Raw genomic sequence first — 144,179 nt, 5'->3', positions numbered from 1 at the left:
CTCAAGGTCATGAGTTTGACTTTATCTCTAAAACTTCCCTGGAAGTTCAAACTAGTTTTTCCACCTCCGCAGTCGGAAATGGGCATAGCAAAGCCTACTAGTCCTACAAGTTCTACTAGTCTTGCCAGTTCTACTAGCCCTACTAGTTCTACTAGCAGTCTAGGTTATCCCTGCTCAGCCCTACAGTCTTGCTTCATCAAGTAGCCTTATAATAACCTATTTTTATTTTGATAAAAACATCAGAACAGATTTTAGAGGCCAGTCGTCTGATTCATCAGATATTGCATGAAAAACAGGCTTAAGTGCAATTTGAGTAACCGAAGGAAGATCATGTCAGACAAACTGGCAGATCTTTTGGAAAAGATAACTGACTCACTTGGACAAAAGAAATGAGATAAATCACAACTAACCAGGCTTCAACAAAGTGCCTGATAGTGTGACATGTAAGAATCATTGGTGAAGCTGGAGGGGTTGGGGCTGATGTAAGAAACACTGCTCTCCGTTGACTTCGAAGACTAAAATGGTTTAAGCTGAATTATTGTTGTAACTGAAGTTTCTCAGGATTATTTCTTAGGAACAAACTTACTTAAAACTCTCATTAAAGTTTAGAGAAAAAAATTTGTATGTGGTAATAACAGATGCTTTGGTGTCATCTTCAATACAGAGGGAGAATAAAAGATAATTTTGAAAGATTTGCATTACCCTGCAGGCTGCAGTGAGAATAATGGGATGAAATATGGTAGGAGAAGATATGAGGTCACAGAGTTAGGCACTTTCACCACATCCCAAATGAGTCCGTTCAGAGTAAAAAATATGGCCACTTGTTGAAGTTTATGTAAACTAGACAAAAATTCTTTATATGATATATTGGTTGAATTTTGACAAAATATTTCTGCGTTACAGTCAGGAAGAGATTGCATTGCATCAATAAGTGGCACCAGTTGTGCCCTGGAGTATAGCATGGCAGAGAGAGGGGCAAACCCGAGATTTGGCCTTGGCCATCCCTGTTCTTTTTGCAACTCACTGCAATCTGCAGCGCATTTTCGAAATTCAGAAACTGTCATTCCAGCAGCAACGGATAAAGGTTCTTTATACTCTTTCTCTCATCCTACTGGGTTCCCACATTAGCACAAGCTGGAATTTGGCACAGAGGGGCTGCTTTTTGCAGAGATGCTTACATCTATTTTAGGAACATCTGCTGTAATAAAAAAAGTGTGGCACATACTCCATGACTAGCCACATAATCCTCATGTGGCAAATAACTGAATATAAAATAAATCTGACAAAACTAATAAAGCACAGTGATGCCAGGAATAATAATCAATAATGTAACTCCGCTTTTAAGGGGTGAAACATGAAGGTCACATTGTGGCTAATTGCAAACATTGCAACCCAAAACATCACAGCTCATTGTGAGACTATAATTTTAACTTCATGCTCAGTCAGATCACATCAATGGTATGAGGCTCAGTGACCTTCTGCTAGTTGGCCAAGATCTCAAACAATAGGCCAATGTAGCCATCATTATACCTTCTAGCACGGTGGCTATTAAGGCCTCTTTTTTTCTAAGGAGTCATCAGACAATAATTGCTAATTGAAACTACATCACAAGGAAGTGAATTCTGATATCTGACAACAAATGCAAATATTTGACTTAAACATATTAAAGGCAATTTAATAATTAGGGATATATCTGTGGTGGCATACATTAGAGGATGCTTTAAGACCTGTATGTGAAGAGAATTCGGACAGCAAGTTTCCAAGAAGTAATACTGCAGGATAAATGAATGCATTTTCGTGTCTCAGATCCTCTTGGCCCTATCTTAAAATCTTGGGGAGGCAGTCCAGCAAACAGAAAATGTTCACAGAATCTGTATGCACTCAACATAATAAATATTAGATGAACAATGCACCTATGTTTCTGTCTTTCACCCCTGCAACCTCTCTGACCCTTTAGAAAAAATAAAGTCAAGTCATATTTTCCTTCAGTTTTTACAGAATGTGCTCTGTACAGTATGGGCATAAGGGTTAGCATATATCTAATAGATGGCTGAATGTGTCAGATAGATGAATCAGCCTTCCATGACCTGATGCTATAGTGAATTATTAGATTATATGATATAAAATGTTCAGACATCCAAGGAGTTTTTGACTATTTCATAGCAGCAGCAAAGAATGAGAGAAGTCTTTTGTCATTACCACCATCTGCAAAAATCATACAGTATACACCTATTATTTTGTTGCATTCTACCTAGAGAATAGGAAGCATTAGTTGTATGGTACATTGTAAAGTTTCCCATAAAATAACTCCACTGTGGTGCTAGAAACATAATGATTAATTTATACTTTTTAAATTTTCTGTTCTGCTATCCATTCAGAAGCCATGAAGACAACTTAGTCAGCTGTCAGCTAGTAAAAGGCTGATCAATTAATGCTACATGTTTTTTGTATACCATTGTATGTCTTAAAGGTGATGTTTGCAGCAACCTTTTTAGCAAGAACACACGTCTCCACGCTGATGGCCAGTTCCCTGTACCTGAGCACCCTATTCCGGATCTCTTTACACATCAGCTTTTATCTCATAGCAAAACCTCAGGATGCAGTGGGGGTCCACCAACCTGCTTGTAGAGCAGATAAACATCTCCCTATTCTGGCTCGATTGTAAGAAAGGATTTGTCATAGGGAATGAGTAGATACCTAGACAACTGAAACTCAAGGAAGACCAAAGGCAAAAAAATGAGCCAGGCAAGTAACCTCTTTGTGCGTGCATGCCTTGCAGTTCCCTCCGCTCTGCTGGGGCTGGATCCTGCTCGCTACTGAGCACTTTGGTCTTATTCCAGCAAAATCTTGATATCTGCCCAGCCTTAAGAAAGGAAGAAAGCCTAGTAAAGCCAATGAGGCAGTATTTACGTGTTAAAATGTAGCTGGCTATAAAATAAAGAATAATTTAAATCGGGCAACTGGATGCATGCCTTAACCTTCTCAAATGAAAAATAAGGAATAACTTTATTATTAAATCCTTGACAAAATCCCCCCCAGGGTATACAGCAAGTCCAGCGAGCTCTTACATGCCATTGTGGGGATCTATCTTTGAACTCTCAAGCAGTCAGAGTGATGGGGGGTAGGGGAAGCGTGTTTCACTTGATGATACTTAATGTGAAGTCTGTTCTTATAACTCACACAAATTCTGAATAGGGATCTTACTTGTGATGGTGTAAAAATCATCCAAAGGCTTAACAACAACAAAAAATTAGAATACAATCCTGAGAGATAGACATCTTTGGTTCTCTGTGAAAGTGTCCAAACTGGTACAAAAAAGACTGTAAAGCCTGTTTAAGATGCTGCAAAAGAATGTAGCTGGTAGGTGGGGATGAAGATGAAATGGAAATATTTAACACTAATTCCTGACAGAAGCTCTCTGTGAAGTGCAGGAAATCCTCATACTTATTTTTTCAAAAAATTAAGGAGAGAATGAGCGCACTCCTTTTTAACCTCATCCAGACTTTTCAAAATCCACATTTTTTTTTTTGTCTCTTTCTTTTCCTAATAATTTTAGAATTGATTAGTCTTATTGCTCTTTCCTGCCAGTCTTGCTCTTCATTTCTATTGTGGAAGAGATCTTTGTGTGACGCAGGTAGTGCCCCGAGTGATTGATCTTTGACCTCCACTCAGAGACTGTTTTATGTAGAAAAGCCCCGTGATTATTGCCATTACTTTCTTTAACCTACTTTTTCACCTTGAAGTGTAAAGGGTCACAGCTAGGGCCTGTCTCTTATTACAGTCTTTAGATGAAGCATATACTATGAAAAGAACTCTGTTTTTATTTCTTAGGAATTATGGCTTTCAAGCCTTTGAATTCCATGAAGATAATTACTGTTTTGGCCACCTTTTTGTCTGATATTTGATGCTGCTGAGTGGAATAAATTACCTATCTAACAAGGAGGGTTAATTGGTAGTTGCAAGCCAATGTGCATGCTCTCTGCTAACTCCCTTATTATTTTTCTTAAACCTTCATGTGAACTATCGCCCCGCAGACCGCCTTGTTGTTTTAACCCTTCCCCTCATAACAGCAGCTGCAGATGACTATTTAATTTCGATTATCCTAAACTGGACCGGGGCTTAAAACATTTATGTGCCCATAACTATGGGATTCGTAATAATCGTGATGTGTGTAAAGGGAAGAGCGTGAGACTTCAGAGAACTAAATATTTCCTTTGGGTTTTTTTCTCATTGAGGTCCTTGAAACAGGCTCACCTCCTGTATGGCAACAAGCAACAAGTATGTTACTGGTTTTGTTATTCTTATTCTTATTAGTGTTACTAAATAAGTGGAACTAAAAGTGCTTTGCAAAGGTAAAACACTGGTGACAACTTTTGCAGATAATGGTTTAGTGTGAATGAAAGCTTTTTAGGAGCTTAGCTCCAGACAAAATGACCTAAAGTATCTCGGTAAATGCCATGAAAAGTAAGATAAGTGTATCAGAAAACGTGCTTGGGGTGCAGGCTGCCGCCCGCGTTGTTGACGTCATTATCTAATATTTCCATATTTTAGCAAGCGCCTGCGTAGGAAGGGTGGATGGTCGGCAGCGGTTTCATGCTGCACAAAATGAAAAATGCCCCACACTTGGGTGTTCTAATAACCATGATATTATTATAACAATTACAGCATTTAATATATGGGATTAGTCCTTCTGATAGCACCATTAGCCATCACTATACCCTGTAATAGGTGGCTTCATCTTTGTTATGACATGATCTTTCCTACTGTTTATTGACTTTTCAATGCAAGGGGGAGGGAACATTCCCAGCCCCCCAAACCTTTAAGAAGCTACTGTAAAGCTGTGGTTTTATTCTCAGCTGGAATGTTTAGAAACCCTCAGAGCTAAATACCTCGGTGTACTGCTTAAACACCAACAACAGCCTTATGGGGCCTTGCCCGACTTTAAACACATCTTTTTTTGTTGAGAATATTGCATTCTGCCACAATTCTGTAGGCTAACCCTGGGCTCACATTAAATATACCAGCTTCATTGAAGCTTACTGAATTGGACTGAGTTGCTTTTTGTTTTATTCTCTCTTTACTTCACCCCCGACTGAGACTGGACAGCCTTTCTTCTAGTGGAGCGTGCTTTAAAGCATCCCAAAAGAAGGGAAGGGGGTGGAGAGGCTGGGGGAGGGGGGCAGGCTGGTTCGTAAGGAAACCAAAAGGTGCAGCTTAGGCCCATAATTAGTCTTGATCCTTAGAGTCTAAAATATTTTAACGCCAGGTTTCTGATTGCAGCGCTGCAAAGTGGATTTGGGAATGCAGAAAAGTAATTAGGTCTGTGCATTGAAGTGTGGAGAGCATTTAAAAGTGAATGGGTGGTTACTACATTCTTGGCAGGCTGTTTTTTATCTTTTCATGCTCCACTGTTGTTAGAGATGATGGGTTTATTGCAGTTTTAGCACTTTGGAGGTGGCTGTGTTTTTCTTAACCGAGCCTTTCACTTTCTGTCTCTTAGAGGAATTCTTGTGGCAGAAGGAAGAGCGAAGAAAATGTGAAATCATAAAAATAACGTCAGCCTGAAATCCCCCAAAATATTGTTCACGGGAGCAGAACAAGCAAGAATAAACCACAGCCCTGCAACAGGCCACTTGCAAAGAATCCGGGTTTAATTAATGACTCATTCTGTATAGAACCAGCTGGAGACAATGGTCACCCCAAGGAGAAGAAAAACAAAACATTTGAATCTCTGGCGGGGTATGTTCACATTGTCATCTGTACAAACCACCAGGCAGAAAGGGCTGGAACCATCAACCTGCTGATAACTTCTGACTGGTTGCCCAACATGGATAAAACCAGCACGCAAATGGTGGGTATTAGCAGCCATGCAGCTACATACCCATTGCAATTCTTAATAATGCATATTATTATTATACATTATTATTTTTAATAATACATACTGTTAAGCATATATACACTTAAAATAATAATATATATCTTATAAAATATATATATAAATATATAAAATAACAATATATCTTCTTATTAAATGTATCATTTTTACAGGCCTGGCTGTTGAATTTGCCATTCAGAGGTTAGTGGTTGCTGACCTGAAACAGTCAAAACTTCGCATTTAAAAAAAATTCTAAAAATGAGAGAGGAACCTGTGTGTTTCCAAAGGGGGAAATAGCTTCACTGGCTCTAAGTGCAGACTGCTCCATCAAAAAACTATGACAGAAATATGAGGAAATACGGGGCCATAGAAAAATACAGGAAGGGCACTTATTAGCTCAGAGAAATTGCTTAAAATATTGGGAAGGATCTGCTGAGGTATAAGAAGAAGAACACATGGAAAGTGTACAATAGAAATCTGATAAACAGATAACCTTGGGGTACCATAATTGTATTTTTTATCAGATTATTCCTTTTAACTAATTCAGTTCTCTTTGTCAGCGACTCAGCTGGTTTTTGAAAGATATTTTAGGGTTATTTTCTTTCTTTTTTTTTTTTAATCAATTTTTAACTGATCTACTCTTTTTCTGCTATTCAGGTCACCTAAAAAATTTCATTTCATCTTTGGGTTCACTGGGTATTTATTCGCATAAAAGCTTTGTTTCATTTCCAGATAAGTTTTTAAAGGGGATCTAGTATATTTTTCTTCTCTTTGGTATGATGCCTGGGAAATGTTTTATTTCAGTTGGTCCTTTCTGGTAAGCAGTATTTGTTTCAGAGGTCTCTCGTGTATGTGAATGCGTGGTCGAAGGGGTTCGGCTCTTGCAGGATGTACCTGCTACCTCCTATGTCTGTGGCAGGAGGAAAAACAATGCTCTTTAAAACATGCCCTAAAAGGCTGACTGCAGCTGAGGAAGAAAGGACCTCTGTGTGATTTTGGGTTTGCACATGTCTATTGGTAGGTTTTAGCTTTATAAAACCAATGTCCGTTTCATAAAATGTTAGATCTATATCGTACCTCTGGGAGCCAAACTATTGATACCAAAGATCTTCCTGTGTTCTGGAGAATGGGATGAAAGGGGGTGATTTTGGTCTGGAATTAACACCAGTAGTCAGGAGATCTCAATTAGTGCAGCTTTGAGACCCCAGTAAGACACTGGGCGAATATTTGCTGGATGACATTGGAAAACAATTTTCCAGGTTCCTTTGAAATGCACGCATCTGAAGTTCTTCTGCACTTCTCGCTATTGATTGCATGGCTGAACCCTTTATATAACTTCTGCGTTGCACATATTACTTCCAGAAACACCGAGCCTTATGAAACAGGTTCCAGGAACGACGTTTAAGCGCTGGTGAAACAATCGTGACACAACACTTCCAGCTCTGAAACATCAGGTTTCAAAATACCGTGTCTGGAGAGATGAAAGAGAAATGCAGAAACGACAGTAAAACGTGAGGAGACCTAGCAGTATTCCACCAATTCCTGGGAATGAATAAAGCCCAGGAAGCATCTGCCTGCCGGTCGTGAAGGTGAGGGGAGTGTGCTCAGAGCAGGGGTACCTGCGCTCTGCAAAGAAGCACTGACTGCCCTTAAAGCTCCTCATTGCTTTTTTGAAGCTCGGTGTTATGTTCAACCTCCTCTGAACAGAAAAGGGGCACGCGGGTCTGTTTGGTCACCCCTAAGTCAGAGCTTCCTAGCCTCCAGCACAGTATTGCCTTGGTATTTCCCATTTTATATATAAATGAACTGAAGTTCTGAGAACCACCATAACAAAACGGGTTTGATTGGTCTCTGAACTTCATCTTCATGCAAATGATGTCCTGTTGCTGCAGCATGGAAAACCAGGTGAGATTCAGAGGTGGCTGAGGTCCTGGGTCTCCAAACAGCAGGAACAGCAACAGGAGCAGCAGGACCAGTAGTAACGGCAGCAGCAGCAGCAGTAGTAATAATTAACAGTAGTAATAATTAACAGCAACAGAACAACAAAACCTGCCACTTCTGAACTGTTTTTCCTACTTCTTAGAGCACTGTAGATGCTACAATTTTATTTTATCTATTAAAGCATCAGCAATGCAGTGGTCTCGCCCTGCTGTTATTTGGTTCAGAAGAAGTTGGTACAAATTACAGCCCTGACATCATCAAGGTCGTAGGAGTTGAGGAGAACTTTCTGACACAGGCCTGTTGGAGAGAGGGAGGAAGGTGCAACACGAGGGGCATGCTGAGATCTGCATTTCTTGGTCGTTTGGTACTGACCTGTGCACCGGCGTGGATGACCTCCTTCACGACGCCAGGGACAAGCCTGCGTGTTCCTTACACCTGGAAAGAAACAAAGACAAGTGTGCAAGTGGGCTGAGAATCTGTGCCCGCCAAAGGGAAAGACCCAGGAGCAAAGAAACTGGAAAAGACGACAGTCGTGGAGGGGGGAAATGACCATTTATTTCTTACACCAATCAGTGTGATGTAGCGTGTGTGAAAACTTGCTTGATACTCTCTGAGCAGACCGTCGGTAAAACCTAAGATCATGTCAGCCTTTCGTCCCGTGACAGCTCACACCTCAGAGGCCACAAAAGCCCAGCAGAAGCGGGTGAGAAGGAGGTTAGGCACTTCAGCAGAGCCGAAAGCCAGTTCCCTTGACTGACTGGTGATCTGTTGTTACTGATGTTTGAGTTTGGCACCAGGAAAAGAAAAACGGTATTAAGAGGGAGAGTTTGCTGAAATGGCAAGATCAAAAAAAAAAAGACAGCAATGAATAGTGTTTGTTTCGAAGCATTTGAAGAGAGCACACCTTACACCGTGCTGGAGGTCTGCATCGGTGCTTTGTTCCGATGCTGTTGGGATGAAGGTGCCTGTGCCTGACATGGCAATGTCCTGCAGGGCTCCCGCTCAGGTCTCACCCGCTTTTATGTACAAACAAAAATAAAGGGCTTAATGTATTGAAGCGTATCAAAGAGTGCTTCTTCAGAGCTCTGTGCCTATCCTGAGAAGCCAGGTTCCCCAGAAGTGGTGTAGGAGGGTGATCTTGTGGCACCCTGGGTTCACAGGACAGATCAAAGTCCCCCTCGGTGACACAAGGCTATGGATGCAGATGTCCCAAACACAAAATTCCTCATTTTTTCTAATGCTCAGAACCCAAACCCAGAGTCTGATTTCACGTCTTGCCTTTAGCTCTACATCAGCCGGAGCCAAATCCCAACTCCCAGCGCTGCTAACCTTGGAAGAATCAGGCAGTATGTCTGTATTTTGCAGGGGCAGCCTGTTTGATGTTTTTTAAGGAGCCGTATGTTTCATATTATATACAGCAAGTTATAGAATAGCTGAAATAATTTATCATTTTCTTTTAACTTCAAAATTAAAAAATGTCTCATAAACAAAACTTAGGGTGTTAATTTAACTTTTATATGACACAAAATGTGACTGTAGGATAATATTTTTAAATTAAATGCACATTTGTACGTAAATATTATTTTGCAACCAGGTGGTTTAGAATAATGTTCAGCTTTATATTGCTCAGTGTACTTATTTATAGAACTTTTCTGAATTGTGACATCTGTTAAAAATGAGTGATGTTAAAATAAAATAGTTTTAGGAATTATAAACTTTTTAAAGTGATGGTTAATTAAGGAAATGAAATTTATTATACTTGTGATAACAATCACTAAACTTAAAAAATCTAAAACCCTTCTTAGCACACGTAAATTCTGAAATGTTTTGAAACAATGCAGTAGCAATTTTCCAATACCTATTGTTTGAATTACTTCCTACTGTAAAAGCCCAGGTATGAACGGGGTCCTGAAATTTTACTTGGAAATGTTAGGAAAGGGAAAGTATTTTCTTATGCTATTTTATGTCAATGTAGAAGTGGCATTTGTAATGGGGTCAAAACAAAGCTAGGACTTCCAAGAAGCCATGGGTTTCCCGTAATTAAAGAACTTTCCTTACCATCTAGGCAGGAATTCTGAAAATTATTATTATTTCTTTGTGCAACCTCATAGGTTTGCCTGAAACTACCATAATCATGACAGATTGGTTGCCCTTGCAAATTCTGTTACAGCATCAATTGAATATCTTCTGCAAAATGATCGTCGTCAGGTAATAGTAACCCAAAAATCTGAAAATAAAAAAGAATATATCTTTCCACTCTTGCTTTTAGCTATTTCTTCAACCTGACAGTTGAAAGAAAATCAAGTTTCATTGATGACTGTCATTAGCCCAGGATGGCTAGATCGCAGTTTTGTGACAAGTTTCAGAGAAGTCCCCCAGAGAACTTCTATTTTCGCTAAGATGCAGAACCTGAAAAAATATCTTCTCACTCTTTTTATTTTCTATCCCTGCTCGGCAACTCTCCGAGTCCCATGAGAATTTCTCTGGTTTCTTCTGTCAAAATCTCGGGAATCTGCTCTTCTTTGCCTTTTTTGACTTCCTCACATGCAGGGTGCTATATAAGTGTAAAGTATGATTATTTCTTTAGGAGACATGAACAGAAGTTCCAGAAGACTGACTCTCTTAGAGCCTTTCACGAGAGTTTGGTGAGGATGAAATAAGTGCTTTTTTTTAATCTCTAAAAGGAAACAACCACACAAATAAGGAAGAGACTCCCATGTCACCCTGCCTCCACAAACGCTCCTGATTGTGAAATAATTAAAAAATAATATTTCTGTGATTTGACCAAATCCAGATCTAGCAAAAATAGAGAATTACCAGTAGCATCGAAGGTAAATTCTATAATTCAATTTTCATGCTGACAGTCAAACAGGAGGAACAGCTTGCTGTTGGAAGTCTGGAATTCAGGACTAATATCTGGCTAGAGGATATGCTGGTGCCCAGCTGCAAAAATCAACACCATTCGGGACCTGGCATACTCCTGACACCATCTCTGATCTTGAAACTTCCTGGATCACATTTGTAAACCACACTGAAATCACTGCCTTCTGAACATGCTTAAAAGCAAAGAGGTGTTTTCTGAAAACACTTTTCTGAAAAAGGACAGATTTAGGTGTATGCTTAAATGATTTTTTTATTTAGAGCATAATCATGAAACCGGATAACGAACTGATTTCATTGCTGAGAAGAGGCATAGGATTGCACCACCAAAGGGAAAGCTGTATTTCATCTGCCTGCACCAATGATGATCAAATTAACAGTCTATGTGTTGCAGGGCACCGAGTGGATAGACTGAGTATTTTCTGAAAAAAAATAACACAAAAGTCACCAGAAAAGTGTGCTGACCAGCTGTCTCCTTAAACTTCATGTCTATTCTTCCTTCCCTTCTTCATCCATTTCACTTACATATTTTCTATTTTCATTGGATCAAAAAGCAGCACAATGTGGTGACACACCACAAGACAATGTATTTTTTCTTTTCAAAAATTCTTGTGATAGACCCTGCTTTAATTGACAGTGGCATAAGTCATGGCTAAGAATTAATTGCTTAGCATTTGCGCTGAGTAGGAACAGAGTGCTCAGGATCAAATTCATCAGCATTAAGACTTTTAGCAGCCACCTTTTTTTAATCATGTCTTTGACAGTTCAGTGGCAAAATCATTAAGAGATGTGTGGAAGGACTGGGATTGATAAGGTACATCTAAAGCCAACCAGTTTATTTGCTTTAATTTAATTGTCATTGCCCTTGTCACAAGTTAGCTGTGAAATATTAAAATAGTATAAAAGTTTAAGTAAATGCCAGCATCAAAGGAATCCCAGCCCATGATTGACACAAGATACTTTCCTTGCGTGACTTCCACTTCGCAAACAGCAGAAAGAAGAAAACCTCTTGAGAACGCTGGCAACTCCTATAACTCAGAGCAGCCGTCAGGATTCTCCAATTTAAACTGGAACAAGATCAGCACTAAATTAAGAGAGGAGCAAAGGTGGTTTACAGCTATCTCATTCCCACCCCTGAGCCTCGCTGAATTCCAGTCGGTTGCAGCCTGTCGCTGGTTTTCATCTTTTTTCTTGTGGCTTTGATTTTTAAATTAATTTGCAGTCTGTTGCCAGGGAATGCCAATGGATATAAAGCCCCATTCCTGACTTTTTTTCGCCTCGATCCTTAATTCTTCATGCAACGTTACCAGGCACAGGGAATGTTCCCAACACTGGTGCTGCCAGGAGTAGGACAGCTTCTTCACCAGTAGCGCAGGATGCATCGGGTAAAATAACCTGGGCTGAAATCAACAGCGTTCTGAATTTGTGATATCCACCCACCCACATGCATCGCACCCTCGAAGCTCGATTTACCAGCTTAATCAATGCTGTACTGTACAAGGCTGAGCCTATGCAGTGGCTTCCATAACTAGAAACAGAGCTAAAGGCAGGATGGTGATATCGGGTCTTGACTCCATTTTTTTATTTGCCATTACTGTGCAAGGCAACTGTACAATCAGCCTTGAAGTTTCTTTAATACAGGGCAGCTCAACAGCGTTGCGTGCAGTGGCAGCAGGACAATAACCATCCCTTCTGTTGTCAGCTTTGTGGTCTGATCACAGCAGAGCTGTAGGCTGAGTAAGACGCCTGTTTACACTTGAAGTGCAGATGAAGAATGACCTAGAATGTGCACTTACCTTTTAAAGAGGTGATAACTTATTCTTCTAATGATAAAAGGTGATTTATTTGGATATTTTTCATCAGCTGAAAATGAAGTTATTTGTTTTCTTAATATTTACTGGGCTGGGAGAGACCTGTGCATTAGCAAGCTGCTATTTGCCAAAAATATTTGCTACTGAATGCAAAAAACAAACCAGATTAAATTGTACATGTCTATTCAAAATGAATTGCACATCATCAGGGTTTTCTTAGGATGAATGAGCTTTAGCTTTAAGTTGGAAAAGGAGATCAGCTCTCTGTATGGAAAACTGCTCATGCTATTCCCCATTTCTCTGTTTCATATCTTTCCTGTCACAGTTTGTGTCAGTCATTTTTGCTGTTTAGTCCCGTTTACAGGGGCTGGGACATTATTTGCATGGGGAACCCCTAGGACCCGTTACTGGGACATATGCTTCTGTAAACGGAGGCTCTTTGGCTCGTCCCAACGGCAGGAGAGAAGATCTGTGAACAAGCCCTCGGCAAAGCTGGTATAAAGTTTGAGATAAACAATCAGATTTAACCACCCCCCTGTTTACTCCTAGAGCAAAAAAATGCCATTTTCCAGATTCTGTATTTTTTTCCTGTAATCTTTACAAGTGATCTTTCTGTTTTCGCTAAGTGAAAAGATTAAAAAAATACAAGGATGTGTGGGGAGATGAGGTGAATCATATAGAGCCTTTCATGTATGTTATGCCCCAGGTGTGTAATACAAAATGCTTTGCGGAGCAAGCACTTCAGATTTGGATTTCAGTGTGAAGGCTGCGCATGCATACTTTACTGAGGGTTTTAAACTCCCCGTTTCAAAAGAAAATTATTTAAAGCTTGGGAATACAGCAACATGTTAGCCTAAGGTTTAAAGAACTGCCACTCCACATCAGTAGATGGAGATTTGGCCTTTGGTCAAAGACTGACTTGTAAATAACCTATTCTTCTATTATTATTTTTTAAACTGTTTCTGTGACTTTTATGTACATTTCCAGAGGGTATGATCAGTTAGGGTTCCCGTTTTTTAAGAAGCTTCCATCAGGACATTTACTGACAGTAAACACCAGGGTATTTCAGATTTGAGAAGTTGTCCTGAGGCACTGGGTGACCTGATCCCTTAATCCATTTTGGAGGACTGTACTCAGCTAACACGCCATTTATTTTATGTATTCTCTCTGCTAGATTTACTTTTATGTGGGTTTCTTTTGTTCAGATCCCCTGCCTTACTCTGGCAGAAGCCAGTGAAGTTTTGATCAGTACAAAATCAGGACATATTGAATCCTTTCGCATTTGACAAATGGCGTCTCTGCTCAAATTGAACGTATGATGTAGAGTTTTATTGGACTTTGGGCAAGCAGTGCCTCTATCCCATGCAGTCAGAGGAATGCACATCTGCCCGTCCCATTAAAACACCAGGCTTTTGCAGCCTTTCCCACTACCAACCTGCATAAAACTTTAGGACCGCACAACTGCAATAATTCTTGCTTGTATTTAATATGAGAATAAATAAGTGAATATTAAACATCAGGAAAATATTTTAATAATTATTATGCAGTAATTTCCTGTAGTAGTTTTGCCTGCTGACTACTTCAGGTAGCTGAAGTAGTATGCAAGATCTGCTTTATTGAATGTTAATTAGAAGCAGATATAGGAACCTTTCTGTTACTTATGACTGGTGCTATAGAAGGCACCAGAAACACAGGTATCAATAGAAAGCAAGTTTATTTTTAAATATGGTGTTAAAGTAACTAACTCAGTTTATTGCAGCGTTGCCACTCTGCTATGCCCCTGCAAATCCTGTGCTATAGTTGGCAACATAAGTGGTACTATTTTGGATTTACACTGGTGTTACTGAGGTAGTATTTGGCCAGAGGTGCGTATAAATCAGGCAATTTGCTATAATCTAGTGTAAGGGAAAGTCCGTGGGTTTGTTCAGCATCTGAGTGAGGCTGCACCAAGAACGGTCTTATCAGCATTCAGCAACAGTAGGAAGAAAAACACCAACCTGTGAGAAAGCAATGAGTACCCTGAAAGGGAGAAAAGGGATTTCTTAAGCGAGCTGAGGATTTTCTGGTTTTTCTGTCACTCTTCCTTTTCCACTTGTAAACTGGATCCCCAGCCCAATCCACCAAAAGATTGGCTATCACTATATGCATGTAGCTCCTCTTAATTTTGGAGGAGGATATACGCATGGAGGAAGTGAAGGTTAGACCTCCACAAGAGGTAATTGGCATGAAGGGCTCATTACCCGGATCAGGGGCTGTTGTCAGTCATGCCTCCTTGGCCACGGCTGTTTCAGCCGGTATTTACTGCTCTGTAAGCAGCTAACCTGCACGGGCGTCTCATCCAGTAAACATACAGACAGACTAAAACTGTGCTACTGACAATGAACAAAATTTGCCCAGTTGCTGTGGGAGGCCCCCAATGCAACCATGGTAGTTACATACTCATATGTAAGAAGCAGATAGATAGGAATTACAGCCTTTGTCATAAAGCTTTGTTCTGTGGTGGATGCATGGTGAAGGCTGTTAAGGCTAAGTATTTCCAGGTGGGATGTTTATATATGTGGTACGAATCTCTCCAATTGTCTTTTAGACTCATCTTGGTCTTTACCAAGCTGCAGAGTCCCATATAAAATTTGAAATTAGACCATCATTTGCTATAGCTGTGTTACATTCAACAAAGGCTGATGGATTAAAGTTTCAGGTGGTTCTAATCTGTCCTAATTAATTCCCCTGTGTATGGATATGTCTGGTCTGGCACCTGGAGAGCACTGGGGACCTTCATTGCTCCTCCAGTAATCCTCGCCTACAAGCAAGGTGTTTAATCACATCCACACCTGAACAATTTTGCCAAATCTGTCCATGCTTTGGAAAAAAAATAGAACAATTATTGTTCATGAAAGGTCTCATCTTTGGCTGTGCTGGCTGAGGTCATCCAGGTAGGCATGGAAGAGCCATCTTCAGTTCAACGTTACCCAACTAATGCAGTTCTGGCCTTCTCTTGAATTCATTGAAATATTAGCTTGGTTGCAGGGAAAAAGTCTCTTGTCTTCTGCCACAATTCTCTGTGAAAACGGTGCTAAAGAAGGCCTTTTCTTCTGGGATGTTTCTGTTGAGTTATTCAGATCTTGCTGACGGATTTCCCATCATGGCCAAACAGCCACTGTAGATTTGAGTGAATATGTCTCCAGCAGTTCGTTCGCTTCCAGTTACTGCGGTACTCAAATGATACATGGTCATTTATATATGTATGGTCATAGAGGCATTTATACAGTACCTTTGTGAAGTAAGAAGGTATTACCACTCCCACCTTCTAGATGGAGAAATGAAACACAGACGAGCTAAGAAGTTTGCCCCAGGTTAATCACAGAGGTTGCAGCAGTTCCAGGAACCGAATCCAAGGAATACTTTAATATCATAACCACTGGGCTATCCTTATCTAGCCAGGTTAAAGCTGGAAGCTTCATCTGAATGCAGCGTAAACTGGCAAAAATTCAATATATCACATTAATTCACTACTGCAGCTTCTGGTTTATCATTTCCAAAAATAGTTCTCATTGAAGAAGCCCTTATGTTTTATGATATCCTTTGTATATTAAGACATTTGTATTAAAACCCTCATCTATCCCAACGTATAGTTATTGCGTAATTCTTAAATAGCACTTTCTTCATCAAGTATGTATTATGTCTTCAATGATGGAATGAAATTATATAATCCTGCAGTACAGAACGATTATGAAAGTGACAATGTGATCAAGTAACAGCACAATGCCATGTGCTGTTAGCATAGTGCAGTAGACCTGAGATCAGGGTAATATCCATTTGCGTGAGTATGTCGAAGTTAACTTGGATGGGGAGTAGGTCACATTTAAATGTGTGCAGCACACAGTTGTTCAGCTCGTCTTGCAAAGGGACCAGAGCAATGTAGGAGCCTAAAGCATATTCACAAAAATGACCAGACAAGAAAAGATCCCAAGTTTTGCAATTGCTGTTGAAAATATAATCAAGAACTACATTCTAGGTGCATAGAGAACTGGGCTTGGCAAAGAGCATGGTGAAACACTGCTCCTAGCCTTTGAAAGCCAGTCCACTTGCTTAGACTCCAGAGCCTACTTCTGAACCACCAGTTCTATGAGCATTGTCCAATATCTTCAGCCAACACGTACAGCACAGATCTGACAAGTTCCTTCCTTCTACCATGGGTTATCGCACCCGTAAGAGCACTGCAGGAGAAAGTGTGATTCCTCCTTGTCCCAGCTCAGCCATTGCCCATGTGGAGTCACAGTGATGAGACGCAGATGGTGCAAAGAAACAAATAATCACTCCCTGCCACCTACAAAGAAACAAAACAGTGTTCATCCTCTGTGTGCTGCTACAATAGTCAGCTGGGAAGGGTATCAAAAGTCATATTATCAAACCTAGAAAACAAGCTATACATTACTTATTTTCATGTCTGTGTAAATATATTTCCTCTTTCCTGTCAGGCAAGTAGCTGTAGCGGTTTGGAGAGAGAAAAAGCTCTTCTTGAATATACAATAGCCCTGGAAAAGCCCTCTGAGAATAAATTATAGAAGCAACTAAATATTAATTTGATTTTGAGAAATTTAAGCCAACTTTTGAAGATGTAGTGTTTACTGTAGCAGCTGTTTTACTATTGCAGCAACATACAAAAGGGGCATTAATAAATTTGCTTAAGCCCAGAGAGAAAAATAAATATAATATGGCAGGAGCTCCAGACCTTGCATTCTGTGTGTTTTCTTAAAGTGTGGGGTAGCTCTGCTTTTGCACTTACCTTGCACAGGTGCTGAAACCAAATGTCATGGGAATGATGTCTGTGAAAACATGCAGATGGGAAGGGGAACGGTAGCACTCAGGAGTTGAGACCCAGGGTCTTGGTAGTGCTCTCAGATGGTCAGAGCTGCCAGATCTCTAGGTTTTACCATTTTTTGCAAGCTGACAGCTCTGCTCAATCTCCCTTGCTTGGCACCATGCTGCTCTCACTGGGCTGCAGGAGGTGAAGCTGTTTCACGTCCAGTGGCATCAGAGTACTGCCGGAGCCAGCCCATGTCTGCCTGTGAGAGTCCATCTAGAGATACCTTCATTAATAGAAGCTGGGGTAAGGCTTGAACGCAGGGCTTAATAGCCCTTCCGAAATGTTTGGTATCTTTAATTATACCCCCGACTATTCCAGATATGCATATAAATATCTAATCCTTTTTAAATCCTACTACTTTCTTGTCCTCCAAGAGCCTCTCTGATAAGGAGTTTCACAATTTTTATGTATCTTGTGCAAAAGATTTTTTTTTTAATTTATCATTCTTTAATTTTCCACCTTTTACTTTTATTAAATGCCCCCTCACACTCTCCTGATGAGCTAGAAAGAGTGGAAATGCATGAATCTGCAGGCTCCAGAGCATCTGTTGCGTTGTATGCTTGCACAGTGTCTCTTCTCATGCCTCTCCTGCCTAAGGTAAAGAGTCCCAACCATTTTCATACTTCAAACCAAGATTTTTTCCCAAGTTGCCATGTAATTCTGAATGTCCTTCTTAGGATCAACTGAACATGACCATATCAGAAAGGTGAAGGAATTTTGTACCAAATAAACTCCCACAGAGCAGGTGACACAGAGTTGGTGTACCCAGTGGATATAACCAATTCACCTCTGGCAAATACATTTATTTGCCATAGATCAGGCACCTGCAATGTCCAGATATTCTGTTACTTAGCGACTACAGAGTTAGACAGCCAGGACATCCCCATCAGTAGTGAAATTGATGCTTCTGGTAGGTCAGCTGGATCTTCTCTAAATAGCTCCTATGTATTTTACTTTTATCCTGTACCAGCTTCAACTAGGAGTAAATCCAATTATTCTGATTTTTGAAATGACATTACAATAGACCTGATAAAACAGGGCAATTAGATCTCACCGGAGACACCACAGGGTGCAACAGGCTAGAAATATTGCCCCGCTCTCTTCCTTCATGATTGCCATTGCTATTTCTGTGGAGTTAAGTTGTTGCCTTGTTATTTCTAGTCAATCATCTCTGTCTCTTTATTCATAATATGCTAGAGGCAAACCTTTCAAAACTGTCCAGGCATTTTGTTTTTATAGCATCAGGTTCTACATTATCAGAGTTGGTAAGTGAAACCACATGTAATAATAATAATATTGTCTTCTAATATTGTCTAGGTGGGGACTACGATGTTGTTTGAGAATAATAATTTTTCACCGTATGTGTAACTAATCAGAAGCTAATGTGGCAAAATGTTGTATCCCTGAAGAGAAACACAGATAACAATGAGAAGGTCATAGTTCTCTCTTTATTCAAAGAGTCACTCAGAAATTTTGACCTCTTACATTCATACTAGTCTGTTTTATCTAATTTAATATTTCCTTCTATAAGGTTATAATCTAATGTATGAAACTGAATATCATAATACACTGGACAAAGATTCCTCAACCAAATAGATTTTTCTATTATTTCTGAATGACTTTGGAATTTTACTCTTATGCTTTGATCTTTTCTGAAATTCAGTATAATTTATGAAGTTGCCATGAATTTAAAATTCTAGTTATCATGTTCTGTCAATAAACAATTGTATTATGAAGTATTAGTTAAGTTTCAGACATCTGCAAAATATATTAGTGCCTGACTATCGCTATTTTTCACATGGAGGTAGCAGGTTTGTATACAAAATACTCAAATTAAAAATACAATCAAGTACACTACTGTTTATATCACTTTAAACTTTTGGATTCATGTGTGTGACTGAATTGGACATTCCTCCTTTTTATGTTGTATTGAATTGTACTTTGAATTACAGAATTAAATGCTCAAAGCAGAAACCTTGTCAGTTGCAATGTCACTGAATCAAATGCTGTAAAGATGAAGTAGCCCTGCTGTTATTTCTGTCAAAGCCTTCTGGCTATACTTCACATTTGGTGCCTTTATTTGTTCCTCTATTTCTATTTTGCTAAATAAAATGTTGAAGCAACAGCATACACTGTGAAACACAGACTGTAAATGTAAGCAGTGAACTCAGGCAGAGGTTGAACATATGAAACAAATGCTGCATGATTTGGAATTCTCCCCAATTTAGCAAATAAAAGTAGTAATAATTTCCAAAGAAATACATGAACATGTATATCAAAACTAAACTAGTGCTGTTTTGGCATGTGGGCTATAAAACCGTTATAAAGCAAGGTAATGGAGTCTCAAACTAACATCCCATACCCAAAAGCCTCACAGGAGCTACAGGATGATTTTTGGAGTACTTTCTGGTCTTTCATAGGTCCCTGAGTCTTTTTACCTCCCAGAAACACAATTGTGAGTCATTTATATTTCTGCTTAATGTTATTCTGAATATACACAGAGGCAGTACTACTCAGAATGAGCGAATATCTTAAGATATTATGTTGCTACTGCATTATATTTTTCTTAGGTTACAAAGTGCTCTTTTAGAAAACGTTCTAAATAATTATGCTTCATTTTGCAAAATAAAAATAGCATCTTACATTCAGTTGCTATGATTTTTTTCAGGAGAAGAAGCTGTTATGTAGTAGTCAGTGAACAAAGAGCTTTGCAGATGAGCTGATTTCTCTCTTACTTCATTTTTAAGATGTACTTCTACTAGCCCTGGACTGAAGTTTTAAAAACCACTGGTCTGCTTATGCCCAAATTTCACTGCCAAATGACCTGAAATTGTACACCAAAATAATCACGCACACCGTAGGATGCCTCTTCTTGGAGCTTCTTGTGTTTTGCGGGGTTTGGCAGTGAAACGCTTTTTTCCTGGCAAATTTACCACGGTCAAATAGGGCAGATTTGGGGGCCATGGCTGCCACTAAGCTGTGGATTCTGCCAACAACTGCGTTGCCCGAGTTTCCCATAGCGTAGCACAATGCATAGTACGTGCCCTGCAAATTCGCCTAATTGTGTTTTACCTGTATGTCCCACAACCTTCTGGTAAACAGGTGATTTGCCCAGTCCTTTATACTCTCCTCCTGTGAAGTCAAAAACAACTTTACTGATTGTCAGTGGTCTGCCTGGAACTATAGAGGAAGAGTGCCTTACTAACTAAAATGTCCCTTGTGCAGTTTCTCTGTCGCTAACAACTCGGGACTCCATGTCAGCTATGGTTCTTGCTTGCTAGTGCTAGCGTTTTCTCTACGGAAAGCAGGTTTGGGTACCTAAGCCATGCACCTTGCATGGCTTCCAACCAGCAGGCATCAAAAAAGGTGAAATTTTATTCCCCATAATTATTGTTCTAATTTAACGTGATATATTTAACTAAATTACAAACAAATCTTGCAACATGATAGCTTAGTATTTCATCTTTGGTGATGAAAGCTTTTAATGTTAAATGACATGGTTTCCAAACTGAGAATTGATCCTTATTTTATACCATGCAGTATGAAAACAGAACCATTTGTCTACCAGGCAAAATTTACCTCTGCAAGCTAGGTGGAACTTGAATTTTCCAAAATCCTCGTTTATGCTAGACTTTTGAGCATTACTCATTAAGAGGCACACTTCCTTTGGAAACACAAGAGTTTTATTTGTGATTGGACTGACCGTAACTTCTCCAAGAATCTGTTGAGAGAATTTTTCCCTGGATCACCTGAAATACAGAACAAGGCACCCAAAACCTACAGCAGCACTTTTAAACTCGACCTATTCTTGTTTTCTCAGCACTAACACAAAGTTGTGCTCAGGAAGATCTAAAACAAAGGGATAGCTTAAAAATATTCTCAAGCATGAGAGATGGAACTGAATGCACTTAAAAAGAAATGAATCACAGAGCAAAACTCCTGCCTACATCTCTCAACCTAGGAAAGTTACTGTGATTCAATTCCTATTCTACAAGCTGGCTCAGCTATGACCTTGACCCCTTTATCTGAAGCTTTAAGAAGTGAATGCATCTAGAGTGGATGTGGCTTTCTGCTGGCCTGGTAAATTAGACATAACCCCCCCAAAATATATTCAGGCACATATTTAGATAGATGCAGAAACAGACAGATGGCTGTAACTTAGCCTATGATCAAAAAGCAAAAAAGAAACAGTCTCCAAAAAGAAAAAATGTTATTTTTTAACAATTTCTTCTCCACCATTATTCCTAGCCAATTCTTATTCTATACATTCAATATTCCACAATCTTCAAATACGATTACAATTTATTAACAATTAATTGATTCTTAATTCTTTTGCATCTTCTGGCATTCGTAATATCCTGAACAATAATGACATAATCGTGGCCTGGAAGCAAAGAAGAAAATCTCTAATTAAAAAATGTTCTATTTTAAATTTTAAAACTATAACTTCTTCAAATGAGAGATCTTTATTCACTGCTTAAGACACTCTATGGTAGCACGTGTTATTTTTAGTCAAGATATCCTTTTATATTTGCATGATAATCTTCCAGCTCTTATGCCGTGAAAAAGGACCATAACATCAGCATTTAGTGGCTGCGCTTTGTCTTCATTTAGACATTTCACCTTTAAATATTTACTTGACAGCCTACTTGAATTCAAATATACCTGCAGTTGGGGAAAATAAAGTGTGCCATATAACTCAAGCCAGCCATGATTTGTGGAAAATTTACATGAGCAGATTGACATAATTTATGTTCCGAGTTTAACCCAGAGTCAAGAAACAGCAGGTATGAGTCACCCAGTATTTGCCTGCGTGTGGTAATGCTCAGTGCAGAAGACATGCTCCCAGAAGGAGTTTTCTCTTTTGATGTTGCTTTTTGACCTCACGGAGTGTGTGAAACTAAATCCTTTATAAAATACAGTGAATCTATAAAGACTTCTGAGTGTATTTTATATATGTCCAGTTGGTGTTTGACAAGCAGACTCTATTTCCCTCCCTGTTTAAAAACTGCTGAAAGAGCATACACAACGGAAACTCCGTTGGAGGGGAGCACATCACCCTGTCAAGGGCTGTGTGTATATATTAAGAAAGAAGGCAGCTTTCTGGCAAAAAGTCCCTGGACCAGTTCTTCACTGCTCCTCCTGCTAACTTTTAAGGGGACACCTCTGGTAGAGCAGCGTTTGCAAGGAGCAAACTCCATGTGCAGCCGGGGACGGAATACCGGAGGGACTGTCTTCTGAGTTCATCGTTCTCCTAGTGATATGAGCATCACGTGAGGGTTTCCAAAACCATCTCTCCTCGTGCCCAGTTATGGCACATGTTCCTACCAATGGTCATAGCAGCAAGTGTTTAAGAGGAGGCGGATGACTTTCAACATGAATTGTTAATTAATATCCACATTGTGGGTACTTTTAGCAATTTTTTGTCTTCCTTCTTTCATTTTTCCTCACCATGAAACTGTTGATAGAGAAGTCAGTGATGACAAGTAATACCAGGCGAGTTTGTATTTTTACCTCAATTATGGTGCACTTTTAATTATTATTTTTATGTTGAGGAGTGTCAAACACATAATCTGGCGTCAAACTTGAGAAGCATTTTTCAGAGACTCTAAGACTTTGGAAACTGGATGCCTAAATATGAATTTAGGTGGCTAGTTTCAACATGTAAATTTGGGAAACGGGGGCAGGCGGCAGGGTATGTATTCTGCTCACAGTGCACAAGCTCAGCCAGCTCAAGGAGCAGAGGAGATGGGGATTACTAAAGTGCATAAGGAATCAGAGGAGGAAGATTATTCATATGCCTATAGACTTGTAATAAGTAAGTACAGCCTGTTCCTGTTTAAAAAGAAGAATCAGTTCATCTTTCTTTTTTTTTCCCCTGGATGTGTTTGTGAAAATCATAATGTAGGTAATGTCACTGCCGACACAATGCCGGCATCACTCTTTTGTGAGTTCTTCAGACCCAAAGGCACATTAGCATTTCAGTATGTTGCATTCAGATTAGATCTGCAGAATTATTTCTTATTACAGTGAACTAACTAAAGTATCGCCTTGGAGTTTTGAATCCTCCGAACTCGCGGGCTGTTGGCACACCCTGACCGTTTGCTGCTCTGACTTTCATTTTCCACCGCAAGCTGCGCTCACTTAAGTGCTGTCAAGGTTCTTCAAAGCGTTTGAATAAAACTCTTCATAAAACAAACAAAAAATCCATTACCAGCAGCCACCAAATGCTGTGGGCTTGACAAACGGCCAACCTGGAAACCTGAAGGATGTTCCCCCGGCTGAAGAGCGTCTCTTGCGAAGGTGCTGTTTACTTTAGCGACGTCTCTGCCTTTTGGAAGTCCAGGATCAACCGGGCTGCTCATTAAAGTACAGCATCCATCCTGTGTGTTTTAGAAGGGATTTCTGAATCCAGCGCTGTCAACCTGCTCAAGATCTGAATTCATTATTATAATGATGTTTCAAGTTGTGTTGCCTGAGTCAGCCGCCTTGGCCCATCCGAGCTGCTGCTCCGTGCAGCTCCGGCTTAGAGGCACTTGCCACTGAAAGGCTCAGCAGCAGTTGCTCTTATCGCAGCGTGCCCCAGCAGTAGTCACCCACCGCAGTCGCTCCGCTGAAAATTGAAGAGAGGAGCACTGCGATAGGAAAGTCAGAATAAATTTTATATGTATTTAAAGCTGAAATTACAAACCCTCACATACATATGCAGAACTGTAAGATATTGACTAAGTAGATTAGTATTGGAAAGCGCCTTAATAAAAGAAATCTTTGGCAACTTATGTCGAGATGCTGCAGAAACCCACAGGGGTTAAAAACTTTTTTAAATTATTATTTAATAAGTAGTAAGTACTTGCTTTGGAAAGCAAGTACTCCCTCCTCACAAGACACACGGCTTAATGCATTCAGTCTTCACAATAACGTTGGTCTTTCCCTACACAAGGTTGTGTGAGTAATGGTCGGTATCAAGTGCTTTTTAGCACTTGACTAACTGAATGGCCACTGGTCTCCATTGCATTTGCAAACACACATTTCCCTACCAGTACCAGGCTGTGCGTGGGGTTGACATTTTCCCTCTTGCTCATTTAAACCTAGGCTGTTCCCTGATTTCTCTTGTAGCACCACTATCTATCTCAGCTTGCAGACCCTTAAATATTGCCATAACACCATTTTAACACTGGCCCTGCAGAAATGAGGCAGTCAAGTTTTGTCTTCAGGTAGGTAACGATGTAAACCTGAAGGAGGGTGAAAAGTGTGACTCCGCCAATGCCTCTACATTTCGGGAACAGAAAACCAGTCATATCTCCAGAGCCAAAACTGCTGTACAAAATTGCACCGCTGTGAAACCCAAACCTGAATGTTAGCAGCAGTTAGGAGTAGGGGAAGTTAACTCAATTTAAATTTAATGCATGCATCTATCTCCCTGCTCTGTCATTGTGCAAAACCAAACTGCAGCCGGCTGAAGTAGAATAAAGAGCCAAATCCCACTTTCTGTATGCACAGTGCTAGCCTCCTTGAAGGTGGTAGGACTAATGGAGTGAGTAAGGTGAACAGAATGTAGCACAAATATTTTGCTTTGAGTTACTTGCAAATACCATGTCATGAAAGGGGAATTTCACACCTCACTTATTAATATTGTAGCCAAGAAATAAGAAATACATTTGCCTTCAGCGGACTCAGTTTTCCCAATTGCTGGTTCAGCTGAATCTCCCCTAGAACAATATTTATATAGGACCTACGGATGAAGAAATGTCTTATCCAGTCCGGATGTATGAATTTCAAGATGCCTTTAATACCCAAATCAAGCTGTGTGTCTTCATAAAGAAAACTATACTATTTATGATGGCATATATGTGGAATTTAAGGAACCTCGAGATTTGTATGAGGAAGTGAAATGTTGGTAACACCTCTTTTAGTCCTTGGAAGATGGATTGTATGCACAACAGATGTCTTTTCTGTGAAACATTGTTCAAAGGGGCATTGTACTACTGGCCCCCATTTGATTGCCTCTAGCTATCACCCTAGTGTGAATGGGAAAGAGGGGCTGTGAAGCAACTCAAGCACGTATAACCAGTAGTAGATAAGTATTAATGAAACCAAACCTTCCCTTGCAACATACAAAAAATAAGAGGTTTTATCATGTTATTTTAATAGGAAATTATCAATTACATTTGGGTTTGGGGCATGCTAGGTAAGACACTGACATGCCCACACTCTCACGTTTTCTTCCATACATTTTTTTAAGATGTCACAAAAAATGATATGTCTGTCAGAAAATGGTTTTATCCTCATCCCCCAGAGATAAAAGAATTAAACCTTCCTTTAAGCACCAAAAAAATCTGAAAGTGTAGGAAGAAAGATCCATTTGTTAATATTTTCCATGTCAAAAGTTGTGTTAAAAAAAAGAAGTAGGTATGTATATATTCAGCCCCACAAACCTTTGCAGATTTTTGTTACCCTGTAGTACATCAAAATATTAACAGAAATGGCCTCTGTCGAAGGGTGCTCATTCTCCTGGTATTTTAGTGAACAACAGAAGATTGTCCTCCTGGAAAGGAAAATTATTCTGTTTAGTTCTGTTAGCATCCTAAGGAAATCATACATGATAATATTTATTTCTTCCGGGAGACTTTCTAGATGCAAAAGGACGAGGCTTGGCCACTGGGCAGTGATAGAGGGGCAGCGCTGAGTCCATGTTTTATACCACTTGCTACAGTAAAAGCATTTTTTTTCCTGTAGAGCAGCTATTACACAGTGTAGAGAGAAAAGAGACGTACAAAGCGCTCTAGCTCACTTCCTGACACTCCTCCCTTCCATTTCAGCCTTTTTCAAATTGTTTTGATGAAAACCTATTTTTTCCTGCTTGCAATTTTTGCAATTTTCAGTACTTGAGAAGGGGCACTAGAGAATAAAATCCTACCAGTTTCATCTACAGATCAGGTACAATATTATAAGCTTCTTCATAATATTTTAATATGGACCTGGAACACATATTTCTGGGCAAGATTTGTCTCCCCTTAATACCTAAATGATTTCGTCTCTTTTTGAACCTTCATGTAAAAATGTGAGGGTTTTAAAGGGCTTTGCTGATTCCCTGAATGCAGGTCCCTGGAACCAGTAGTATTCGGCAGCTTTTCCTGGTAAGTGGCAATTTCCAGCACTGAACAATTTGTGAGATAATTCTGGGCTGAAAGCAACCTCCACTGCCTGAGTCAACATAAAAATTTGACTGATAACACTTATTAAAAGGTAGATTGTCTAGGACTTAATTATATAATGTCTGTCTTTCCTCTTCCCGTTTGCTGTCAATTGTAATATGCTGAATCATCGGGTTGATGGGGTTTTTTTGAGTCCACTTTGAGGCTTTTGTAGTTTTTCTCATATTTATGCTAGCCTTTTCCCTTAATTATCTGTAAATTATTATTCTTGGCGAGGCTGCACTTTTCCATCGTGAACTGTTTACCTTCCAAACAGGCTTTGCTTCCTCCTTATCTGTGCTGGCTTGTTGATATTTCCTACTCCAGCAGCTCTTTTCCTCCCCACACATTGTGCACGAACCTTCTCCTCCTCGCCAGCCATATCCTCACCTTCACAGCTCACTTCTCTCTCTCTTTCTCCCTCTTTTTCTGAATAACAAGCCGTTTCCTCTCTCATTTCCTCCCACAGAAGATGTTTTTGGTCCTGTTCCCAAAAAATCTCTGGCATTAAATAATGCCCATTCCAGTGGGCAGGCTTCCAGATGTGTCTCATCTGGCCAGCAATCCAGGGGCAGGTCTGGATCAGGAAATCACGTTCATTGCTCCGTTGGCATTCCTGGCATCCCTGGCAGTGGGGACAGGGCTTCTGGTGCTCGTCCCCCCAGCGACAGGCTCTCTGGTTCATGTTTTCAAATCAATTGCAAGAAGTCTGTTGTGGTATAATATGAAACCAGGGCTTCCTTTTTTTTATTGCAGGTGAAAAGGCTATTAAACTGGGAAGGAAAGTGCTGAGTCAGCTATATTTACGCAGCTAAAATACATTTCTCAATTTATTGAATGGTAAAGGTATTATCCAATTACGTTCATATCCTTAACAAAGTTATAGGTCACTTGGAAATAAGTTCAATGATTCTGGACAAAACCAAGAAAGATCTGTGAAGTGGAGGATTCCTCACAGATAGAGCTAAAGGAGATTGTCTTTGAAAGTGTTTAGCTTTGAAAGAAATTCTGTTTACTCTGCTTCATATTGTTTTAAGCAGTTCTATTTTGGTTCTCATTTAAATGGCCAAAAGGAATTAAAATTTCCTAAAAAGAAATTAGGGAAAGTACCGTTTTTCTGACTTCTAGTTTTGAATTTTTGTTTAAATGGCCATCTCACAGAAAGCATTTAGCTTTTTTTCTCTATTGATTTGAATCTGTTATTTTACTTAATAATACTAATTGGCAGTGACTAGCAAATAATAAAACAAGGATCTTACACAGCCCAAAATGCACGTTTAACTTGACTGAAACATTACGGTTACAACGTTAAGCTGTTTTGATCTTCACCTTCAGGATGCTGACAACTGAAGACCTGAGTGTATGAATAAATTATCACCAAGTAGACTTTCCTGTGAACTTCCAGTGCAGCAACCACTCCATCGCAACTAGATCTGTATGTGCTCAGAATAAAATACAGGGTGATTTGAGTTGGTACTTCCCCAGCAAAGAAAGGGAACCCTTCACCCTCCCATTTACTTTTGGGTAAGGGTGGAGATCCAGTGGGAATGTTTAGCACCAAGGGCAAGAAGTTGTCTCCATTTGCCTAACCCTTAGGGTTTGCCCCACATCCAGCACCCTGCCGTCAGCACACTTGTTGTCCCCTGCCCCAAATGTCCCCTGAGAAGCATGCCACCACCCACCCCAGAGCACACGAGGATCTCCCTCCTCACGCCGCGGGTCCACCCTGCGCCCAGCAGCTCTTGTGCAATACCATGCCCCAAACTAAAATATTTCTGAGCAATAATGCAGTTTGAATGGTACCAAGAATTTGTAAAGAAATGTACAGATAAAAGAGTAAGTTCATTAGGAGTTTGAGTCAGCTTCTACTATGCTAACGGACAGGGTTTTTTTATTAGAAGAGTAGTTGTACTCCCATCATATGGCCAATGGGGTCTACCCTCCAAGTAGTTAGGCGCTGAACTAATTAATATTTCCTGGAATGAGACTTGGTCCCCAAATACCTTCAGAAGATGGCTGCTTTAACTGAAACAACAAGTTTCAGATATTCCAATTAACAAGAGACCTGAGGTTAAAGCTCATTTATTAAATCTAACAATGCTTAAGTCTGAGTTGCAAACAGCTCGTTTTAAGAGATAAAGGAGAAGCAAAGACCAGTCAGGAGACCAGCTTTGATCCCAGGCTAACTCAGATGGGTTGCACCCTTGTAAAACCAGTACACTAGCAAGGTGCACCAGAGTGACAGCCTGTAATTCAGTGAGACTTTTTTTTTATTGAAAGAAGAGAAATGACCTCATCGCGCTCTACAACTACCTGAAAGGAGGTTGTAGCGAGGTGGGTGTTGGTCTCTTCTCCCAAGTAACAGCGATAGGACGAGAGGAAATGGCCTCAAGTTGCGCCAGGGGAGGTTTAGATTGGACATTAGGAAAAATTTCTTCACCACAAGGGTTGTCAAGCCTTGGAACAGGCTACTCAGGGAAGTGGTTGAGTCACCATCCGTGGAGGTATTTAAAAGACGTGTAGACGTGGCACTTAGGGACGTGGTTTAGTGGTGGACTTGGCAGTGCTGGGTTAACGGTTGGACTTCACCATCTTAAAGGTCTTTTCCAACCTAAACGATTCTATGATTCTATGATTCTTTGATTCTATATCAGAATGACATGAGTTCTGATGAGTGATGAGTTCATGTTTCACTACGCGTTTTCTCACAAATAACATGGATTACCTCATGTAAGTCATTTTTACTCCTCGCAGTTTTGATGGTATCCTTCCCATGCATAAACCTTAGAAACAGCCTGAGAACCCTGGAACTCACTCTAGAGGTGGGTCAGATTTGGGCCTATACATTTTCCTCAATGAAGCATCCTACACTTTTCTGGGTGTAGTGGCTAACAACTAACAGAATTTCAGCAGGTTCATACGGGCCAGCTGTCATATTCATGCTGGCTCTGGGTTTAAATCTTGAACTAGGAAATACCTCTGGTACCATTTGTAAAAAATTATGAATATTTTTCCATCCTTTTTTGTGGCTTGAGAATTGCACTGAGGATCCTTCATATCCGGATCTCCCGTTACTTTTCTAATTCTTCTTGAAGACCCAGACTTACAGTCTTCAACATATTCACGTGGCTTTAGTGAAGAAGTTGGTTTCACAAAGACTGCAAAATCAGTCCCACAGTGCCTACTGTGTCCTATTATTTCTAGATGAGTTTTGCTCTCTTTTCTTTTTGTTCATAAGCAGGTTTATGTAAAACAAATTATTTAGCATTGCAGATACTAGAATCACTTTTAAGCAGTGCCTTCACTTTCAAAACATGTTTTTTTGGATGCTCAGCTGGTTACCTCAGCATATTTAGGAGGATCTAAGCTAACACTCTACCTAAACTACAGATTGAGAGGCAGTGATTTGCTTATACTTGTCAAAAACTCCTGACTATCAGCATCATTTCCCATAGGACTAGTTAAAATGAGACAACTTCCGTGAAGTTATTTTCCACCTTTACTTTCTAATTACACACAGATCTAGTGTTGTGGCTGCTGTGCTCAGCTCTCTGGAAGACATTGCCCTTGCTTTTGTTTTACACTTTGTAGGACTGGATGTACTCACTTTAAGCATACTGGCCTTTATCTACAGCCAAAGAGTGTTTGTGTCTCATCAGCTGTTTAAACATGTATTTCATCTGTAGAAGTCTGCATACCATCCCCTTTTTCCCCTGTGCATTTGATCCACTCTCCTTTAAAGATTATCAAATTCTATGAGCTGTTGGTAAGGAGAGGAAAGAGGAAAGGAGAGACGTTGTCCAAAATCTGTGAACAACAAGTTATTTAAAGCTCCTTCTACCATTTCAAGCCTATTCCTTCACATGAGGTACCACGTACTCTTCAAGTCTGCTATTGCTTTCTGCCTTCCCTGAATTACCCACCTTGTCATTATTTCCCACCGCTTGCTCATTCCCCCCAGACATCCTTGCACCTATCTCCCTGTGCAGATTCAGGTCTTAATGGACTTACGAACTGCACAGCCGTGAGAGGTTAGGAAGGACCATACTGACTCAAGCAGTGTGCTGTTCCTTCTCCAAGAGCAGCCAGACTCCTACAGAAAGAGTCTAGCAGAGTAAGGGGGGGCATCCTTCACCACGTACACACAGGATCCAGCCTCCAGAATCACCTGGGTGACTCTGAGACCTGCATATTTCAACCTTTAATAGCCATTACCAAGTCAATCCCCACCAAATTTATCGAATTCCTCTCTCATTTCCATTATACCTTTGGACTTCACAGCACTCTGTGGCAATGAGCTCCACAATTTTGTGGTAAAGATAAATAATGTATAATTCAGATGCTTGAGTAGTTTCACTTTAACTAATAGTTTAACTATTCTTTCTTTCTCCTCCCACACAAACAATTCGAAAACTTTCACAGCAAGGTTTTTACAAATATAATTCCAAAGCATTATCACCACCCTTTTACGTGTCATCAAAACAAATCTTTTTTGATGCCCTTCGATGTACAAATTACATGTGAAAAACATTTCTTTGTGTTAAATGTGGTAGGAAAAAAATATTTTAAAACTTTATTGAGCAATTTAAAAAGGGAAGAATCCAAAGACAATAACATAATGTTTTGGAGGACACATCTGTTTTCCTATGCTCTAATTCAAGTGTCTGATTCAGATGTCATTATCCCCATGACAGGAGAAGATGTAACAGTGGTTGTATGGAAATACCTGGCTGTGTGGCAGTCCCACACACTTCAAGCAATTTCACATGTAGGATCCAAGTTCCCACGATGCCAACACAAACCAACGGCTTTCAAGAGTTAGTCTAAAAATGAAAGGTTTGTGTAGGAGCCAAATAGTGATGCATAGAAAACAACGAAATAGTAAGTCATTCCCATTATTACATTTCTAACTCTGGTATCTGCCATACCTCCTGCTCTTGATAAAGGGGAATAAATCTATTATACATAAACTATCTGCAGAAAACTGTCCTCTTTTCTAAAGAAAAGAGGAACACTGCCCATTGACTTTAAGGATGCATGACAACAGGAGATAGATTAAATTGTCTGTTCAGGCCTTGACAGTGGCAAGACAACCAAAGCTGCATGAAGTCTCAAAATAGACAAGTTACCTTAAGAGTAGTTTCTACAAATTCTAGGCTGTTTCTACACAATTCTAGGTTTAAGTCATGTCCAACAATATGCCAATTTTCTCAGCTTTTAGGCATTTTTATTTAATGTTGTTGTGGATATTCTTACTTTTAAAAGTTTTCTTCCTTTTTTGGTCTGTTGTTCTTTGTGCAGCACTGAACTGTAAGAGGTTTAGCATAAAGACAGGAATTTCTCTGTTTGCTGTAAGTTTTCTGCATTGAGTTTCACTGACGGGCCACTTCTGTACCTTAAGGGATTGACTGCCTCGACACCATTTATTCACGTATACATGTTTGTACTTTCTGGTCATCCTCTGCTTCTGGATCTTTACGCTTCATAAACTCAGTAAGAGTTTTGCCATTGACTCCAGGGAGAACAAGATCAAGCTTTTACTCATTTTCCCTCTAATCTAATTGATCCTTTCAGTCTCCCCTCACACTGTCACATCAGATCTTCCCAAACTTCTCATTATTTTCACCACAGCTTTGTTGTAATTAGCTACCTCTGTGATTAGTAGAAAAAAATCCCCATTTATATCTTGAGGTGTTTCAGTAATCCAGCCCAGCTGGTTTTAGGGAAATAGTATCACTTTGCTTTTATTTTGATCTCTGTCTGAACCCTTTTCCAAGATATTCTGGAGTTTTATTGTCATAATTTTAGAGAAGAGAAACTCAGGCACAGAAGAGTTATGTGATTGATCCAAATTTCTCTGCAAGGCAGCAAATCAAATAGAAACAAATCCACTGCATGAGGCTTACATCTTCTTTACTCTTGTAGAAACAAGACTAAGTTTCCTTGAATATTTTTCCGCCCCCATTTTATGGATAAATCAAATAAGCTAATCAAATAGCTAAATCAAATAAGTTAATTTACAATGATGTACTAGCTAAACTGACCTCTGAAACTGGACTCCGTCTCCTCCCACCAAATATAGAGTGAGTTTTCCCCTGTGGCACTGTGGCAGCAAGGAATTGTGACAGAAGAAAACTGTCCTCTAATTTCAGTGTACATTAAAAAATCAAGGAGTGTATTACCATTTTCTCTGCACAAAGATGTGCATAAAGCTTTTGTGTTTAGACTGCATGTATCTTTTTAATCTTAAAATTTAGAAAATATGTATAATGTGGGCTTGGGGCAGGAGGTAATGAAGTGCTTGAATTGTAGTGGAATCATTTTCCTTATCACCAACTACAGAGTCATTCCATTAGTTGGCTGCCAGCAAGTCCAATCATGTTAAATCCATGTGTATTAATGGATTTGGAGTAAAGGAATCACAGAAATTCAGATTTCTTCTTTCCTACCCCCTCAGTGATTAGTGTGGATTTAGCACCTGGGAAAACATCCTTTGCTTTACGCCAGTTTGTCTCAAAGGGCAGCACGGCACAAAAGATGGACAGTAAAAATTGCTTGGCCATTTTGAATGGAATATAATTTACAGAAGCATCATGCAGCTTATTGAAGTTGTTTTCTTTAGTTTTGCTCACAAATAGAGCAAATACAGCAAAAGAGGTAATAAGCAGCATCTGCTTGGCAGTTCTGCCCACAGCTCTCTCCGCGGTGACAGACAACACCTGGTAAACGCGTGGCTGATGGCAGCGTAACTGGGGACCAGTGCTGGTAGCAGCCATGGGATGCAACGAGCGGGAGCGCAAAGCACGAGCCCTGGGAAAGGGGACTAAGCTGTTTATGATAAATCCACTGCATTGAAGAATTTGAAAGTAGGCATGTAACTAAAAATATTTTTAATCAAACCCCAGATGTTGTTCGGTATGGTCCAGGATTACAGTATGTTACAGATTCATTGACTTGGCCTCCATCCAGCGCCTGAGACAGCGGTGCCTGAGCACCGGTATGGGTAATCACCGACTTGGTTTCTCCTAAAAGGGGTTTGCTCCAGCTACAGTTCCTAAAATTTCCAAGAATGTGAATTACTATCACCAGTATCTCAGATTTGGGACTAAATGCAAAAAGCGTAATGTGTGTTCATTCTTTCCTTTTAAACCACAGCCAGAGGAGAGGTGGTTTTCCCTTCTGTCTCTGCAATAGCTCAGTGATGGGAGAGCCCACCCCATCTGAAGTCCATCAGCCTCTTGCGTTCAAAACCCTCCTCTCTGAAAAGGTGCCTTATCTACCGTACAAACCCTTATTCTGAATATTTTCCTCTCTTCTTGTTGAAGAGGATAAAACTCATCAAACCAGAGAGTAAGAGGCAAAGTGTGACAAACAAAGCGAAGAGGAGGAATTAGAGACAGCCGAAAGAAGTTCGCCCATTAGGGTACTGTCTGGAAAGGATCCTGGTCCCCTCCCTCCTGTAAGGATAGTTTATTTAGTTTACATGAAACAGTTTTGGGATCACCATAACATAAGCATGAAATTGGGTCCAAGCTCCTCATCGCTGTAAAAGCCAAGGATCTTGTGGGCAAAAATGAAAGCAAAATATTAGTCTCGTTAGGAAAATATAACATAATGCAGTTACAGTTACAATACTCAAATGCATCTAGCTTCAGCTGAAACATTGGCATCAATTTTAGGACCATCAGTTTGGATTTAAGCACAAAATGTAAATCGTAAATTTACTGATTATGACAGAATTGTAAACACAGGTACAGAGAGACACTGGTGGGCCACCAAAAATCCCATTCACCTCCTCACATTGTATTTTTTCAATTTATTTTGGTTTGTCAATTAGATCTTCACAGATAGCTGCAATGGAGAGATGAAAACTGCAAAAGGGAAGGGGAAGGAGAAGGAAAGAGCAGCATGCTGATAAATGCATTTTTATGGAAGACAAGAAATGTTTATTTGGAAGTCTTATAGTAGGAAGTAATGCAATGGATTACTGGGAAGGGAAATGGAAAGAGTAATTATGAGACGATAAAGTCAAAGGGCTTGTAAACACTTCAAGTGCACCCCCAAAGCTGAACAAATGATTTCTATTCTTGTCTAACCTGTCCTTAACACCTCACCGTGTTATGGTTGTAGTATCTTCCCATAACCATCCCAAAAAAACTGGCCTTTTCCCGGTATCCAGCCTGATTCCACCTTTCTGCAGCTCAAGCCTCTAATAATTTTTCTATCCTCTGTGTTCAGGGAGGACAAACCTTGCGCTCTTTTGCACCAGGCTTTTCAGTAGGGGAAGACTGTGAGCGTATCCCTTGGCAGTCTTCAATTCTATGGGCTGAAGACCCTCGGTTCAGGGTTTCTTCATGGATCATGTTTCCATGACCTTGCTCTTGCTCCTCTCCTCTGGACGTTCTCCAAAGGCCCTCAGTCATGTCGTGTCTGAAATGAGATAAAGGACGACAGCAGAAGCTTCATTAATGCTAAGTGGAAAGATGGCTTCATGGGAGGGATCCTAGATATTTAAATCATTAGGTCCTTCTCTGAAACTGAGTCTCCAAATATTTGAGGTTCACTCATTACAATTCATGACAGCAAATTCAAAGGCTGAAGATAGAAAGCATTTATATGCATGTGTATGTTCTGTCTGATATGCAACATACAGCTGTTCTGTTTTATGTCTGAAATAAGGGGAGAAATCATAACAGAACTACTCCCAGCAAGCATAATGAATTCCCTGACACAGTGGGGTTTTTTCCCTGACAAATAGGAATTTTCTAAAAGATTGTTTATCAGACTTTAAAAAAAATCAGTCTAATTAATGTTACCAACACAAAAAGTCATAATGTTTGCATGAACTTTGCCAAGCCTGAATAGATCTACTAGTCCATAAAACCAGTTTAGCTGTTCAACGGAGGCCAGTTTAGGACTTTACACAGAGAAGTGTTGCCACGAAGGTAGACGTAAAGCAAGAGAGTCCTCTATCGCTGCTGCCTCCTAACCTTGCAGTCTGTTCTTCTTTGCTGCCTGTTTATTATTTACATGATCTGTACAGTCTTTCCTGAAGATTTCAAAAGTTTTTGTGACTTCTACCTCCTTAGGGAATTGTTTCTCCGTATTTTCTCCTCACATGTTGTGATCCATTCTGCTCTCATAAGGTTATTCTTCCATTTCACAGACAGAAATTTTGTTTTGCTTATTTCTATGAAAAGCAAAACATGAAAACCTTTTCTAAGCTGATCACCCTTTCTTTGTGTAGAAAAAAACCAGTCATTACTTTGTACATCAAAAGGCTTTGATTTTAGTATAGTAACATAGGAGCTGTTACCCAGTAGAGAAGGGAAATTTAAAACTAAAGCACAAAAAGTAATATGGACCTAAACCACCACAGCAATGAAGCTTTCTTGCACTGAGCACAATTCCTCTAGCAATACAGTTGTCCCTGCTTAACTCAGTTTAGGAGGTATTATTTTGAGTGCAGTTAAAATATTTTCACCTAAATTCAAATTAAGGGTCTCAGTGCTGGAGAACTTTTAAGTGTGTGTCCATCACACATCAGCATAGCACTCAATTCTAAGTATATGTTTGAGTCTGAGTTTGCACTGCTTTGTCAAAGAGGTGGTTAACTCATGCCCGTGTTTAAACTGAGGTTCAGCCCTTTGCTACGTGGAATAACAATGTGAAAATTTACAGGCTAAACCAAAGCCCATGGAGTTTTAATAGAAAATTTTTTCTTGACATCACTGTCTTGAGAAATCCTTTATGCACCAAAATATAGTCCCGAAGAGGTGGAAAGATAGCAATAGCTGATGAACATTTTTTTCCAAATGCTAGGGTTTTTGCTTCAAATATAGACGTGCTATTGTTTCAGCTACTATCAAATCTGTGTTTTCCATCGTAATAGCATTAAGTGTTAATGTGGGAATAGTTAAAGGAAGCACTTTTGTTTCCACAATTAGAAAGTTCCCAAAGGCAGATATAATCACTGTGGTCTTTTGGGGACTGATGTTCAAAACTAGTGAGGTCTGTGGCTTCTCTTGAAGTTGAACTCACAGTATTGCAATATATCATAGACAATTTATTCTTTTAGCATCCTCTGAGATTCAAGAGAAGTTTTCTAAGCATTGAAAATGGTAAGAAAGTAAAATTTCATTCCTAAAATCTCTGTCATTGAAAGTGATTTCCAGGAGTGTAGAAAACAAAGTAGTGCACTTACTCCCACGGTCAAATGAGCATATTTCTCTATCACATGAATATCTGACTATGTGAGTATGTAAGTGTCGTATGAACCTCAAAATTCTGATTTTTTAAGAAAAAGTTTTTGTGAGCCAATGAATCAAATATGCTGCTACTTCTGGTTGGGTTTGGGGTTTTTTTTGCTTTATTCTTAGATGAAGAAGAAAAGGTGTGTGATGCTTAATAACTGAGCAGGGAGGAAAAACTTTCAAAAGTTTCTCTTGGCTCAGTTTTCCTGCTCAGCTGCAGAGCAGGTAGGTTCTTCCACACACGCAGACTGGTCCTTCCTGCAGCGTCCACCCCTTAACCGGGTGTCAGTCCCTCTTAATGAGTGAGATCTGAATGTACAATCCAAGCTCGGCTGACCCTTGGCTTCCTTCGCCATTAAACCATTCAGTTTCATGAAGTGGTGGTGGCTTTGAAATCTGTACCGCTGATCTTCGGGGAGAGGGGCGAGCTCATCAAACTCATTGCACTCGACAGCCTATTCTAATCGGAAAGTTGAAACAGAGTCTTGCTGCTGAATTGAAATGTCTGTAAATTACTGTTTAACAACATACAAATAAATAGACATATAAATAACTGATTTGTTCAGGCCCTCCAGTAAATCACTAACGTACCTTAATTTAATTTGCATGCTACTTTTCAGACTTCTCTTGATGAACCTCATCACAGACAGGAATTAAAAGGGATTGTTGGCAGAAGAGAAAAAAATAAAGACTTCTTCAAGCCACTCAAAATGCAGGAAAAAGCTTGAAATTTCATATCTGCAAGGTATGGCTGCTCCTCATGCAGTGCTTAATCCAGCCGAAATAAGAGGAGCTCCTGAAAGTTTATTACCACTAAATGTTCTTTAAAAACATGGGCTTATTACGTCAAGAGGCAGAAGAGGTGGAGATTAAATGAGGCATCTGGTCTCCTGGGTCTCCGAAGTCGAAGGGAAATGCCCTCATCCCATCAACCACTACCAGCAATATACACCCACACAGAGAAAGAGGCTTTTTATTCTTGAGGTAAATATAGATCCAGTTTTCTCTTCATTGTTCAAAATGTGTGGGATTTTATAGCTTAGTGCTAGACAAACTCAATACCTGACTGAAATAACCTTAGAGAAAGATACATATTGAGGGCTGAATTCAGACTGCTCTGTGAAAGTACATCTGTTTTATATGAGACACACAATCTGTCTCATTCCAACCTGCATTTCTGGGTCACTTGAGACATTTAAACTGCACTTATAATTAACAGCTATTTTTAAACAGCGAAAAAATAGAGCACTGGTAAGGTACAAAAGCATTAAAATTGCCCCAGTTTTGCTTTTCAATAGGACACACCACTGCAATATGCTTCAAGATCAAAGAGAGCTCAGAAAAAAGAGACAGGCCGATCAGTGGGGATAAATTGTTCCCATTATGATGGTGTAAGAATAGGGTTCTTTCAATTGAAACAATTTAATAACCACATTCATTACATTGGTGTCCACTTGGTTTTATCTGAGCAGTTTTTGCATAACTGGGGAGCAAGTTCAATTGAGCTTATTCTCTAGAAATTAAGATGTGCAGGGTTTGACATTCAGAAATTAGGCACTAATAGTCAGCAAAGCAGTTGTCTTGAGATTCCCCCTGGATGTAGCTGGATCTGCCTACCACTAATTATGTCAAATGCAAATGTATTCTCTAAAAGACACACCAAAAAATTTCATTAGCTCATTTCCAGACAGCTAAGGTTATACCAGAGCAATGACAGCTATCAGAGCACGATCTTTTCCGTGTTTATAAAAGCACTTTGACAAAAGCAGAAGCCAAGCAAGTGCAACACTGCTGTTTGTAAACTTCTTCCTCCACCGTCAACAGCAGAAGTGCTTTTAAGGGCCAGTCTTTAACAGTCCTAAGCAAAACAACTAAGCGATGTCTCCAGGGTGACATTTCCAGCAACATTTTTATAAGGAACAAGAGAGTCATGGATAGATTTCCTTCTTCCTCCAGTGCTGACTTCAGCAGCAGACACCTATGTTTTAGCAGAGAGGAGAATGCCCTGCCAGCCGCCTCGGCTGAGGATGATTGAGTTTGCCAGTTCTCAGCTGCACAGCAGAGCGCGATGCACAGGATGAAATGCTGCTTGGCTTGAAATACGACGGGAGTATTAAGAACAAATCTGCACCCTGAGAAGAACCGAATCCAGAGCTTGCAGAGGATGTATAAAGCTCACCTTATCCATTTAGCTAGTAAATGCAACACAGGCAGGAGCATTTAAAAGACATTTCCCAGTGTACACGGGATCCTTTCTTGTTTTCTTGCTGCTGACACGCCGGTGAAGAGTAAAGGACTGTTGAAGCATGCTTTGGGTGGCAACTGCATAATAGCAGCATTTCTTCCCTTTCCCTCTGTCCCCTTCTTTTTTATCGTAAGACAAAGTGTAAAAACTGCAAAGTTATCCTTGCCTCAGTGAAAGCTTTTAAATGGATGGCTTTTCCAGAAGCAACAGTGCTTCTCTTACTTGGCTGTTTCCCCAGATGGGATTTGCAATATAAAACCATACATGGATCCAATATTGAGGAAAGAGAATAGACTTGTACAAATCACTGGAAAGATAAATATGCCATAAAGATCAATAAATAAAAGCTAGTCCCCAAAAAATCAAACTCCGCCATTCCCGGCCAATTAAGACGTTATTTACTGCTTACGTGATTGCTAGTTTGACGCTCTCCTTATTCATTTTTACACTATAGGCATTTGTTTTGTTGAAAGATATATAACTGATTTGTAAATAGAAAATGATATAGATAGATTTTATGTCTCGTAAAACTGTTAATCTGTGCTCCATATTAAATATATACTGTAGTATTTTTTTGTATTTAGACACAGCTCTAGTATAATTAAAATAAAGTATGCTGGCTTTATTTTTTCAGTAAGTCGTTTCCAAGCGTAGAGCTCAAATAACAGTGCAACTGCAGCATGAAATGTGGTTATAATAGCCTGAGACCACATTTCCTGAAACTAAAACATGGGAGATAATAGTGTGAAGGTACAAATTAAATGCAAATAAAACAGATTCCCCATTGTTGCTAATCCCTGGATTGGATTTCAGTGAGGAAATTAGCTGTAATATTTAACTTCTTTGTATAGTAATCATTGACATATTATCAGTTACATTTTCAGAGTTTACGTAGGAATTATTGCACAGGAATTTGAGAAAACCATGCATCCACCTTTTACACCCTGAATGAACCTATTCTGTGGTAAACAATATAACAACGTCTAACACAGAGACGGGCAGTCAGTTGTGATAAAAAAAAATAAAGGGATCATTTGGTAATGGATATGCGTTTGGTTGCTGCCACTTCTGGACGTATCCTATCTTAGACCTTGCCTTACATTGAATAAAAGGTGCACTGGTGCAACTGCCATTTTAAAATTAATTTATCAGTTTAATAAGTTTTTAAGAACACATTTATTTAGATAAAAATCTAGCAAAAGTTAGTAATTAACCAAGTTCATAAATTAATGTAAACCCAGAATAAATGTATTTAAAAGTCCACATAGAGCATTTATATCCTTTTAATGAAATAAATGTAAAATAAGTTAGGTAAATGGATGCACATTTTATACATGGACAGCACTGTAATATTTGAGGAAAGCATCAGGATGTTTAAGAAAGTCAGTCCTATCTCTTTGATAGGACTGTTTCATTTAGAACAACTTACATTAGCAAGTACTGTACTTACAGCATCACAGAACCACGTGATGTGACAAATTCGTAGCATAGCTTGCAACTGTGAGTAGTTTGATGTACAGTTGGAAAATATACTCAAGGGAATTGGGCAAATCACTTCAGAGAGCTCTCTGTCAAAGATCTGCATGCTAATATTTGAACGGGCAATTTTTTTCCTATGGCCTTTCACACGGAATTCCACAACAAAAAATACTACAGGTTGCACTTTTCTTACTTATGCTTATTTTGACAGAACAAATCACCATTTGATTTCTTCTGGTTGTTAGGTTTTTCGTGAATTTTGTGTTGTGGTTAGGTCACATCTATGAAATTCTGAAATTTGACTTTGACCTGTTGCTCCAGCTCTAACATGTAGACTCGGTTCTCACATTCACAGGCTACAGGTGACAGGTGAATCTTGCAAATACATGTTTCACCCTTAGCCAAACTAGTGCAAAAGCACATGAAATACTGCAAGATCTCATTAGAGTGAAGAAAATATTCTTAGAAGCATTTTAGGGAAAATTTTTCCATTTTCCCTTTTTCTCCCCTTCCTTGACACACTAAAGATCCCAGATGATTAGGAGCTTAGTGAATTATCCAGTGTTGTGTTTCCACTGACAGAGAAGAAGGAATCTGGTCTAAATCCACTAAAGTCAATGTCTGCTGACCTCAGTGTGATCAGACCACTCAAGACATCTGCCTCAGTTCATCCGAATATTATAGCGTGAACTGTGGTAACTGAGAACAGGCAGTGACTGGTAGATCCCCCTGCACTTTTATTTTACACCACTCCATATTATATTGTCTGCACCAGCACGGGGACATCTGCCTTGCAAGATTTAGGTTAGGTCCCACAAAATGGATCTTGTCACATGAGTTCTGGCACAATGTGGTTATGATTATAGGCTTTGACTGACTATGAGATGTTGCCAAATGTTAATTAAGTGTCCACTCTCTCTTCTGTTTCAGAAGGCTTTTACTTTAAATGTGGTGTGGATTTCACAATGCAAAAGTATCTGTTTGAAGTGCCTCTAAAATACAGTGAAGACTTTTATTTTTGCCTTTCATCTGGAAAGAACAGCTAACACTATCATCTGAGGTAGGTAGGTGACATATAGAATGATAAATAAAAGCTACTCCTGAAACATCAAGCACTGGCATTCCAGGATATTAAAGATATTATTTGTTGCTCAAGTGATTGCTAGCTAGAGCTTCTGTCTGACTTGCAAACCTACTGCAAGACCTTCCCAAGAAAATCACCGTATCAATGATGCCATTGTTATTCATATGAAGAAAATTCCCCACAGATAGATGAAAGCATGTGAATCCTGCACTCACTGAAAGCAGAAATAGTGGTTTAGTTGAGGAAAATGGCAGTGCCCAAACAAACAGGGTGTTCTCCTCCCTGAGGAAATGTATCGCAGCAGTCCCGATGCCAGCCAAGATGACAAAGGAAGGACAAGGCTTCGGTCTACCCCAGGGATGCGTGGCTCAGTCTCCTTGTCAGCTCGCTGTCAAAAGCTTCTCGTACACCAGGACAGGTCCCAGACCACTTTGATGACAGAAATCTATTAAATTACATGAGTTGTAAGCCTCTGTTTTGCTCCTCCACCCAACTCGGTTTCTGGCTGTACTTGTGGGTCTGGCCCCACTGCAGGCCCCGTGGACGTCCAACCCACAGTCAAGTTACCCACAAGCAGCCGATGGCAGAGGAGCATTAGTCCTAGGTGTCATTGCCTCTCAGAAAAATTTCCCTAACATTTCTTTCAACGGCTGTATCTGCACATTTTGTGTCAACCAAGGTGTTGGTCTTTTCCCAGATGCCAGTATACCCAGTCACCTTCCAGGTTCACGAGGTAGAGGCTGATGCTTCCTCTTCTTTCGTCTGCTCACTCAGCTCTTCATTCTGTAAGAGAGGATGCACTGTGCTTTTTATTGCTGCTTTTATAGAGCGGTTTCTACAGCCTGTTGTGGTAGGTAGTGTTCATGGACTTTTTTTTAGTTAGTGGTAATCATTTACACATTATTTCTAACTATCTGTGGTTGGTGCAATTCAATACAGAAGTATCTTTTTTTACATTTTTTTTTTATACCATCCTTTAAATATAAGCTGATCTCCATGCTTATGAAGCAGCAAGTGAAGTGTTCTTGAGTGAGTTCAAGCCTAATCTCGCATTTTTATGGTAACCGATAGCGTGAGGCTGAAACTAGTCCATTTGCTGTGAGTGGTGCTTGACTTGGCTGAAAGAGGAAGAGAAGGTGAAGGAACCATGGCCAAAACCAGTGATCCAGAAATGATCCAGAAATAAATGGGAAAACATCTGGCAGCTGACTTGGATATCAATCAGTTAATGGGCATATTATGGGATAGGAAAGAACCTGCCACATGCATCATTTGGATGTACCTGACCATAGTGAGGTACAAGTGAAAACAATTTCTCGCTCTGCTTCTAGGTGCACAGCCTTTTCCATATCCTTAGCAATTCAGCTGCAATTAGCTAATGAGTTCAAAACTTATTAGGACATGTACACAGCCTTTCCATGACCAAAAAGCTCTGTTACTTGGAAGCCAGAGTAGAAAAAAGCAACAAAGGGGATATTCTTCCTGTTATGCCTTTATTTTTATAGGCATCTGTGGCAGTGATAGTGGCAGGCTGCATCTCCAGGTCTCACAGAGATGGTTATACCAACCAGCCTCAACTTTACAGGGTAAAGAAAATTTGTTTTAAAAGTCTGTGACTGGAGTTTCGGACTTATGGCAAATAGCTGTGTCATCACATCCCTAAAGGCCAAGGAAAGTCAGCTTAAGTCACGTGACAATATATAAAAACTGAGCTAAAAGTTCTTTCTTTTAACGTATTTTTTTGGTTTTTTGCCGTCATGTTTTGCTTCTTCCTGACTATCAGAGGTCACAAGTATCTCAGAACAAATCTTTTTGATATTATTACCAGTAGTACCAAACTGACATGGACTTGCATCTCATTATCCTAATACACATCTCTGCTGAATGCAAGGGAATTTGGCATTTAGATTGTCACTGATCTAGGGACAGAGGTTGTTTATAGAAATGTCTTCTTCACCACGCAGTGTCAGCTTTGATGTTGTGGCTGTTTGGTTTTTGTTTTATTTCTATATGACTTTGAATGTTTTCAAATGATAATTTGAAATTAAGACTCCAAAATTAAGGTGTCTTAATTGTTTCAAGTGCTATTAACATGATTCTTTCAGTTCAGTCCTGGTGTTACAAAGCATCCACAAGCCTTCTCTAAAGGCAGAAAGGTGTAATAAGGACAACAAATCCTCCAGAGAGGTAGAGTGCACTTACGCAGCTTTCCACTGACCATGCTCCCTACCTATTTATAGGGGAATAAGGATGGAAAACAGTTAGCCTAGCAGTGTAGAGGAATATGAACCAAAAGACTGGCTGTGCATATAGGTACAGGGTTAAAATAATAACATTTTCTCATGTTTCAGATGTCCAAGCTGTAGACTTTAGTGTGGGATGAAGGATAGCCAAGCTAGTTTTTGGTGGAATAATTAATAAACTGGCAACAGCCTATTCCGAGCTAAGGACGCACTCAGCCAAGGTGCTTCCCACCCACGGCTTGTTGGCAGGGACTTTACCCCACACAGGGCTGTAGGAGGACATAGTTAGAGCTGGCCTGCACCCCAGCTTAGACCCTTTCAAGCTCGTCTACCTCCAAGTCCTACTGCAGTCTCCTGTAAATTAGGTGTGCCTGTTACTTGCTGGGGGGAAACCAGTCCTTTCGGAAAAGAGAAAAATGAAACGAAACAACTGCTGCACAAAAAGTTGAACCTGCGTGAACAAATAAAAAAGCAGTAGAGCAAGCATCAAGGTGTTGGTCTCGAGAAAAATCAGTTATTGAGTTTTCGTTTGTCACAAATAAATCTGTCATATCTAAAACTTACCCTCTTTTTTCTTTTTCTGTTTTATATAGATGTTTCCCCAAAAGAAAAAGACCTTCCACTGCGGAACAGAAAATCAGTGACACCTCTGTGCGTGCTTGAGAAATATTTACCTCCATTTTGGCCAAATACTTATGTATGAATAATGAGGGGCAAAGAAATCCTGCTGCCATAGTACTTAAACTCATGGAAAATACATGACTATAATTAGCTGTGCTGACATACATGACTGCAGTCAAGCTGCTTCCTATCCTTGCCTTCCTCTTAGGTGTTTGCATCTTTTGCATCTGCCCAGCACACGGCAGAGGTGAGGTCTTCGAATTTGTGATTATCCATTCATTTTCATTTCAGAGCTCCTGCCGCTGCCCTTAGTTGTAGATACACTTCTGAGTTTCCCATCAAAATTCTCTTCAGGGCAAGAAGCAAAAAGAAGTGGGTTTTGTAAAGAGGAGGAGACATATGCTATAAACACGGGAGGACCACGTAGGATATCTTAATGACCCATTTCTACCTCCTTCCAGCAGACCTTTCCTGCTCCTGCTACAGCATCTACTAGTTGACCATGCAGTAAGCTAGGAACAACTAAGCCTGGGTGCGTAAGACTGGAAAGTGTCATTAGGATTAAGTTCAGCTCACTTCTTTGTTTCTTCAACTGTTTTGCCTGCATTAGCATCTCGTACAAAATGAGCATCACTTCTGGTGTTGTTCCTTCTTGGTTTGCTCTCTGGAGTTGGACACACTTTTTCTCTATACAATGGATGCTTTTAAATTTCACCTTCCAAAATCTTTAGTATCTAGAAATCCGATAGCCTCCATCCTTCCCTACCTTTCAGTAGTCCACCTAATAATGTGTTATTTAAGTGTACTTAAGTTTTCCACCGATTCTAACATAAATCTGAGCAATATATTTTTAAAACCCCCTCTTTTTTCTCCTGTTTTATGAGTTTTACTATGCCAAGGTTTGAAGCAGAGTGCTAAGGAGCATGACACCACTCCAGTAAAGCTTCAGTCGTAAACAAGCCCACTGCTTTAACCATGGTGTAACCAGCTCTGCCAGTGACTGGGTGTTTAAAACTTAGTATGTACAGAGTCAGTGCCAAAATACTCAGCATCTTGCAAAACTGAGTTGTAGCCCAGTTGTTAGGAAAGTGTCCACTATCTCACTTAATACTGTTAATCAATCATAGATTTGCCAGTCTGGAAGCGGTTCTGCATGCATTTCTGTCTTGGGAGACCCTGGGAGACCCTGCCGGCTCCTCTGGCACTGCTGCTGTAGTACTGCCTACAGTGGTTGTGGAAAGGTTATACCTTCGGGAAAGGTTATACCTTTGCTCTAAGAAGGTGCCAGGACCACGAATTATCGTCTGGGTGCCTTGTGGATCAAAGTTACTGAACATCTATCCACCCATCTCCAGGAATGACAATGTTAGGCTTAGAATCGGTGCAAAAAACTCTCAGGACCTGTGACAATTTTTTTTTTTTTTTTGCTAGCACTTAATCCTGAGGCTTTTAGTGGAACTAGATAGAAGTGGTATTGAACAAATAATGCCAGATAGGCCATTGCATACGTGTTGCCACTGTATCTGTGCACGTTGTGTATGTACATCTGCATATTGTACGTTCCTTATCTGTAATTGTACTGTAATGTAATTTTTCTCTTACCAGTGCTCATTTTAGGCAGAAACACTCACTAATTTACATGGCAGACATGGGTTTTACTCCATTAGGTGGTTTAATATGCTGAGATTGACTCACTCATATGCTGCAGTTTTTCTACCATTATGGACTCTTGGTATTAGCAGTTTTGGATCATTGGTCATCACAGTTAATAGATAGATATCTACTCTTTAAGTTAAAATTCAGAAACTTCTCCTTTTCAGAGCACTTTAAACCAAATCTCAGTTTTCTAAGCTATTTTGTTGTTTAATTAACTTAAGAATTGTTTTCAATAAAGTATTTTACAGGTGCCATTGCATAACAAAGTTGTTTAAGAGTATGGGAAAAATGCAGTACAAGAGAAATGCAAATCTGCATAAGCCGCATTGTGATTTAACCCTTTTAGAGCTGAGTATAGCATAAAGGGTTTGACTTTTTTTTCCTCCCCTGCAAATGTATATAGACTGCACACAAACTGAACCCCTCACTTATACTATAGCCTTGGCAATAATGTGTTCAGTTAATCTGCACAATGTAGAGTCATCCCCTCAAAAAAGTAATTCACTTCTTTAAAAACTAGGAGGAAAATAAATATGGTGCAGTAAAATTGTTGAGTAGAGGAATCTATCTGGACATTTCACAAAACATTTCATTATGCTGGTAATTCCCAGAAGTGCTCTCAAGAGTGCTTTAAGCTGAGGATTACTGCACTGGATCTGATGGACTTTTTTTGTAGCCCCTTTAAAAGGCAGTGAACCGTTTTTCTATTTTATTTAAATAATGCCCCTTAAAATGGATTTTTAGAGGTATAATAACTCCTTAAGAGTCAGTTATGCTAAACAGTTTCTCTTGATAGAAATGTTGTAAAACTCGTTAACTGCACAATTTCAGATGCCGGCTTGGTGAACACTAACTGACATGTGAATGGCCAGAGTTTGTAAAATAAATTGAAATAGTTGTTGTATCACACAGCTAGCAATGCACAAGCTGTAGGCCACAAGGGGCTCAAACCTGACAGAAAATTACTTCAAGATGAATGAAAAGTGCTTGTTTCTCTTTATTAGTTTTTAGAGAACAATGAAAATGTTGAATTGTTTACAGAAGGGTTGATTAAATGTGGTCAGTAGGGCCATGTCCCTACTGCTAACTGTTAGCCTTCCCAGCCCCCAGCCCCTTCCCTCCACCCCATGCATCTTCTTATAGACTATTATGGTCACACATCTGTGTGTGAAATGTGCTCATTTTGACATTCCTCTGCTGCTCTGAGCTGTTGAGGCCTTTGTTAGGTAAAACACTGTTGTCAAGCCTAACAAGCAGGTCATGCAATTTGCTGGACACTGCAGCAGAGAATAGTCCTGCTATGAATTGCTTCGGCATCTCACAATGCTCTGTTCAATATTGAAATACATATGTATTTTTTTCCTTTGTTCAGCCCTGATACTTTCAATATTTTGAAGAAATACATATTTTTCATTCAAAAAAAAATGAAATGGGTTTGACATCACAGCACACTGTTTATTTTATTCTTTTGTTGTTAGATATATTATGATGGGAGGGGAAAAAAGAGACACTAGCTGTCCTTTTTTGACCTAAATTCACTTTCTACGTGGTACTAAAGGCACAGAGAGGAGAGGCGTCGTGCCGTACCATATTCTACCAGACTATTTGGTCTGCTTTCAAAGCAATTCAAATTAAGGCCACTTTAGCAGAAGTGGTGTTTGCACAAGATGGCAACAACAGAAAATGTCCCTTTGAGGCACTGACTTTAAAAACAACTTCTTAAAGATCAGGTTCATTTAGCAGCAACCAGGAGCATAAAAACCACTGGATATGTTACTATGGCTGTTGAACAAAATTGTCTTCTTTTTTTCTCTCCACCCTATTCCATAGCCTTCATCCCTTCCCCCTCTCCCCTAGAAGAAAAATCAACCACTAATGTGCAAGGGTTTGAATGCTATTTGTGGCAATCTGTCACTTTACATAGTGTTCCGCCCTGATGTGAAAGCAGGATTTTCTTTTTTTTCTATCTGCAGAACATGCTTTTCCAGGCCTATTATGTGTATAAACAATGGCATATGTAATTACCTTTCTCGGGTGGCAATTATTTCTCTGCATCAACAACTGAAGTTAAGGCAATCCATCCCGCTGCCCCCCACCTCCAAATAAAGGATATCCTAAATATCAAAAAAAAAAAAACACCACACCAAAAACATTTGGGGATCAAATCAAGGCTGCTTATGTCAGCCTGGGAAGGGACAGATACTATCACTGCAGCCTTTAAATGTCAGCATGATCTTTTTTTTCCTAGCAGTAATTGCTTTACATTTTGTTTCAGATTGAGTCATTTCAACCTTTGCCTACAAGCCAGTTTTTGCACCCCACCTCCTTACACTGAAAACTTTTGCACTTTTGCTAGGGCGGATTTCCTTGGCAATCCTGTGGGTAAGAAAATACCATACCTGTCATGTCAAAGCTGTTGGAGGGTGCGAAATGCTGACTTTCTTGTCTTGCTTAAAGCTACCAGAGGTTATGGAGGGTGGTAGGTTAAGAGAGTGAGGGATGAAGGAGAGTTTTTCTTTTCTTTCCCCCATTACGTGTCCATCTTGCTGTGTATGATTACAGTCCTCAGTGTTGTTGAGGAACATCCATGCCTTCAGCTGGACATCCATGGACAGATCTGTCATCGTTTCACTGTATCTGACAATTTAACCTACCTCAAGGTTTCCACTATTGCTTTAAATCAAGGGTCTGATCCTACAAAATGTTATGGCTAGGTCTGTGCTGAGCGTTCGGGTCAGACTACCCCAGACCTCCTTAACTGCATTGCGTGAGGATGGACTCATCCCGATCCTCTGTTCAGAGACCCTGGGATGCTTCTTGCTGCCTCCAGTGAGAGCCATGCATGAGTGGACCTGGCATGGGGAGCAGTGCCCCAGTGGTCCCAGTAGCCAGGAGGTGTAGCTCATGTAATTTAGGCTCATTAGAGCAGCCTCATCGTTAAGCAAAATATCAGTGCAGATACTGCCCAACCATATGTTTACAAAAGCATCTAAACTGCCTTGTATACCTGAAGAAGTGGCGGGTATGATATTGGGGATAAAATTAAAGTCATACAGCAATGATGTGCACTGCTTTTTCACTATTGATGTAAATTAAATTTACAAAACGCAAAGGCTGTTTATCGGAACAACACATGCTTATATTTAAAGGGGTGTCTTGCATTCTTTCTTAAATAAGTTTAAGTGAGGACTTTCCTGTGCAAAGACAGTCTTACATATATGCTTAATTCTCAGGAGCTAGGGCCAAACTGAAGTCAATTCTTGTAAGCTCCTTTTGCTCCTGACAATGTTGTCGTCAGCGTATCTAATAAGGTACTCCTAATGCAGACGCGGTTAAGTGAAAGGTGTTTTAATGACGGCTCCTTCATTCTCTTCCACACACTATGCAGTGGGAGGCTAGCTGGTTCCCTTTCCTTCTTAAATGCCCTCCGTGCGTTATGTGCTTATACAAATTAAAGAACTAAGGGAGGAATAGGACCAAGAAGAAGCATAAACAAAGCATAAACTCAAAACCTCAGAGCAGCGTCCACTTGTTTATCTGATATATACAGACATTTTATTGTTCACGAAGGTGTTAACTGACATGCATCCTAGTTTTCTATTTATCTGGCAGAAAAGACATTGCACAGATAGAGGAAAGCAGATGAATGGGTTAAAAATTTCCTTTCCTTCCCTTCTTCTCTCCGGTTCCTCTGCTGAAGGGACCGTGAGCAGCAAACATACGTAGTTACATGCATTCTCCAAACCAGGGACAATACCAGCATATTAATTGAACCAAATGCTGCGAGTAGCTTTCCCAAATTTATATCTGGTGGTGATGTCAGCAAAGGGGAATCAGAATTAGCAGAAGTCTTTGGGTTTTGTCTGCCTGGTAATGGATAAAAGAGAAACAAAAATCTCCTACAAAATGGAAATCACAAACAGGTCTGCTGGGGAATACAAACACAGCTTTGAAACCTTTCTTTCTTTTGCTTTCAATAGCCGTGGACATAAATCACAAGAGCCAAGCCAGGGGAAATATTAATCCTGCCACCAGGATCTGTCTCTAACTCTCTTCTTCGCCAGTTTGAGTAGGTGGTTTTGGAGTTACCCCAAGTGCTGATTCCATCATTGCTTAGATTGTTAATGAGGTTTCTCCACAAGAAAACATTTTCCTTTGTCTCAGAGACAGTTCTGAGGGCCCTGCTCACCTCTGCGTTTGTGCAAATAATATCTTTACAAGGTTTGAGCTAAGGTCTGTTAATGGAAGGGGGGAAAAGGGTATGCTGCGAGGTGATGGCATCACCCTAAGGTGGTGGTACCATAAGCTGGTGTTACTTGCCAGCTAATCTCCAACTACAGTTTTCCTTTTCTAGATGTCCTTTCCTACAAGGATCTCAAAACACTTTGCTTGCATAAATCAAGACCCTAGCCTCAATATGCAACAGAAAAGTATTAATATACTTGTTTTCAGGTGAATATACTCAAATGCAGAAAAAATAAATGTCATTATCAAAAAGTACCAGAAAAGTTGTTGCTACAGCTGGAAATAGAACCATGGGTCCAGACTGCAACTAAATAGATCCCCTCCTTCTCTGTCTCATGCTGTTATGAGTAAGGAGTAATACCCGAAAGTCACTGAGTTATACTGCTCATATGCATTTAGTTAGACCTATTTGCAGGATCAAGAAACAGCTATGAAGCCACCCTTCTCTGCAAAAACACGTAAAAAATATTAATTTTGTTCTGGCTTGTTTTTTGCTAAAAAATTTGATAAGAAAGAGAAGCAAAAATCTCTTAGAGACTGGAGGAGCTCTGGTTCTGCCCAGCATGTTGTCTACCCTGTAACTGGGAACTTCGGGTTACGTCCCAACTGACACGATCATTACTGAACTTTTTAACAGAAACGTCAGTCCGGTCAGGAGTTTTTTGTGCAATACACAGCATTGTTAGTAGTCCTGGGTAAGTTTGTGATGACTTCATCTTCCCTAATCCACCCCCTAAAATGGGGAGTGGCTCCAGGGTTTCTTAAGTAGTGATGTTCTTTTCCCACTTAAAGTGTTATGAGATTTTGCCTGGTTAATAGAGCAAATACTCGTTTTTACAGTTTCAGCTTCCAGAAAACACCACAAATGACTGTAAAGCTGCCTTTCAGTAAGACACCGAGACTTCTCCTATTAGGAAGCCCCTAATAAGCACCCAATTCAGCAGTCACTGAATTCAATCTTATCTGTTCAGATGATGGGTTTTGACGAACTGCGTGAACCTGTCATTAAGGGGAGGACAGGTTATAGTCACTACTCAGGATGTTACAGCTTTCTTCCTTGTTTATTGCAGATGGGGTAACATAGCACAAGCAGAGGCAGAGAAGATGAAAGTAAGGTTAGTTAAACACTGAGCTACCTTGTGATTAAAAAGAGTGATAGTATCAGGCCAACAGTTCAAAGGTTCAGTGTAAATATTGTTCATCTGTTTGGCTTTTCAGTTGTGACACTGGTTAGTGGAAAGATACCAAACTTCCATGTAAGACAAACTCTGATTTTACAGAGGAAAGCCACACACATAAAAGTGGCCTCCGTTCCCTGATACAATAACAATTAAAAATTTAAACCTTTGACCTCTGTAAACATTTCTATTTCTGGTTTCCTTTGCCTATGACCTGCAGGTGCTTTATGTCTTTCCATGGTCCTTTTACTCCAGTTTTCTTATCGGGAATTACTTACACAGTAATTCAAATCCGATTTCAATATTGACTACTAGGTTGTAAGCTCTGTGTCAAATGCTGGCTCTCGAGCATGTTATGTTTCCATTAAGAACTTAGGAAACAGTAAGACTTAGGAAAGGGAAACAAAAAAATATCTAGCAAGTGATGGCAGTGAGTCAATTATGCTTGTGTTGCACGGTCCTCTGAGCTCACATTAAACGCGTATTGCTCCTGGTACTTAAAAAGAAACATTTCTATTAAAAATTAAAACAGGTAAGGAGTGTCTACAGCGCATAACATAATTTTTTTTTTTTTTTCAATCTGGCAGCAGATCACAGCTTTGTCCATCTGCACAGAGCATGTGTCCCTCCTGGAATGATTCACCAGCATTCTCTAGGCCAACACTAATTAGCCTTCTTTGGGACCGGTCTTTACCAGTCTTTGCAGGAAAGCCCTGGCTGAATCACAGAGGTCACTTGGACCCATTATTCAGCCAATTGCGAGGATGGTGCCTGGAGGAGCTGTTTTGGTGATGCTACGTGATGGTGTTTTACTTTGAGTGTGCAACCGGCAGTGGCCAGGTCAAACCCAGAACCACATGCATGATGATATGAGTGCACGGGTGCCACTAGACTGACATAAGGAACAAATTTTTACCTCTAAAGTTCAGCGTCACTGCCAGCATGGCCTTAACAGGACGGTAAAGTGTCTCCAGTCATCTCCCTGTGTTGTAAGCTCTTGGACACGGAGAACAGATGTTTTGGTCCCTGTTTGCACAGCACCTAGCACAGAGGGATGCTGGCCTCTGGCTGCTACTCGGTGTCCCATTTCAAATATTTAAAGCAGCAGATGAACCCCCACTACTGAGCTTGCCAGTATTGCAGAAAGCTAATCGCTGACAAAGGTTTGCAGTCCATAATTAAAAACCTGTTCCATTGATGGCCTTAATTTCTGCTACGGGGAGTAGCCAGGGAAAAGATCCACCACGCACCAGATTGTCTCCCTGCTCTGTTCTGTAGCTTTCTTTTGTAACACGGATACTCCTGACTATGAAATAGGGTTTATTCTGTGAGTTGGGGGGTGTACTCCTGTCTTCTGCTCTTGCAATCATTTTCTGCCTCCCCAGAGGTGCCTTCAAACAGAACGTCCTTCTGCTTCTACATTACACCCCTCCTGGTGAATGTTTTCTAGTGTGGTCTGAGGGATTTCTCAGATATTTTCTTCTGATCACTCCCATTTTGGTTAAATGTGGGGGTTAAAAAAGAAAACTGTTCAGGCTGATGATGACCAATGTATGGAAAGCATTTCATATCCTTCTGTTTAGCAGCATCGATGAAGGTGAGAATGGTATGTCACGGTCTCGTGTGCTGCTGCTTGACAGGTGGCTAGGAAAATAACCTAATATGCTGATATCACTTGTAAGGAGAAATAATTGATTCTATCAGGTTTGCAAAAAGTGGTCTGCTTTCCCTTCTACCTGGATATTTATTGGTGACCGCCCGGGTTATTTGTGTGTCACTGATCTCACCTGAAAAAACTGGATTCATTGTTCTGCATCTGCAATTAAAATGCACTTATATTGATAATAATGTGGAAAAAAATCAATCTGATTGATCTGAATTTTTTACGTTCATATATCGGATGGCCTGGCTGATATTCTTGGGACAGTTCCACTTCCCTGAATTCCTAGACTACATTTCTGCTATCTGTGAGCCAAATGCCACTCTCACTTTTGGAAGTCCTTGTGTGAAAAGCAGCAGAACTCTGCCACTTCCCAGAGAGATTAAATTTATTTAATTGTATTAAATTGTATTAAAAATTTATGTGTTCCCAGAAAGCAGTACCTTCCTTCTCGTATGAAAGTTCAGGTCCTCGTGGCTTCTTATCATGCCAGGCAATAAGAAAAATATACCAATATTGAGAGACCACTCCAAGAACTTGAGTCTTGTATGTTTCCTGCCATCTGTCCTACTGATGTTTTAAGGACAGTACAACCTATTCATCTGAAATGAATCTAGGTGTAGCACCAGCCAAATAAATATCCAGGAGAATTTTTTGTATTATTTGAGTAGACAGCCTGACAAGCTGTATTGCATGCTAATGTTTGTCATGTAAACAACCAGCAAATTTTTACATTAAAATTATGAAGGAAGCAGTGACAATAATTGCTAACCCACTTGTCAGAGAAGATCTCCAGTCTCACCCATCCTTTTTTTCTTTATTGAAAACGTTCTTGGTGTCTCCATCATCCCTGGATGCCATTTCCGTTTACAAGGGCAGCGTTGGGGTCTCCTTCAGTTGCTAAAGTTGTGCCTAATCTTGCCAGGAGAGCAGGCTGGACCCCTTGCAGATCTCCTTGCAAAGCAGTCTGCTTGCCATCCCCTGCAAGGCTCCCAGCCTCGCTGCCCTGTTGATCTGCTCCTCGTCAGGGGCGGGAGGCTCAGCACCTCGCTGACACCAGAAGCCACAAAGACAGGTCCTGGTGACAGCGACAGTGAGGCAGAAATGAGTGCTTCACAGATGATAAAAAAAGCAATTTTATTTAAGAAAATAACCGTTCATAATTGGGCCTCTGTCACTTTAAATTTTAATGGTAATAGTAGTACTGGAACTTTAAATTACAGCTTTCAGTGGCTTCACGCTGAATCTCTCAATTACTCTTCGTAACTCCCTCCCCGGAACGTGTGCGCCATGACATTGATATCGCCGTTCAAATCAAAATTCACGCCCGGGGGCCGGGCTGCGAGGTACGCCGTGCACGGATCCTGCCTGGCTCCATCACCGGCAACCAGGCGGACGTACGGGGAGGTGTCGCTCCCGGGTCTGGGCAAATCCTGGTAGCCTCATGCAAAAAAATTGCACATTTCTGGCACTGAGACAGTGTCCAGCCCACTGGCTCTCTTCCCGCGGGGTGGGCTGGGGGATGCTCCCACAGGCACGGCTTTTGGTGCAAGGGGAGGCACCCGGTGCCCAGGAGAGGCAAGGCAACTCTGCTAGAGATTATTGCAATTATTATCGCTGTGGATGTTGAGGTTGGCATTGCACAGAGCTGCCGGAGCAGCAGGAGACAGCAAGGCAATAGGTGTCTCACACTTGGGATGCAGAGGGAACATGGGGAAAGATTTTCCTTCAAAGACAGCAAAACTGTATACAGAGCAACCCAAGAGGATGGGGAAAAAAGGAAGAAGGGAGAAATTTTCAGGCGTGTTGCATTCTGATGTAAATTACATCCATATTGTGGATTTTTGCTGCAGTTGTTACTGCAAGTTCTGTTTTATTATTTAACCTGCCACTGCGGTATTTGTGCATATCCAGTGCCCAGCCCCTTCACCCTCTCCGGCCCTTAACCTAGAGAGAAGCGCAACACTGACAAGGGAAACACTCACTGCCATATAACCCGAAAATATGCTTTTAAACTCTAGAATGGAAGAGGGCCTCAAAAATTATTGCCGTAAAATGGGTTGCGCAAGTAACCAGCTTTGAAAATGCATGGGGTTGCTGGTAAGGAAGAATTCCAGTAGAAACGCAGACCGGTGCCGGTCTGCACTCTACGTTGGTGGGAGCTAGAAGTGGCTGAGCCTGCAGTTTACAATAAGTGGGTGGGAGCAAGAGACCACTTTGTCCTTCCAGTAACCCTGTCCGGATAACTGGAAATCTGCATACGGTAGCTTAAAACCAGCTCAGACAGGGCTTCTATCTATTCCCTCTTCTAGCCTGGATGAAAAGCACGAGGATGGAGGTCACATAAACTCACTCTGTTCGTGCAGTTTCAGAGCTATTTGCATAATCCAAGCTTTCATTTTAAACAAATTAAGTGCCTGGCACTTTATGGTTGTGAAGAAACCTCCCAGAGGTGTGAGTGAAGTATGGAGCCACTGAAAGCAAAGTCCACTGCAGGTCGAGTGGGAAATGGCAGTGCAGAGGAATGAATGCTTCATAATGTAAACAGAAGTGCAAGAGACGGGAAATTTTTCACATTTTATTAAATCAGACTTTTACAGTAGTTGTTGAAAGCAAAAAACACTGAATTATATTTAGATAATCGTTCCATAAATAATGTGTGTTTTCACAGCAGTCACAAAGTCTGGAATTTATGTGCTAATTACAGACCCCAAATCATCTCTGCACAGATTTGCAATTAAAACTGAAATATTTTCATATACAATGTGAGCCCTGTATTCATAGCAACAGCTAAGAGACATGCTGGTTACAGTTTGCTCAGTAAATCTGAATATTTTATGTTTGAACACAATTGTTTCACTATTGTTGTCCTTACGTTTAGTATTTTAAAAGCTGAAAGAGTTTAAAGCCGAGTGCCACATTGTAGATTGCTATTCCTTTTAGAAAAAATATGCTTTATATAGTAATGTATATACTGCAACAATCTAAGGGAACAAACGATTATTGAAAGACATAGAGAAAGCAAAATTCCTGTGTATGGTTATCTTCTTAATAAATATTGTAAAAACACATACTTTTAAAACCCTGCAGTGACAGCAAAGTGCAGGAAGAATGCAAAATTAGGGAGAACGTTGAATAATTCAGTAGCTTGTTATGTGATTAGATCTGATTGGCCCACACTAAGATGCTGCCCATAAAAATGATTTCCCATGGTAGCATTGGTCTAGGGGTGGGGGGTTTATGATGTCCATAAAATGGGAGAACAAGGCTTACTGGAACTAATAATATCATGGCTGCGCAGAATGATTGATGATCTTTAAAAAGGCCCAGATTGGTTTCATCTTTCTTCAGATTTTATCACTCACTCTTTCTTAGTCACGTGCAATCACTAAGGCCAAGAGAGGTAACAAGTGTTTGATGTATGATACTTGAGCCACTTTTGTCAGAACTGCATTTATTTTAAACTGCTCTTGTATTTGATACTCCCAACATGTAGATGTTCTTTATGTTTATTTTTTCTCCAGCTGATGAGAACAGGCACTCCTGGGGTTGGGTCAAGAGGTAAGCCAAGCTCATGTTAGAGCAATGGTGCCAAAAATCGCAGTAAAAATTAAACAGATCCTCCTTCTTTGCACCGGGACCATTTCCATTACTGATTAAATGGATAAAAAGCTGCGTGGGGCTGACATCTTCTTGGGAGAACCTCATATCCTTTATTATTTGCAGTATGCGCACACCTTTCAGAATGCTACTTACGCTTCTTGGAATATATTATCTGTTTCAATTCACTCTATCCTTCACAATTTGCAGAGAGCCACAAAAGCTCCTTTTATGTCAGAAGAAATTTCAGATGAATAGGGGAAAAAATACTTAATTTAACCAATTGGGAAAAAAAGGGTCATTTCCACTTGTTTCTGAAAGCTTACACATCTCCTCAAATATGACAAATCAAGCCAGATATCTTAATCATTTGTTGGAAACATCCTTATCAGTAACTTATTCATAAAGATTGCAGATGTGTGAGCTGAAAAATGTTTGGCAGGGTCCCAAAGGGAAAAGAAAGAGTATTAAAGGGTTGATCAAATAGCAATGTATTGGAGTCCTGCTCTTTTGGAGAACTTTCCGTTATCTCCATTTCTTCTGGGTGGAAAAACAATAGATAAATCAACAGGACCCCCGGTTTCTGAGACCCATCATTGGTACACACGCATATGTTTGTATGCATAGGTATGGTTACGAGACTGTACACATACCTGTGCCACACCTGTGTGCTTCTGCATGGCTATGCCTATGGACACGCGGGTCTTCTCACTCGCGATGATTTGGTCCCCTGTAGAGTTTAATGGTTTTCTGTTTTGACAATTTAAACACTGTCTCAATACTGTTTAACAAAATCAAGAGCGGTTCGTGGCAATTAATTTCTGCCGTCAATAGTATTCTCAAACTGGGCAACTCCCCTTGGAACGGGGAGCCGTAACAGCAAAGCCTGTGCGAGTGAAAGAGCAAGACAATTCATTAGACGACTCTGCAGCAGCTAAAAGTGGCGGGGGATGTCAGCCCGTGCTCCTGTGCTTCAATACTAATGAGAGTCATTGCATATTCATAACCCTAAATACAGTCAGCTTCTGATAAAAACTTTTGTCATCGAAGCTTCACAGCAAGAGCAAAGCATTGCACTCCTCGTGTCGTGGCACTTCCACCAAGCCAGTGCGAGAGCAAGATTGATTGTTTTGCAACGCAGCCTGACAGGGAACTAAGAGATACTGCCCCAAGGGTCCCGAAACTAAGCTTAGTTTGATTACAAGGCTCCAAGTAATCAAAGAAACAAAAGAGAGGGGGGAAAATGGGGGGAAGAATGTTGTTTTGTCTTGTTGGTGGGTTTGGGGCTTGGTTTTTTTATTATTTTTTAAAGATAAAGGAGGCTCTAAAGATGTAGCTTTCCTTATTGAATGTTGAGAGTAATTATCTGTTAGGCGTTTAAAACAGTTCATATCAATTTTTATCACGGAGGAAGAAGAACGGCAGGCGCTAGCAAACTTGTTCCCATGTTGTAGGAACACTGCTGCATGTCTTAATAGATACAAATCTCTAAAACTGTATGAAGTTTCACGTCAATATGAATAGCAAAGATTAGTGAACTCAACCTGTCAGATATTAAAATCAGCTCTGCCAAGTGTTGTGCTACCCAGAATTCACTTCTTGCAGGTTCCTTTTCATTTTTATTGTCAGCCCCTTCTTCTTCTCATCATTGTTGCTATTTTTATTATTAGTTTTGAGAAACTACCCGTCTACTTTGCCGGCAGTCAAATCCTGGAGGTGCACAGCTCTGCTAGCCTTTGACCTTGCAATACCTGTCTGCTGGGGCAGCTGTTAGCATCCCCTGGAGTCAAAGAAGAGAAACGTATGTTTCAGCACCCACTTTGAAAAAGCCTTGAGCATTTTCTCACTCATAATGATGTCTTCAGCTGGAATGCCAGCACATTTCCACATCTTTTTGACAGGCAAGCAGACTATAAAATATACATAAAATTAAATAAAACAGGACATTAACACAAAGGTTTCAAAATCTGATTACAGTGCAGGGTTGAATTTTTTTTTTTTTGCAGCAATTATAAAATCGTGCATTTGGGGGAAAAAAAGAACTGTACGGCTCCAGAGAAATGAAGGATTAAGGATGGGGAGGTTTCCCTAAACTGTTAAATATCTCAGTCATATGTATACAGGCTTTGAAAATAGAGAAATCTTGTAGTTATGATTGATTGAGGTAACTGATTATCCACAGATATTTTAAGTGTTGAGACATTAAATTGTCAGCCATATCAGTTTGATTGCAGTAAAACATGAAAACATTGACTTTTGTCTAGTTAGAGAAATTTATTTTTCCCAGAATGACAATCCTTTAAGTAGAAACCAGGCAGCTTGCCAGCTCTCCATGTCATACATTGAAGTTTGCAAATGCAACCCATATTTTCAAATGTTTTTCAAGGTTCAATGAATGGTGCATAGGTCTTTGGCAAATAGTCTTGTAATAAACAGATTTCCATATACTGCTTCAATCTTCCTTAAGCCTGGTGTAGACTAGTATTTATTCATTACGAATAAATGAATGGCATAGACGGTGGTTTGCATTCAAGGTGTATACATATTCAGAGCTCTTCACTTATGCAAAACATTTCTCTAAAAGAAACAGTAACCCTCCTTGGACTGAAGCTATAGGAACAAGTTTGATTAATATGTTTTACAAGCCTGAAGTAAATGCTCATCATAACTGTCAGCAAGCTGACAGCTTTCAAAAAAGAGCCTTTTGTTTCCGGAATGAGTAATTTGTATGATCTTCTTTAAGATACCACACTCAAAACCTTAGAGGGAGAAGGTGTTACATTCAAGTGAATTCTACTCAAAATGTGATTGCTGTTAAGTCTGCTTTGTATTCCGGATCCTTGATATGCACATAGTATTTGACAGGATAGAGACTTTTTTTTTTTTATTTGTTGTTCTTGCTTGTCAGAACACCTCATTAGGCAGAGGTGTACTCGATGAGTTTTGTACCTACGTGCGCGGGAGAGCCGCCGTTACCCAGTGCCCTGCATCACTTTTGTGCTTGCTTGTGGTTTAATAGGTAAAGCCCGGGTGTAGAGAATTATTGGATACCTTGAAATTACATTTGATTGACTGGAAGTGTAAGGAAGTAGACCGAAAGTTGGAGGACCACAGAGGAATGATTGAGCTGTACCTTCAGAAGCAAAGGGAACTATTTCCTCTTTTCTGGGGAGTTAAACATTTTCTCCTAACTGGAGTAGTAACACCTCTGCCACAAAGAATTAGGTAGTGGCATGTTGTGTCTCCAGCATTAACAAGCAAGTACCTCAAGAACATGTCAACTGCTGAAAAATAAAACTGAGGTTACCCCATTAGCATGGGAAAATATTTCCTTTCTGACCTCTTCAGGCAAAAAGGTTACTGTACAGCATGAAGCATTGGGTTTGATTACTTTTAGATGGCCAAACTTTGCTCTCAGTTGTATAATTTTGAAGCTGGAAAAGAGCATTAGGCTTAAATAGTCACATATTTATCTGTTTGTATGAGTAGCCACAGTGAATAATAACAACGAATTAATCCAACCCTTTTAAAAAATCCAATCAAAATATTTGACTGAATGGCTCTGGATTCCAGTTTGATTTCAACCCAGACAGAAGAATTAATCTTTATTTCTATCCACCTACGTGCCCTTCTGTTTTTGATCTGTGGGTCTGCCTAGAGCAGGGGAGATGCCCTTTGTTGTTCGCCTACCTCCACTCAATTAGTTTTCTCTTTTACGGACTTTGGGTGAATCCAAGGCGAGTCAGTCTCAGACTGAGGTCTAACCGCTTGCTTTGCAATCCGACGCGCTAAATAAAACCTATGTCCAAGCTGTGTCACCTGAGTGACAAAAGTGTCCTTCCCGAAGTGAAGGATGTGCTCTTACACCCAACAAGACGTGGTTAGTATCACAATATGACACTGATGTCTGTATTATTTACAGATTCAGAGCAACAAAAAAACTTATTTAATTGATGGCTGAGTTATTGCTATTCTTGTAAATATGGGATTGCTTGAACACAAGCTAGCTCACTGCTCCTCACAAGCAGATCTTGCATGGGTCTCCACTGGCACTATTGACATCCTTGTAGGCTCTGTAGTCTGCTCCCACAGGACAAATCAGGAGAGTCAAGCTCTGTTTCGGGAGCAAACACAGCCTCAGCTTGGGCATGGACAGACAGAGAGGTTGCTGTGTAGTGTGGGACCCTGCAAGGAGCTAGCAGAGACAGTCAGAGCTCAACAGCCATCTCGGTTGCCCCAACAGCCTTCCACTGGCCAAATTAGTTTTACAGCCCCTCAAAGCAACTTATTGACAATAGTTAGCTCTTACCTTCTCCTTCCCAGTCAGCTGTATGGACATGTCCAGAGCAACGCAGCACAGGTGATTATCTATCTAACCATTTGCTAGTACAATTTTAATTCATCTTCATGCTGCAGGGAGAGAATTGATGCACTACAAATAATAAAATAATACCCAGGTTAATCCAAGGTAGGAGTCCATTCCTTCCTACGCAGCAATATTTTTCCTTAAACACTCTTTTTAGATTATCCTTATCATAAGATTTTGGAAAGTCCAGGGGTTTTTTATTCCTTGCTTACTTTTACCTGTTTTGCCCTAATTCAGCTCCTTTTTGCAGAAGAGACCTTATTTTAGTCCTTTCAGGTTATTCTCCTCCAAGTCCTGCATTATCGTCTTCTTTAGAAGAACTCAACAGTTTTCCCAGCACCTAAATGAGTTTGGATTTTCACACCATTTTTTAAAAGAAACTTAAAACCCTGAAGTTAACAGTATTAGTGCCTTTCAGTCTCTAAGAAGGGGGATGGGGAGTGTTATATATTATTATTACTATCTTAAAAAGACAATGTATATTCCCATCTATACATACTGTACTTAATAATTTTCTAGCTTCAGAATTCTGGAGGGAGATCATTCAGTCCTGGTAATTTGCTATTACTGAATCCCTCAAATTGCTCCATCCTTTTCATGCCATACATCAGCCTGTTAAGGCCACATTTTTATTTCCTGTGAAAAGTGACCTTGGAATAGAATTTAGAAACAAAAATACAGTAAAAGAGTGGGGGAGCTGATTAACTAGAAAAAGGTTAAGTTCTGATATTGGTAAGTGTTGACAATGAGGAGATGTCATAAAAATCTATAAATATTTGAGGGCTTTTAACGGTGATCATGGAGAAAAAAAATTACTGACTTTTTGTCATTAAAATATTTATCCTGATGTATCTATCTTATCGGAGAAAATGAGCTCAGTATTTCAGACACTGTGGTGTGGTAACTGGTGTTAATTTTAAATCTTTAATCACAACAATTTTATCACTATCAGATAGTCAACTGAGATAATGGGGTGAAAATATGAAAAAAAAAAATAGAGGGATATGTCTGGAGATTTTATTTGAAAGCATAATCCACTGAATTACACTGCAGCACCCCAGATTAATTTGCAGAATCCCCATTAACTAGATAAAACTCCAGTGAAATGTATGGTCAGAAACAGCCCTCCTTTGACGTGGGGATTACTGAAGTGGAGAAAGGAAGAAGTGAAGGAAGAGAGAAATTCAACATCCGACCTGGCTGTCCCCTCTCTTTAGCACATGATATTGTCTACACATGTACCACTTGCACTGGTAATTAATTTAATAATATGATATCTGTTCTAGAGATCTCTGGCTATTTTTATTTCTCATAGCTTCTTTGATCTTTTATTCTTAACTGCTCCTGGCCTGCCAGTGTATGCTCTAATCTATTTATGTTACCTGGCAGAGTTTCAACTCTGAAATTTCTTTGAGTTCTTGAGGTCCCGCCTTAACTTTATACTTTCCTAAACTCAAATTAAAACAAATAAAGCTGAAGCAGGATTGTTTCCAACTGCTTCGGGGGAAACATGAAGGCATAGGAGTTATGGCCAGCTTATTCCACATGAATGGCCCTCATTTGGTTATAAACGGAAAGGTAGACCCAAATGAGATTAAATAATCACAATTAAATCTGTGGTAGAGCCATGTAATAGTTTCAAGTGTATTGATTGCAGATTTATTTCCTATTTCACTATTTGCACTTACATACCTTATATTTTGATGACTCAAGCTGAGTGGTGCGTTCGACACACCTGAGGGATGGGTGCCATCCAGAGGGACCTGGACAAGCTGGAGAAGTGGGCCCATATGAACTCATGAGGTTCAACAAGACCAAGTGCAAGGTCCTGCCCCTGGGTCAGGGCAACCCCTGGTATCAATACAGGTTGAGGGGATGAAGGGATGGAGAGCAGCCCTGCCGAGAAGGACTCGGGGGTACTGGTGGATGAAAAGCTGGACATGAGCCGGCAATGTGCGCTCGCAGCCCAGAAGGCCAACCGTGTCCTGGGCTGCATCACCAGCAGCGTGGCCAGCAGGTCGAGGGAGGGGATTCTGCCCCTCTGCTCTGCTCCGGTGAGACCCCCCTGCAGTGCTGCGTCCAGCTCGGGGGGCCTCAGCACAGGACAGACATGGACCTGTTGGAGCGGGTCCAGAGGAGGCCACCAAAATGATCAGGGGGGTGGAACACCTCTCCTATGAGTTGGGGTTGTTCAGCCTGGAGAAGAGAAGGCTCCGAGGAGACTTTATTGCAGCCTTTCAGGACTTAAAGGGGCTTATAAGAAAGATGGGGACAAACTTTAGTAGAGCCTGTAGCGATATGACAAGAGACAATGGTTTTAAACTAAAAGAGGCTAGGTTCAGACTAGGTACAAGGAAGAAATTTTTTACAATGAGGGTGGTGAGACACAGGCACAGGTTGCCCAGAGAGGTGGTCGATGCCCCATCCCTGGGAACATTCAAGGTCAGGATGGACGGGGCTCTGAGCAACCTGATCGAGTTGAAGATGTCCCTGCCCATGGCACAGGGATTGGACTAGATGAGCTTTGATGGTCCCTTCCAACCCAAACCCTTCTATGATTCTATGATTCTATGATTCTGTATTTTATTATTCAGTTAAGGGAATACCTTGTGTTACCATCATTTCCTCTACCTGTCATGACATAATGTTAACTAGATGGTGCTGCAAAAGGGTTAATCAGGGCTACCGAGCAGCGTACTTCTTAATGAAATAGGCATTAGCAAAAGGCCACCCTTTTGATTAATAATCCTAAAGAGTTTTCCTTCTCAATCTCAGCTGGTTCACAGCGACTCGTAACATTACTTGCAGATCAGATCCCTCCTCAGGTTTCCATGACCCACCGGTGGCAGTTGGCTTACTGCAGGTAACACCAAACCTGCAGCAGTGTCTGCACTGGTGCTGCATGTGTCACCAGGAAGTTTGGTCTCTTTTAGTTAAAATGGATGGATGGGTTTGGTCATTGTTTCAGAAGGTTATGTTTGAGTTTGCAACATTCTTTTATCCGTCAGGTTTTCTTACCTTATGAGTGGGAAGGAGGAGGCTGCTCTCTGCCCATTTTGCTCTTGCACTTTCTAGGGTCATGGTCCTGGTCACCTAAAGGTATACAAGAAGCAGACAATTTCTATGACCCTCATCTTTTTTTTGTGTGACTGTTCGATCTAGCCATTGTGTGGCCCTGTGTTATCTCGTGGCAATAGGACAAACTGACAGCTTCTCGTAGAAGAAGCTACATGTTCAACAAAGACGAAAAAAAGTACTATGGACATTTCCAGCAGTGGGAGTGGTTCTCTGGTTCCCATTGTTTAACAATTCTTTTTTTTTCTTTCTTTGAAAATGCAAATCAGCATCGTTATAATTGCAAGATACAATTTTTTTTATTTTGAACAAAAATCAAAATTAAATAGTCTATGAATTTAATCTTTTTTCTTTCCCTGAATCTTCAGCAAAAAATTGTGCTAACATTGTAACAGGTAATAAATTTCAGTACTTTTTTACATATATCACTTTCAGTTATCTTTCTACCCTAAATGTCATCAACAGTTTTTATGATGTTATTTAAAAAATAAAGCATCCAATTCATCAGACAGGATATCTTTTCCAGGTTTTAAAGCACAAAGAGGAATTTGGAAAAAACTTAGAAAGCCAAGCTGGTATTCTAATTCCTGTAGGATACCTATGTTTTAGGAATAAAGCTGAGAAAGAACAATTATTCTCTCCCATAGACATTTTCTGATTTACCACTTTGGAATTCTAGCACATTCTTTTAGGTTTCTTGCTATTATTATCATACTAATTGTGTGTGCAAATAAAACATATTAAATAACAATTTTCAGAAATAAAAATGGCTTCTTTTTTAATTTTTTTTCCAGACTTCATAACCTGCTCCAGAAAATCATACAAGCCTTTCCAAGAGCCAGATCTCAGACTCCCCTTTCCTTTGTCTCTGGTGTTACCTTTGCTGAAACAGCCCCACTGCTGATTGATTAATATTTTCTGTGCTACCACTTTGTACCTGCAACCAGGAGAGTGGCACAGCAAACAGAGCAGGTAGGCACGTAAGCCAGTTATCGACTGGCACAGGGAATTAACCATTTACTAGTAGATGGGTTGTTCATATGGCACTTCATAGTTAGTTTGTATTTTTGTAAAGTAAATATTTATATACATTGTTCGTGTAATTTATTACATGTGTCCTTGTGTGTGAAATATATGAACATTATTTATGGTCTGTGTCAAAAGGTTATGAACAAATTGAATTTATGGAGAAGGATCACTATTCCCTTGTGATCACGGCAGTAGTTGTTTTTCAAGTGTTTCTAAAAAAAAGAGACCAGGCTTAGCTTGTTTGGTGCTCACCAAAACCGATGGCTCTTGAGCTCCTGCCAGTGGTTCTTTAAACTAAGCGAGGTTATCTGGCGCTAAAACAGACTAGGAGATGTTGCAATGTCAGTTATTAAGGGGAAGAAGCTTCCACCTGCGGACGGACCAGAAGTCGCAGCACCACACGTGAGCAGTGTTTCCACTTACAGGAGACAATCACCTGGACATCTGCAGCTCTTCCCTTATCCTCTTGTTCTGCTGCAAGGAGTTCTCCGTGACTGGACGCAGTGTCCTGCCATAGATGCTCTGATACTCATGTTTTGAGAGAAAAAGAGACGTATTCGGTTCAGCGAGCATTTTTCTCCTTCTGGTCCAATCTCTGGAGCACATTCTTGAGGCAGGTAGATGAGCTGTTGGGTAATACACAAAGTCACTTGACGGCACAACAGGACGTCAGTTCCTGTGATGACCATAATCACCAATCTAGGGCAGAAAAGCAATAATTTTCTTCCCAAATAATTTTCTTTCCACTCCTTTGGTATGCCAGGAAAATGACAGACCCTCAGCAGACTACCAAACACTCTTTTAATAACTCTGATATTCGTCAATGAAAGGAAATATGAATGTTACCAACAATTGTGCTTGTTGTACTACATGTCTGGAAAGATAATCTTCATCAAGATATGCACAAAGCCTTTTCTGTTGAATTTCTGGCCCATTCCAATAACTTGTATTTGCATCAAATCACATTCTGCTACCCTTCGTGACAGGTCAAATGTGCTAATACTGTTTTCACGTTAAAAGTTGCTTGCATGTTTTCTCTGTATTTTTTTCAACTGAACATCTGCAAGTCTTCTGGAGGACATGTTTGCAGCATCTTGGTTTGTTACTGCCATTTTTGGTTATTAAATATATTAAAATGTAGAGGGAAATTATTTATTTCAAAATTACTTCTAAATTTTTATATATTTAGGATTTTAACAGGATTTTAACAATTTGCTCTAAAAATTCAGATGCTTTATTATATTTGGATTCATTTATTTTTACAGAAATTTTGAAATGAAGCTAGAATGATTCCTTTTCTTTTATAATCAAGACACATGCTTTTAACTAGCCTGTAACCTCATCTATTGCACGGTAATTACAGACGATGCAACAGCTTAGAGTATTTACATAAGCTGTTCAGACACAGTAAACAATCAGCAAAAACTTTAATAACATCAGATTAAATCTTGAAGTTATTAATTCATTTTTAGTCAGTACTTACATGTATAAACATTTGAGGGAGTGATTGCAAAGGGTAGGCGATGACCTCAAGATTTCACCCAGCGCTAATAGATTTAGTCTGAGGTTTCTTCTTTGCTGTTAGACACTAAACGATCCCATCATCAATTAATCTGAATGTTTGCCTTAATATAGTTCTTTTGACTGAAGTTTGAAGATACTTCCTCAAACTAGAGACATTTTAGTGGTTTAATCTCATAGTAAGTATTAAACATAACTTGACAATATAGATTATCAAACAATGATTTTAATAAACTTAAAGTTAATTTGCTGAAAAATTATAATTACTTCTTTTTAATCTTGAGTTCATGAAGGGGGGGGAAATTAACTTTCTACATATGACCAAGTCCCTATTTCTCCAATTCAGGAAAAATTCCTGTTCAATGTCTTGCCTGAGTGAGGGATGAATAGGGATTTGACTACCGTAAATATAGCGCACAGAAAAATTATGTCTTTTCCTGTGTTACTATCAAGACATTTACTATTCAACATTGTGCTTCATGCTAAATTGGCTTTGCCAGAGCATGCTAATGTTTATAAGCTATCAGTACCCAATTTGTCCTATTTGTAAAGAATGGGGTAAAAACAATTCTTGGTTACTCTAAGTCAGCTTCTTTTTTTTTTTTTTTAATTTTCCAAAGGTTATGACACCAGGCTGTTTGTATCTCAGCTACCAGATGCACAAATGATCAAATAAGGAGAAGCAGGAATTTTTTTACTCTGAAGTTTATGTGGTAAATTATTATTCAAGAAGTGCACAAGAGCAGAGATCTTCCATTGAAGAGTCTCTGAGACGAGAGATGTGGTTTGATACCAGGTCAAAAGAGTTGCTCATCAGAAGGCCCCAAGGATAAGTTTTCTAACAGAAACCCTAAATTTATTTGAGAACCAGTGTCTGCCACCATCCATTTCAGTTATCTCAGAGCTTTACATGGAGGAATTTTATCACTGAAAGTCATTAGTAATTTATAGTACGAATATGAGTTTGATTATGATTTTAAAATTGTTTTTTTTGTCTTTCTTGGTTTTTTTTTTTAGCATATGAGTAGATAAAGTCCATACTTGGTTATTTAACTCCAGTTACTCTAACCAGTAAGTCTTCAGACTGCAGGTGGATTGCAAAGGGATTTTGGCAGTGCATTCAACATATTGAGAAAACTCATTTTTCCTGCTAATATTTTCCATTCTAAGTCAGTCTCATGCCAATGTTTGTGGTGACTGTCACAAAAATGCAGGGAATAGGCTGATGAGAGATCCTTTAGAAATCAAACCATATGAAGGATTTTATTAAAATGCATTGTATACTGAGTCCAGTTCTCTATTGTTCCTCCCATTACACAGCCACTGCAATGTGGGTTTGAAATTACCAAAGCTGAACTTTGGTAATTTCTATGTCAACATGGTTATAATGAGTAATGGCTATGTCAACATGGGCAGCTTATCCCACGCTCCAACCCCAAACTGCTTGCAGCCCCACCCAGATGTCTCTTGGACCTTTAAAATGTGAAACTGATGTTTGAGCTCTGGCCTTTTGGGAGCATTGGCCGGTCCTCAAGATCCGAGCCCTTGTACTCTGCGTGGTATCCCCCGGCTGTCAAAAACTGCCAGGACTCAAGTAAATTGCCGTTGCTGGGAGATGGTGTATTGCCCTTCCTTCTGGACAACGAGTTAAACCGTTTGCAAACAGCCCTCCCCTGGTACCCGAGCTCCTGGCACGAGGCAGAGCGTTGCACTGCTCGCACACGGCGTTCCCCCTGCCCCTTCTTCCCGAGGCTCACAGCTGGCACAGACAGCAAACTAAACTGCTTTTAGATAGCACAGTTTTCACAAAAATTAAGTTCATGTTCTATAACAGTAGTTCAGAATAATTTTTTTTTTCCTAAGAGTGTGTCATTTTAAAATACCTCATACATATGTGTATATGTAGAAGAGATCGTATACATATATAATCTCTTTGACTTAAAAAGTAAGAAATTGTATATATACATATATATGTGTGTGTGTCTGATCTCTCCTAATTTAAAGGACCATACGAAAGGCTGCTCAGCATTTTGCTACGGAGATAGAAGTGGGGGAGAAAGTGGCTTATTAACACCTGGAATATCACCTGCTGTCTGGAGAGCCTCAGTCCACACTGGGGATGTAAAGTTTGGACACAAATTTCTGCTGTGCAATCCCAGACCTCAAGCTCAATCAGTCAGAGGCACGTCGTGTAGTTTTAGCCAGCATTTTACACCCATTTGGCATCAGTATAAAGGCCTACACCAGGTGCGGAGCAATAGGGGATTAGTCCCACCGAGCTTAATAAAAACCCAGGGAGGGGAAAAAGTCATAGTTCATTTGTGGAGCCCTGAGATAAGTAAGTTTTTATAACTTAAAAATGTTCTGGAATGTGCCAGTATAAAACAAAAGAGCTCCAGTACAGCCAAGAGGAAAGTATACAACACAAATAAAAACATATGGAGACATTTAGAAACAAGCTAAAATTTGTCTTCTACAAACCCCCAAACACACACTCCCCTGTTCTTCCTGCAGCTCACGAGGAAAAGGTGGTTCTGGGTTTCCTCTCCAGATGGAGAGCTCAGCAGCATATTCCCATTCCAGCACCTCTTCCAAAACTGCCGCGTTATCCCGCTTTCTCTAACACCTGCTACAAAATATTTCACACTTGTTCTGTCTCGCTCAAGGTACAGGGGGAAAAGGACACCGGCACCATCAAAGGTTGTGCCCAACACTGCAACTGACACTTCCAAAGCAAACCAAGCCCTGGCGTCACTTGCAGAAGGGTGTTTGTTCCATGGACACCGTCCAAGGAACAGCAGCAGCAGTGCAGGTGCTGACACCTCAAATTCGGTGTGAATGGATGGACTCGTGGGATTCCTCTGGCCAGCCTTTCTTTTATGATTTTCTCTTTCATGTTACATGATGTTTTGAAGACGGAGTGCTGCTGCTGTTGCACACGAGTAGCCTGTGGCAATGGGTGAGGAGGAGGCATTTCCAAGCCTCACACAAGGAAATGCATTAAAAATGTAAACCATGCTAGCTGTCACATATTTGTGTGTTCAGGTGGCTTATTGGGATGTAGCCTATTGTGACACCACAAAATCTGTTACATACATCTGTGGTTGTTCAACGTCATACAGCTTTCATTAAACACGTGTTGGCCAAGGTTCTCCTATCCTTCCAGATTCAGCTTGGTTCATGTAGACCACAAATCTCAGTCTAGATCCTTCCTTGTCCTAGTCCTTGTCAAGAGTGGAAAAGCTTGGAAGTTGTTTTATCCCACCTCAAGTAACAGGATCTCCAAAGGCCCATGGACAATCTTGGAATTGCCACAGCTTTGTGTCTGTCCAAGCAGGGGCCAAACTACATACTCCAAAAAGGTTCACGTTCAAAATGTTGTGTGACAGAAAAGAAAGGGACATTACAGAGGCTGAATGTGCTGTCTGAGACCATCCTCTGTGGCCTGGCCTCCACTGTGAGTGCCAGGTGAGAACACTGCAAAAGCAACGCAAATTGTCTGGGGTGCACCTTAGATGCAGCCCCCTTGAGCCATTAATTCAAGTACGAATTACAGCAGCCAGTTTAGAACAGAACAGAACAGAACAGAGCAGAACAGAACAGAACAGAATAGAGTGGAATAGAATAAAAAGAGCATTTCAGTTGAAAGGGATCTACACAATCATCTAGTCCAACTGCCTGACCACTTCAGGGCTGACCAAAAGTTAAAGCATGTTATTAAGGGCATCCAAAAACCTCTTAAACACTGACAGGCATGGGGCATCGACCACCTCTGTAGTTCCAGTGTTTGACTACCCTCTCCGTAAAGAAATACTTCCTAATGTCAAGTCTAAACTTCCCCTGGTGCAGCTGTGAACCATTCCCATGCGCCATGTCCCTGGCTCCCAGGGAGAAGAGCTCAGCATCTCCCTCTCCACTTCCCCTCCTCAGGAAGCTGTAGAGAGCAATGAGGTCATCCCTCACCCTCCTTTTCTCCAAACTAGACAAACCCCATGCCCTCAGCCGCTCCCCATAAGACACGCCTTCCAGCCCTTTCACCAGCTTTGACACGCAGCTTGGGGTATTCTGCCTGGAGAGCAGGGTCCAAGTTGCAAAGCATGGGGTCTATCTCAGACTGTAGACCAAGAAGGACCATATTGGAGCTTGCCATCTCTCATTGGCAGCCCTGTATCTGTCTGTCCAAGGGTGGCTCCTTAAAAATGGACATTGACTTACAGGACCACAATAGAGCTGCTCCAAAGGTCAAGGATAAAGAGGCAGTGTTGGGCATGATATGGGAATGGTTAATAATAGATTAAATGAAATAAAACAAGTTGGCCTCTTTTGCTCTCCAAAACTGAGACCATTGTTCGCAATAGATTCACCATACTAAGGAACAAATTTCCCAGAGGAGCCCAAGGGCTGTGCTCCTGCCTGCTATTAGTGCTGACCTGCACAATGACCTGTCACGTAAAACGGAGCAGCCATACAGCTGCCTGGTGCTGCCCAGGTAGATGAGCACCATGTCCATCCTGGTGGCAGTTATTTACAAACGTCAGTGACGAGGAGTGGGTCCACCACAACTACGGATTAACCCTCCACATCCCAAAGTGACGGTCACGTTTTTAACTCAGGGTTAAAAGACAGCGAGGTGGACACAGAAGGTACTTTAGGATGCCTGAGATAAGCGCTTTAATAAAATATACTGATTTGGGGAAATTAAACTCTGATATTATTCCAATTTTGCTGAAAGATGGCTGTTCCCACATTAACTGTTTCTAGATTTTGAACAAACCTTTATCCCACCAATAAGAAATGTAAGTAGCCTTACATTTTCTCTCCACTGTCACATGGAGCATTACAAAAGCATAAACTGGTATACTTTTTTTACATCAGATATTAGATTTTTCAGTACTTCCACCACCCCACAGAAATTATATTCACACACTACAAAAAATTTCAAACAATGGTAATAGTGGGGGGGGTGGAAATCTGTTTTTCTTTTTTTCTTCTAACTTGGTGTTAACTTAATGATATGTGACATTGCTATCAGTGCAGCGCAATAAAAATGAAATGGTACCCAATGTGCACAGACACTATGGAAATTTCAAATGACAACAGCAACAACAAAAATTATACTTTCCCTTTCCTATGCCCTTTGCATTAACGTAAGGATATGTGACTTTGCTATCCATGCACTGCAATAAAAATGAAATTGGTGGCCAATGTGCCCAGACAGAGCCTTCAAATAAAACAAAAATAAAATTATACTCCTTTGCATCATGTAAAGGATACATGACGCGAGGCACAAATTTCACTTCGCTGCCACATCACAAATAATATGCCAGCTGAGAACCTATATTTCTTTCTCATCATGAGGGAAAAAAAATTTACTTTGGAACAATTTTTTTTTAATTTCTCTTCATCTTATAAACGCTAAAAAACGTGTTTTAAAACAGTTTCTTATATTAGACTCATATTGTGTTTATACATTTCCTAAATGAATGCTTTTTTGGTAACATGTTTGTGTCTAACGTTACTCATATAAATAAAAATATACAGTCATTTTATGGGATAATAGGCAAACAGACATCTGCATGCAACATTTCCCTCATTAGATGTTATCATGTTAGCATATTTTTATGACTTCGCTGCAGAATACAATGTGCTGATTTGAAACCTTCTTAAATATAACTTATTATGTATGTTAACAACCCAAATGCTTTAGTTATGCTTGGAGAATTGTTTAATAAAGGAGTAGTTAACACTGTTGTAGCGTGAGGCAATGTGACCTGGAGGAATATGCCCGCAGTAACCGCGGGAGCAAGAGCGGCAGCTCCTCGTCTATGATTATTGAACTGCTGATGGCCACCAGTCCCTTCTTTGAGACGACAGGGCAGCCGGCTGACTCTCCTTGTTTGCAGCTACTAAACGACACTGCAAATAATTAGGCATGGTGCCTTAGCATTATTTTTCCACTAAGCAGTTTTCATCATTAACACGAAGATCCACAGGTTTTATCAAAAATAGCCAGCAGAACAGAGAGCGAGTTGTCCAAAAGACCACGGGTTTTGAGAAAATCTGGGCGATGCTTCAAAACAACACCACTAAGTGAAAGGCAGCGGTCTGGAAGACTCAGAGTAAGGAACTCCCAGTTTAATGGGAAGGGGCTCCATCTTTGGGTGCTGCAAATAGGTTGCAGTAAAGGTTTAACATGAGCACAACTGTCACAGTTAAAAACCCTCCTTGGAAAAGTAGGAAGGCATGGAGAGTTCAGCCACTGGCAACACGGGGCCAAGGAGCCAACAGCACACGAGCAGGTGAGGGTATCTGCTGGTTTCAATTCCATTGGGATGCATACGGCCAACAAAGCAGAAATCAAGACGGGTTGACGATCTGGCCGCAAAAATGCACAAATGCACTGCTCGATTGCTGTCACACCATGCTACAAAAGTACCAGGCAAGCCAAGCTGCAGAGACCAGAAACTACCGAGGAAGTGATTTACGCACTGGTCAGTCTGAACAAACTGTCTGTTCTGCCCTGAATGTATTTAAAGGCTTTCTACGCCGTGATTGTAAGAACGGAATGAATCCTCCAAACCATTAGTGCTTTCAGCTGGGTTTGATCAAATTGTTACACCCCCCATGCCCGGGCTCTGAAAGATGAATACATAATTGAGAAATTCTCTCTTCTAAAATATTTCTTAAATCCAACAACAAAAGAGTTTAATCAGAAAGTTACTCCCTTTTCAGGGATAGTTCTGCCATAGCTGTTTGGATAAAATGACTGGAAATCAGAGCTACAGTCATTTAAATAATCTGTTAAAAAGCTATTACATTTCCCTAATGCTAGTCATTTTTAAATGGCTCTTGGTTTGATTCATGAACAATACATGAACAGTACATGATTCACATGGGCAATTTTTATTAAGCACTTATCCCAAAAAGAATGTCAGACCGGGTGAAATCCATTGTATATTGCAGCATTTTCTTTTTTTTTCTTTTAAATAACATGCGTTAAGGTTCAACTTCTCATAGACCAAAGTTGACAGAGAAGTTGGGCCTGCTGCAGGAGATCAAGGAGCCAACAGAGGCTGAAAGATATTATATAGATAATTGTAAAGATCTTGCTGCAGTTCAAGTGCTTTTGAAGTTCTGTAATGACTTTTTGCTATCAGAAACTGTCAGGTTTAATTGAACTCAAAGCTTGCTACTTAATCATGAGATCCATAAGTGTGTAAATATTAGTGCTGCTGCTAAGCAATGAATCGTCTTAGTATTAATTAGAAAAAAAAATGCTTTGCACTGCTTTAAGGACACAGCACATGGTGGGCTGCGGTGAGAGGTGCATTGGTGGATTTGCAGGGAGGATCAGGCAACTTCAGGGAATCGGGAGCTTCTGCTTTTAATTCCATTTCTAACTGACTCAGTTTGGGTAAGTTACTTTTCCTCCATACAACTGTTTCTCTGTTGTCCCAGCCATACGGTATGGATTAGATAAATTATTACTCACCTGACTGGGATACTGCAAGGACTAAAAATTTCACCATAATCTGAAAATTTCCTATAGTTTAAACTGTTAAATATTCCTATAGTTTGAAGTTCAGCATAACGCATAATGTGTGAGCATAAAGGCAGTCACCTAAGGTTTTATAACCCTGCTGGCAAACATACCCATACTTCCTATGCACAGCCAATGTGGGCATGATTTTAAAAGAAGAGTTATTGCTAATTGCCATTTTGAAACAAACAATATATTGCCGGTTGAGCAATATGATCAAAATCCAAAGCATTGTTTCTGCTGTGTTATAAAAGAAGTTGGATTATGTAATTCAGTGCCAAAGTGACTTAGATCTGCTTAAAGAGTTCTAAATTATGGTAAGTATTTAAACTGATAAGCAGAGATTTAATATGGGCCACAATAGGATTAAAGAATAAATATCAGGGTCTTATGTTACCTATTTACAATCACATTTAAAAGTAGAACTACAGCTGTTAGTTATACTCAGGGTACACTTCATACTGGACAGTAGGCAGTGAAGTAACATGTCTACAGAGCCCCTTGCTTGAGCTGAAGAACTCCCAGAACACAATTTTTCAATTTTGCAAATCATCTAGTCAAAACTCATCCACTTTTCAAAGTTTTGTGGAAACCTTAACACATGTTTTAGCATATGGCACTCTTGCAACTGTACTACCCACCACATACCAGAGAGTTGCCCTGGGGGACAAAAAATGGTGTACTTCTAGGACATGTTAAATTTTAATGGATCCCAGTTGTACTTCGTTTTGGGAAATGATGCTTCTTTTATTGTTGAGTTACTCAGGCCCATAATCAGGTCCCTAATATGTTCAACAAAGCATCAGGATACATGAAATATCTTACCAGATAATCCCCTTTGGAATCCACAGTTCAGTTATTAAGTATTCCTTTCACTAATCTCTGTAATCCTCTGTTGATATAGGTCAGTAAAACGGTGGCTAAACCCCGTATGATAAAACTAAGTCTAGATTTTGCAATCATTCCTTTTGTATTTTTTGTTGTATTTTTCTCAGCTGTTCTTACTCCTGAAGGGATGCGACCAGCGTTACAGATGTTGCGCATGGCAGCTCCCAGAAACCATGGGGAAGGTCTTTACACCAGTACGTCAGCCAAGAGTCGAGATCCATCAGCAAAGTTGAGACATATTCAGAAAATGTATGTGAAAGTCAAGACCGGGATTATATGCTGTTTAATAACTGAGATGACATTAGCTCACTAGTGTTCGCAACCACTGGATTAGCAATCAGTGTTAAATCTTCACATGCAATGAAAGTTAACAATGCTGGTTTTATATTGTCCCAAAAAAATCATCGAGTCTGTTTTCTCCTTTTGATTACAGTTCATTTAAGGGAAGAACGTTACTGCATGCTTTGAAAATGTTTTATGTGTCTTTGGCTGATAGAACACACAAAACGTTTGAATAGGCCCATTTATTTGAGCAGACGTATTAAATAATACTTTAAATGTGAACATGCGTGTCATAAATTTTGTAGTCTCTTTAAAGTAGGATAAATCTGTGTATTTAAAATAGTCTTTCTTCAAAGCCATCTTTATTTTTTTCAAACAGTCATAAAGGAAACTCTGATTTGTGCTGCATGAACAATGCCAACATCATCATTTTAATGTTATCCATATGGGCTTCTAATAATAGATAAGAGACTACATTTGTATTGTATGTCTTAGAGACATTTAAAATCTTGATAAGGAAAGGCTGATTTCATTGGCCCCACAGTTAAAGGAAAGCAGACCCTAATTAAAAGAATTCTGTTCTGAATTAACTAGTTTGACATGTGCTAATTGACAGTTCCTGTGAAATGGTTCTAATTAAAGTCAATATGTCTTTTTCAATTAAAAGGAAATTAAGAATATACTAATATACATTAACAACTTAATCTGCCTTCAATATCCCATACATCAGCTGCTTTTTTTCTAATGTTATTGGAGAACCATCTGACATGCATCTTCTACTGTTTGGTTATGGTATCTCATTATTACTCAACAAGAACACAGGCACTGGTGGGTATCCCCTAGAGCAAGACGAGAACTTGCCTATACTCCATGCGTGCAATTCCTTATCTCTTGCCTGATAAAAGGTAAACTCACCTTTCCACACAGAAGAAAAAAAGGCTTTTCTCATGACCAGACATCTCCTTATAAATTGCATGCTGGCACAAGTATTGACAATTAGTCAGTGAATTCAAACTTTTAATAGAAGCCTTAGAAGTAACGGTGCACTGCTGGGCTGTTCTTTCATTATTTGGCCCAGGCAAAGGCAGGGTTTTGACTTTTGAGAGACATCTCTCATGTTCTGTTTCAGAAGTGAATGCAGGGCAGAGTTCTCTGGTGGGAATGCTTTTAATTGTATATACAAGAAGAAAATAGAAAACATGCCTGCTTGGTAGAGCAGTGCTGAAAACCATCCCATTGTTGTTGCTGGAAATGTGACGTGGCTGTTTATAGCCACAAAATTAAGTATTCAAATGTGCTTTTGCTACCAATTCCAAGGCTCTACTGCTACTGACTTTACTAACTAAAAAAGCTCCATTAAAAATATCAGGCCCCATGCCAATAAGATCACTATCTTGAATGTATGGTGAACTATACAGAAGATTAACATCTGCTCCTGGGAACTTTGCTATTGATTTTTCATAGGGTTTTTTTGTTTGTTTGGGAAATAATAATGAAAAATTCAGCTGATACATTTGGGGGGGAGTAGAGTCATCAGGGGAACAAGCAGAGTAATTGACTTAAAAGGTAATTAGATAGCTGCTTTAAAAAAAACTGCCTCATATAGGCTGTTAAGAACACAATCTCACTTCTATTATAAATTTTGTATTTCAGGGAACACTACTTCAGCTATGAATATTCACTCTGCTGAATTTATCATAAAGAGAATATATTATCTAGCCAGATTTTACCAAAGCATGGCTTGGCTCCAGCAGTCTATAACATATTTATTTTTTTCAAGTAACTCTTTTAAATCATAACAAAAACATCTATCTTTTTTCAAGAAGATTCAGCAAATAACCATTTACCTGTGACATTATGAGACAAATTAAGTAACAGAGAACAGATTTTTGTAGCTCCAGAAACTGAAGCAAAGGGCTGTTGAGAGTGCAGCTAAGCTTCAGAAACCATGTAAAATGCTCTGAGAGGATTTGGGAGTTGTGGTGAGGTGTTATTTTTTACTTTTGTTTGATCTTGTTAGCTTTCCTAGTATTTGTTGAAATTTATATTTGTTTTAAGAAGCAATGAATATGAAATCTGGTCACACAGTCCTGAAAATTTTTGCAAAACCAAATGTCAATGAAAGGTTTAAAACTCTGTCCCAAAGCATCTACTACACAGCTTAAAATGCCTCATCTTAAAGCTAAAAACAACTTTCATGATCAGCCCTCTTAAAACCATGCAGACCACTTCCACAAAGCCTTGGTCCTAGCAAGATACTTGGTCTGAGCATCTTGATTCTCAGTCTGGACAAAGCTTTTTGGCTAGTCATTGTGAGACCAAGGGCTTCAGAAAGTTTCTTACCCCTTGCTTGTGCTGCTGGTGGGTCCCTGATATTCTAAAGGAAGATGTTAAAGGCGAAAAGAATTCAGAAAACCTGAAATAAAGAAAAGGAGCAGCTGAGATACAGACCTTGAAAAGTGGTTGTTTGCTTCTGCCAAATGGAGTTAAAAGCCCAACGCACTTTGAGGACCTGGGATAAAGGGCCTGATGTGTTATTTCAATATAAAAATTCTATTTGACCAAACCAGGAGCTAAGCTAATCAGGTCCTAGAGACATCTTTGTCCAAAGGAAAAATAGTCATACATACACAACAGAAACTCAAATCGTATCTTAATTTTTTCTTCTAATTTAAATGTAAAAAGCTCCCACAGCAAACTGGACTGGACTCTTTGATGCCATATCTTTGTATCCATGGTAATCTTTTAATATCTCATTATCTAAGCTGGGGACAGGATTTGCAAAGATCATTTATATGTGTGCCTAGGACCATATATGACTCTCAGATGCCACTCTTTTCTCAGCACCAGATTTTTAACCATTGCCTCAGTATGGTGCTGGTACAGATGCACCACTGAAGTAAGATGTTAAACATGTCTCTGAATCAGTAAATAAACAAATCTCTGGGAGACAGCAGAAATTCTGACTACTTGTATTCATTAAAATTCCATGGTACTTTGCACAAGAGGAATGCTAATCCCGGAGCCTAAACTGAGACCCAATCCCACAGGCCCTTAAAATGTGCTTAAAATAGAGTAAGACGACTTGCAAGGTTCAGCTGACGGACCTAGGTGACTGCAGCTCAACAGTATTCTGCCTGTCTGAAATGCTGCTTGTTTTTCCACTGGCTGCATTATTCTTTCTTCTCTCACCTCCTTTCACTGTGGCTTTGCTGTAAACTGCTAGGAACTTATTTCATATATTCCATATTTCAGCTGCATTTCATGCACAAGTGAGGATGAGGACACTGGTATGTGAAGCACTCAGAAAATTATTTTCCTCTTACTCCCCTTGCTAAGTCTGTTTCAGTGTTTCAACCCCTTGGTCTAAAAGTGGGGAGAAAGGGGGAAAGAGGATGGAACATAATTTAGAAAACAGTTGGCTTGAATCTGAAAACACTTATGAATGAATTTCACTTGACTCATAAAAGTAGTCATATTGATTTGAAAAAGCCACTGTTTGCTGGAACTCGTCAGTGTAGTGCCTTTCCAGGACATGTAAGAATCTTCTTCTCATAATGCAAACATTTACAGTGAGGTCGATGCTGGTGATTCTGAATACTCCTTGCTCACACAAGTAGTCTCAAAAGCCAGGGGGACAGATAGGAAGAGAACCTCCTTGTCTGGGTAAAGATCCTGCTTTATGTAAGTTCTTTACTATTAAATAAACACTACCAACACTCTTAGGGGAAAAAAAAATCACTGCATGAATCAGAATAGTAAACTTGTGAGTTACGTTCCTGTGGATGAAGATTTAGATGGTTTTCGGTGGAGTCTGACAGCCTTGAAAGTCAAAAACACAATAAGACCCAGACAAAAAAAAAAAACACAAAACAGTTCCTACGAACCTTCCAGAATGCAGCTATCTTTGTCTTTGTATAAATAATTAGTGAAGCAGTCTTTCTGTTTATATCCAGCCTAGCTAGATAGAGCTGTTTGTGTGGGGAAGGAACTGCTGCGTTCTTGATGCGAGCCAAGCACATCCTATAAATTCTAGAGTCCAAGAAAAAATTTATCTTGGCAACAGGTCTGCTCGAGAAATCAGCATGTGGGATATGGGATGCTGTGGTCCATGTAAAAACCTCTGGTTAGCAAGTTTTTTCTCCTCAAGCATCTGTCCTTCTTACCATTTTTCCTTCTTCCCCCCTCCCCTTTCACAGCACTTGCTGTATGTAGTCACATTTTCCTAGCCGTGAATGCTGTGCAAGTTATACATCCTCTTAATACATACATTATGGAATGTGTTTGGTTTTGCTGTTAGGACAGATAAACATATTTTCAACATGGATTTGCTCATGAGCTGAAAAACAAAGTCATGTGGGGTGTTTTTAATATCTTGTTGGCTTCACTATTGAGAACATTTGGCCCCAGGCAGCCTTCATTTACATACCATGCCCCACATCTTTTCTATTATTGTTAATTGAATATTCACATTTCAGTGTTCCTGATCCTGACCCCTATTTGTTTCACACATTCTTTTGTTCTCAGTGACATTAATTTTTCTGGAATTATTATTAATATTATCATGCAAATAATTATTTTGTTAAAGTCATCCCCTTCATTGACAACGAAAATGACTTAAAATTGGTAATGTGTCTGTCTCCCCCTGTTTCGTACAGACAGGTAGATTAGTACAGAAAATAACCACGGTGAAGGAGATGTACCAGTTTCCATTTTAAGGTCCTATATTTAAGTATGCAAATTTTTCTAACCTTTACTTTCACACCTTTACATTTCAGGCTAAGCTTTGTGGTGTTCACCTTTGCTCCAAAGTGTCTTTTGAAAGTGAAAGCAAGAAGTTAACTAGAAAGATATACTTTTTTTTAACCATAACAAAAATTTCATCCAAAACAACTAGCTGTAGATAGCTGATACATGGCATGGAGCAACTTTCCAAGAATCTTTCCTTCCACCACAACACAGAAATCTAATTCGAACTGTGGCTTGATCCAGATTTTGACGGCTGTATTCAGATCATATTGAGTGCACAGACAGGGAAGGCTGTGCTGAACACGTGCACAGGTGAGATGGTTGCCGAATGGAAGATGAACAGAAGCGGTAACAGGTAAGGAAGCCTGTACCTGTCTTGATTATCCTCTGCAGCGTGTTCGAAGGATCAGAAGAGCTCCTTGTAAATCCAGCAAGGAGCAATCCCCCCGGGATGCCCTTCAAAGGCTTCTGCAGCTCCTGGTAGGTATCAAAGTGACCATCCAAAACAGGCAATGTATTGGATTCATACTACCTGAAACAATGGTTTATTCAACCTTTGCACCTTTGTGGGCAGCAACGTGACTTTTCATGAGCCGAGGAGATGCAGAAAGCATTCAGTTCTGCACAGATTCATTCTGAGACCTTCCAGCCCTGCTCTAACCCGGACAACCAGTTGTAGACATGTAGCACACCAGTGTTACTTTATGAGCCAAGAGACTCTGAAGCCCCAAAGCAAAGTTTTTCTTCTAGGTCCTCCACCATTTTTGCTTACACTCAGGGAAGGTATATTTAAAAACTGAAACTGTACCTGCGTATGGACTTCATGATAGTGTGCTTAACAGTTGGTAACCAACAAAGCTTACGCTGGTGTTCATGCCTTGGAAAATAATGGTCAGATAAAGTCACTAAAGATCATCTCATGTGCAATATGACAGGACACGTTTATTCATGTCAAGCCGCAGTCTTTCCACTTGTAATGCATGCCTGTCTGCCATACCAATGCATACTTACGCGACAGGCTTCATGTAGGTGCATCCATCTATCTGTATGCCATATATTAGAGGAGTGAGATGTATGATACATCTGTAAAAAGAGAACATGCTGAAGTGCTGCAGAGATCAGTGCCAGGCAGAGTCCAGTCAAAGTCTGTGAAAAGTACCCTGTAGAGAGTACTCGTACTTCTGATCACAGGTAATATTAAAATGGATAGCAGTGAAAGCAGACTGGCACTGTAAAGCTCTCTCAAATGGAAATAAAATTTCCACTATCACAGAAATTGCACCTCTGTCTAATGGTCTCATAAATTTTTGGGGTGGATAATTTACCTTCCATACCCATGATACCCAGAAGGGAGACCATGCTGGTGACTGAGATGGAAAAAATATGCTGTAGATTTCAGGCACAACTCTGTTTTGGAAGTCGGTGGGACAGTTTCCACAGACTTCAAAGGGTGTTGGCTCAACACCCACCGTACTGCAAGAGCAGATCCCTCTGCAATATGAGAGCAGTCAGAGCTGGCCTCTAAGTACCAATATCTCCAAATCTAAAGCTAGAAATCTCATCTCCAGCACCAAAATATAGCTGTTTTTTGCGGACACATCCATCTTTTTGTGAACAGAGCAGCATTCATAGGAACTCATTATTTCTGAAAACAGGCACCTAACTCCTAGGATAGCGCATACACAAGCAAGTTTGGAAACGTCAGAGTAAGGCAGCAAAGACAAAGAATAACAAGTATACAAGAATTCAAGGGGAGGAATCAGTGTCCTGGAAGGATCATTTTTTCTGTAGGCATTGCCATTCTACTGGTGTAGGGCACCTCAGATGCGCTAAATACTGCCTGTTCTCTAACCTTTGTGTGATGTTTGTCTTCTTGAAGCTGTGGGAATACTGTAAGAATACTGTACTTTCTTTGGTGGAGAAACACCACACATCTATGAAGCTAAAAGTTAATATAATCTCAAAGACATCGGATTAAATATTGCAGTGGAGCTTCGTCATGTTCTTGTTGGGTAGCTGAGTTAACTATCACGACCTTCATCCATGAAATGCCTTCCCAAGCCAAAAAAGCAGCCCACTGACATCAGTTAAGTATGCGTCTGTCTATGCACAGATCAGATTGCAAGACTGGAGCTCTGAAATGGTCTTAAAACATGGCCAGATGATGGTCTTACGTTAGACCTCTTACTCAGCCCAGTTGAAATCAATGGGGCTGTTGGGTGAAAAAAATTTTTCACAAATGAGAATGAGGAATTTCCAGTCTGACCTTTCACGTTCCCCATGGTTTGTGTATAAGCTTATTGAAAATGCAATGTAATTTTATATTTTATAGTTTGAATCATATAGAATCAGCATAATTTATGCAGGATCCCACATGCCTGTTAAGTAGTCAAAATGCTTTTCATGAAGAGAAAGTGTATATAAAGACAGATCTGAGATATCTATATGTGTATGCGTGCAACGAGCAGACCAAATTTACTGAGAATAACTTACTGGAAAGAAACTCTCTAGCTGTGACATTTTACACCAGTTTTCAGAACACAAGAGGACAATTTTTATACGTATCAATAATTAAGAAGGTTTTGAAATTCATTTCATTCCTTTTCCTGTTTTTCAGTAAACAGAAAATTGCAATTTGCTGGGATGACGGGGAAGCATTATCCTGCAGTTTCTAAAAGGCCACGCTCAGCGGTGTAAAACGACACAGGAGCATGTAGACGAGTTATGTTTGAGAGTGTGCAGCGAGCCGAGTGTGTGTCAGGAATGCCGAAGCAGGAACCAGCTTGGGCTGCAGCAGAAACGTTATGTTGTGTTTGTTTAGGTTGGCGAAAGGTGAGCCCTCCCAGCCCTTTCATCACCGCGGCCGTGATTAAAACATCGCCTGCCCGGGACTAAGCGCGAGGTGTGCCTGCTCTGCAGGCAGCTGCCAATCTTTCAGCTAGCTGGTTTGCAGGTTGAGAGAGGACGCGTCCCTGTTTTCAGCACGTGGGCGAAAGATCATGCTCTGGCAAATTAAACTGGAATGAAAACCAAGTCTTTTCTCTCTGTTTATATTATAGCTTCCTCCTTATCTCTGCATATACCCCAGAAGTGACAGCTCCCAGATCTGGGATAGCCCTCGTGTCGGAGTCTTGTTTCTCACCGCGGTACAGAGTATGTGCTTGCATGTTTTGTTCTGGTTTCTTGAGAAAGGACCTATTTATTGCCTCTGTATTTGAAGTGTACATGCATATATTCAAGCAAAAGCCAATGTACATTCATTGATGAAACGTAAATCCCACTCTACATAGTCTATGGAAAACATCTGCAGATTTTAATTAAACTCATGCGTTGCAACCAGGGCTAGAGCCAAAATCTTTTAAAGAGTAGTGAAAAAGTGGCAGACAGAGGTGTACGGCAGGGCTGTAGCCTACCAAATTAAAATGTCCTAAGAGCCTGTGTACAAAGTACATGCATGAGCAATTGCATTTGTACAGTCCAAATTGCACGTAATGAAGAAAGTACTCAGGGTTTTTGAAGAATAGCTTTTTCAATCCTTTGCCAACGTGTTGTCTACAAATATCTTTGTTTATTTTATGTACCTGCTATTTGGCATGGGATGATCCGCACAGCTTATCTTGGCAAGAAAGGTACAAAAAAAAAAAAAAAAAGGAAACAAGTTCAAGAAATAATACTGATCTCCAATTAATTTTTAACATTTGCACCAAACAAAATGGCAAAGTAAGGAAGCAGAGCACAATGTTTTAGCTTCAGTGCTAGAATATGGATGCATGTAAAGTGTACATTATTATTATAGAGAGTCTTGTGATCCTTCTCTGTGTTTCTCTTTGCAGCCATAAGATGAGGGGGTGATCACCAGTGGGAAATGAACAGTCACTGCAGTATCAGATTGGGCTGGAATCTGTCATACTTGGAAACCAGTGTGAATAGCGTGGTCTTACACCCAGAATAAGAAAGGAACGTTAAAGTTCTGATTGGGTAAAATGATGCCCAGATAAGAATAAAGCAAGACCACTCAGTTCTTGGCATGTATTTAAATGTATGTTGACACTTCACATAGCTTAAGATAATACATCTTAAAATTTTGCTGCTGTGTTTTTGTTTGTTTGTTTTTTAAAAAAAGCTAAATTTAAAAAAAAATCTCGATATTTATGAATTGCTCAGGACTCTTTCTAAATATTCAGTGACTTATTAGTGGTAATTTACAGTAAATCCAGTCTTACAAAGCCATGGTCCTCAGGAACTCCATCCTTTGTAATGTATGCCCTTTGTTGTAAGTTATTCCGATGGAGGAATGCACCACACACAAACAAGCCCTAGCACAACATATTTTAGTTCAATATATTAAGTACCTTTTTATTAATACCAGATTTGAGCTAAGATAATATTTGTTAGTATAGGAAGAGGTTGTAATTGTTTAATCTAGAAAAATAATTATACTTGATTGAGGTACAGTTCTTTCAAAAGAGGTTAATGATATATTCCCTTTTTTTCCCCTTCAAAGTGACAAATTATAAAGTCAATTAATCAAAGCAGAAGTTAGGGTCACCTTGACACATACTTTTCTGTCAGCCTTGTCGATGTCAACAGATGCGTAGAGTGACTGCAGACCACCAGGTGATCCACAGGGCAGGTCAGAGATGTGCATTTTACTCTAAATTCCCTGTATGGTGTTGGCTGTTGGAGTGCTAGATTGGTCTTTGTGGTCTTATCACACAATAGGCTTTCTAGTCAGGGCTAACCTTTCCTGTAAGGAAACCATAGTTTTAGCAACAATGGCTGAGCGCTTTCCTTTTTATATGCCTTTTGTGGCCATATTGATTTGAGGCATTTGTGACCTTAGCTGCTTGAGACAAAGGACATAATGTCCAAATTAAGAAATTTGCAGATTTTACTTGGAAAGCTTCCCCCACTTGCATCAAAGCAAAGTTTGCACTTGGCACCAACAGGGCCATAATTTCACCTGTATTTGCCATTATTGGCCCTGCCAGTGATGTATAACCTTGATGTGTAGAAACAGTTAAAGACAGGTTTTCTTCCCAGAACGCACGTGCATATGGCAAAACACAGTTTGAGCATTACATTTATTAACCTTTGACCACAAGCCAGGAACCTAAAAGAAGCTAGAAAGGATCCCAGCGAGTCTAGTATCCTCTCCTTAGCATAACCTTAGTATACCGAGCCCAGCCTAGTATCTCCCCTTAGCATTCTTAGCACACCTAGTCCAGTCCTTTGGCAGAATTTCTAAGGATTTTCAGGAATACAGGATCAAGCTGTTCCCTGCAGCCTAGGGCCTTGTGCTGTCTCTCTCAGCTACTGTCATACATGAAATGATATCCCAACCTTTTGAAACTTTTTCACGTCTTTTGGGAGATGCGTAGGTACTACCATAAAATGTTATAAAACTTATCTTTATTTGACAGGGACTTTGTTTTATACTGCTCATAGACATATCTAGCTGTAAAAAATGTGTGGGACTCAACTCACCCACCTTTAACTGTCTAAAATTTAGTTCCTCTCATCTAGAAGTATTTATTTCCCTCCACAGATATAAAAGGGCAGGAAACAAAGAGCAATACAGTCGAGTTGGTGTCTTGATTTCAGGTTGGGTACCCAACCAACTCCTCTTTGAAAGAGATTTCTCCAGCTAGGCAGGACTCTCACAATGTATTGTAGGTGTCTTGCCTTCTCTCATTGCCATTTTGAGTTGTTACTTTTTTTGAAAGGTTTCAAGTGTAGAAGGCTTGGAAATAGAGAGCAGTTTGGGGAATACAAGACAAGGGATGATCTAACTTCTGCACTGTGTTTTGCTTCACGAAGGGGATGGAGGGAACGAGGGTCATCATGGAGCACAGATCCTCTTTGAGTTTCCACCCATGTGCAAGAAAGAGAGATTAAGGCTGGCATATAAATCCACATTCTAACTACTTGATCAGTTGGGAGACTGAACTAGGTACAATCTTTGCTTTATTCTCTCAGCATCTTCAGGACCACTTTGGAAACCAAAGTGACCAAGTTTCATCCAGTCTGTTGTTCGAGAGCTCTTTATCCCAAACCATTCGCGTCTGTTTGCACAAACCAACAAAGCTGTTGTCACTACGCAGGGGCCACACGTAAATTATATTCCCCACTCCCAGCATCAAGGTTGAAAAAATAATCTCACTCTTTCTGGACAGAAAAAGAAAAAATCCATCATTCATTAAAAAAGCTATCTGCTACAAATTACTCAGTTATAGATACCCTCTACAATATATTTCTTTATTTGCGAATGTTTTAGAAGCAGAACCAGATTTTCGAAAAAGTCCAGGGGGATAAAAAATATATAAAGTAACCTAATTTTACAGCATCTGGGGAAATCCTTAGCCCTGAGTTGATGCCTGTCTCTGCTCTGCTGCAACTCAGATCTGTACGTGTCTCCCTGAAGCTGACATCCAACCCCATGTCTGCAAAAACACGTAGTGCTGTCTTCCATGTTGACGCTGTTTTATAACTGACTCGGGGATTAGGACTGATCCTCTGACGTTTTGGGTGAATGACTGAACCACCGGTTTATACAAAGCCTGTCTGAATTCCCAAGCCATCCCGCCCTGCCTCGTTCCCTCTCATTTTCTGTCCCAGCTCATAAAAATATGCTTTCAGAAAAATTAAACCGGTCTGGGACAAAGATGGAAAAGCCACGCAGAAAGGTGACCACAGGCTTGGCTCCCAGGACCAGCTCGCAACTCTTATTCCCACGGCAAGACTACCAAATTGCTCTGGAGGGCGAGGATTCGCTCCATCTACAGCAGTTTTCTGAAATTCTAGTACTGGAGACATTTAATCAGTTGCATACACTTACAGATAGGTTAATAAAGGAGGATAGATGAAGAGCCAGGCTGTAAATCAATGGCAGAGTTTGAGTGATCTTTCTCACAGGAATATTGGCCACCCCTGCCACTGGGATGCAAGCAGGGAGATTCGCTCTGGGTGCTCATCCAGAAGTAAATTTCACTGCTTTGGGGTGAAAGGAGGGAAGCAGAGGGGAAAAGTCCTTTCTCCCACAGTTTTGCTTTGGGCTCTACTGTGGAAAACTGTCGAAAGTGTCCTGTCAAAATATCCGAGTCCTACACCCACAGGGACCAGACATATCTAACTGTATGCATGAGAAGCTCTCCCTCACTCTGTACAGGCAAAAAATTGATTTTTTTTTCTTGCCCTGGAAAATGCAAGGAAGGATGGGTTGTAGGTAACCAAAAATTTAGAAAACTGTGAAGCATCAGGAAGTTATGGCCTGAAACTTCCTGACTTCCTCACCGTGGTTAATGGTATCTGAATTTTTTTTACCTTTTCCTCAGGTTATTCAGTGTAGCGCTTCCACTGACAAAATTAATACATGCCGTGCAGGCCAGGAGACAACTTGAGGGCAAACAGCAAAGCCCGACTTTCCTCATAAGCTTGCACGGGATTGCTTGAGATTTTGCTGCCTTTTTGTTGGGATGGCATCTGGCTTTGTTGGTGTCAAGTGAGGGACACTAAAAGCATTATTAACAACCCCCAGTCACACAGACGCCTCTAGAGCAAAGGCGGTTCATGGTTCCACTATTGCTTATTTTATGAGAAGCTTGTTAATGCTTTTATTCATCATGTACTTCAGGCCAAAGGATAAATGTACACTTGTTTATACGAAAAGTCGATCTCTGTCTACAATAGTTTGTATTTCACACACACAGAGACACATACACACACCCCAGAAAACAGCACAAATCTAAGCTCAGTAACAACAACAACAACCAAAAAAAAAAAGTTAATTTTGGAAGTAATCCAAGAATTTCAAGCTGAGTTTCTTCATTCACGTCATTCTACCCAACTCATCCACAGCACAGCCCTGCTAACTCCAAGGGGACTCCTCCATGGGTGAAACCAGCCTGCACACCATGCTGTCCAAGCAGCCAGCGCTGCGCCTGGCCCCAGCAGAGGTAAGGCTGACACCGGCTCAGCGCACCAAAACTCGCTGTATTCATCAGAGTGAAGACCCAAGCGCTTTTTAAGGCTTTATTCACGGCGAAAGGGATTATTCTTCCCGTTGGCACTTCTCACCTACGGGTCTCATCTCTTTAGTTAGAGGTAGGTGAGCTTCGCTCCTTAGGCGAGATGCTCAGACTTCCCAAATGTTTATTTGCTTCCTCTGATTTTTATTCCCCCAACTTCAAACTTGCTGAGTGAAAATAATGGACGGAGATCTAAAACGGAGTAAGTAATTGCTTGATAGCTCCTTGCTAACTCTTTAAAGTGCTGTGCAGCTGCTGATGTGTGTTTGTGCTGGCATCGCGGAGTGGAGCCCTGGGAATAAGGAATCTGATTTCAGAGAAACAAGAGCCAGCTTCAAAGAAGTGAGCAACTCTCCCCAGCTGATAGAACTTTTACTGAAGGAAAACAACAATGAAGTAAGAAACACACCAGCAATATCTCCTGTTACTCCTCTGCAATCCTTTTCAAAACTTTCTTCTCATTTATCTGATTATGCACTTCCGTTTCTAAATTCTCCCTTGTGGTGGTTTTACCTTTTCTGTTAGTTTAGGTGTTTGATTGTAGATTTCAATGTGAGACCACATTACTTCAAAGCACATTATATTAGTTATTAAAGGGGGGGGGAAATCCTCCTGTAATTGCAATATATCCTTGGAGGTCTTTCCAGAATGGGAAACCAATTTGAGGTCTATTAGACAACTTCTTTTTTTTTTAAATATAGAATAAAAGGGTATTACCCTCTAATAATGAGCTAGTCCACAGTTTTTGTTCACTGATGCTATGGTATTTAAATATTACAGCTAATCTAGTTGGATCATATTTAGCCAGGAATGAGCTGGTTGAAATATACACTTTGGCCACCGAAGTATGTGCTTGACGTTTCAAGAAAAGGCTGAAAAACACAGGGTGCAAGAGGCTATGTTGAAAAACTGTGTGTTTTAAAATTTACTTTTTCAAACAAAGAAGAGGAAAAGAAGCAGTCTTTGCAGGGCCCAGTCCTCCTCCCATTTCACCTAATAGCAACTTGGCAGCTTACTTTAAGAAGAGTAAGTCCAAATTCTCACAGTTATAGATCTAGTCACTCCTATGGTGAAAATTCCTGGACTGAACAAAATCAATATACCTACACCAGTTATGTCTTTCCGATTTACACCAGCCAAAGAACTGTTCACGACCAGACCTCCCAATGCACATTATTGACGTGTGATAACATCTCTGCCTTTCACTTGTGGAAGATTTTTCTTTTTTCTCTTAACTTTCCAAGCACAATTTCCTGACACTAATAGGTTGGGATATTTCCGTGGGAAGGCTCTGTGAAAGTTGTTCTTTGAGCAGGGAGAGAGCAGCACTGGTTTGTTTAGTTATTCTGAGTGTATGATGGATGAAATGTCAGAAATAATTCCACAGGCTGCTGATATCTAATCCCAGAGGACAAATGCCTGCATTTGAAATCCCACTGCAGGTTTAATTTGCCCAAATGAAGCCCCGTTGCAACACCTTTTGTTACTTTTGCAAACAGTAATAAAGTAATGCTGACAAATTGTAAACCAAGAGCAAAGGGATCCTGGAATTATTAAATACCACTCACAACTAAATTTAGCTGGTAAATTTGTATTGGTAGAAAAAGCTTTAACTAGGAAATATTTTCTCTAGTCCCAATGACTTAGGACATTGAACATCTATGGACTGCAAAAACTTCAGTGGTACCTGAGGGCACAAGGACACTCAGGATCCCAGTTGATGTTTAACTCATCGTGGTGGATATAAAGATGGTGGGACTATTTCTCTGAATTTGAGAATGTGAGGTAGTGGCTCTGGCAGCAAGGCCAGACCTTTCTACACTTTCACGGCAGTAAAACAATATATTCAGCACAAACCAGAAAACCAGGTGGTCTTCTCACTCCCAGGGTCGCATTAAGGGGCTAGAAGGACAGCCTTCCTCAGGAATGGGAAGGAATAGGTGGCCAGAGGGACCAGCAAAAAGAGATCAGAGGAGAAAAGACTATGTAAATCCAAATGCAATTCTGAGTCTACATTTGAGGCCCACTACCACAGACAGTGAATAACTATGGACTTATTACAATCTAAGAGTTAGTCTTCCCTTAACTTCTATGGCTTCCCAGAGACTAAAACCAATTATAAAACCTTGACAGTTATTTTGAGATTCTACCTGTCCTTATTTATTTCTTAATAACTGAGTCCAAGGAAAGGAAGAAGAACGCAGCCCTGATTTTCAGAAATGCTCTCTGATTTTCCAAACATCAGTGTGCACCTACAACTCACTGGGTGGAAAAAGAAAGGTTTAACCTCAGCCTGCACGAAATGCACAGGGGGAGAATTTGGTAGCCATCCCTTTCTCTCACTGCATTATTGGTATACAACTATTCTGTAAAGACCGTTTCTGTCAGCTCACTCCTACGGCAAGTAAGAGTACACTTACAGTGGGAAATCAGACCTTCACTGCTGTGGATTGCCTCTAATGGAAATGGCTCCAACATTTCATTCCTAGCTGGGTGGTCAGATTGTACTTCTCCCTCTCTTTATTTACCAGGGCTGAATTTCACTTACAGTGTAAAAATGCCAATTTAAGAAGCATACAAATATCATATAAGTTTGTAAGATCACTATTCCATGTAAGCAATATAACAGCTGCTTCCCTGGAACAGCAGTAATGCAGAAGAGTGTATTATATTTTAGCTGTCGTCTTTTTTTTTTTTTCTTTTTTCTGTAGGGATGATGCATAAAGATCTTGGATAAAAAGAGAGGTGCTTCACAGGGTCCTTGACTAGACAGAAGCTGGTACACAGGATTTACTTGGTATTGAGGCAAGGTGTTCTACAAAAGGGTTTGAGATCATATTCTACCCACTGTAGCTTATGGATATTTTCGTTATGCATATAGATGTCTAATCCTTTTTGAATCCTACTAATCTCTTGGCCTAAGTTATACCTAGTAGCTATAAGTTCAACAGGTTAATTACAGTTTTTGTTTAAAAAAGAAAGAGAAAAAAAAGCTTCCTTTTATTATATTTTTCCCCCTTTCTGCTTCATTAGACTTTTTTTCTTAAAACAAAAGAAACAGAAGAACCTGTTTTACCCTCTCGGTATGATTCATTATCTCGAAGAGTGCTAATATATTCCTTCTTACTAATTTTTGTCAATTGAATAGTCCCAATCTCTTCAATTTCAATTCATAAAAAAATGTGTGCATTTTATACTTTTTTGCAAGACACGGACCATGTTGTGCGGGTCAGCAGAAGGCGGTGAAACCATGCCACTGTGTCATCCCAGTCCCAGGACTGTGTGTTCTTACATGAAACAGCCTTTAAATAAAAGACAGAACAATCCTGGGAGCAGAGAGTGGAACCGAAAGGATGCCCGGAGCCCTGAAGCCATGCTCCCTTTCATCTTCGCTTGCTGGCCCGGCGAATCCTGAATCCTCCCCTTGACCACAGCCGTTTCCCTAAAGGGTGGGAAACATGGGTTTGAGCTGCCCGAGGCAGAAGGGGAAATGGGACCCACGTGTCCCCCTTCCTCTGTGACTGCTCTGACAATAAGGCTATTGCATTACAAGAAGGGGGCAGGCACTATCGCTTTCTATCTCCTCATTCCAAAGTATTTTAACAGAAAACAGTGATTCCCTTCTCAGCTCGTTGGGAAACAAAGAAAAAAAGAATATAAGACCTACACTCATGAGGTTGTTTGGCTACCAAGTGAATAGATGCTTCTGTCAGCTGTTTTGAGGTGCTGGGTAGGAAACAGGCTGCCCATTCAGCATTTTGGATTGCACGCCAGGAGCCATCTGCAGCAATATCAGCCTTGGAGGCACTGCAGTCCAGGATCACCTTGGTGTCTTCAGAAGTCAGCGACCCAGAGCCTGCCTCTTCTACACACCTGATGGGCTGAACTGACTCCTGGACATCCCTGTCCTCTTCACCAGCGGTGGTAGCTGTCTAGACAGCCAAACATTTAAATGGGTGAAATTAGGTAAAAACCCACCATTCTGCAGGTTTCAAGGCAGTAGAGACAACCAAAGCCTCAAAATCAGATTTGAGACCCTAGCAAGGAAATACAGACCTGACTTTCCATTTTTATATTATTGTTTTGAGGCAATTTGGGTGCCACCAACACGGTTTTTAATTCTGAGCATTTTCTGCTCACACTGGAGCCTCTGTGGTTAGCTTTGCCTGACCATATTGCACTTTAGCAGGAAATAAGACATACTTGTTTAATTTATTTGTCATGTAGAGTTCAGTTGTAACTCTTTGTAATATTTCAACGCTTATAGCTAAACATTATGGCATATGTTTTATTGGAGCGATGGCTTCTCAGTGATACAGGTCCTGTTACCTTGTTCTTTGCTGCTGATGTCATCAGCCATGATAGCAATTTCACTGAGAACATACAACAAAAGCGACAGGAATTTCTCAAACCATATCAAAACACTGGCACATCAAGCAAGGTAATATGTCTCTGGCAGTGGTTATCAACCAGTGTTTTGGATGACACAAAGTTGTTTCCAAAACATCTCCCTCACAAGCATAACTCTACAAATACCAAGAGAATTGGCTTTAGCTGAGTATTTATTCAGCTTTGTTGAGTTTTGCTGAATTCCAATTCCCTTTTCTGCTTTTATTTATGCCTTTAGTTGGACTTAGTGTGTGTTTAAAGGAGTTAACTGGTCTGTGTCCTCACCTAGCTGGGAAGACCAAGATCAAAATACAGTTTGACATTCAGTTGGAGGAACCGTGTTGTGACACCTGGGGAGTAGGTTTACCTTTGTGCCTGCTATTGATACTGCAGGCTGGGCAGGTGGGCAACGCTGGAGGCTGCAGACTGCTCCTCTTTGCCAGTCCTAAGGTATGTTGGTCTTGGGATCTGTGTAAAAATCTGTGAATCATGGTCTCTGTTGCTCTGCTTGAAAAGCAAAATAGAGGTTTGTTGTTCAATGAAGATGTTGATGATAAGTTCAATGTTTATACACTAAACTTCTCAATTACCCCTCTTTTTTTTTCCAGTGACTTTTTTCCACAAGGTGGAACTCCTTTCATAGCAATGACTGTCGATAAGGCACGTTACAAGAAAAGATGTGAGGAAATAAGTGTTAAACAGTTTGTTCTCGGCTTGCAGTGGTGTGTAAACTCCCACAGCTCCTATGTCTTCAAAGTCCCTTGCAAACGCTAAATAACTATCACCCTTATCCCCACCTCAGGAAGGCACGTCACTTAAGGCTTTAGCTACAAGCAGGCACCATTTAAAATGCCTGATGGCATGGCCTGGAAACCAAACTACACTAAGGCTTTCACAGCACAAGCTCTGGAGAAGCTGCTCGAGGGTTGGTAGCAGCAGGTGACTCTCAAGCATCTCCCTCACGGGGAGTGAGGAGCTACGGACCATCTCAAGAGCACAGCCAGTGTGTGTGCCAGAGCCAGGAGTGCAACTTGTGGAGCACTTGAACCCCATCCTTGCACTCAGATCAAAATGCTTTCATGAAAAGTGTGTTAAAAATGTCACTAGGGTTTTAATTTAACAAGCTCCATCACTTACTAATGGTGCCACGTACTGCAACTATTCCTTGCAAGGTTTACAAGCACGTTGTCTTTATTTTTCTTGTAATTACCCACAAATCTCAACTTTCCTGGAGAACATAATCAAATGCAGAGTACTTCCTAATGGGACATGTGTGCCAGAGAGGAAAATGCTTCTGTAGCAGCAGAGGAGATGTGCTTTTCTGTGAAGACCATGATTGCAGATTAATCCTTTGAGTACCCCTGACATAATGTACAGATCCAGCAGAGCAAACAAATCTCATGTGGCTGACAAGCATTGCATTAGAGACCTCAACCCTGGCAACTGTTAGGACCCCTTTCTGCTGATGACCATAAAGAAACAAGTCAGGCAGGGAACCTGTGGGCCACTTGAAGGAGGAATAGCTGCCTGCCCCTGGATTCACCTGGAGCAGCTAGCCTGCTCCAGTCATCCTTGGGAAGTGCTATATATCTCCAAGGCATTGTTAATGAGGCATTTCGGATCCTGTAAGTACCCATAAAGTCAAAATATGCCGTTCAGTCATCCCACTAAAGGCACCGGCTGGCTTGACCCAAAAACCAGAGTCAAATTCTTTTGTGTTCCGACTCTGATATATTTCATTTCTTTGCACTAAAAAATGAACTAGAAAGAGATGCAAATTTTTGTGACGCTAAGCATTTCCTTCACTTTCTTGCATAATATGCACCATGTCCTACTACTCAATACAAGTGCGACATATGCTGTTAGGTGGGCCCATTAATTACAGTATCTCACTAGACCTTTAAAATGAAAGCTACTGCCTCTGGTGGTTTAGGTGGAACAGAGATATATAACCTCCTAAAATATCTGCAGTAGCCCCAAGTTAACAGCCAGTATTTTTTAATCCTTTTAGTTATATTAATACTCCATGTTTTTCTGGAATGGAGTTTGCCAATATAATTTGCAATTATTACTTTGCATAATAAATTCATCATTTTGAGCTCCTGACTCTGAAAAGCAAATCACCCTGAATATATTATCCATGGAAAATGAATTTGTTTGTGTGTTTCACCCAGATATATACAAAATATTCCTCCTCCTGGGGTGAAAGGGAAGGGTGGGATAGATTTTAATAAGACAGAAGAAGAATCGAGACAATTTTTATAATAAAATCCTGCCTAAGCCAAGCTCTCGCAGTAACAAATCCCCTGGCAGGAGGCCTGCCGGTGGACTGTGTCCAAGACCTCAGCCTGAACGGCAGCCAGGGGCTCTGCAGAACAAGCCCAGCGCGGCTTATCATTTTTCCCCTCCGACTCCTCGCCCCGCTCGGCCGGCTCGGGACCTCGCACCAGAGAACTCCCCCCCCCTGCTTACAAACAGCCTGTTTATTCCTTGGGAGCTGCTTCGAAGGACACATCCAGGTTGCCTAACCCCATCTTGTCACTTTTCCTGCACGCAAGCCAAAAAGCAGGAATGTTAGACCGGCTGGCGGTTGCGCTGGGTTGCTAAACTGTCAGCCCACACTTAATTTACCGCCTACCATAAACCCTGTCTTGAGTTTTAGCGCGTAAAGCCGTACTTAAGCCACCGCTGCTAAGAGTCTTGCACTCACCAGCTTTGCGCGATGTAACGATGGATGTGGATTTTTCCTGTTTACCTCAGCCTCACAAGTTAATTTCGGTAGCTGTGCTTTCCTTTATTCTTCCTGAGGTTTAAAACTGCGCCGGCAGCTTGGTGCGCATTCTTTCCCTTATTAGTTCAGTTCCCAGGCTGACATTTTTGTCTCTGCTATAATTTTCATTTAAGCTAACAACTTACTTGCTGGGCTGCTCATTTGAGTCAATAGTCATGAGGGTTTGCCGAGAACGCTAGCCAGGAGGCAATTGCTTGATGTTGTTTTGTCGCTGCTGTTGTTTCAGAAAAAGAATATAATAATAATTAGAAACAGTGAGTCAGTGCGGGTGCTCTCATGGTTAGATATCATTTCTTTCATGTTAACATGAAACCACACAATGACTTTTACGGTGTATCGACATATTCTGCAGGTTGTATCCTGCACCGATTTTGCAGGTCATGTTATTTCATTTACTTAACTGCTGTTGTGCGGAGTGAAAATTGGTGAAGAATTTGACCTTTTTAGCTCTATAAGCATTTCACGAAGAGCTGTAGAAAGCCTTCCTGCTTCTGGTCTAATTCCATTGCTTATTAAATGTTCGCATTTGGGCTTGTAATCTGACTTGATAAAATTATTCATGTGTGTCTTTTCTTCCCATCGATACTTTGGCATGGCAAATGGGCAGATCAGAGTACAAGAGTAAGATCTTGAGCTGCACACAATGTTCATCTGCCTCTGTGCAAACCAACGACTGCATGCGAATACAGTATTCAGTAAGTGCATGAGGAAATATTTTTATTAGGCTTTTTTTTGTAAGGCACAATGGACTACAGCCGGTTTTTCTTTTTTTTTTTTTCCTTAAGAAATAAGATTGCCACTTCCATATGTGATATTAAAAAGCTACTACACCCGTATCTTTTACTTCTGTAGTCAATGCTGAGATCTCAGCCAAGGGCACTGCCTAGGCATTTGCATGTCAAGATGAAAATAATCCATTTTGATCCTCTATAGAAAATGTGGTAATAGTGGAAGAAGCTCAGAAAACATTACCCATCTCTCTGTGCCATGGGAGTCTTGAGGGAATAGCATTCCAGAGAGGGGTGTGATGCTGCAGTGCAGCGCTGCCTGAAATGCTGGGAAGAGCACAAAGAGGAATTCAGACACAACAGAAGTTATCCTGACAAAAATTGCATCTATGCTGATGGGAAGGGAAAAGAAAAAAAAAAAAAAAAAGAAAAAGACAGAAAAAGAACTGCTGAAATAAAGGCTGGCTTTATCCCATCTAGTGGTAACACTTAACTGAGATGTCTAAACTCGGGGTGTTTGAGATGTCTAAACCAGGGGGGGTTTGACCATAGCTACTCAGTGAGATATTAACAGTAGGTGGATTGAGTTAAAACCAAGATGGATTAGGCAGATACTGAAAAGATCAATTTATATTTAGATTTGCAGCTGGGTATGCACTGTTGTGTGCAGCCATCAGATCTGTGCTTTTAAAATGTGTTACATAGCTGGGACTGACCTGGCTGGGGAAGGTGCTCCTCCAATCAGGCGGTGTCTGCCCATACATCATCATACTCTTTTTTTTTCTGGAGACAGATGCATTTCTCCGTTCAGAAAGCCTTCAGATGGTGGGGAGGACCACGGCCCCCCACTGAAGTCCTGCAGAGCTCCTGCTTTCCAGAGCGGAGAGGCACAGCCTGTGAGGCATCGTGCGCCTCCGATGGGCAGGGCTTCTCCCAGGAGCTGGGTAGTGGGTTGTGGAGAGCATCACGTGCCTTGTCTTCATCCACATCCTCACCTGTGGATACCCTTTTTCCTCTTTGTAGCTGGAAGAGTAACTTACCCTTCAACTAATTGCAGGAGATGTTTTATTGCATCTTTTGGCTGGGCGAAAGGGTGAAAGGACAATCAGATTTTGAATCTGCACCACTCTCTTGAGCCAGTTCCTCCCCAGGGCTCTCCTCAAGACTCAACACCAACTCTAGACTCTGGTCTTCAGAGCCACAGCCATTAACTGACATTGACTTAAGACAAGGTCCTTATCAGTAATGGCTACAGGTTGGGGAGTTCAAACGTATACAAAGACCAAGTTACAGGAACCCAGAAAGTAAAGCACTAAAAAAAGAAACAGTGATCACGTGAGCCCAACCCTCATCTTGCACTGCTTTGTGTCTCCTTAGACCATCAGCCTTTCCATCTGAGACCCCACTATGCTTGCACATCTGCAAACGTCAACAATCCTGATTTTAAACTTGGCCTTTCAAGTATCTGTAAAGCGCTGGAGGAAATGCTCCCACACAGCTCACTCCCACACAAACGTTCAGCGTGCAATGCAGTGCGCTCCTTCCTCTCTTTCAGGTCCTGAGGAAATAAAATGTCCCGCTGGACCGAAAAGAAAGAAAAAGGAGGAAGAGGCCTGGAATTGGAAAAAGCAAGCAATATGAAATAAAAAATGTGGAAGATAATGTACAAGAAATCCGCAAGCTTGGGACAAAAGCTGTTACAGACTAACTTTTAAGTAGAATAGTATTTGTGTGTATTAATGGGATAACAATGGTGATGGACAGATATTGGGATTTATGTTTTTCATTACTCTTTGGTTGTAATCAATGTGCTCTTTATTTATTGCTAGAACCTTCAGAGCAAGCATACCCACCTGTAGGACTGAAATATGGGAGCCAGGAAAATTGCCCTCTATCTCTCTTTTTGCCTCTGTTAATCCTCAAGGATTCCTCCTACCAAACTCTCATTTATTTTCTTACTCTTCTCCAGAGCAGAACTGCTCCCATACTCTTCTTCCTCAGCTCACCTGAGAATTATCCAGGGTCCTAAGTGTTAAGATTGAGATCTTTTCTGCAGCAGAATCCTATTTAAATCTCCTGGATATTTGGTAGGAGGCAAAGACTCAAAATCTGCAAAAATAATATGTGCTAAAATTTGCGGAAGGAATAAAATTAATGCATATGCCATGGCACTACCCTGTACTACTTCCCATCTGGGAGGAAAGAAATAGGCATTTCAGCTTAATAATATGCATGGTTCTCCCATTAGATTCCAGAATCTCTTAATGTAGATACACATCATTTTCTGGATATCAACAAACCACTTGAAGTATTATTTATACTCAAGGCTAGAATGATTGCCATGAGAATAATTGTGTAAAGGCTGGAATAGGAAAACAAAATTAACATTGCTGAATGGTATTCAGGCCTCAGTGATTTGGCAAACTTAGCAAAGATCACATGTCAGTTAAATGACAGATATGAGCCGTTGCAAAAAATATAGTGGTATTTCTTGAAAATATCTGATAGAGTAAAGGTTAATGTTATTAACATTCTGCTTGGTATGTAGTTGGTGTGAATGCAATATGTTCTTTATGATTTCTGTTTTCAAATATCAATGATACCTGATTTTTTTATTAATAGTGTGTAAGGATGTATTGATTTTTTTTCTTTGTAAAAATAATTAAAGCTGTTAAGCTTGGAAGAAAAAGATCTAAACAGATTAAATCCCAACCTACATAACTGAGCCTACAAAACTAGTGCTTCCATCAGTCATTACAGTATTTTATTCTTCTTGGTTAAATTCACATTCATTTTATGCTTTTCTCTCTGGGGTTTAAGAGCTGCTGTTTCGCAGTCAGCCTCTCCCCCGCTTCATTGGGATGTATGATGTTTTAGGTCCCCCCTTGTGCCCTGAACCGGTACAAATCTTGTGAAACCAGCAAACGTTCCAGAGAAAGAGGCGGCATGTACCGTCCTCCCAGTGTCCATCGTTCGTGGGCTGATTTATCCTGCTCTTCCTAAGGCTGCCATGCAGACTGCTTTAATTCACAAATGACGCTTGTGTAACTGCAAGGAATTCACGTGCAGGTGACACGCACCTGATAACCTCTCTGATGTTGGTCCTGTGGGTTAGCCTGTCTTTACCAGGCTGCCTTTGTCCATCTTTTAAACAAAGGCACCCAGGCTCCATCATCCCTTCCTGGCAGATTAAGTTCTGCACCCTGCTTTTCATTTGCTCTCCGGTCTTTCTTTTCCCCAGTCCCAGTTGCACAGGCACTGGTTTCCTCTCACATCCCCAGTAGGGAACTGTAAAGAGTGCTGTAATTTCCATAAGTACTGATGACTCCAGAAATTCCTCCAGTAGTGTCGCCAGTTATTCATGCAGAGTTTAAGGAACACAAGTAAAAATATCTTGCCTGGTTTCCCGACATGTTAGAGCTGTGCTCCTGTTACAAGAGGTGGTGAGCTGGGAACATCACATGTAAAGCCCTCCGCATGGTGAGGAAGAGGGAGATGGACATCAAGAAGAAAGTGGTCAGCAGAAAAGCTGCAATAATTAACTCCCATCCAATATTTCAGAGCAATAGGAAAAATAATAACCTAGCAAAATTCATGCTATGCTGACAACTAGTGAGTTACAAACACATGTAAGGACAGGGCAACGATGCCGGAAAGGCTCATACTCAACATCCTAAACCAAATGCATCAAAACCGTTGCCGTCTCAGTGCTGCTCCATGCATCGCTTCGGACAATGATCCCAACCTGTGGGACACAGGCATGCTGGAGGCTGATCTGGTGTGCTTGAGCACGTCAGGGGACACAGCGCTGTCAGATGCCGTCACCCCTGAGCAGGCTTTTCCACGTCCTTTCATGTTGCACACCTTTGCCTGACAATGAGCAATGTGCAGACTGTTGACCCGTAACGAGCACTTTTTACCTTTCGTGTTTGACCACATTACATCAGGTGCCATTGCACATCATTTCCGTGAAAGACAGGCACATGGCCTAAAGGTAAGTGATTTTTCTATTCGAACTGTTCGTTCAGTTTTTGACCCACCACCTCCTCTATTCTGACCAATCTCTGAATCCACTTGATTTTAACACTACGTGGGCTTTGATTTTACCCCTTGCTCACCCTTTAAATCTCATTTCTTATGCCCTAACTCAATGAACACAGTTTATTTAAATTGTTACAAACATCTTTTATGGGATTATCCTCTTAATCATAATTTTTAAATGAATGGAATATTCAATAATCTATAGTCATGATGTAATCAGAAATAAAAAAAAAATCCTATGAAAGCTATTTAATAATATTCTAAACTACTCAGCATTTAATTAAGGTTATTAGAAGATTAGAAATGAGATAGAAAGATGAATAAGGAATAAATCTGAAGTCTGTAACCATTGTTTCTAAAATGAATGACCACATTAAGGTCTTCCAAAAACTAACGTGGTAATACATCTTTTCTCCCACAAGCTTTAGAAACATGCTTTTGTGTTTGGGAGGGGAGGGGAGGGGATTAAAGTCTTTGAAATTGTTCTATAAATAATGTGAACCCATTGAGTATCAGCCTGTCCCTTGACCGGAGCCAAAATAAGCACCTAAACACCAGGATCGCCTCCCTGACCAGAAGAAAAATCCTCTCCTCCCTGCAAAATTGGGAGCTGTGTTGAGGCTGTTGCACAGAACCCCGTGCGGGAAGATACAGGCGCCTGTACCAGACGACGTCGTGTACCCTGTCCCTCAGACCCGACGGTATATCGCGTACCCACAGCCCCCCAGGCCAGGTGGGAGCTGGCTCTGCTGGCTGGGACACGAGCATCCAGAGACCACCACGCTCAAGAAAGCCAAAGCAGCAGTCCTGGCTACATCCGACTTGCAGACACGAGGCATAAATGCTGCTTATAGTGGTTTTCAGCTCCGACACTGGCACAGAGCAGCCTCAGTGTGGTCGTCTTTTTTTTTTGTCTTTTTTTTTTTAATTTCGTTTCCCTGTAGCCATTCGAAGGTGAAATGCACCTCGCACTAAACCTATTCTAGGGGGATTTGGGATCTGATTGCGCATTTGTTCTACAAATAATTCCCACCCCAGTCTGCCAGTCATTCCCCTTGCATAATTTCCACAAAAGCCTCAGGGAGTTTTTCATGCAAGAGGACTTGAGGGTCAAGCACACTTTAGAAGAGATTCATTTTACTTTTTTTTTTTTCCCAAAGTAAACTTAAACAGCTTTAAAACTGTTCGGCATTCCCAACCTGAGATCAGAGGCAGGCACAAAAGGGCAAATTGTGGCCCAGGGTTTAGGTGTCTGAGGCTCGTTTTCAGCAAGGAAAAGAGCCGCTCGTTGCTCTTAGCCCCAGAGCCAAATTTTCACCGAGGTCAGCGTGCGCGGACCGAGGGTGTGAGGCTCTTAAAATAATTTCAGCAAAGTCAAATACTCAAAAGCTATGTCATCACAGCAGATTGCACTCTGAGAATAGCAGGAAGGAATTACATTGCACACTGTTAAAATGTTAGCAACCACATTTCATTTTTGAAAAGGCAATTTATTTGTCCTGAAATAAAGAGTTGATTATATCTCTTATTACTGTTACAAGAACTTGATATATCACAAAGTGGAAGAGTTACAACATGTACCAACTCTCAACCAGGAAAAATGAACCTGATTCATAATTCACTTTGAGAATGTCTAGTTAGTCAATCAAGTGATTTGTAATCATAAAGGCTGCCAGGAATTGAATGAATAATGGACCGTACTAAAATCCTCAGATTTTCTAGTATTCTTATTTCATTATGTGACTTTTATTGCTATTTCTGATAGTTGTCTCTCTTTCAGCAGAACAAATTAAACTATTCATATTTACTGGAAGGAATATATTTGACTGTTTAATGCGCATAATGAATACACAAATGGAGTGACCACCCTATGTAACAACAGAATGTGAGGATTTTCTCCACAGAAGCTAAACCTTTAGGATGTGAAGCTTGGATAGAAACAGTCTTTCCCTCTCCCCCCCTTCTGTTTTTCCTCTTGAAAGGATTTTTGGGGTAATCAATCCTAGCATACATCGTATTGTTACAGTACATTTTCTCGAGTTGTTTTATAACTATGGAAATGACATAATTCATATAGCGTGGCATCTGTTAAAGAGCAACTGCTTTACCCTCTTTCTGTAGCTGAGAAGCATCTTTACACTGTATGATTATCTAATAAGATGTGACCTCCAGCTCTGTATTTTTACCAGTAATCTGGCAGGATCAGATAGATAGTTCTAGACAGAGCTGAAAACAAGAAACAACCACCCTAAATATGAAATTGTGCAGAAGTTGTAGCTTAATATGTGTTAATTATATTCAAAAGTGCAGATTTTTAATGTTGAGTTCCTTTTTCAGACTTTTGCTGCAAAACAAAACTTTTAAACCACGCAGCTAGCGTTATGCAGGAAGTCCCTTAATTGCAGATTTCTGTTACACTGAAATTTTAACTCATTGTTTGCTATATTATTTATTGTTATCTCATGTGTTTCTAAATATATGTTTTCGGTATCCTGACAACTGAATCAGACAATGTTGTGATTTTTAAATGATCGACGCACCCATGCTGTGAGCTACTTTATTCTTGGCATTTCCCCCTACCTACAGAGCAGGTCCATTGACAGATTTCTGCCGCTTGGTCTCATTTACATTTATACTGGTGTAATCTTTTTTTTGCATGGTGGGGGCATATGTATGACAAAGAAAGAAGTGTTAAGCAATAAAATCAAATTTATTCTGTATTTTGGTCATATTTTAGCCAGAAGGATTTTACTGGCCCTTTATTTGCCATCCAGATGTGAGGTTTAGACTTTCCCGTGAAAACCAAAGGTTATTTTTTCATTAAAAAAGTACACAGGACATGGACACAGCTTCACCTAGCAGTGAAGAACAACCAGTCTGGGACCAGAATGTAGCAATGGGAAAACAGTTATTTCAGGAGGCTTTGGATCAAACTCACAAATAAACCTGAATTTAGAAAAACAGGATGTAGTTAGCCAAACTGGAATATAGCCAGGACGCTACTCCTACTGTTACAGGCATTCTCATGCTATTTTATAATGATTGCAAGGGATCACCGCCTGCATTTTACACCTTCTCTAAAGCTGTTGTCATTTCAAAGGGACAAAATCAAACCAAATGTAAGCTACAATTGAAGTGTAACCAGTTGCAAAACTCATGTCTTGGGACATTTTTTATTTCCAGTAAAAACACAGCATTCTGAACTTAAATCTATGGAAATTGTCATAGCCCAGACAGCGTGCCATCGTGTCAGTGAACGAGGAAGGAAATTTGAAAATTGAAATGGCAAAATTGATGAGATTATTTTGTCTCTGTTAACGTAGCTGAGAAAAACAACAAAAAGCCTAATAAAATGTTGAAAAACTTTTGTCTTTACTATTCAAATGCTAGGGAAAATCCCGAAAATATTACTCAGAGGATAAAACACAATTTTGATAGAGAAGTATCCCAGTTAATTTTAATGCCATTTCTGCCTGCTAATGTCATTTCAAAAAATAGCTTAGGACACACAAAAATAAAATACACAAGTCAAATGTGGTTAGTCCAGTATGACGTATAGACTGGAGGTATGTCCAGTACTTTTCCCAACTAAAGCCATGGTCCGTGTTATTTTTAAATGATCGACGCACCCATGCTGTGAGCTACTTTATTCTTGGCATTTCCCCCTACCTGCAGAGCAGGTCCATTGACAGATTTCTGCCTCTTGGTCTCATTTACATTTATACTGGTGTAATTTTCTACCATACTGTTTCTACCATACTGTGACCAACCATAGCTGTTGGTCAACAAAGTTCATGTTGGGCTCTCTAGAAAAGGATGTCCAACAGGAATCATTTTCCAGTCTTGAGCTTGCGTGCATACGTTATAGTTGTCGTCTTAAAAATCAGTGGATTTTGGGCTGAGATGTCCGAGATTCCCTTCCACCAACATGCATGTATGGTTTACTAGTGATGGCCTTCTTGGTATCCTGGAATACAGTAAAGCTGAAAAGCTGCTTAGAGCCAGAACTGTATTTCTTTAACGCTGTTTAACATAGTGTAAATTGAAAAAAATCACTGGTGCAGCTAATTTTAATAGCTATGTAAAGCGCTGGAACTATGTAGGATCCCACCATTTTTAATACATTCCCTGTGAGCGTAGTAATGAGGCACTAGTGTGGTAAGCCATGTACTTTTAACTTTTTACTCACTTGGAAAAAATGAAGTATCAATACAGTGCTGGCTGTAAAATCTGATGCAAGAAATCCCTGCTCATTCATTTGGTGTTTTCATTCATGCAGCTTGTGGACAAGCAGAAATTTGTTATTCATTAAACACTGAGTTCTAACTAAACAAATAGATTTAATTATGCTATACTTTCCATGTTTTTGCAAACTACATAACTTTGATCTTCGATACAGCAACACATACAGCAGGGAGGTGAATTTTACTGCTGCTGGTATAAAAGCCCCATAATAGCAGAGGTTAATGGGTGGGCAAGAGACCATACTTCCTTTCCAAATACTGTTCAGAAGTGCGTGAGTGTTAACCACTTGAATGCCATTTCATACACTAAGCAACCTCAAATTTCTAGGAGAATTAAAAACAAATAAATTCCTGGGAAAGTTGCAATTAACCCTCAGCAGACTTTCAAGAGACCCACAACACACCAGCTGTTGCTTACCCTTGTCTGCCTCAATGGAAAAATCAAATTATTTGCTGGGAGAACATGTTTCTGGAGAAGTGACGGTGCCCAGTTTTGGGGTACCTTGCTATTCCAATTTTTTCCTAACCCTTCATCTGGCCGTTTGAGCTAAATTACTTAGAGGTGGGGTGATGCCCTCCATCTCCTCACCTGCGTGAGGCACTGCAGGTCTCCACGGCTGTCACGTATCCAGCAGCTCCCCGCATACCCACACACACAGCTACGAATGCATGGCCCTCAGTAACAAAAAAAAAGCTACTCCCCGCTGCTGAACACACCAAAAATAAACCGTGTCAGGGGTCTGACTGAATGTTTACCTTTTCAGGCAGGATCTTCCCTTTAATATTATCCAGAAGTTGGGCCCAGGGCCTAGTAATTGTCTTATACAAAATATATAAGGAGATGGATCCAGGCTTAGCAAGACACAAATCCCCATTGTGCCCATCAGAGGAGACTGCTTTGTTTCTCTTTCCCACAGGTTTGTTTTTCCCTGTACCTGTCGATTCGGGCTGACCAAAGCCAATATTTGCATCTTCCAGAACTGCAGCGTTTCAGCGCTGCACCAGCTAAGAGCAAAGTCCAAGACCCTCCCAATTTGTCAGCAAGTACTATTAAACACAGTCAAAAATACCTTGTTTTAACCTGACTGAAAGGTTTTATTTTAAAACAGCTGTTCTCGCCTTTGTCTTGCTCCTTTTATTAATATGAACATGGAGTGATGGATAATATTTCAGGACTGCTCTGGCAAAGCATTTTGATGCTCCCCTGTTTAAAGAGCTGATGAAATTGATATATTCCTCTGAAACACTCTTCTGCCAAATCAGCATTTTCTTTGGAAACTGTCCTGTAGCATAATTTTTGGGCAGTTCACAGCTTGGTCAGTTACCAGTACAGTGTCTCCTCACCACCACATGTGCCGTAGCTCCTTCTGCCGTATCTTTCAACGTTGGATAGCAGATTTCAAGAATGAGGCAGCTCCAGCATGAGCTGCTGGGTCAGGTAACTACTGCCAGAAACGTGCTTTGGGTAAAAACCTCGGGGCAGGGCTCACGACTGCACAGAGCAGCACTTGTGCCTGTGGCCCCTTCGCAAGGACCGCTAGCCTGCCCGGCCCCTTAGCCCTGCAATACATGTGCTGGCCACAGCTGCTGGGGTTTCAAGCTTATCTTGGTCTCTGACCTCCATCCCTTTTAGGCTGAGCCTGGATTCACAGGTCTGGGATGTCACCAACTGCCTCCCCTGGTAGGTACCACGCAGGAGCCGTTTTTCAGCCATTTAAGGAGCATTTGGCTTGGGTGTTGCAAGTTGGCTACCTCCTCTGCCCAAGGGGAGTGGGGTCCACTTTGCCCACTCCCCTTCCCCCAGAAGGAAGCTCCTGACAGCTCAGCTCTAGCAGGCTGCTCTCAGCAGCTGGTCTGGACTCAGTCTGTGCCGCTGCAGCAGAAGAACCTGTGTGCGTAACTTACGGCAGCCCACCAAGCCCAGCAGGCACCCAAAACGTTGCATGCAAGACCTTTCTCTCCAGCCACACATGTGGCCCGGAGGGACAATTAACCCGTTTAATATTTTTGGTACAGCACAGCTCTGTTCTGTTCTGTGTGTTAACAAGGACTGGGTATGCCCACCTATAGGGGACACATCTGTCTGCACGCTTATCTCGGATAGCTCATCTTCTCAGTACGTGCCCCAGCCACAGCAGGCTTGGGTAAAAAGGCACTGGCTTCATCTCATCGTGTGTTTTCTCTTCATTCAACCACCTTCACAGGCACCTAGTGCTGCTGAAGGCTCTGTATGGGCCACCACGGGCCACGCTGCTGGTCACGCTGCCTGCGAGGCACAAAGGCTCCAACCGAATTTGCTCTGGTGGATGCACGTCTCTCCTTTCTTCCTATGGGGTGCTTGGGAGCCCACAGCACAGTCATTTCTCCTACCATCAGGGGTTGGAAAGTTCAATATTTGACATCCAAATATTTGTGTGGATCGGACTCCAAGAAACCATTAATGTTTAATATACAGGCTTAAAAAATACGCATTTATTTTCATTTATATAACTAAAATAAGTCTGTTTTCAGAAATGCACTGAACCCACTGCTACATCTGTGGAATTCCTGTGTTATGAGAAGAGTTAGACTAACACGAAAATAGGGTGTGATCAGAGTCAAGCCCAGTGTTTGTACCTAATCCAGCAAACCCTAGGAAACAATCAACCTGTGTTTTCATAGCATGAAGTTTTCATATTTTAATGGGAAGAAAGTTTGACAAACATATTATTCACCCCTATTTCTTCTTTTTCTCAGATAAGGAAGGAAAATCTGGGAAAGGAGTCTCTTCCAAATTAGCTAAATGGGAATAGATATGCTAATATACAGCCAGTGAGAATCCCACAGGGACTCAAAAGCTCATGTGGGCAGAGTCTAAGCAATGCTCTACTATGTGCAAATCCAGCATTGGCACAGGTCTGTGTTTTGCCCAAAGATGAGCCGATCCCAGGGTCACAGCTGGAAATTGTGTGTGGTCTGTATGAGGCAGAACCTCGGGGTGAAGCATGCAGATTTCAGCTCATCTGCACTGTGGATGCCAGAACGGGAACTGAGTTTTTAAAAGTGTGGCTTAGCAGAGCACAAATAGCTTTTTCCAGCTCTAGTCTGTTTTGCTCCCTGGTGGGGAGTGCTTCTTCACACAAACTTCTCCCGATCGATAGAGTGACAGCCCTAATGTATAGTTAGTGTATGTGTGAGGGTCATACAGCTGTCCCTTCAGTAGACATTAATCCTACATCCAGAACTATGCGAGAGGTTAATGTTTGCTAATCTAACAGACTCTGTTTCTCTCCAGTCCTGCAGGGATGAAAGGATGTGAGCTTCACTTAAGCTTTTTAAGTTTGGTCTGTGATGGATTCTGCCTGTTTTATTGCAAACGGGAGGGATGGGGGTGGAAATCTGTCTCCGCTCCTAACTCAGACTTTCCAAGCCAAGAATATTGTTATCGTTATTTACCAAGAGCACAACTTTCTTCAGTGCCTAGCAAAGGAGCAGAAGGATTCCCCTGTGTGAGCTGAAAAGGATCGACAAGGAGGAAGGGGCAGAGGGGATAGGAGCATTTGCTCCCAAGCAAGACAAACCCTGGGTTCAGAGCCAAGCCTCCCTGGGGCTTGGCTATCCGAGCAGGAAAAATGTGAACTGTTGCATTTTGTGCCTTTCCTTTCAAAGTTGCTTGACAGTGAAAAACCATCAGGAGTGGGAATGCCGGGCAGAGTGAGCCTGTGTTATGCCAGAAAAGGGGGGGGGTCCCTGTTACACCAGAGAAGCCTTTGAAGGGAAACTTGCAGCATTCCCCAGGACACCAGCGTTTTCCAGGCTGCCGTGCCTGGAGGCAGCCACCCTTGTCTTACTGCAGGCTAACCCACGCTGCAGGGTTTCCCCAGACAATGTAGGGATTTCTAGGGATTCCCAGGAGCGAACACATAACCCTTTTTATAACTACTATTATAGTTCCTTCAAAAACTACGTTAGGTGCAGAAGGGAAAAGTTAGACTCTACACACCGCAGAGGGATCTCATGCAAGTAAATACAAGAACATTGCTCAGCCAGGGCAAGGCATATTTTCTGGCATGATATCAAGGAAATCATGCTGTGCCCAAGTATTGGTATTTGGATTCGACCTGAAATTACAGTAAATTAAAATAGGAAGTAGCAGGCTTACATCCTCCCAGAGTGCAGGGGCGGAAAAAAGAAATAATAGGGCTGTAACTTCAGAATTTCCTAGGTTTGCAATGCAGTGGATCTGTGCTATCCAGTACGATAAATTTACCATCCCTTTGAAAGTATCTGTTGAACTACTCTCATCACAAGGCAGATCAGAGGTGAAATAAATGCTTCTTTACCCTCGGTGCTATCTAAAAGTGCTGTTTCGGCACGGCACAACTTTACACAAGCCTGAGCTGGAAAGACATTAGCACATGACAGCATTACTTTTTACTATAGGACTAATTACATCTAAAGTTTAACTTCAGAACACTAAATCAATGCAATTTTTAGTGCTGCATTGTGGAAACACATAGATTAGCACAGCTGACCCATGCCTGCGGTCGCTAAAGCAGGTCTGAAAAGGGCAGAACAGCAGCAGTGGGCTACGTACAGCATGGGATCTCCTCTCGTCCCCTTGCCCTCCCACAACCTGCGCTGAAAGGGGTGCCCGGCTCCCTTTTTCCACCACATCCCAGCACTTCAAGGCCTGATTTTCTGATCAGATTATCCTGAAAGCATGCAGACGAATTGATCTGGGAGAGCCCAGTCCCACCCACCCCCACATCAGACCAGGGACTCCAGGACCTGACATAAACCGCATTTCTTCTTGATACCCCAGACAGGCAGATGGATCAATAATAGATTAGCTATAGGCGGCCCAGCGATTTTAAGAAAGAATGGACTGTGAGGTTTACCCACAGTGATTCCTACCCCTGTTGTTGAGCATGAACAAAACATTTCTCCACAACTGTCAAATGCCCACCGTCAACATGCAACTGCTGGTTGAAATTGCTCTTAAGACTAAACAGCCCCCCTCCTCCCCGGACTCTGCAACCTTTTTTATAATAGGGGACTGGGGAGAGGAGGGAAGATGGACTCACTTTAGGAATCGGTGGTTTTACAGCACAACAAGGAAAAAACTTCTTTATGGCTTTCCTGGGACTTCAGGATTTTGTGTTTCTATTTTTACAAGAATGGGCTGATTTGTCTTAGGCTATTACTGTCTATTACTTCTGGAAGTCCCGGGGAAAGGTGGGAAGCAGAGAATTCTGGCAATCTGCCTAAAGAGAAATCAATGAAACAAATTAATCCTTCGCAGGCTGCAATGACACAGTAATCCATCATTCAGAGCTGCTTTTATACACCAAATCAGAGAGCAGAGGAAAGAGCCCTGGGGGACATCACAGACAACAACTTACAGCAACACTGGGAAAATACTAAGGAATCAGTTTATTTAAAGAGGATAGATTTCAGTTGATTGCCTATTTCGTTTTATAGAGATTTTTCTTCCATAGTGCTGCGAAGCTCTGGGCGGATGGCTCTATCTGCTGAATGCTGGATCCCCTCATGGGCTTCCAGGGGGGTTGGAGGTGGGGGGGAAAAAAAAATTAGTCTTTTTACCCGTGATGGGCGAGTGGCTGATACAGACTTTTGGAGGTGAGGAGGGAGCAGAGGGTCCCTGAAGCAGCCCCCGTGGGTTTTTCAGGATCGGGCCCCTCGGGCACTGGCCACCTTGGTCCTGACCCACCTTTTCAGCTCCGTGGGATGGATGCGCTGCTGGGGCCGGGGGCGTGCGGGGGGAGCCGGCTGCCCGCGGCAGTGAGGGGCCGTGGGGGGAGAGGGGTTGGGCAGGATCAGACCCGCTCTCCCCCCATCCTCGCACCCCCCATCCTCGTGTCCCCCCCCCACGGTCACTTTTTCGGGAAACCCACGCGGGGGGGGGGGGGGCACGGATTTGAAACCGTCGACCTGGTGGTACCCAAAGGGCTGGAGGGGCAGCCGAGGGAGGGGGCTTGCCGGGAGCGACTTCCACTGCCAGCCGCGGCCCCCCCCGACCCCCCAAAAAAGCACCCGTGGAGGGACGGCAGTGCCTGCACGGGTCCAGCCTCCGCGCCCTCGCTCACGGTTTGTCCCTCCCCACGTGGACGTGATCCACGTCTTGGGAGCGGGGCAGAGTCGGGAGCATCCCTCAACCCCCTGGGCGACCCCCGACCCCCTCCCCGGGGCGACCCCCGCGGTGCGGCCGAAGGCGGGGGGGAGCGGGCGGGAGTTAGGCAGCGGTTTGGCAACACGCTGGAAATCAGCACAAAACACGCGTGAAACAGCAAAACTGCCGAAACACAGGCACCGGGGTGCTACTGGGAGGCTTTATTTTATTTTATTTTATTTTTACTCCCCCCCTTCCTCCCCCTCTAAGGGCAAAGGGGTAATTTTGGTAGCCCGCTGGCGTGTTGGTTTCACCACCCTTGGACAGTCGGGAGGCATGTTTTATTCTGGCTTTCCCCCACTTTGAAGAGATGGATAACGTAAGGACCTGGTGGTGCTGCTGGGGTCAGGAGAAGTATGCTAATTGGGGAGCCTAATTGCTTCAAGCAGTCATGCCTCTAAACATGGAGAGCGCCGTTGATGGAGTCAGTCTGTTCCTAATAAAATGAAGAAGCACTGAATTAAATTCCCAAGAAAGGGACTATAAAAGTTTCCACAGTGTAACTAAATGACTTCACCTATACTATTACCCCTCAGATGACATCTTGAAAGAAGGCAGACTCAATACAGCCTCCATATTCATAAATTGGCTGCGCTTAGGCCAGTAAATCTGGACTGATTTAAAAAGGCTTTTTCATCCTCCCAATCAAATGAAGTCATTGTTAATTAGATGTTTTCTGTTAACAATGTCGCTATTCCCTGCGTTACCTGCTCACACATTTAGTGAACTTCTTACAGCATCTGGATCAGCAGATTCTTTTTTCTTTTTTTTTTTTTTTTTTTTTTTCCCCGTGTCAGGCTGAAAGGTGGTTTCCCTCTTGCGACTCTCCTTTTCGGGGCGAATACCATTCATTCTGCTCCTCTAAATATTTTTAGAGGTCATCAAGCGGGGCTGTGCGAAGAGGGAGCCCTGAGAACCTCCTCTGCCGGGGAGAAGCCTGTCCGGGATCCCCACTGGGATGACAAGCACTCCCAGCCAGCCCAGGAGGGTTTCGGGGTGCTGATCGCCTGCAGCAGGTCACCGGGACCCGGCTTGCCCTGCCGAGGCAAGGACACCCGCCGAGGGGGGCACAGGCTTGGGGATAAGTGTGCAGCGGGGGGAGGGGGAAGGGAAAAAAGAAGCCCAAATTTCCCCCTGGTAGCTCGGGATGTTTGCAAACAAAAGAAAACCCGCAGCTCCAGCTCCTCGGGCTCTCCCCCTCGTAGTGAGAGGCGTGTTGGGGCGCGTTGCGTTCGGTTTAAGCGGTTTATAAGAGGCGGAGGAGCTGCGAGGATGCGTCTGTTCCGTGCTTCCCCGCGGCGCGACCCAGCCCTCGGGTCTCGGCAGCCCGCAAGCAAAGCCCACGCGTGATGAGGACACGAGCGGCATCCCACAAGTTGTGATGGGGCGGGAAGTTATCCCAGAGCGGGGTACGGGAGGTGCGCGGTGTTTAAGCGGTTCTGCAGCGGATTGCGGGAGGAGCGCGGCGATGCGCCGGGTAACGCTTAGTTGAGCCGTCCCTTTGCTAGGAGAAAACAGGGGCGTCCTGCTTAATTAGGCATAGCAGGTGTTTTTTTGCCAACTGCTTTGCACCTCAACCGGTGACCTCTTCAGATTTCCCCCGTAATCCTTTGTGCCATTTAAGCCCATCTTCATCCTGCTTAGACAGATTCAGTCGTGTGCTTCATGTGTCTCGCTCCCGGAATTGGCTCCAAATAAACGGATCACGAATGTAAAACTATCCCCCCAAGACATATGACTAAGAACTGTCAAGGAGACTTTGGTCCACTATCCATGTCTATCATGCCAGTCACTCATCATGATCCCTTGTGGTGTGTCATACGTCATCATGACACTGATCCATGACACAGTTTAATGCTATTCGGGGATGCTCCGGCATAGCACAGCAGCCTGCCTCCTCCCTGCACCTTTGTAACTCGCTGCGAATGCATCCCCTGGATCCCCTCCAAAGGACCACTGCACCGCCTAAATTAAAAGCCACCATCCCAGGCACTTTCTGGCCAAAAGTGCGCTGCCTGGGGGTTTCTACCTATGTCTCTCTTTCGGGGTGGTTTTGCCTGTCCTTCCCGCCTCGTTTTTGCCTCTGGTCCCCCCAGCCCAGTTGTTGTCCTCACCCTCCCTCCCCTCCCAACCTGGGGGTGAAGGGTAGCCCCCTCTCATCTCGGGGGGTCTCCACCGCTTGCCGTGTGCTACACCCCGCGTTAGGCGTTCAGCGCTCCTAACGTTGAACCGAGAAAGACGCCTGTCCACGAATGAGCTATCTATTCCACGCTAAAGGCAGCATCTCCGCGCTGGGTACACGCAGGAGAGGCCAGCGGGAGGCCGGAGAGCGGCGGGGGGGTGTAAGCACGCCAGCCTCCGTGGGTCGCTAGCGTGGGGGGACCCGCGGGCTGTGGGGGGTGCGTGGCAGCGTCTCGGGGCCACCGTCCGACCCGGAGTGGGAGCATCCTCTGGGCTCCGGCCCCGGGGCTGCGGGAGGGAGGCAGACAATAGCGGCGGCTGCAACACCTGCGATCTATCACGGCAATGAAATATGTACAGTAATGTGGAGTAATTGCTCTTTCCGCTTCCAGAGGGAGCTCAAAGCTGGAAAATCAAGGTTAGAGTCTTCCAAACTGTAAACAATTTCCACAGGGCACATCCAACGCGCACGCAGATAGACGGGGAGACAGACAGAGAGAGAGAGTGAGTTCCCCGTTTGTCTCAGAAGGGACTTTAAGATTCATTTAACATCGTGCGAGGAGGGATAAAGACTCTGTCAACGTGTATTAATCTGTTTAGCTACAGCACGGGGCTGAGAAACTTTTACCTGTGCGCAGCGGGGGAGAAACCCGAAGGGGGGTACAAGGCGAGCGGGGATCCTGGCTGATGTACGGCAATAATTAATTCACCGCAGACCACAGAGTTGTTTAGCAAGTACCTAAACTCCGGCTGGAAACAGCGACCTGCTTGTGCACGTTCACGCAAGGATCTCACGCGTGTCGTGCCCGTAAGGCTGCGGGTAAGCGCTGGTGTCCCGCCTGCCGGCAGAGTTTCGGGGTTTGGGCTCGTGTGGTACACCCGAGTGTCAGTTTGTAGCGTGGGATGTGGATATATACATCCACCTCCGCGTACGCAGCTCTCTATAAGTTTTCCTTCCCTGTAACTCTGCGCGCATCCGTATCACATGTTTTATTAAATGCAGATAATCCCACTCGGCGGCTCACAGGTCGGTAACGGCTGACACTAAAAATTTAATGCTAACTCGGACGTGGCACACGCTAATTAGGAGGTGCGTCGAGCACGGACCCCTGGAAGAGCGGCTGGGATTTGAGTCTGGAGGGAGACGTGACTTCCCCGTTGCACTGAGTTCGGCCAGTGCTCAAAAGGTCAAAACCCATCCTCATCCTCATCCTCATCCTTATCATCCTCCTCCATCCCGAGTCGTGCCCATCCCGCGCTGCCTGCTCACCTGCAGCATCAGCGCACGCCCACGCACGCCGCGCACTCGCGGTCCTTGCCTCCTGCTCCAGCCAGGTGCAGCATTCCCTCTCCCCATCTAGCCCCCCGCCACCGCAGCCCCTCTCTGCCCCGCCGCCCCCGGCCCGTGTACCCCCCCGGCCTCCAGGACTCCGAGCAGTGTCACATCCTGCGCATAAATCACCGGGAACAAGCCGCAGGTTCGTTTCCTTCGGGGAAAAATAAACAAGTAAAAATAAATAAATGAACCCAGCTTTATTGCTCTTTTAGCAGAGAGATGGCATCTCTCCGCTTATAGAAGGCGGGGGGGGGGGGGGCGGGGGGGAGAAGACAGTACATTAAAGAGTCACCACCGTCTCCCTGACAAGTCATTACGCCTTTATCCCCCACCAATTAACCACACCTCACGGGGCTGCCGCTAACAGCTAAATTGGGCTGAAAACTAAGGGATCCTCTCGAATCCGGGCGTGTGCCCGGGATGGGGAGGTCCCCTCGGGCGGCCCCGAAAGCGCCGCGGGTCCCGGCTCAGCCCCCCGGGGATGGGGGCCGGGACTCCCGGGTAGCCCCCTGGCAGCGGGACCGGGCCCCCCGGGAGCGGGACAGGATCAGGGTCAGCCCCCAGGAGCGGGACTGGGACCCCCGGGAGCGGGACAGGGTCAGCCCCGGGGAGCGGGGCCGGGCGGACGGGTGCGCGCAGGCGGGCGGAGCGGGTGCGCACCCGCGCTGGGAGGCGGTGGCGGCGGCGGCGGCGGCAGCAGCAGCAGCAGCGGAGCGGCCGGGGGCGGGAGTCGCGGGGCGCTGGGAAGGAACTTCGGCCCATGGATACTCCTTCAGAGTGCGGGGGACTCCTCCTTGGGCCGCCAAAACTTTTCCTTTTTTCTATTTTTTTTTTTTTTAATTTCCCTAAACTCCTCACCCTGCGCTGGAGCCCTGATCCATAGCATAGTCCAGCAAATAATTCTGTTTATCTCCTTTACAATAGCAATTTTATGCGGTACAATGCGATATATACAGCAATGAATATGCATAGAGAGCTGCGAGGGGACATGAATGCGCACGGTAAAATGCCACCTTTCCTACCTGTCCCTTTTCTTAGCTAGTTCGAACAAAAGGCATCCCGGATGCTTTTTGTGGCACTGAAATAATTCCAAATATTTGGTACACAAACTTAGCGAACCTAAAGGAGATTAATTTTCCAGAGTAATCCAATTAAAAGATTTCTAAACTAATCTTTTGGGGGGAAAAAAAAAAAAGTGCAAGGCTAAAGAGGAAAATCGTTTTTATGACAGTGATTTATTGCACCAGTTTGGTCCATAGAAAGAGGCTTTCCTCTCTTGGAGATGACCACTCTTCTCCCCACCTCTGAGGTCGCAAATCTATCCTAGCATACATGTGGCTGAATCTGTTTATTATATTTTATTTTTATTTTCTGAAAAGACTGTTATCCGGGCGCGAATCTCGCCCTTAACGCGCCAAGGAAGGGAGTTTGGTGGCTTACAAGTACCCTAGACTTTTTAAAGTGCTAATAGATTTATGGTCTCTTTTCCGACGCCCATCCAGAGTAATTAGCACATATGTTCTAAATAGATGATAGTTTTGTGAGCAATAAAGCAATTACCCATCGCTAGAGCTGACAGTTCCTCCAACTAAACTCCAACCAGCAGCTAATTGGAAAAGTCATTTCAGCTCCATTGTCTGCAATTAGTCCTGCTAAACTATTACACCCAAACTACCTGGTTTGAGGTTTATTTATTCATTTCTATTTGCATTTGCAAACGTTTACCAAGTCACGCTTAACTTTTCAAGGCGACGAGCGTCTCTGGAGCTGGGTTTTATGTTTTTCTCCTTTTGCATCCCGGAGAGCCACGCTCCCGTCTTGGCGCTGCTGGAGGGCTCAGCGGTCCACAAACATGTGTCCACTCTGCTGAGCCGGCTGATAAAACCGTATTTTCCCGGCCAGTGCAGCCAAGCGGGCGGGCGAGGGCGGTGGGGAGGAAGGAGAAGGGTGGTCCTGCTCAAAAAAAAAAAAAAAACAAACAACAAAAAAAAACACTAATTCCCCTTCCACCGAGCTCCGTATTTAGGGATAGCCTGGAGGACCCCCCCTAGCACCCTATCTTGCAGGTCCCCCTTCGCTGGAGGAGCCCATCTGTCGTATGTGTCCCCCTCCCCAGCCCTACCTGGGGACAAGGTGCCCCTCTGCCCCTTTCCACGGCACCGCGACGGGGGAAGGTCTGTGGATCGGGGGAGCCCTTTTCTGTCCGCCCCCCGAAACTGCCTCCTCCTCGAGGGTGGAAAAATTAAACAAGGCGGTGGGGGCTGAGGACTTGTGCACAGTGAGTGGAAAAAATGTGTTAAACATCGGTTTGACGCCCCACCGGAGCTTCAAAATATACACCGGCTGGATTTCTTCTACTTAATTTAATCTTTATTGGACTGGGTTTCTTCTCGCCATCTATTCACCAGAAGTCCCAGCAAAACGTACCAGAGGAGAGAATAGGGGAGGGGGAGGGTGGGACGGAGAGGGGCGAGGACTGTTTAGTCCTTCATTTGAACCGCAAGACTTTAGCAGGTATTTAGCAGGGAGGCACTCCAAGGAGTTTGAAGTAGGTCTCTTAAGTCAAGACTTCTGCCCAGGGCTTGAGCTGGTCCTGGAGTGGAAAAGATTTGTGTGCTGGGATGGGAACTTGTAGCCTTAGCAACAAAGTAGTGACTTGAAGGAATTTACAGCGAAAGCATCCCAGACTGAGAAAGAAACGCCAATTTCTGAGGGGCTAGGAGGGAAGAGATAGTGCCCTGGCTTGAGCCTCTAGAACAAAGCTTTTTCTATTTACCAGCGGCCCCCAATTTTGTCCGCCTCTCTTTTTCCTTTTTTTTTTTCGGTTAAGCCTCAAAAAAAAACCAAAACAAAAAAAAAAAACGGCCTTGGCAAGATGACCCCAAGAAAACCGCGGGCACCCCCGTCATCGCCTGCACACCGGCCGGGCTCGGGCAACCGGCAAAGCGGAGTCGGTTGCCCACCGAAGGGCGGCAGCCCCCTTCCAAAAGTCACCCTCTCCCGGCGGCTGGGGCTGCCTCCCAAGTCCCAATAAGTGCAAATTACCAAAATCCCGGGGTCTGAGGGTGAGAGGGAAAAGAATGTCGGGCCGCCAGTCCGCGCTGCTCCTCCGATCATCACCCCCCGGGAAGGGTCCTTACCGGCCGGGCGCTGAGAGGGGGTCTCTGGAGCGCTGATTGCCCCCCCCAGAAGACTCCCCCTCGTCCCCAGGCAGGGAGTACCCTGCCCCGCGGGGTGCGAGGGGAGGGGGGGCACCCCTGTGCCTCCGCGGGCGCGCAGGCTGCGCGCATGGCGAAAGCCGGCTTCAGGGGGCTGCCCACGCGTGTCCCTGAGTGCGCGCACCCACGGGCACGCACCCCTCTGGAGAGGCAGCCCCCGCGCAAAAGCATTTTCGTTGCTCCCACAGCACACCCACACCCCCCCTTTTTTTTTTTCTTTTTCCATTACTAGCGATTAGATGGTGTCTATTCAAAGCTGCTGATCCAGAGAGAAAATAGGAGTAGATAAAAGGAGATTTCAAGTGACCTCCTCGTCCCTTTCACACCAACCTGAGCCCCAGAATAGCCAAGGATCAACTCGGACAAAAGCCCTTTCCTTTTCCCTTTCAGCTTCAGAAGATTCAGTGCAAGGGGTTAACAATAAAACATATAACTCTAGCCCCGTTTGGTAGGATCAGGCAATTTTGTATACCTTATTAACGACACCGTTGGATATGCTCGGGCTTCACCCCTAGAAACCTGTGAATAATAAAATTTAAAAAAAAAAAAAAGCCTTCGCGTGGTAAAATACATAGCAGTCATTTACAGCTTTTGTGTTGGGCTGGAGCGATTTGCTGTGTTTATTCTGTTTCGTTTAAACTTTATCTAAAGCGTATCCCCGTCCTCCCCACGCAGACAGAATACGCTGTAATAAACATATCTTCCTCCTGACAGTTTAAGTGAAAACGCTAAGGTTTATTACTCAGATCAACTTCTGATGAGGTAAATATGATTATATCGCTACTGATGTTACCAGCCGCGCTGCTGCGTTTTCCCAAGCAAAATACTTTTACACTGTTTTATCTCTGATGCTGGGGAAAAAGTGACATTAAACACTTAAACGTCTCGGAGCCGATCTCTGGTCTGCGGAAAGTCCAGCTCGAATCTGTTCCTGACGGACTAATCCCCGCAGTAAAAGAAATGGGATCTCTGACAGGTAACTATTAAGGAAATGATTATATACTGCCGTCGATTGCGTTGTCAGGACAATCTCACAACTTTCAAACTCGTTTCCAAACGTCAGCTCTTCATCAAAAGCTCCAGCCCAATTCGGAGTGATAAATAACACCAAATTCATCCCTAACAGAAGCCGGGGGTTTAAAATACAGCCAGAGGTGTTTCAACGCAAAGCCTCGTGTTAATGGCTTTTGTACACTTTTGTTTCTCTTGGCTTCGGTGCTCAGATCACCGCAGCTTTATTTGTGCCGAAAGTAAATATTTGGTCCTGGATTCACCAGTTTGTTGAAAATGATTCCCAGATTTGCCTTATATAGGAAGGTTTGATTTGCATCAAGAGGTCATCAATTTCTTTTCCTGGAGCTCTACTTTAAAATTGCCATGCTCTTTTATGCTGTTAGACAAGTGGCCTTCCGTTTGGGTGCTTTCTCTCCCCTCCCCACGCAGACGTGGGTTTGGTGTTGGTTTTTTTTTTTTACTTCCAGGCACAGATTTAATTTTTTTTTCCTTCCCCCCCCCCCCCTTTTTTTTTTAATTAAAAAAAAAAAAGAAAAGGCAGACTTTCGGATGCTCAGGCGTTTCTGTTTGGATGGATGGCGAGCGCAAAGTTGTGATTCAGCGCCCTGCTTTCGGGTTGGCACCGGAGCCCGGTACTTTTGAGCGCTAACAAATGACAAAACCCCAGCTCGGCGCGGCCCCGCTGCCGGGGAGGCTGCGGGGACGGCAGATTGCCTTCCCGAGGGGGTGGCGGGGGGGATTGGGGGGGCCGCTGTCACGCCGCTTTTATGCCAATCCCGTCTAAAATAATTCCAGGAAAGCAGGCGGGGTGCGCGGAGGGGAAGGGCGGTCGCGCCTCTGGGTTAAGCACAGGCGGAGGGCGAGGAGCGGGGGGGGGGGATACACGGACCCTCCCGGGGGGACCTCTCCCCGGGGGTCGTGGGACCCTCTGGGATGTGCAGCCGCTCCGGACAAGGCGGGGATGTCGGCCGCGACCCCAGGAGGATGTTTCGGAGTTGGGGGGGGGGGGAGAAGGAAGGAGTCCGCTTCCACGAGTGATTTTTTTTTTCAATAAATACATAAGGCAGGATATGCGTGATGGGGTGGCCCGGGGCATGTGCGGGGAGGTGGGCTCTGAGCAGGGAAAGGTGGAGGCCCCTCTTTCCCAAGGCCAGCCGCCTTCAGCAGGATGCAGTGAAACGGCCTGGGCGACAGCTGGGGGGATAGTGACAGGGATACCTGAAGGAGAGCGGGGAGATGCCCACCCGGGAGGCATCGGGCTTCCTTTAGGAAGCGGGGGGGTGTCGGCACAAAGAGCCCAAGGGGTGCGAGCCCCCTGCGGGCAGGTGCTGCGGGCGGCAGCGAGCGAGCAGCCCCAGACCCCCACACACACACACGGAAGGGCCACCCGGCCCCCCCCCACCTCTCCCCCAAGCTGCCCAGGGTGATGCAACCCAGCGGAGACCCCCTTCCCGGGGGAGGGGGGGACGGCTTCCCCCTTGTAAAGCACCACCTCCCGCCCGCACATCTTGTATCCCGCTGCTCAAAGAACTTGCTTGTCCTTCAGGTCTGGCCGGGGGGGTGGGGGGGAGAAGGGAAAAGTAGGGGGAAAAAAAGAAAACAAAACAAAACAAAAAAAAAGGCAGAAGAAGAAGAAGGCCTGGGAGGAAAGGCCCCAGCACCGCTGATGGGAAACGAGGCCTGGCTGGGCACCACCGGCTGTCGAGGCCTGGCCCGGCACCGCCGCCCCCAGCCCGGCTGCGGGGGACCCGGGGGGCTGCAGAGCCGGGAGACACGATGGAGGCTGGTGGGGGTCCCGGTGTGACCGGTCACATCCCGTGTGCAACCGGCCCGACCCGGGGAAGGGCCGCCCCGACGGCTCTGAACGGGGGGGTGGGGGGGCAGGGGAAGGGACCCCAGCGCGACCCTCTGGTTTTACAGCGTCCCGGCTTGAAGGTGCCCGCCGGTCAGAGCAGGGGACGGCTAAAAATGCTAAAAATGGGAAGCGAGAGGGACATTTTTGCATGTCAGAGCTGCTCGCTGAGCCCTGTGACAGCAGCCTGTGCGTTGATTGTCCTCCCTCCGCTCCGCTCCCTACGTGCGGGTGTGCATATATATGTATACACACATGTATATATGTACGTTCGTGTGTGTGTGTGAGTGTATTTTTATATATATATATATATATATCCTTGTGGAGCATGGCAGGTGAAGCAGGCACTTAACATTTGTTTTGGAAAATGCAGGCTACGGATCTCAGCTCCCAGCTTACGTGCTGCCATGCCACTTACAAAATAATAATAATAATAATAATAATAATAATAATAATAATAATAATAATAATAATAATAATAATAATAATAATAATAATAATAGTAACACCTTCAGTTGGATTTTACATTATACTCTACCCCCTCTCTCTTCCCTCCCCGCCAGAAATAGCGTGTAGAAGTTGTCACCACTAATCTCCAGAGGAACTTTTTCCTTTCCAGAGGGGACAAGAAGGCTACAGAGGAGAGAGGAGCCAGCGTCGTCCCGGGTTGGGAGGGGAAGAAAGAGAGACGGGGGGGGGGGGAGGGCAGGGGGAATAAAAAAAAAAAAAACACCCCCTAAATCCTCCCAAAACTCTGCCACGTTCAGATCCCAGCCTGGACCCTGGCCTGGGGAAAGCGGGGTCTAAGGCAACAGAGGGAAAATTAAGTCTGAGCAAGTCCCCATCGCCGTCTCCTCTACCCATTCCAGATCCGCAGAGGTTAAAAAGCAATCAGAGCTCATTTCCCAATTAAATGTGAGTTGTGACCATTTCTAAGTGTCCCTGTAATTTGTCGGGGAGAGGAAATGCCTCTCGTCACTTGAACTCTACTTTAACCTGGTCAGCTGAGGCATGAGGCTGCTTTTACTGATGGGTGCCCTCCGTTCCCGGCTCCCTCCCCAGCCGCCTGCACCCACCACAGGACGCCGCAGAGGGGCTTTTCCTCGGGACTCCCGCAAACTTCACCGGCCCTTCACGCATCGCCTTTTTTAAAAACCCACATTTAATAGTCGCTTTCGCTCAGCACACAAATGAAAACCGCCAAGCCTTTACAGCCGGGCGAGGGGAGAAAATACCTCCCCGCCGTACACCCCCCCCTACCCAGACCAGCCCAATTTGAGCGGGTTTGGGCTTTCTCCTCGATTGCGGTTGCGTCCAGCCCGGCTGGGAAGCATCTGATTGCTGCCCCTTTAATCTGTTGACACTATCGGCCAGATAAACAGGCTACCATCGATCTTTTCATTAGGTGATCAAATAACAAACAGAGCAGGTGAAAGAGAAGAGCGTTGGGATGCTCGCACTTCCCTGCCCGGCGTCCTGCTGCTAGCGCTGGAAGTTGTGCTCGGCACTGACGTGGGGTCGGTGCCTGTGAAACCCGCGTGGGTCAGCTCAGCGAGACACGCGCGTTATCTGAGCGGGGGGGGACGCAGTGGAAAGACCCACACACGTTTCTATAGGGGGAAAAGGTGGGGGAGGGGGGGGAAGATCTCGGGGCAAAATGAGGGCTAAGCGCCCAAATAACGGGATGCCCAAATAACGGGACGCCGTGGGGTGGGGTGGGGGGCAACGCGGGGGGGGGGGGGGTGGGGAAGGTCTCCCCGCCAAGTGCCGCGGCCCCGCTCCCCTCCCTTCCCCCCCGAAACCCCGAGGAGAGAAGCGGCGACTTGCCTGGGGTGGCCCGGGGAGCCGGGGCCGGCGGCGGGGAGCCGCGGCCGGGAGGAGCCGGGCTGCGGCTGCTGGGTCCGTCCACCTTCTCTCAGGCTTTCTGCCTCTGCCTCTGTCTGTGTCTCTGTCTCTCTCTCTCTCTCTCCCCCTCTCTCTCCGTGCCTTGCTCTGCCTCCTTTACTCCCTGTCTCTTCACAGTCTGGGAAGTAAAATCTAGATGATATACATACCGAGCTTGCTTTTTTTGTCCGATTTAATCTTATTCGTTTCACCTTTTCACTGACCAAGAGAGAGGACCGAGAGTTTATTTGGAAGGAGAGGAAAGGAGCCTACTGTTGCATAGTCAATAACATCCTTTTTATCAATGCAATATACAATAGAGACGGCTTGGCCAAGGGACTCATTGAAAATCTCTTCATTATTTCGGGACAAAATCAAGCGTTTATTCTGATCTCAGAAATGATGAAGGATTCTCCTCTCCAGCCGGCTCCCAGACTCAGATTTCAGAGCTGACAGGCAAAGAAAAAAAAATGTGATCACGATACATCAAAGTTGAAGGCTTCTTTTTTTTTTTTTTTTTAATGAAAGCAACATCTCTTTACAAAAAAAAAAAAAAAACCACAATAGCAAAACAGAGTAAAACTTCTGTCATATATTTCATCCCCTTTCCCCTCGCAGGTTTCTCCCTCCGGCTTCCAATCTGATTATAAACTTTTATGGGAGCTAAGAGGAGGATAGTGTGTCGAGTTGGAGGGGGGGAGAGTGTATATATATTTTTTTTTTACAGTTTGTTTCTTCTTTGTCACACGCAGTCTTTTGAGCCAAAGCCAATTTCAGACCTCTGGCAGAAGAGGGAGGTTTCCGGCAAGCCAGGCTTGCGAGAAAGAAGGGACAAAAATTGGAAAGAAAGGGGGTTCTTCTCTCCACTGCAGTTTTCTATTAAAAATAAAGAAAGGAAAGCAAAAAAAATTTTTTTTTTTTTTTGAAAAGAAGGGGGTGTGAAAGGCCGCAGACGGTGGCGGCGGCCCCCCCAGTGTCTCCCGGTGTCCCCCGGGCCGGCGGCTCGGTGCCCGCTAGATGGCAGCCGGCGCCAGCGATTCCCGCCGGCGGGGCCGCGGAGGGGAGCGGAGGGGAGCGGAGGGGAACGGAACGGAGCGACACCCCCCCTCCTGCGCATCCCTGGCCACTCGCGCAGATCAACTCACTTTTGGGGTAGGGGAGAGGGTCCGGGGTGGGGGGGGGGCACTGCACGCAGGGTGGTCGGGGTTGTTCTGGCCGCCCCTTAAAAAATAAAAAATTAAAGGAGAGGGGGGGTGGTCCCACCCGAGGAGCGCAGCGGGGCGGTGGGAGGAGGGTGGACATATTAGGTGAGGGGTGAGGGGTGGGCGGCGAGAATAGCCCGAAGTGGAATGGGAGCGTGTAGAGGTGTAAATGTGTGCGTGGACGTGTGCGTGTGCAAGGGTACCCGCACATGCACGGCTGCTCCTCCGTGCAGCGAGCGTGTTTTCTTCTCCATCATTAAAAGCCCCAGCGTGGCTTTTGCGATTGGGAAGGGAGAGAGAAATCCCGATTTCAGACGCGGGGGGGGGGGGGAGGGAGGGGGGAGGGAAAAAAAAAATCCCACACCAACTTTTCTCGGGGAGCCCACATCGGTCCCTTTTAATTCCCCCTTTCCGCCTATCGCAATGCATCCTCCTCTGTCGGTGTGTGTGCTGGGGGGTGTGTGAGAGGGGGGAGAGAGAGACCGTAGACGACCCATACTAATCAGGTCTCAAAGTAAATAGCAGCGCAGGGCGATCTCAATGTAAATTGTGCTTGTCAGAAGAATCCCCTCTCCCTCCCTCCCGCTACCCTCCCTCCCTCCCTCCCTCCCTCCCTCCCTCACCCCCCTCTCTCCTCCCCTCCCTTCCCCATCCCAGTCAGTAGGTAGCGGAGAATAAAAAAAATAGGGAAAAAAAAAAAAGGGGGGGGGGAAGCGCTGGGGGGGTAACCAATGGAGTGAAGGAGGCTTGGCTAACCTTAGCCTCCCATTTTCTCTCCCCCCAATTCAGGGCTCTGACCAGTCAGTCGCCTTTGATTATCAGTTGCCAGCAGCCCTTCTCTTGGCTCCTTGACACGAGCTCCATATAAGGCAGCGATCTCCATAGAAACGTGTCAGTTTCAATAGTAGTGTCAAAGTTCACTATATACAGACATTCGCGCAGATCCCCCTTTCGGAAACATTGCTCTGCTAGGCTTCCCGTTTAAACGCATTCATTTTTTGGGTCTCTCTCTCTCCCTCTCTCTCCCTCTCTCCCCCTCTCTCTCTCTCTCCCCTTTCTTGCATATTCTATTAGTTGTGTGCTTTTTTTTTTTTTCCTCCCCCCCTTCATCTCCCTCTTCTCCTTCCTTTTCTTCTTTTTTCCACCCTTCCTCCTTGTGTCTTTCGCTTCATTCCTGCAGGAGAAGAGAAGAAGAGAGAGGTGAAACTAAAAAAAAAAAAAAAAATCTCGGAAAGAAAGAAAAAAGGGGGAAAAGCAGAGAGAGAGAGACGGGGGAAAAAAAAAAAAGCCCGGAGAGAGAGAGAGAGAACGCGTTCACATCTTAATACCGTTATTATTGTGACCATTCTTGCCTATTTTTTTATTTTGGGGGAGGGCTTCGCTTCTGGCTGATGAGTTTTCACCCGAAATACTTTTTTTAGGCAAACAAACAAAAAAAAGAACCTTTTGGGGGGCGATTTCCACCGATTCTTTTTTTTCTTTTTTTTCCTCCTCGCAACCGGCATCGTGCGCTCTCACAGGAGAAGAAGAAGGAAGGGGCAAGAAAGAGGAAAAGAAGAGGATTTATTTACCCGACCTACTTTGGATCTCTCTTTTTCCTGCGCGTGTCATTATTATTCCCGTTCTCTATTTTTACACTTCGCCGTGAATTCGTCTCCTCTGCGAATTTAGTCACATCCGATTTTTTTTTTTTGCGAATTTTTTTTCCTTCTTTTTTTTTTTTAAAAAAAAAAAAAAAGGAGAGAGAGAGCGCGAGCGAGCGAGAGAGACAGAGAGCGAGAGAGAGCAGCTCGGGAGAGAAAGAGCAGCGACCGGCAACCTCCTCCTCCTCCTCCTCCTCCGCCGCCGCGACAGGAGATCAAACTGCCTCAGCTCCCCGCCCGCCTCCGCCGCGCTCCCCGGCTCCGCCGCCCTGCATGGCTGACGGCGCCCGGCCCTGGACCTGGCCCCCGGACACCTCCATGCCCTGATCGCCGGCGGACGGCTCCTCTCTCCGCCTCCCGCCTCCCCGAGAGCCCGCACCGGCACCGGCACCGGCGGCTGCAGCGGCAGCGGGAGCAGCCTCGGCGGGAGCGGCCGGGCCCCGGCGGCGGCGAGCGGCGAGCGGCGACCTCCTCCTCCTCTTCCTTCCCCTCCTCCTCCTCCTCCTCCTCCTCCTCCTCCTCCCTCTCCTCCTCCTCCTCCTCCTCGGCGGCGCGGCGGCTTCCTCTATGCCTGCACATCCTCCGCGCTCGTAGCGCCCGGACCGCGTGTGCCTGTGCCCGTGCGTGTGTGCGTGTGCGCGAGTGGGGAGCCGTGTGCCGGGCGTGTGCGCGCGTGTCTGCCTGCGTGTGCGTGTCCGGCGTGTTACTCTCCTGAATGCCTCTCCCGACAGCCTTGTTTGCCGTTTCTGATTTTGCAACTTGAAGTGGCGGCGGGGGGGGGGAGGGCGAGGAGAGGCGGCGAGAGCCGGGGAGAGCGGGAGCAGAGGGGGGAAGCGGCCAGGCGGGGGTATTTTAAAGAGGGGGGGGAGCGCAGGAAAGGGAAGGGAAGGAAAGGGAAAGGGAAGGGAGGAAGAGGAAAGGGGGGGGAAAAAAAGAGAGGGAGAAAATCCTCCGTCGCCCCCTCCCCCTCCCTAGGAAAAAAAAAAAAAATTAGCCAGAGCGCGAGCGAGAGGAGGGGGGCTCGCGGCGAAAAATAAATAAAATAAAGAAAACGGCAGGAGCGGCTCCAGCCGGCAGCGGCAGCAGGGCAGCGGCGGCGGCAGCCGAGGCGGAGGCAGGCGGCAGGCAGGGTCCCCTCGCTCCCCGCTCGCCCCCGGCGCCCGGCCGGCCGCCTCCCCCCCGCCCCCCGCCTCTCTCCCCGGCAGCCCGCAGCGAGACGCGCCGCTCCCCAGCACTTTTTTGGGCCCGAGATATGGCAATGGTAGTTAGCAGCTGGCGAGATCCGCAGGAAGACGTGGCCGGGGGCACCCCGAGCGGCCCCAACCCCGCCGCGGCGCAGCCGGCCCGGGAGCAGCCGCCCCAGCAGCAGCAGGGGGGCTCGGCCGCCCCGCACACCCCGCAGACCCCCAGCCAGCCGGGACCCCCCTCCACGCCGGGCACGGCCGGGGACAAGGGAGCGGGCCAACAGGGCTCGGGGCAGAGCCAGCAGCACATCGAGTGCGTGGTGTGCGGGGACAAGTCCAGCGGCAAGCACTACGGCCAGTTCACCTGCGAGGGCTGCAAAAGTTTCTTCAAGAGGAGCGTCCGCAGGAACTTAACTTACACATGCCGCGCCAACAGGAACTGTCCCATCGACCAGCACCACCGCAACCAGTGCCAGTACTGCCGCCTCAAGAAGTGCCTCAAAGTGGGCATGAGGCGGGAAGGTGAATATTTCTTCCCTACTATGCTATCGCTCCCTCTTCCCCGCGGCTCCGCGGGCGTGCGTGTGCCAGGGCTCTCCGTCCGTGCGTGTCCGCCGGGGCATACGCGCACACACGCGCGCCTATATGCATATACATATATATACACGCGCGCACAGGCGCCGCGTGCATATATATATATATATATTTACGGCTCTCCGTGGCGATCTAGGTCTCTATATTTCCATGCACATGTCAATCTCTCCCTCTGCCTGCACTCCATCTGGCAGCTCCGCGCCAGGTTTTGTTGTTATTGTTGGTGGTGGTTGCTGGTGTTTTCTTTTGCTTTTCGGTTTGTGCCTCCTGCCCTCCTCCCGCTCCTCCCCACCCCCTTCTCCGGCACCGCCGCGGTCGCCCCTTCTCCGCTCATTGTGCCCAGAATTTATTATTATTACGATCGCTCGCTAAATATTTATCATTGAGCCGCTATCTCCGCTCCCGCGCGCGTGTGTGCGTGTGCGTGTGTTTGGATGTGGTTTTGTCTATTGTTGGCATGAGACTGGGGGGTGGGGGGAGATACATCTCTCTCCCGTACGAGATGTGCTTCCATTCAGCTTCCTTCCCCCCCCACCCCCCCTTCCGCCCCATCATTTCTTTTTAAACCCGCAACACTTCTCGGTAGATCCATTTCCCAGCCTCTTTTTTTTTTTCCCGAAAGAAAGATGAAAGACGTGTAAGTAGGGAAGAAAAGAGGAAAGGGGGTGAAAAGGAGGAAAGGGGAAAAAAAAGGGGGGAAATCTGCTACGGTGTCTCCGCTTCCCTGCGCTTCCCGGTGCCCCAGAGTGTGCTCCTGTGCGAGATTTGGCCTTGTTTTCACTCCATGCGTTCAAAGGAAAGTTTGTGACTGAACCGGGTTTCTGTACTTCTGTCATTTCTTTTTTCTTTTCTTTTTTTTTTTTTTTTTAAAGCACGCTGCTCATTTTATTTCTTCATCAAACTCCACCCTCTCCTTAAAGCCTGCATACAAATCGCGATTTATAACCTATTTACCGGTCCTTCTCATTTTAGCAGAATCCGCAGCCTGCATCTGGCAGCGGGCTCCTCACCATTTCCAACTGCTCTGCTATTTTTTTTTTTTCCTCCTCCTTTCCAAGAGTCGCTGTGGTTTTCCTTGCGTTCAGGCTTATTCTCGCGTAGGAAGATTTCCTGCCCTCCTTTCTCCTCGAAACGTATTTTCTCGGTTTACAGTTAAAGTTTACCCTGTGACTGTCGTTAAAGATGTCTTAGAGTCACATCAGCGAAACAGTCAATTTTGCGGAGCGGGGATTACTACTGCCTTAATTGGTTTTAAAATTATATTTTATATGCCACAAGGAAAGGAATGAAGCTGCTCCAGACCTGAAAGAGCTCGCAAATATGACGACTTCATTGGTAGCTTCAGGGGCTGTTGGTAGGCGTCTGGGAGAGGGGGGGAAGCAAAAAAAAAAAAAAAAAAAAGGAAGGAGGAGGGAAAAAAAAACCAACCAAGTTAGAATTGTGCTCGCAGTTAATTGAAAAATAACTGCCAAGTTTACAAGCAGATTGAAGAGAGAGAGGTGGGCTGGAGGGCAGCAGGAGCCAGGTCCGGCCCGGGAGGCAAGGAGGGCTCGTTGGGGAAGAAAAGAGAAAGTTGAGAAAATGTGGCACGCCGGAAAGATGAGTGACCTGCGTGTGCGTGTGTGTGCCAGCGAGCGTGTGCGTGTGCGTGTCTGTGTGTGCAGGGAACGAGCCCGAGTAGCCGTATCTTCCCCTGAAGTTACCTTTGTTTACATGGCATGCGGCTGCAAACGCTGGCACTGATGGAGTAAAACACACGCACACACTAAAAAAAAAAAAAAAAAAAAAAAAAACTTTGGTCAGCTTTCGGGACTCGAGGCATGCTTACGCTCTGTGTGGAGATGGTTAATGAATCCAGTGTTTTTGCAGTTGCAAGCTTGTGCATTCACTGTGCAACGCTGACTGCAGGCTTTTGCAGTGGCAGCAGCGCACCAAAGATATTAATTACACCGTCCCCTTTTTTTTCCACGAATGTTTGGCTATTGTAAGTTCGGACCTTTTTGTTTTATTTCCCCCCTTCCCTTGATAATATTTAACCTTTCTCTTCCTTTTAGCAGGGAGAACTTTGCTGGGCGGGGGAGGGGGGGTCCACTATGGAAAGCTGGTTCTGTGTAATAAAGTTAGCAGTGGGGAGCTGGGGGGCTGCGACCTGTTCCAGCTCGAAGGGGAACGACGCGGTATTTTTGAAGAATACGGACGCATTGATTTTTATGAATTATTTTATTTTATTGTTGTTTTTTTTTTAAAAAGCGATACAGCAGTTCACTTGTAAATCTCAGTGCGACCAGGGCAATCGGCTGGGATCCACAACAGAGCCTGGCTATATTTTTAACAGCTGGCTGTGATTTTTAACCCCACTTTCTCACCACCCGGAGGACTTCTTTGATTTTTTTTTTTTTTTTTTTTTTACGTGCGGGACTGCCTTTTGTTGCGAGAGGGGAGGGGGGCCGGGTTGGGGGGGGTGCGGATTTGTCTTGTTTGCCTTGGCTTTTTTTTTTTTTTTCATTCTTTCTTTTTAATCTGTGTTTATTTTGTGAAGCCTGTCTGCATTTGGGGCTGGGGGGGGGGGGGGGTTGCCGCTTGGCTGCCGCTGGGCCGGGGCTGCCTGAGCAGGGGTCGGGGCCGATGCTGGGGCCGGGGCCGGGCGGGGGGGGCGATGCAGGTCGGCTGCAGCTGCCCGGCTCCGCATGCCTCTGTCTGTCCGTGCCTGTGCGTGTGCCGGGGGCGAGGGGAGGCGGGAGAGGGGGGGTGGGTGGAAAAAGAAGCCCGGCATTGTCTCCGGCTGGCTGGCAGCGCCGCCGGGGCGATGCCTGCGATCCTCCTGGATGCACATTTCCTCTCCTTCTCTCCTTCTTTTTGTCAGCGGTTCAGCGAGGAAGGATGCCGCCCACCCAACCCAACCCCGGCCAGTACGCCCTGACCAACGGCGACCCCCTGAACGGGCACTGCTATCTCTCGGGATACATCTCCCTGCTGCTGCGGGCCGAGCCCTACCCCACCTCCCGCTACGGCAGCCAGTGCATGCAACCCAACAACATCATGGGCATCGAGAACATCTGCGAGCTGGCCGCCCGCCTGCTCTTCAGCGCCGTCGAGTGGGCCCGCAACATCCCCTTCTTCCCCGACCTGCAGATCACCGACCAGGTGGCCTTGCTGCGGCTCACCTGGAGCGAGCTTTTCGTCCTCAACGCTGCCCAGTGCTCCATGCCCCTCCATGTGGCCCCTCTCCTGGCCGCCGCGGGTCTCCACGCATCCCCCATGTCGGCCGACCGAGTCGTCGCCTTCATGGACCACATCCGCATCTTCCAGGAGCAGGTGGAGAAGCTGAAGGCGCTGCACGTCGATTCGGCCGAGTACAGTTGCCTGAAAGCCATCGTCCTCTTCACCTCAGGTGAGGGGGCGGGAGGGGGGGGGGATTGCGCCGTGCAAAGCAAAAAAAAAAAAAAAAAAACAAAAAAAAACTCCTGGGGAAAAATGAGGAAAAAAATTAAAATTCAATTTTTTTTTTAAAGAAATAAGGCGGAAGGCCGAGGGAGCGTAACGCCCGAGGGGGTACGTCCCGGCCCAGAGATCGACCTCCCCCTCAGCCCCATCGATGTTGGCATCTTACCACCACCACCACCCCAAAAAAAAAAACAAACCCTAAAAAAAAATGTATATATCAAATTAAGTGGAGGCGGTGGAAACATGCATGTTAACAATTTTTCCCTGTGATAGATGGTTCGAATTAACTAGCGGGAAAGTGCATTAGCGTCGCCTTTGAAGTGCTCTGGTCGTAGCCTATAAGAATATAATACGTCTTCTATTATTGTAACCTGCGAGGGAGAAATTTATAAACATCAAAGGCGAGCGATGTGGAGGAAATATAGGAAATGGAAACAAGGCGAGATAACAGGCCTGGCAGTGTCATTTTTTAATTATTATTCTAATTATCGCCACGATGGGGCTAATTGCCACTTTTTCTGCTTGTTTGTTTTTCCTTTTTTTTTTTTCCTCCCCTCTCCCCTATCCCCTTGTTCCTCTCTTGTCCCGGATTCTCCCCCCCTTTTCCAAACCGGTCCTCCCGGTTAGCAATAACTAAACAGCTCCGATAAATCTGGTTTAAAACTAGGCCGAGGCAAAATTAAAAGCATTCCTGAACAAAGATGGCAAATCGTTCAAAGGCCTTGTTTAACAGTAAGCAGTTTATAATCCATCAATATTTGTTGCCTTTCATGCATGAAAAATAGTATTTACATTGTATTAAAATGACTCCTAAATTTGCACAATATTGTAATGTAGCAAATGTAGTATTAATATCGATTTGAACATCAGATAATTTATTTAGACAGGAGTATCTAATTTGTATGCAGGGTGGTCGGAGACGTGTACTGTGACTGCCCCCTTTTACTTCCAGTGCAAATGCAGTCTCGCAGCCTTGGAGGGAATATTTCTTTGCAAAGGATAAAGTGCAGATCTTAAAACAAATGGAAGATTTACTGAATAGCCGGCTCGACATTTTAATGTATTTTATCTTAATAAGTCTTCTTGATGGAAACATGTTTTTCAAAAGTGACAAAGAGACCTGCCGGCATTTTTCAGGCTGATTTAACTCCGCAGCCTGCCTGCAGACTCCCAGACTTTCCCTTCCCATTCATTTCAGGGTGCTCGTCAATACACAGGGGCGGTCGGGGAGAACCCTTCATTATTATTATTATTAATATTATTATTATTAATATTATTATTATTATTGTTATTTTTATTGTTATTGTTATTATTATTACTATTACTATTACTATTACTATTACTATTACTATTACTATTACTATTTTGCCAGACCCAACTTGGAGAGGTTCTTCCCAAGCAGAGGGGGGCTGGCCTGTGCCTCGGCCCTTCCACCCACCAAAGGTCCCGGGAAGGCGATTGCCCCAGATGGGGACATTGGGGGGGGGGGGGATATTTTTTCCCCCCCCCCCCTCTCTTTCTCTTCTCACCCCCCCCCCCCCCCCTTTACCTTCCCCAAACGATCGACCTTGGCTCGAAACGCCGTTAGTGGCTTTAGAGGAGCCCTTGATTTACATATATTAGAAATAAATCTAATAATCAAATGTTCACGAAGGGGGAAGCCCTTCCCGCAACGGAGTGGAGAGTGAATGGGGTTGAAGAAGGGAACAATAATATTATTCTGGAGCAGGATCGCACGGGGCATCTCAGAAAATGGAAATACAGCTGTCAGGAGTAATCTACCCCTTACCCCCATCCGCACATTTCCACTTTTCACTAAACTTGTTTTGATTGCTTAGCCAGAGGGGAATTCATGGGAAGCCTTTCTCAAAGTCATCCAACTTTTAAACAAACTTTGACTGATGGAAAAGACATTTTTAGGCATATTGTCCTAAGTCCTTCGCTAAGGACTAAGTATTTAAAGCTGGCATGGGTTTCTCCTCTTGTGGTTTTTACATTCGGGCTCCGGATAGCATGCATTTAATCCGTAAAATTCTGGACACCGTCCAACGACTGGGTCGTGACCCAAAACCTGCTCCTTTCTTGCCTCCTTCCCCCCCCCCCCCCCCCGCCGATTCCCTCCCCCTCTCCCCCCCCGCCCCCAAACTTTAGAGTTCTTAATTCCTGCACCTACCTTTTCCTTCTCATAAATAAACGTTTCCAGGAAGGGACCGAGCCAGATAACATAAATCCAATAAATCTATTTGCAGCGCAATAAGAACTTTGATTTCTAGTTAGATGCCAGCTGATTACATCTATATTTTCTGAACACTAAACTCTTCTGAACGCGTAACATGAAATACATTCCCGCCACTACAAAGGGGAAGGCTGGAGTGTGCTGAACAGTAATGGTTATTTATTTACATAATTTCTTTTCCATAGACTGCAGGAAGAAATATAGAGCTTTCCCTTATTGACACACTGCTATATAAAAAAGTGAGGCACACACAGGATTTTCACATTAGCCCACTTTCTGAGATGGAATAATAATTCACCTCCGGTAAACAGGGATTGCATTATTTCTCCCATGGATTGCGCCTCTCTGGACTCCATAATCTAATCGAGCAGTGCATCCCTTAATTATTATTATTTTTAATCCCGTTCTGAGGGGACAGTTAAGCCTTCCCGCCGCCACCTTTATGCGGAATAAAACCCGAGCAAAGGTGTATGCCGGACCATTTAAATTAATTAAAGCTCAATAGATATTACCGGCAAGAGAGAATCCTGAGCGTTTGGAGGTCCAAGGCGTATTTTTCCGGCCCCCCACCCCACCCCACCCCGCTGCCGCCCTTCTAGCGAGCAACTTCCACGTCCACGTCGTCCAGTGACCTGCAGTTATAGGTGCACTTATCGTAAATACCTGATAAATATTTTACTAACCTTAAGGGTATGACATATGGGGGCATAAAGAAAAAAGCCCTGCTAGGGTGTCAGTAAGACCCTTTCATATTGCATTGTTTGGAAGTTGAATAGGATCCTAATGCATAATGGGCAGATAATGCATGTAAAATAGCAAGATATATGTAAATATGGAGTGTGATTTGTGGCAATCAACATATGAACAGGCCTGTGTTTTTGATATATATTGCAAACAAGAACAGGCCCGAGCTTTTGATAGATGTATATGTTGCAGCCTGGTGCTTTAGATGTTGCAAAATATCATTGCATTAAAGGTACAGTATGGATTAGCAGAGCAGCCTGGCTCAGATAATTGTATATCTGAGGGATGCCAAGTCCGCAGCTCAGGTCAAAGGTTCTCCTCCTCAGAAGTTCTCGAATTGTGGCTTGTTTTATTTGTATTTTCGCTCGAGGCCATAGTATTGTAGATGAAGGTGTTCAGAAATCTTTGTAAAGCCAGTTCTTGATATGGGAAGACTTAAACTTCAAAAATGCAGTTGCGACAGATTTTTTTTTTTTTTTTTTTTTTTTTTTTTTTTTTTCGGGGGCTTTGAAAATTTGTTGTCTCTTTCCAGGGTCATAATTCTACATTCACAGTTTCGTAATGTCCTTTTGGGGGCCATTAACATGCATTAATTCATATATGGATCTATATATTAGCAAAGTCTGGCTTTGATCTGTGTTAAACCGCACGCCAGCTGACTGCCTGCCTCTGATCCTGATGTTTGTTTTTTGTTTTTTAATATTTATTATTAATCTCCGAAACAATGTGGATGGTTTCAACCATCCGGGCATACCCACCACTTTTCCACGACTGTAGTTTCCTGCGCAAGTCCCTCAACAATCAGCCGGTGCACAATTATCCCCTCTTTTGGGTTATGTGTTCACAGAGATAGGGCGTGCGCGTGTGTGTAAACGCACAGACGCACCTATACCTCTCTGCGTGTGTCTGCGCACACACGTACACATAGAATAACGCGTGTAGGTGCAAATGCATGGATGTGAAGGGTTTCTGCTCTCGGATTAGTACGCATTTGCCCAGGTCGCATCATTCTGCAAAGTGCCAGGGGTATGTTTCTGGCCCTATACGTGCCACAGGGACCTATAGGGAGGGGAGTCTCTCAGGCCACATTTAGGCAAGGCTTACCCGCTGCAGCCGTCCCCAGCTTTGTGTCTGAGAGCCGCAGACGTCGGGCTCAGCGCAAGCCCGGACTAACCCAGCCGGATTTATCGCAAAGATGTGGCCAATTTGCCGTGGCGATGGGGCAGGGGTAGAGGGGTCCCCCTGTCTCCCCGGCATCCCCCGGCCATCCGCTGCAGGTCCCAGCCGCTGCTTGCCTCTGATGTGCAGCGCTGTCAACAAACTCCCTCTGCCTTTATATTATTATTATTATTATTATTATTATTATTATTATTATTATTATTATATTATTACGATTACTACTACTATTATTATTATTATTACTATTATTATTAATTTCCCCCAATACCCCCCTTTTTTCCCCTCCCCCGGCGTTATTTAACGAGGGCCGGTCCCGTGAAGGGCTCCCCGCAGCCGGCACCGCGCTCGCGGAGTGGCCGCGGAGGGGGGGGGTTGTGCGTGTGTGCGCGATGGGGGCGCGGAGGGGGGTGCTGTGGCGGGGGGGGGCACCCCACCGCATCCCCTGTCGAAATACCCACGGGGGCGGCGAGGCGCGGAAGAGGTCGCGTTATTTATTCGGCGGCGGTGCGGGATGGGATGGGCGGGATGGGGGGAGGATGGGGGGGAGATGCGCTTTTGGGGGCGCCCCCCCATCCCGGCGGCGCTTCCCCGTCCGCTTCCCCGCCACTAACCATCTCCCCCTCCGCTTCCTCCTCCTCCTCTTCCTCCCCCCCCTCCCCTCCCCCCACACCGCCGCCGTTCCGCGGCTGCCTCCGCGGGCGCGGTGCGGCGGGCAGACGCCTGCGGTCTGTCGGATGCTGCGCACATCGAGAGCCTGCAGGAGAAGTCTCAGTGCGCGCTGGAGGAGTACGTGCGGAGCCAGTACCCCAACCAGCCCAGCCGCTTCGGGAAGCTGCTGCTGCGGCTGCCCTCCCTGCGCACCGTCTCCTCCTCCGTCATCGAGCAGCTCTTCTTCGTCCGCTTGGTAGGTAAAACCCCCATCGAAACCCTCATCAGGGATATGCTACTGTCGGGGAGCAGCTTCAACTGGCCTTACATGTCCATCCAGTGCTCCTAGAGCCCGGCCCGCACCCCCGGCGGAGAGGCGGCGGAGCGGCGGAGGCGGGAGCGCTCGCACCGAGGGGCAGTCGGGGTGCGGGGGGGGCCCGGGAGGCGGACACTGAACAAAAGAAAGGGCCGAGTGGGAGCAGAGGTGTGGCCGTGGTGGGGGAGAAGGACGGACCTCGCGTCCGTGGAGGTGGCGGTGTTTCGCTTTTTTTTTTTTTTTTGGCTTTTTTTTTTTTTTCCGGAGAGGAGGAAAAAAATAATAATAAAAGAGACAAAAAAAAGCAAAAAAAAATTAAAAAAATAAAAACAAAAAAATATGAGTATTGAGGGGATATTAATCAAACCTGAAGGGGATACTGGATCTTCCAGGATTTATTGTGGACTGTTGTTGATATATGCTGTACAGTAACAAACAAAACAAAAACGCGTTGAAACTGAACTGAACCTTGTGTAGAATGAAAAACAAACAAGCAAACCAACAACAACAAAAAAAATTCCACGCGCAAACACTTACCACGAGCATTGTTACTCATTTTGTAAAATATTAGTCTTTATTTTCATTTTTTGTAAAACTTAAAACATCGTATGCGCATAAAGGAAAAAAAAAAAGAAACGAGAATTAGGGGAAAATAACATTTTCCAAATAATTATAAAAAAAATTGTCCTGTGTCTATGTATCTATATCTGTTTTGTATTTTTTTCTGGTTCCAAACCAGGTTTCCTGTGATTCTATACTAATAATTTTTGATATAACCCTTTGCTTCTTATAATGAGTGCGATATATGTTGTCGAAGCTGTTCTTCAAGAATTAAAATTGAAGTGAGAATTTAAACAAAAATAAAAGAATTTAGCAAAAAAATCAACTTATCACCCCACAACCCATGAGTCTTGTTGCTTGAAACATGCCAACAGTTCACAAAAAAAAAAAAAACAACCAAACAACAACAACAAAATCTCCCTGGATTTTTAACTCCTATACTGGTGTTAAAAGGGAGAACGTAAAAAATACTTGTGAGGGGTAACCAAGTTGTGTAAACCACGTGATGTTCCAAAACTGACTTGAACTGTGTAAGTTTAGGGCTGAGCTGTCGAGGCCTAGGAAGAGGGAGCGGGAGGCGCGGCGTGATGCCATAGGTGACCTCGCCTCACTGCGTCTGCAGGGCAGGCTCTCCACCAAGGCTGATAGGCCCCGTCACGCTGGCCTACCCTTTTTTGAGACACCTTTTCCCATCAGCTGGAGTTTCTGCTGAGTTCACACCTTGCTGCTTGCTCTTAGACGCCATGGGCATGGATTGAAGTCACCGTATGCCGCCATTGCTGCGCGTGCAGCGGGAGGCATGCTGCAGCCATGACTCCTGCTGGTTGCAGGCATGGTGGTTTTCTGCTTTTGAGGGCTTAGGGTGGTTTTTTTTTTTTTGCTTCTTTTCTCTTCTTTTCCACCCCAAGGACTCGCAGACCCCGGCGTGTGCTCCGGTGTGCACGCCTTGCGCTTGCTGTCAGCCGAAACATCCCTCTCGCTGTTTCTCCCAACTCCAGTCGCTGCGCGTGGAGGGTATTCCCAGCCCATTAATATAGAAATCCAACTGGATGCTTGCTCGTTGGGTGGCGAGCCAGCGCGTTTTGTGCGTGCTTCTGGGCCACAGCCATGCACAAAACACAGGCCATGGTCCCCACACCATGGCCGCCCACTGCAGGGGCCCGAGCTCTGTGCCAAAAGCCCTGCTTTGTTTTGGCTCGTCCTTTTTTGCAAAGAAAATTAAAAATCGTTTCTGTAATAGAGCTCCTTTGAAGGTAAAGGCTTCACAATGCTTCTAGCTGGTGGTGCAGATCTCTGTAACAGCTTTCAGTGCATTAATGTTTTATAGGATCTGAGACGGAGCTGTAAGAACACATGCTACCAAGGGAGCTCTTTCTTAACGTATTAATAAAGCTGGATCTTTAAAAATAACATTCCCCCCCTCACACAGACACCTCCCGTGCCCTTCAAACAAGCCCGGATGCAGCAGGCTTTTCAGTTTGTGGAGTCATGGGCAATGTTTTCCTTTTAATTTGCTGTCCTCCATACTCTCCTTCTCCCTTTCTCTCTCTCTCTTTTTTTTTTTTTTTTGCATTAACAAGATCCTTCAATCCAACCCGCTTGGGGTTTTTAATATTCTAGGCGCAGCAGATCCGAGGCGAGAGCAGCTCTATACAGTAGGCACTTATAGCTGGATAATCAACATTGCGGGCAGATCCTCTATGGGGGTAGAGCCCATTTCAGGATGGAGAAGCGGCCTGTATTCATAGGTGCTGTTGGGGGGGAACGGACGATTTCAGACCTGGGCAAATGAGGAGGGGAATTAGGCAGACAGACACCCTGTGTTTTCTCACTCGTATGGACGCTGCATAAGGCGACAGCTTTGTTCCTGGCCCTGGTCGCCTTCCCCGGGCAGAGGGGGTCCAGCAGCCCCTCCGGGCTGCCAGTGGGGAACGAAAGGGGATGCTCAGCCCTGGGAGGTGCTTTTTGGTGGGACGGGACCCAGCTGGATTAGCAGTTAAAAACAGAAACAAACCAACCAACAAACAAAAAAAAACCAAAAACCACCAAAAAAAAACCACAAAACAAAACAAAAAAACAACAAAAAAACCAACAAAACAGAAAAAAAAAAACAAAAAAATAAACCAAACAAATGGGGATATCGGAAGAGAAAGACAGGTCTTGGTTTCTTCCAATGAGATGTAAATATATTCATTACAGTGTTATCCCACTGATGAAAACAGATAAACTTTTTCGTAGGTCAGAAACGTATTTTTCAATTAATTTTCATATTTATGAATAATAATAACCCACCGATTGCCAAGAAACTTGCAGGTGTAGAGGAGGTGTACGAGATGCACTTATTTCCATGTATGTGCCTAGAAAGAAGTGTTTCAATCCCTTATTAAACTTTGCTTATAAGACGGTATCGTGTTCTGAAGTGTTAACTACCCAGTCTGCGTTGTGTCGGTGGATGTTTTCCTTTGCCACGGTCCAGCCTCTCGGGCTAAAAATATTGTATGATCGCGTCACAGAGCGCTATTTGCTGAAAGAAAAAAAAAAAGAAAAAGAAAAAAAAATGGGCAAAAATTAGTAATGATAATATGTGAGTGTGGAGAGGGGCCGGGGTCCCTCCGCAAGTTTCTGCTGACTTGTTCGTAACCTACAATATACTGCTTTAAAACCAACTCCATCTACTTTTCTCCTGCCTTGTTGTTGCCGGGGGCCCGGGCGCTGCCCCCGGGGGCTCTGCGGCCCCCCAAGCTCCTCAGAGAGGGTCCGCAGGGCATCCCCCTCCATTCCTCCCTCCCTCCCTCCCTCCCTGCCGCGCAGGGCTCCGCGGCCCCTCCGCGCTCGCAACCGCTGCGGCAGCGCTTCAAGGAGGGGGGGGGGAGCGGGGAGTGGGTGGGATTTGGGGGGGGAGCAGCGGACCCCCTCAGGGTACGGCAGATACAAAGGGCCCCCCCCCCAACTCTTAGCTCCTCGCTAACTAGCTTGCCTCCTCCCACTGCCCAATTAGGCCTTTTCTAGATATTCAATCGAATAAATATTTGGAAATGCTGCTAAGTGGTAGGTTGAACCCCAGCTGAGGCGGGGGGGGGGGTTGCCGCTAGCGCCAGGGCGGGGGTCGTGCCCCCCCTTCCGCACCGCCTCCGGCTGCCCGGCGAGGGGAAGGGGCTGCGGCTGCCCCTTTCCCGGGGCTTCTTAACATCCCCACCCCAACCCGGGGGGGCCCATCCACCCCCTTCACCTGCAGGGGAGAGGGCGATAAGCCCACTCCCGGGGCGGGGTGGGGTGGGGGGTGAAGCGTAACTCCGACTTTCCCCGGAACTCTCGAAATCAGGTGGAATTGGGGGGTCGTGGGGATGGGATCCCACGGTGAGTGGCCTCTCTCACCGCCACCGCTAAAAGCGGCGGGTCCGGATGCAAAAGGCTCTTTTCCCTGCGAGGTACGTGGGGGGTCTCGCGTGGAAAGCTCTGGCTCGGGGTCATTGCAAGTGGCAGCAAGAAGTAATACAAGAAAAAGTGAGTTCTGCGTTGCTTCACGCCCAGGAAACTGTTTGCCTCCCCGCACAAAGAGAAAAATGTATTTTATCCGATGCAAAGGGCTTAATAGACCTTCAGGGGTTTTTTTGTTTGGTTTTTGTTTTTTTTTTTAATTACCTGTGGGGTATGGCAGCCAGGCAGATGTGACCTGCTGCCAAGGGATGTGCAGGCAGGGCTGGCAGGGACAGTGGCCCTGGACAGACCCCCCGACGGACGGACAGAGGGACGGAGGTGTGTGGGGGCTCAGGGCTTGCTGCAGCCCCCCCCCCAGCAGTGTCCAGGCGCGCAGCCATTCACAGACAACCCCCGCGAACGCATGTGCACGGCTATTACAGGCACTGTCGACATGCTTCCTCCGGTTTCATGGGGCATTTTGACTATTCAAAGGGTTAGTTTTTAAGTCTGGAAATAGCCAGTTTGGGGTTTTTTTTCCCTTTCCCTTTTTTTTTTTTTTTTTTTAAGACCCTTATCTTTATCCTGTCTGCTCTTTGCTTTACGGGAGAGGCAGGAATCGGTCCCCTCGCCCTTCCCCACTTTTCTTCCCGTTTCTTTACATCTTGGGGCTAATTTCAGAAACGGCGTGACCTCCACAAAACGTATCTATATATGTGTTTTAAAAGGCTTCCTTTCTAATTGGCTTCACAGTCACTGACTTTGACGTGAGATTTTTTTTTTTTTTTAGACACCCTCCCCTTTTTAATCCCCAGTGGGTCAGAGCGACTGAGGATGACTGTTGTGCAGTGATTCTGGAGCGCAGTAAGAATGACAAATAAATATATTTCAAAAGCCACAACTCTCGGCTGCCATGTGCAGACCCCTTGTCCGACTGCCCGGGTACTTACGAGAAGGCGTTTTCGAGGGGAAAATAATTAAAAAAAGAAGGAGTGAAGGGGGAAGAGAAAGAAAAATGGTTAAAAAAAGGAAGGAAAAAAACAGAGGCGTAAGGGAGGAGGTGAGTGAGGGGGGAGATCCGAGAGCACAAGTGGGAACTAATAAAACTCTTGTTAAAGTGCTTGCTCAGGATCCATGGCGTCACCAGGTCTTTTACTTAGGAAGCCAAAGAGTTTTATTCCTAAATGAGTTAAAGAGCCATTTACCTCTGTCGTGTTCTATTCATCAAGCCACAAGTCGAGAGTCCCTAACATGAAACTATTTGTTTGCTTACACAACCAGCTGGGTGCAATTTCACGTCTGAGATATCTATCTGAAAGCGCCTCTCATTTATTATCCTTACTTGTCAGCGAATCCATTTTCCAACTTTTTTTTTCACCTCCCCCCCCCCTTCCTCCTTCTTCATTCATTGAAGGCTCCGGGTTTAAATGCTCCCTTAAATATTTCACCACCTACCCCTTCTCCCCTCTGATCACCTTCAGCGCAAAATAGCCGGGAAATGGGGCTGGAACTGCAGAGATGTGAAAGGCGACCACTGCCCAAGGTGACAACTCCTTACCACAGCTCCTGCCTCTCCCTCCCTCCCTCTCCCTTTCTGCCCAGGCCTCTCTGAGAGTGGTTTGGGGTGGCCCCCCCCCCCCCGCTCCTTGGTTTTTTAAGTGAGGGCATCCCCGCTGGACGTTTTCCCATGGCTGCAAGGCGCAAGGTGCAGTACCTGAAAAATAAATTGACATTATCCAGCTGTGGGGAAGGGTGTCCCTCGTCCCACCCTGCCACTTTCGGGGCCGTAGGGAGGGGGCCCCCGATTTTGGTGGTCAAAGGCTTGTGTGCAGAGGGTGGTGGTGGTATTCGGATGAAGGCTTCAGGAGGGATGTCAGGATCTCTTCTCCCACCCCCACGTGGCTTCCACTAGAAATACAAAGACAGTACGTGAAACGGGCCCGATCGGGTTATAAACGTAATTGCGAGGAAAGAAAACAATTAAGAAAAGGGACAGTGGGAAATTGTATCTCCCCTCCCTTCCCTTACGCCCAATTTTGAAAAATCAGGATAATGTGAGTAGTGTTTCAAAGCAGGACCGTCTGGCTGACAAGAGACTCACTGTTAGTAATCTCAATGATGGCTGTATAATAGTGTATATACATCTCCTTGTCTGCAGAACCCTCCATCAAGCTTAAAGCAATGGATCAAATCCAAAACTACAGGGTATAAAATATCCCCAGTTGTTTAAAAAAAAAAAAAAAAGGAAAGGGAAGGGAAGAAAGGATGGGGAAGGGCGGGGGGGGGGGGGGGAAGGCAGCTCCTTGAAGGAGAAGCGGGCTGTAAGCTATCCTATTGTGTTGATTTAGGAAGACATTTGCTGTACATAACGTTTAAGACTGGTCATATCATTGCTCGCCCGAATAAATAAAGCACCGGCCAGAGCGTGGGGGGTCACGATCGATCCCCGCCAGGAATGAGATGCGTGTGCGTGCCTGTGTCAGAGACCCCGCGGTTGCGCGTGTGCGTGTGTGTCAGGAGGCAGCCCCGGCTGCATCCTCCCGCTCGGCGAGCGCTGATTAGCATTCCCCGGCAGCCCGTGGACCTGCGCTGACAACTAACAGAGATATCCAGCTCAGAGCTAGGCCTTCTCCTTTTGTCTGCCGACCCCCGACAGCAGCCCGGACCCCCGCGCCCCCGCTGCCCGCACCGCTGCCCGCACCGCCGCCCCACCTGCGCTGCCTGCTGTCCCCCCACGCACCTCCCCGCCGGCTTGCTTTTATTTTTTATATATATAAATATTTTTTTTTTCCCCCTTCCCCTTTGGTCGTGGAAGTGGGGAGCGCTGCCCACGGCCCCGAGCATCCCCAGGCCCCTCACAGGGTTCACAGCAAGCCAGGGCTGCCCTTTTTCCACCATGTTTCTTCACTTTTCCAGAGATTTGCGCTGCGGGATCGAGTGTGCCGGCGGCTTCCTTCAACAGACACATGAGTCCCCCCGTTTGCTCTCCTTCTGTCTTTCCCCCCTTTCTTTTTTTTGGGGTGGGGGGAGATATCTTTTGAAGCGCTGAATCTGCTCCACGCAAAGAGCCGGTAAAGAAGGAGTTGGGACTTAAAACCACAGGCCAGAAAAGCGCTTTAAACTCCCAGTTTTGAGCCAAACTGCATTTCTGAGCGGCTGAAGAGCCGCACAAACTTCCAGCAAAGTAGCTGCAGCTCCCTGAAGTGATAAATAAAACTAGTCAGGTACTTTTTTTTTTTTTCCCCAGAGAGGCATACAAATTGGTCCATGTTGACAGATGTTTGTCACTTAGTAACTTCTTTCCAAGTTTTTTTCTTTTTTTTTTTTTCCCTCCCTCTCCCCTCCTCTAAGCCTTCTTCCGAGCTTGCTTTGTTGTTTTAAAATATGCATGTCTCTCAGGAATGCAAGTCACGAGTCCAAACTTCGTGTCCAACCTCCCACAAGAAATGATCCCTTTATAGGGAACCCGATATGTCTCAATCTGCACTTCACTCAAAGCCTCTGGATATAGGGCACTGGTCCCTGCTCAAAAATAACTCCGCTGAAACGCCTTTCCACCTAAAAAATCCCCACGAATGACTCCCAGGGAAGAAATATAGCTCCCATAATTAAAGGCGGCAGCGGTCAGAGGGGAATGCAGCCTGGAGGAAAAAAAAAAAAAAAAAAAGAGGGGGGGAAGCAGAGAACGAGAGAGTTTTTATTTCTATGCTGGTTGCACTGGGCCGTCATTAGCAGCAGGTTCATCAAGACGAGCCTCTGTGGCAGCTCCGGGTGCGTGGGGAGAAGGCGTCAGCTCATGAGGAGCAGAGAAGAGGAGAGATGAAGGAGCAGAGCCCAACTCTGAGGACAGAGTAAGTGACCCTCAGCACAATGCAGGAGCCGGGGGGCTGCCGGGCTTTGAATCGGCGGCCAAAGTTGGCTTGCGAGTGCGAACAATGGCGTGGGAATAGGGAGAGGAGTGGGACGGGACGGGGGGGGACCCGGGGCGGGGACAGGGACACCCTCGTGGGAGTGCGGCCCCGGGGTCCCCTCCTTTCCCTGTGGGAGCCCGGGCGGCGGCGGCGGGGAGCGGGCGGCGGGGCTGCTGGGGACGGGGACGGGGAAGGGGATGGGGATGGAGATGGGGATAGGGATGAGGATGAGGATGAGGATGGGGATGGGGGTGAGGATGAGGAGATGATGAGGATGAGGATGAGGATGGGGATGGGGACGGAGATGGGGATGGGGATGGGGATGAGGATGGGGATGAGGATGGGGATGGGGATGAGGATGGGATGAGGATGGGGATGAGGATGGGGATGGGGCCTGCCCTGGCTTATTTACGTAGGGGGAAAAAAAAAAAAAAAGAAGGAAAAAAAAATAAGGAGAAAGGGAGAGGGAAGGAGGGAGGGGAGAGAGAGAAACTTCCCAAGTGATGCGAAACAGATGAGCTCCTGCCTGGGTCACGTTTGCTCCCCTGCCCTGATGTGAAGTGACGTCAGCACTTGCATAACCTATCGTCGTCAGAGCGAGCGGGACAGGGAGAGGGGCCTTCCCTCTCCCTCCCCTCCCTCCTTCCCCCTCTCTGTCGGGACAAACTTCCATCAGGATTATGCAAAACCCATGCCCGAGGAGCTCCTGGCCGATGCGACACCTTTCCCTCCGCGTGCCACCCCATCTACATACCCCAACATATGGAAAGCTCGCAGGCCCCTGCGCCTATAGGAGCTGATAAGGCATTAGTTTTCAGCAATATTTACAGCACCGCTTTTAATACACACCAGATGGTTCGCGACGAGGCTGCCCCAGCCAGCGAGCTCCTCGGTTTTTACTCAGCAGCATTTTGTTACAATTATACTCCATGCTGAGACCA

The 144,179-nt window shown here is 43.4% G+C and overlaps 1 protein-coding gene and 1 long non-coding RNA gene across 3 annotated transcripts; one reads left to right on the top strand and one right to left on the bottom strand.

Moving 5' to 3' along the window:
* Window positions 1-55,796: 55,796 nt before the first annotated feature.
* On the bottom strand, window positions 55,797-122,213 carry LOC142075302 (uncharacterized). The gene is made up of 5 exons (XR_012670843.1): window positions 122,103-122,213; window positions 65,726-65,928; window positions 64,217-64,291; window positions 61,142-61,264; window positions 55,797-58,742 (listed from the first exon to the last, which is right to left on the bottom strand). It is a non-coding gene; the product is annotated as an uncharacterized LOC142075302 (long non-coding RNA).
* A 3,803-nt stretch (window positions 122,214-126,016) lies between these two features.
* Window positions 126,017-136,250, top strand: NR2F1 (nuclear receptor subfamily 2 group F member 1). Of its 2 annotated transcripts, none has more exons than XM_075136557.1 (3): window positions 126,017-126,710; window positions 129,646-130,173; window positions 135,102-136,250. In XM_075136557.1, the coding sequence occupies exons 1-3, from the start codon at window positions 126,257-126,259 to the stop codon at window positions 135,380-135,382; spliced, it is 1,263 nt and encodes a 420-aa protein (XP_074992658.1). In that variant the 5' UTR covers window positions 126,017-126,256; the 3' UTR covers window positions 135,383-136,250. The 2 variants fall into 2 exon arrangements, with proteins under 2 accessions (XP_074992658.1, XP_074992659.1); XM_075136558.1 differs by lacking the exon at window positions 126,017-126,710 and adding an exon at window positions 128,419-128,766.
* Window positions 136,251-144,179: the final 7,929 nt, after the last annotated feature.

This window comes from Calonectris borealis, chromosome Z (genome assembly GCF_964195595.1).
Source record: "Calonectris borealis chromosome Z, bCalBor7.hap1.2, whole genome shotgun sequence".
NCBI lineage: Eukaryota > Metazoa > Chordata > Aves > Procellariiformes > Procellariidae > Calonectris > Calonectris borealis.
Note: the sequence above shows the minus strand (reverse complement) of the source record. Positions and strands in the feature narration are given on the sequence as shown.

Excerpts from the sequence above, each read along its gene's own strand:
- NR2F1 (XM_075136557.1), top strand. The coding sequence starts at position 126,257 with ATGGCAATGGTAGTTAGCAGCTGGCGAGATCCGCAGGAAGACGTGGCC. Across the intron at positions 126,711-129,645 it reads AGTGGGCATGAGGCGGGAAG|CGGTTCAGCGAGGAAGGATG; the intron begins GTGAATATTTCT and ends TCTTTTTGTCAG. Across the intron at positions 130,174-135,101 it reads CATCGTCCTCTTCACCTCAG|ACGCCTGCGGTCTGTCGGAT; the intron begins GTGAGGGGGCGG and ends TGCGGCGGGCAG.